At 40.7% G+C, this 143,318-nt stretch overlaps 8 protein-coding genes across 14 annotated transcripts; 5 read left to right on the forward strand and 3 right to left on the reverse strand.

The window, feature by feature from the left end:
- Positions 1-6,524: 6,524 nt before the first annotated feature.
- Positions 6,525-20,514, reverse strand: LOC308111610 (uncharacterized protein; the record flags this gene model as incomplete). Its single annotated transcript, XM_080466572.1, has 15 exons — positions 6,525-7,128; positions 8,723-8,979; positions 9,054-9,150; positions 9,776-9,926; positions 11,273-11,333; positions 12,097-12,141; positions 12,355-12,633; positions 13,672-13,747; positions 13,834-14,090; positions 17,842-18,088; positions 18,185-18,441; positions 18,796-18,892; positions 19,000-19,150; positions 19,263-19,323; positions 20,259-20,514. The coding sequence occupies 15 exons, from the start codon at positions 20,512-20,514 to the stop codon at positions 6,865-6,867; spliced, it is 2,556 nt and encodes an 851-aa protein (XP_080322698.1). The 3' UTR covers positions 6,525-6,864.
- A 418-nt stretch (positions 20,515-20,932) lies between these two features.
- On the forward strand, positions 20,933-29,197 carry LOC308111546 (arrestin domain-containing protein 3-like). Of its 3 annotated transcripts, none has more exons than XM_080466505.1 (7): positions 20,933-21,044; positions 22,491-22,705; positions 22,788-22,857; positions 23,394-23,541; positions 23,702-23,804; positions 23,906-24,171; positions 24,644-25,716. In XM_080466505.1, the coding sequence occupies exons 2-7, from the start codon at positions 22,585-22,587 to the stop codon at positions 24,734-24,736; spliced, it is 801 nt and encodes a 266-aa protein (XP_080322631.1). In that variant the 5' UTR covers positions 20,933-21,044; positions 22,491-22,584; the 3' UTR covers positions 24,737-25,716. The 3 variants fall into 3 exon arrangements, 2 of the variants coding, with proteins under 2 accessions (XP_080322631.1, XP_080322630.1); XM_080466504.1 differs by lacking the exon at positions 20,933-21,044 and adding an exon at positions 26,926-28,380 and having other exon boundaries at positions 22,311-22,705; positions 24,644-24,762; XR_013935449.1 differs by lacking the exon at positions 20,933-21,044 and adding an exon at positions 28,846-29,197 and having other exon boundaries at positions 22,314-22,705; positions 24,644-26,890.
- A 3,659-nt stretch (positions 29,198-32,856) lies between these two features.
- Positions 32,857-35,396, reverse strand: LOC308111740 (arrestin domain-containing protein 3-like). The gene is made up of 6 exons (XM_080466752.1): positions 35,006-35,396; positions 34,854-34,923; positions 34,170-34,317; positions 33,907-34,009; positions 33,540-33,805; positions 32,857-33,067 (listed from the first exon to the last, which is right to left on the reverse strand). Exons 1-6 carry the CDS (start codon positions 35,262-35,264, stop codon positions 32,975-32,977), a joined length of 939 nt encoding a protein of 312 aa, XP_080322878.1. The 5' UTR covers positions 35,265-35,396; the 3' UTR covers positions 32,857-32,974.
- Positions 35,397-36,095: 699 nt separating this feature from the next.
- LOC308112250 (arrestin domain-containing protein 3-like) lies at positions 36,096-41,446 on the forward strand. Its single transcript, XM_080467615.1, has 6 exons — positions 36,096-36,476; positions 36,858-36,918; positions 37,110-37,257; positions 37,354-37,450; positions 38,805-39,064; positions 40,223-41,446. Exons 1-6 carry the CDS (start codon positions 36,218-36,220, stop codon positions 40,463-40,465), a joined length of 1,068 nt encoding a protein of 355 aa, XP_080323741.1. The 5' UTR covers positions 36,096-36,217; the 3' UTR covers positions 40,466-41,446.
- A 1,344-nt stretch (positions 41,447-42,790) lies between these two features.
- LOC308112545 (arrestin domain-containing protein 3-like) lies at positions 42,791-47,243 on the forward strand. The gene is made up of 6 exons (XM_080468141.1): positions 42,791-43,166; positions 43,409-43,469; positions 43,565-43,712; positions 43,822-43,918; positions 45,491-45,747; positions 46,131-47,243. The coding sequence occupies exons 1-6, from the start codon at positions 42,899-42,901 to the stop codon at positions 46,272-46,274; spliced, it is 975 nt and encodes a 324-aa protein (XP_080324267.1). The 5' UTR covers positions 42,791-42,898; the 3' UTR covers positions 46,275-47,243.
- Positions 47,244-47,554: 311 nt separating this feature from the next.
- Positions 47,555-49,293, forward strand: LOC308112507 (arrestin domain-containing protein 3-like; the record flags this gene model as incomplete). The annotated part of the gene is made up of 6 exons (XM_080468072.1): positions 47,555-47,813; positions 47,922-47,982; positions 48,076-48,247; positions 48,354-48,441; positions 48,520-48,776; positions 49,165-49,293. 6 exons carry the CDS (start codon positions 47,555-47,557, stop codon positions 49,291-49,293), a joined length of 966 nt encoding a protein of 321 aa, XP_080324198.1.
- A 23,813-nt stretch (positions 49,294-73,106) lies between these two features.
- On the reverse strand, positions 73,107-78,627 carry tmem167a (transmembrane protein 167A). The gene is made up of 4 exons (XM_080467437.1): positions 78,565-78,627; positions 77,023-77,132; positions 75,028-75,062; positions 73,107-74,186 (listed from the first exon to the last, which is right to left on the reverse strand). The coding sequence occupies exons 1-4, from the start codon at positions 78,565-78,567 to the stop codon at positions 74,116-74,118; spliced, it is 219 nt and encodes a 72-aa protein (XP_080323563.1). The 5' UTR covers positions 78,568-78,627; the 3' UTR covers positions 73,107-74,115.
- A 51-nt stretch (positions 78,628-78,678) lies between these two features.
- LOC308112160 (DNA repair protein XRCC4-like) lies at positions 78,679-103,764 on the forward strand. Of its 5 annotated transcripts, none has more exons than XM_080467438.1 (8): positions 78,679-78,798; positions 83,255-83,415; positions 84,193-84,383; positions 94,818-94,984; positions 95,431-95,595; positions 97,559-97,650; positions 100,765-100,897; positions 102,285-103,764. In XM_080467438.1, the coding sequence occupies exons 2-7, from the start codon at positions 83,277-83,279 to the stop codon at positions 100,887-100,889; spliced, it is 879 nt and encodes a 292-aa protein (XP_080323564.1). In that variant the 5' UTR covers positions 78,679-78,798; positions 83,255-83,276; the 3' UTR covers positions 100,890-100,897; positions 102,285-103,764. The 5 variants fall into 5 exon arrangements, with proteins under 5 accessions (XP_080323564.1, XP_080323566.1, XP_080323565.1 ...); XM_080467440.1 differs by having other exon boundaries at positions 78,682-78,798; positions 97,562-97,650; XM_080467442.1 differs by having other exon boundaries at positions 78,712-78,798; positions 84,199-84,383.
- The last annotated feature ends 39,554 nt before the right edge of the window (positions 103,765-143,318 follow it).

The raw sequence follows: 143,318 nt of genomic DNA on the forward strand, positions 1-143,318 counted from the left end.
TGGGAATCAAACACGGATAGATGAAGAATCCAACACTGATCCACCGATGCCTTTGTGTCCTTTGTCATTTTAACACTTTACAAGGTCATAGTGGGACAGTTTCAATGCTCTTGCAAGCCGGTCTTGGTCCATGGGCCATGTATTTGTCACCCATGCTCTCCAAACTAAACAAAAAGTTCCTGAAAACATGACAGTCCAGAGTAGAGTGGTTATTACTCTGTGCGTCTCGCGTGCATCTCTGTGTTTACCCTGTGATGGACTGGCAGCCTGTCCAGGGTGTACCCCTGCCTGTTGCTCATTATCAGCTGGGATCAGCTCCAACACCCTGCAACCCTACGCTGCATAAAGCTGGAATAGGAGATAGATGGCTGGATATTGTGGCGTGACAGCTGTCTGAATTAAACACATTGTTTCAGCACACACAATGGCAGCGTTGGAAATACACTAGTTGCTTATGGGAAACCATAAATAGGCTGTGATCCATTCACAAAATAGGAGTTGTTTTTTTCCCCACAGTCATATTTTAATTTCATTGCCCATTTGTGTATATTTTTTATTTATGTTCTTATGTTGGCCGAAAGTTATTAAAGTTGTGGATATAGTGTATTCCTCATTTACATTCTGTAAAATATCCTTTGATTCAGCATTACTCTGTCATTTTAACACTGGAGCTGCCCTGCTGCAGCTGGGATGTTGATTTAATGTGAGAGCAGCTTCACTAGAGTTGTGCCCCCGCTACTGTTGCAACAATAAATTCTTTCCACTGTTTGTAAGACTGAATGTTAGGTGTCTGAGTGGTTAGTAGGACAGAGAGCAGACATAAAGTTTCCCCACTTATCATACTCTGTGTTTTTAATAGTAGCTTATGAACTCCACAGACAATCTGATCAAAAACACCAGTGACCATGATAAAGATCTGACATAAACGCATTGAATATCAAAAATATCAACATGGACTCATGAACCAGATACGATTAGGTCTGTAAAGTCTGTAAAGAACAACATGCTTTTCCTTTTTTTTTTTTTTGGAGAACTGTCCAACTGCCGATTCTGTTAACTTTAACGCTTATGAATATTGAAACCTGACAGTTGTCTGTGAATTATACTCATTCTATCAACAAACAGTGTGTGTGGACATTTCGAGTGCACGTAACTTATAAGAAATCATGCATGGCATACATACATCACCAAACCAAACGACTGTATGCTGTGCCTCACAACTCTCTAAAAGAAATTAGAAGAGACTGCTGACAGGTCTATTTCCCTTTCAAATGGGGCGAGCCAGCAGGTATGAAAACATACGTGGCTGAGTCAACTTGTGCCAGGAGTTTTTAAATGCTTTGTGCTGTCAGTTTTATTAGGTCATTATCTGCATTTTATGACTCTGTTGTGTACTATAAAGCTATCAAATGGTAGTTAAAACACTTGTTATTTTAACATAATGCAACTTTAGATGTAGAATGCCACTTTACCGAGAGAAGCTTGGAAATGATTGATTTGCACTTTGATGAAATATGACATTCAAGTCTGTAACGAGAAGTTAGGTGTGGGTACTATAGAGCCAGGGTAAACATGCGTAGCACATGGTGACCGTCACAAAGTGTTTATTGCCACCTAGTGGTATATTAAGTATAGTTGGTAAAAGGAACATTTCAACAAAACATTTTCCCATATCGTTTCATGGTAGGCATGAAATCCATCACATACCTTCTATACCTGCTCAGACAGACCGGGGACACGGGAGACTGAAGCCCAGTTCAGCCAAAACAGGGCAAAAAGCAAGGTACCGACTAGACGATTCAAAAGTAACACAAAGACGTATGATCACAAATTTGGAGAATGAAGACACACCAATTAAATTACAATCATGTGTTTGATTTATTGAGGAGGGCCCTGAAAAAAACAAACAAACTCACTCACAAGGAGAAGAGGGAAAGTGCCACACTTGGGGTTCAAACCACAAAGATCCTTAAGGTGAAGTGACAGCATTACCACTGTTCTACTACTCCACGGGTAAGCATGCCACTATTATTATACCTCCTTTCATGCATCATATATACCCACTTTTTTTTCCCACTGCAGATTGATTTGGGAGGCTGGAGCAGATCAAAAACCAGACAACTACGGTATATATCCATGAAAGAAAATACATTAGCCCGGTTATAATTACCTAAAAGGTGATGCGAATTGTATGTTTTACTCGTACTCTGCTATGTGACACAAACTGCCTTCCCACTGATCACATTTGAGGTGTTTTCTGAGATAACATAAGCCCAGATTGAAGACAGCAGTTTGCACCAAATCTATCACGCGGCTTTGACAAATCTCTTCGTGTTGAGACGAAGTAATTCAGATAATTAGAAAGACACCAGGCACCACCCTCAGGCCTGAACATCAGAATTAGTTTTATCACAGAAGCAGAGAAAGGAAACAAGAAACAAATCATGTTCACTCAAGTCCTCAGATAATACCCTGCGGAGCAGATCCCAGACAGTACAGTCGTTACGTTTATTGCCTTCAGGCTCTGTCAGGTTGTTACATTGTTGTGCTTAAGTCACCATTTTGTCACTAGAAAGCCTTTAAAGAAAGAAAGAAACTGGATGATTGTGTTCTGCACGGGGAAAATAAAACTCCTGTGAAAAGTGGAGTGAACTGGGGCAACATTCGGTTTTTAATGGTTAAAAATATAGAATTAAAAACTGGGAAACAGGAGAAGCAGGGTTGGCTTGCAAGGTGCACAATACAGCATTAACTACTGTTTGTCAAACTGACAAAACAAAATGGGGGAAATAAGAAAAACAACTGAACAATTAGACCTTTATCCCTGCAATGACTCATTTAGGGAAGCAACTTTCCCGTCACTACCAATCAACAAAAAAAACCTAATTTGCAACGGCATTTGGGTCCAGTGTCAACACTCCGGCATCATAGACTGCCACTGCGAGCATCAAAGACCCTTCTTGCATTTATAATGTTGGTGCTCTTTCATACCAAATATTGTCTTTTCTTTAACCAGTTTCCTGATCCTGTCTGCGGAGGGAATGTGAGCCCTGGCGCTGGGTTTCCCTTCACGTGTTTGTCTATGTCAGTCTTGTCTACATGTTTGCACCGTTGGAAATTCTGTAAAGAAACAGTGAAGTTCAGCACTGTGCACTTCTGTGACAATCCTTCCCACTCTAAGTTCTCCTGCTCTAACCCTCCCGAAGGTGACAGGTACGCTGTCATGAACCTTTCTGTAAAAACAAAGAAATAAATGAATTACGGTGAGTTATTTCATTGATAATTCAGTCAGATAAGCAGCAATTGACACTTCATACAGTCTATATTACTATAAGGGTGTGAAAGAGGGGCCCATTGGCTCTCCTCCATATTGAGGTGTGAGAATCTAAATATCTTAGTACTTCTTGTTGAAATAATTGATTTGAGTCTCTAATGCTTCAGATTCAAAGTGATGAGCTTGATGAGTGATGAGCTTCAAGTCAGTGTTTTTGTTTTTGTTTACATCTGAAATCTAAGAAAAACGTTTGACTTTTCTCTCTATTGTATATTTGATATCCAGGTGCAGTTATGAGGAAATAATTTACATTTTTGAAGTACACTGATATGTCCAAGGCCTACCCTGCTTTCACCCATGGGCAGCTGAGATCGTCTCCAGTCTAAACTGTGTTTCTTTTGCTGTGTAGATAACAGATGAATGACTTACTGACATTTAAAAACTGTTGCACAAAATATAAGGACATTTTTGTTTGGTAGATTATTTCTTTGTTGTTACAGGACTTCTAAACCATCCAATTGTGTCCCATCAAAAATACAAACATTTTATTTTTAATGCTTTTAATGAACCTGGATTTGTGGGAGAAGCAGCAGAGCTGAATATGGAGGTTGTTAAGAAAAACTGAAAACAAAACAATGCACAATCTTCTCTGCCAACACAAACATATTCCTTTGCTCTCGACTTGTTGGGTGGATTGAATAAATGAAGTCTGAAGAAACAAAACACATTAGTAAATAAACAATCTATTAATTTTAAAGAACAAGAGTGTGTGGAAGAACCATGTACATCCCAACAACATCTTCCTCTCATGGTGATCACCAGCCAGCTCTTACGCTGCTCTGGGACGATGTTAAAGAAGTCTTCACCTCAAACCCACTGAACATTTATTCTCTAACCATCATTTACATGACCATCTGATTAAACACCACTCCGTGGAAGGACATGTCACTATCTCGGAGGATGGAGTTCATCCACAGTCTGGTTGAAAAAGGTTAATATCTGCCATTTAGTTAAATAATTGTCACGCCCTTGGCAAAGAAAAGCTGACTGGCATTAAAAGTGGCAACGTTTGAATGTTAAATAAACAGGCTTTAAAGAATTTGATGAATTCGATTTATTGCAAAGAGGTATTTTCACAACAAAGAAATAACTGAGCAAATACATTACATGATGTGGTAATACTGCTTGTAGCCAGCAGATGGCGACAGTAGTTTGGATAAATCTTAGTATGGCGTGAAAGAGTTGTGTGAAACACTGAAAGACTGAAGTTTTTTGGCGGGAAGAATAAAGTTTTTGCTTATAAATATATTTCTAATAACAATATGAAACAACAAAATGCAAACAAGACATACATCAGTAATTTAAAATCCCCTACGAGGTCAATAAACATCACAATGACTCTAAAAGAGGAACAGCACTTCTCGTAATACTGACCTGACTGGAGCAATTTAACAGAAGTTTACTGTTGATTTTACTTCATGATATTTCGTACTGTGAGACCTGAAGTTATTCCCTAATAGGAAGTGTTTGTACATAAACTGCTGGTCAATGTTTGTAACAGCTCGGAAACAGGATCAGAAAAACCTGAAGCAAGAGTTCAAGAGGAAGGAATGAGCAATTGAACAACTGAAAACGATTTACTGGCAAGCTTTTCAACATGTGCACAGGGGAATTTTCTTTTTTTTTTAACAGCCAACCAACTCTCCTTGCTTCATAAACTTGAAACAACCACAAAAATGTATTTCTTAATACAATTATACTTAAGAATTCTATATAATACAACATAATTCCAACAGAAACAACGCTTCATTATCAATGGAATGTTTGAATCTGAAAACAAATATAGAATGCCATTTGCCTCCTGTTACCTAATCTCTCTATTTGCTTGTGTTCGTTATTTTGTAACTTTTAAATATATTCCTTGAATGGTTTAAAGATTGCGCTTTAATGAGCCAAAAAACGCTACAGTGACCAATAAATACTATTTCAGAGTAACACTTCATTAACCACGGTCATGGTGGCAAATGAAGCAAATTCTCTTATTTCCATATCCATTAACTGTTATTGTTTTATCTGGAAGATCTTATAAAAGGCAACAAAATGCTGTGAAAACCAGTCCATGTTTCTTAAACCAATCCACTCACTGAGAGTTTTTGTTTCCAGCCCAATTAACACATCATTTGGAGACACTGGTGGAGGAGTGACTCACCTCAGTGGGCCTCACCTGTCTCAGTGTTGGAGGGGAATTGACTATCACATGGTGAACTCACTCAGCCAGCCACAACACCTGACATGCCCGATTCAAGTTACTGGAAAATGTCACAAATGAGTCAGGTGTCACGTTTAACACTAACCTTTCTGGTGAGACATTTATTTCCCACCTAGTTAACCCGTTAAGACATATGGAAAGGTTCAAAGAACAAAAACAATGACGATATAAATGCCAGAACCAAGGAGCAAACATAGATACTCATCTTAAACAATTTCTAAATCGTTTTATTTAACATCCTTGATATGATTTATAGGATTTCAAGCACTGTACAACCAAGAAAAGACAAACATTTTATATATATATATATATATATATATATATAATATTTGAAAGCACTGTTTATGATTTTATTACTAAAAAGCTATTTAAAATATAAAAGACAATGTAACAAAACATATATTTAGGAAAATGAGCAATAAGTCTCTACAATATATATATGAGAGTGACCTTATTAGGAAAATATAATTTCCCTTCGAGGTATTTCTTTATGTTCAGATGTACCTGTATTACACCTAGTTAACCCGTTAAGACATATGGAAAGGTTCAAAGAACAAAAACAATGACGATATAAATGCCAGAACCAAGGAGCAAACATAGATACTCATCTTAAACAATTTCTAAATCGTTTTATTTAACATCCTTGATATGATTCATAGGATTTCAAGCACTGTACAACCAAGAAAAGACAAACATTTTATATATATATATAATATTTGAAAGCACTGTTTATGATATTTGAAAGCACTGTTTATGATTTTATTACTAAAAAGCTATCTAAAATATAAAAGACAATGTAACAAAACATATATTTAGGAAAATGAGCAATAAGTCTCTACAATATATATATGAGAGTGACCTTATTAGGAAAATATAATTTCCCTTCGAGTTATTTCTTTATGTTCAGATGTACCTGTATTGCTGCTTAAACATCCACATATTTCCCTGAAAACAGTTTGAAGAATCTGCTGATACGTATTTCATTGCAAACACAAAACTTTTTATTTGAAAGTCATAAAAATTCCAGGTTTTCATACAACAACCCAGTTAAAATCCAACTACTTTCATCAGTTGAGGCACTTGTGTTGCACTCATTATCTTTTTCCTTTTTCTATGTGAAAATATTTGTAACATAAATCTCAATGCATGAAACAAAAAGGACACAGGTAGCAGTCACTAACATCAGGTCCAGTTTAAAGCATCACTTTGTTCACTTACATATTTTAAACAGAACATGTGTAACAATAACACGATACAATAATGTTTCCTATTTCTTCGCTGATTTGGTTTGAAATGCCAAAGGATCTTCTCGGAACCGCCACTATGACTTCTTACCAAAGTCACTCGGGGCAGGGTACACGCCGCATGAATCGTAGGAAGGAGGAGCGTCTGAGAACTGGTTTGCTGCTGGTGGCTGTGGCGACGCGACACCAAACGGCTGAGGGTACGGGCTCCCAAAGGGTTCAAATCCAAAGCCGCCAGCTGCAGCAGCAGGTGGCGCCGCGGCAGAAACCTCAGAGGCCGGCAGGATGATTATGGGAAATTTGATCTCTGGGTCTGAAGCAAATTTGACATCCAGGTAGACCTGTGGAAAACAGGTGTTATATTGTCTAATGAGAAGCTGATCCCGACACAGTTGACCAATGAGGTTGGAAGTCGCACTTAGCAGGTGTTTCTTCACTCATTTTTCCAATAATCATTTATAAGCCAAACAATGTTTTTGTCATTCATCTTCAGGATATCAACGACATGTTGCTTTGCTGAAATGATAAAAAAAAAAACAACAACTTGGTTTTACATTGGCACTGCAAGCTCAAATGATCTTATTCCAGGAGTTTCTCTGCTGCTCCGTAGCGTCTGTCACCCCCCAACTACCAAATATGTATTTATACTGTATAGACGGTCTGATCCCAGACCATTTTATTTAACAAGCTGAATTCCACAGGAGAGGAGTTAATCTGATCAATTTAACTGAAATCAAATCCGCCTCTGCAGCAAAAGAAAAACCAACAACAACCAATTGTGGATTTTTAAATATCCAATCTCTTTCATCAAAATCTTTATAGGTAAGTGATTTGATAACTGATCACGATTTAGATTTATTTACACTCGCTGAAACGTGGTTACAGGGGAAAGAAAATCTCAGCCTGACTGAAACAACCACCCGTACTCATTATCTAACATATTCCTCCAGAAACGGGTGGAGGAGGTGGAGGAGCATCTATTTACAACTCATCTTCTTTTCAGTCCCAGAACTAAAAGTAATAAGAAATTACTGGAGAGCCCCACTCTGAGCCTCATGCACTCTGTCTGTTTCTTGTCGTGTCGCATCTTCCTTCAGCTCCATGAGATCCTCAACATTGCATTTAGTTCATGAACCGAGACAATTGCCCCCCCCCACACACACCTTTTTTTTGCAGAAGGTGAAGAAGCCCGCTCCCATTTTGCTCTCATTATTCATGAGCTGAACTTAAAGATCTAAGCCTTTCTCTATGTATACAAAAGGCCTATTTCTCTAAAATATTGTTCAAAATTGATCTTTATCTGTGTTATTGAGCACTTCCCCTTTGCTGGAATATCAAGACGCTGAATAGAGAGCGTGTGACTTAGGCTGGCTAGTTCATTATGCTTTTAGTTTGTTCATCAGTATTTGGATTTCTTCTTTTCAGGCAAGTAGGTTTTTACAACATACCTTTTTTTTTTTTTTTTTTTAACTACAGCATCTGTTAAAAGTGACAAGTCATTGGGTTTTTTTTCGCTGTAAAAAGTGTCTTGACATGATCCTTGTATTTGGCAATATGTCAATAAAATTCAAGTGGAAAAGTGCAGGCTTTGCCGCAGTTTAACGCCGCAGGTGCTTTTATTTTGCGTGCATAACCCACATGATCTTACCGCAAACACGAAGAGAAAACGGTGTGATGAAAGGCACCGGCCAACCATTGACTAACAGTTGTGTTCACAGACACAGAATACAAAGCCGAGAACATTGTGCTACTGAACTTGCGAACCCAGAGATCTGATTTCAAGATATCCTCGAACCTTTTGCAACACATTTTCACATATAAAGATTCCACTACCAAAATGGGCACGAGCCGATCAAAGGTGGCTACAAGAAAAATTGAAGCCTTTCTCAGTGAAGATGTGACAACAAGTCCCACAAATGCCCGTGCCCTGCTTACCCTGAGTCGGTGCTCCACCTTGATGTTGCTGCAGTTGTGGATGGACGGCTCCAGGTCATGGGGGATGTTGACGGCCCTTGTCACTTTGGTTGAGGTGGAAGGGGGGATGGGCTCGCCCACCTCCTTCAGGAGGTCTTTCGTATCAACCTTTCTATTCTTGTTTGCGAAGAAGCTGTGCTTTCTGTATATGCAGTACTTTGGCTTAATACTCCGATTTGAACTGTTGTCGATGTGGGCCAAAACGGTGATTCCCTCACCTTCAGCACAAAGCAGAAATGTCACAAAGAAACGTCGGCATTCTAAGTGTCAATAATCTGTTGGGCGCTCTCACCTTGGCGAAAACCCGTTTTTTCCAGACTCACATCCATGGCCACAGTTCCTGAGTTGAAAAATTTCATTTTTTTATCCTTGGACTCGTGCTGTGGTGCCTGAAAAAGACGAGATGCCCATCAGTGAAAAAAAAAAACCATTGTCATTGTCAAGAGACGGGTTAACACAGAGGCTAAATGTCCAACTTGAACACGGCAATCTGTGTCCCAGAATTTACGCATATGCCCTCACCTTTGACCTCAGTAAAAAACTTTTTTTTTTAAACTATGAGGTGACATAATTTGACGGGTAACGCGTTACTTCTGCTTGGCAACACAGTTTGTGGCCAGATCTTCACTTCAGGCTCCCTTCCTATGTACAATCGCGTAATTAAAGCCACCAAATGACAGCAAAGCAGAATTTTTCATTTCAATTCCAGATTTGGCCTGAGCCAGGCTCGTGTATGAGGCTCAGGGCTACACTGTGTTATTTGAAGTACTTCAACAGGTGCAAGGTGAAAATAGATACTACCTCGACACAAAATATTGTCAAGAGTTTTGCCATTAAAACTACTTTTTTTGGGGCATTTTTCAAACCAGTATTTCTGCAGGATAGACATGCACAATGTGAACACAGTATAAATCCAGGCATGCAATAAACAAGACCAGGGTTGAACCGCCAACCCAAGCTTTCCCCAACCCCCCCTCAGGAATGACTAGAACGAAGTAGCGAGCCTCTGCATACCATTATCTCTGGGAGAGTGGCTGGGTTCGCTTGGGACACGAAGTTGATCTTGGTTGAACTTTTCTTGCTCAACCTCATTGATCTGCTCAGGTTGGCTTCCAGCAGGTACACGATTTTACCAACAGAGCTTTTGAAGGAGCACGGCATCTCCCTGAAGCAAAAGCAGATTGTCAGAGAAAACAGAGTGAATAACAATTAATGAGGGATCCATTAACATTTGATAAGAACACCCAGTTTTTACTTTTCTAAAAGGTATTTATTTGAACGTGATCAAAATGAACTACCTTCATCTTAGTTACACGCTTAGACAAGCCCAATAAGTTCAAGGTAACACCACAAAGACGACTTGCTCTCCAAGTAAAAAAAAAGAAAAAGAAAAAGAAAAGCAGAGTGAAGTTTTCCTTACAGACTTCACTCAGCTGTAATGTCTCAGCTGTAATGTAAAGGGTTGCAGGCCCGACTGTCCTGACTCACTGAGACACATTTCTATTGCAAAGTTACTTCAGTGTCAAAGATCTTTGTGCATCATCGGCCTTCTAGACCCTGACATTGTTCTGCAAGATGCATTCAGACGCCTGATGAATTTCACTCTCATTCAAGCGGTATCAGGGCAACATCTTGCCTGTTTGCCACTGTGTCTGTGGAAACTGAGCCTCCTAATAAAAAGTTCATTTTGGTCACCCCCTACACACATCCAGCCATTATAAAAACGCCTACTCTTCCATGGAATGTACTCCATGTGCAGGTGTGAGCAGCCTCTGGCAGTCACATTGCTTTTCATGCCACATGGATGATTCCAGGTTGTCCTTCCTACAATAAGTGAGATTTATGAAAAGCCACTTGTGCACAGTGAGTCACTGTTGCATGGAATCTGTCTTTTTGCTTTATTTGGCATTACTGTTATGTGTAAGGTCAAATCTAAACGGAGGCAGTCCACTCAGCCATGTTATACTAAAATGGCTAACTGCATCTTCTGAGTGGTGCAAATTGGTATTTGAAAACTGCAAAAAAAAAAGTTGCCTAAATATAAGATATAAACATTAAATTTGAGAAGAAAATTACTTAAAAATCATTTAATTATTTGTCCATGAGTCAAGTAAATTTAAACTTTGGTAAGAAATCTTGAAATAAGGTTTTTAAATCTAGATTTAAGGTTATACTGTAAAATCAAGGACATAAGAAAATAAGTAAATAACCTTTAAAATGATACCAAATTATCGATCGTGTCTTAAAGAAACATTTTAAATCTTGGCAAGTGAAGGAGGCACAGACTCGGGATAGTTTGTAAACGTTAATTTCGTAAGGCACCGTTACTGCTGCTCCTTCACATTTTCCTATTGCAAACTTCCTATTGCACCTTTAAAGCAGGATGAGTACCAGCAAACGCGTTAAAGTGTGAAACAGTGTAGTTGCATTGCCGCCTTGGTCTGAGCATATATCATGACAAACTAAACAATCTCTTCATTCAAAAACAATAATAGAGCAACAGTCTCTTACTTGAGAGGCACTTGAAAGGTGAATGGATAGACATGGCATCCCGGGGCAACAACATTGCTGTCTGAAAGAGCCACGAGATCAAGTAAACATGTCAATAAAGATAAAAAAACCCAAAGCAAAGTTCAACATGTGCTTCCAATGACTCACTCTAAGAATATATGGTGCAGACGTTGTGCATTACATGCTGCGTAACAAGAGAATAAAAATACACGAAGTGGAGTAAAAACTCTCCTTCAGGCTTCTTGACACATGAGGGAAAATCCACACGTGAGGTTTGACTATTGCTTGTTTCACAAGTGCCTGAGCATCGAGATCACTAAGGCTTTATATCATGGTAACGCGATCAAGACGACGTAGAGTTGTGAGCTGAGAAATGCGCAACCCTCTTCAGTTAATACTGACTAAAATATAATGACAATGCAGAATCTTAAGACTGCGGCGTCAAACAGCCATGTTGCAGAAAGGGTTAACAAACAGAAGGTTGCAGTAAAAGGTAGTTATCTTTTTGTTGATAGAATTAAACTAGTGTGAACATGTGTACAGTGGAAGATGCAGAAATCACGCAGCCTGCAAGGCAGCATCCATCAGAACAAGGAGATGTGGTCAATGAGGAGTCAGAAAGATTTGATCAATAAATGAAAGATTATCACAAAGAGGGGTGGGGGGGTGGGGGGGGGGGTGGAGTTGTCATTATGTATAAGCCATTAAGGAAAGTGTTTTTTGTTCCAAAGCCCCTTAAATAAACCGAGTTTGTCATTATGTTAAAGTGGACTAGTGTTGTATAGTGATACAAGTGAATCTCACTAGACTTGTGAAATACTCACATGTTTGTAAATTCTGGCTCAACGGGAGAATTTCTTCATTCTCCGCTAAAGGGAAGAAAAAAAGAAAAGAAAACGGATCAAATCAAGAGCAACAAACTTTGAAAAAGACAAAACATAATTATCAGGAAATCTATCAAGCCTTCATTCTAGAATAACCTATTGCCCGTGTACAGTTGATGTAAATCAGAATTTAGAGGTTAGAAGAGTTAAAGAGTTAAAAAATCTAAAGTAATAACAAGTTAAAAGAAGCAGCTTTACCTTTTTTTTTCTCGTCCTGGACGAAGTAATGCTTCATACTGAAGTACTTGTCTTTGGAGTGGTACACTACAGTAGTTTGGCCGTACCTCTCCGTCCACATAACCTCTGCTTTTCCCTTGAATTTAATTGACAGAGATTCAATTTGACATTCCTTCACCACTTCCAGCGTGACCTGGCCAGAGATGACGTCGCCATTGGTGAAAGTGTCGCTCTGATTGATGGAGTTGTAAGTCACTTCAAGCCTTTTCACCGTGGTCGACATGATCGAACAACAACAGGCTCAGTAGCGAAAAGCCAGGAAAACGTGCTGGACCCAAAGAGGCAACCTGGGCACTGCGCATGCGCAGAGGGTGTGCCCCAGCCTGGGATTCATTACTTCACTCCATGTATTCGATGTCCGGGTTGTGTGTGTGTGTGTGTGTGTGTGTGTGTGTGTGTGTGTGTGTGTGTGTGTGTGTGTGTGTGTGTGTGTGTGTGTGTGTGTGTGTGTGTGTGTGTGTGTTTCCGTCCTGCAGGTTGTATTTAAATGGACTATATCCTTCTACTATAAAAGTAATGAAGTAATGTAAAAGTTAGAATATTTATAGATCAGAGGTTAGAATATTGGGGTAGTGGTGGCTTAGCAGCTCGAGACTAGGACTTGGGATCGGAAGCTCGAAGGTTTGAATCCCACAGTGGACAAGTCACCCCTGTGGCTCCGTCAGCAAGACCCTTGACCCCTAACAGCCCCTAAGGGTGCCCAAAGCGGCTGCCCATGTGCGTAATTGTGGAGAAAAGATTTGATAAAATATGATTAGTTTAATTTTGTAAGAGCAGAAATCACATATTTCTCACAGACTCTGGAGGAAAGGGTTTATAAAGGATTTATTTAAAGAAAACAAAAAGCTGTGTCCGTACCTTTTGTGACATTATCTTAACACACATATTGCAAGCTAATCACATCTTCAATGTGCTACAGGAGCTGTTTGATTAATCGTTCATCATTTAAAGAAATTGCAGACAAGAAGAAACTATACACCACGCTTGCTAAACAAAAAAAAAATCAAAAATCATTTCCACAAATCCTTCTTCATCTGATAAATTACAGCAGAGAACACGGTTCACTGTTTCCCTATTTCTGGCAGTGACAATAAAATGATTATAAAGCAATTTTTAAGCTCCCAGCAGAAGGATCTTTTTAAACAGCTTGAGTGAGGGTTTTCTTTTTCACTCTATGGTGAGTCCCTTATGTCTCAGATTCTGCTGGTGGAGTCTGTGTGACACAGTTTGAGTCTTCTTCAGCTTCGCAGGTAGGATTCACAGACCTCACTTCCTCACATAGCGCTCGCACCGGCAGGATGACGATGGGGAAGGTCATCTCTGGGTCAAAAGCATATTTCACATCCAGATATACCTGTGATGGAGAAACAGCAATCATTATGATGAACATGTTTTCTTTTTAGCCGACAGACAGTCGGAAGCTCATATATAAATACACACCTTGAGTCTGTACTCTACTCTGAGGATGTCGCAGTTCAAGATGGACGCACTGGTGTCAGGAGGGATAGTGAAGGTCCTGGTGACCGTCTGGCCCGTGGAAGGTGGGATGACTTCTCCCACCTCTTTCAGGATTTCATCTGTTTCCACCTTCCTCTTGCCCGCTGCAAAAAAGCTGTGTTTGCTGTACAAACAGTACTTGGGTTTGACATCACGGGAGGATTTGTTTTGAAAGGAGGCCACGACCTGGATGCCTTCCCCTGGAAAACAGAACAACACTTATGTAACCAATTTGTCACCATTAATGAGTGATAGCAATAATCTCAAGTAGCAAACAAACATTTATAATGCTCTTATCAATTAAAGAACGCTTAAGTCTGCAGTATACATGCAGCTGCATTGTAGCTCCACATTGATTCTTTTGGTTTTTTTTATAGTGTGGTTCCTCAGCAGGTTAGGTTGTGGAAGCAAACCTCCCTGAGTGTGACGATGAAGGAGATTCCAGTTTTGGACCTATTTTTTTTAATTAATCAATACAAACCAAGCCAGTTATGTGGCATAATGGAGCGACTGTGATTTAACTGGCTGAATGAGTCATCTTAAAATCCCAAGGTTGGCGGATCAATTGCCCTTCTCACCTTGCTCATGAGTTAGAGTGTCATTGGGCAAAACAATTAACCCCAAAGGGCTTCCAGTGGAGATTGAGAAATTTGCATGCAGCCATCACTATTGGTTTTGTGATTGTTTGAACATGGCCAACAGTGTAAAAGTGCCTCAACAGACTGCCGAAGTGGTGAAAATCCACTTTAAGTCTTCAAATGACATTCGCACCTACCCTCAAGTGTTCTCAAAGGAAAAGTTTCTTTTAACTATTAAATGCCAGAATATGGTTTTAAGGCTTTGTTAAGACTCTCTGAGAATAGAACGCATTAAGATTCCGGCTGCTCCTACTTGTTTGATCACAACCAAAGCAGTTTGGGGTCAAGATATTTGACCCTGAAACCTCAGTGGCGACCTTCAGACTGTAGGATTAAGAACAGCAGACATGTGGCTGCGGCCTCTTTTAACTTAATTACTTGATGGAGTTACAACACAGATGATTCAAGGTTACCTTGGTGGAAGCCTGTCCGTTGAATTTTCACATCCATGCCTACTGTTCCTGAATTAAAGAGCTTCATCTTCCTATCAATGATGCTGTGCTGTGGAGCCTGACAAGGAAGTGTTAGTTAACACAGCAGCAATGGCAAACATTGTATGTATAAGTGTGTGTGTGTGTGTGTGTGTGTGTGTGTGTGTGTGTGTGTGTGTTTGTGTCTCCTCAGATGTACTGTGTGTAGCAGACGTACCATCAACACTGGATCACTGTTCAAGTCTGTCTTATGAATAAAGGTGAACCTTGCTCTGGCTTTGCTGGTTAGTCTCTTCGGCCTGCTCAGGTTGGCTTCCAGTGTATACTGGATGCTGCCACATTTACTACAGAAGGAGGACGGCAGCTGTCTGTATGAATGCAACAACAGAAGAAACAACTGAAGTACTTTTTTGTCAAGGTTAAGACACACTCCTATATGATAAATGTTCATCTTGTCACATTTTTAAAGACAACTCACTGCGTTGGGATTTGAAAGGTGAATGGATAAACATGGACACCCTCCGTAATAACATTATTGTCTGAAAACCAGCAAAACCTTTTGTCAATGGTAATTTAATCAGTGTTTTAAAAAAATATATATATATAGTTAGTAAATCAGAATATAAATTAAGTCATAATAAACGCTCCAACTGAGAAAAACAGAAATAGCTTTTACTTGCGATTTATAAGATCCCATAAACATCCCATCAAGCAGTTTTCTTAACTTAATCTGGCTCTTCTTTCATGATATAAAATTAGAAACAAAACATATTCAAGTAGGTTTTAACGGTTCATTTCAAGGTCGTCAGTACAAATACATTGTTTAATCTCTGATAAAGGGTTTTATTTACTGAAAATCGAGGAATATAAACAATTAGTACCATTTCAGTAGAACCAGCCAATAACATCTGAGAGCACATTAAATAGAAATAGAAATTGCCAATGAAAACAAAACAGGAGTGCAAGAAAAACCCTTTCCAGCCTTCCATAACCAAGAAATAAAATCACATAACTTACCTTGATTGTCCTGAATGATAAATTGCAAGATACTGAAATACTTTTCTCTGCTCTGGAATATTTCTTCACCAAAACCTTCGGTCCAGCCGACCTCGGCGTTTCCTTTGAGTTTTATGCAGAGCGATTGTATTTTGCAGTCTTTTATCACCTCCAATGTAATTTTCCCACTAATCGGATCACCACTGGTGAAAATATTGTTTTTGTTTAAGCGATCATATCCCACAGAAAAGCTCCTGATCGTATTTGAAATCAGGTGGCCAACTGTGTCAAACTGCATGTTGCCTGAGTCAAGAATCTGCTGCGATGAGAACGACAAAGGATCTATATATGATGGGCTGAGTTCCTACGAGAAGATAGACACGTGGTTCTTTGTTAGAATTTTTGCTTTTATTGTGTCTCCAGGAGGTAAACAGTGTGATGCACTTTACACAAAGAACTTCCATTTCCAAACGTTGTAAACATTGATTTATTGCATGAATCAGGGAAGCAGTAAAACAGTGCAGTTCAGTGAATTAGCACGCTTGTATTGTGAGTACACAAAAAAACGACATCCTGATCTACTTCTGCCAATTTTACTGAACAAGTATAACAATCTAAGAAAGAGGCTGCATTTGTAATACAAATCAAGACATCTGCCTGAGGTGGCAAGTTTTCAAAGTTCATCATTGTACTTTAGTAAATATTTCACTTATCTGTTTGCTTGTGTTGATTTTTATGGCTACTTTTCATTTCCACTGATTGCAATTGAACTCAAAAGTCTGTATTTTATTCTCCTTACATTCCTAAAAGTGGGTCACAATTTTTTTTTCAATTTGACTTTTTAGCATCACAGCGAAATGATTAAATCTGCATGAACTTCAACTGAAAGCATATTCACCAACTTCTGAAGGTTTTTAAATGAAGTTCAGTGTTTTAGTCAAACGTCACCCTCAGTAAAAGTTTGAAACGTTTTACTCTCTGTCTGAAAACTACATGTTTAATTGTGATTCCTGTCATCGACGAGTTAATGATCGAGCTGCCGCCGCATGTGCTCGTGAATTATGTCTACAAACTCCCCCCAAGAAAGGTTAGTAGAGATGTTGAATCAGTAATTCGTCTTGCGTGAAGAATAGGACTACATTGGCACTCGAGATATTTTCTCCCACGGTAGAAACTCTTGTAGAACAACATTTCAACATGTCATCATCATGTCTGTCACACCGTCAGCTGATCATTCCCTTAAAGCTTTTGTTGCCCCCTTGTGGGGGACCCCGACGATAAATGGAGCAAGATCATGTTGGGGGAAGTTGCTGTCAGTTGATGTTTAGAAATCTGGCAAGAATAATATTCCCCTACCCCCCACCCACCCCATATATGGATATATGGTGCCATTTCCCATAAGGGGTGATATTTGGTCACTTCTAGCTTTTTTTTTTTTTTTTTTTTTAAACTAACCGTTAAAACAATAGGAGAAGATGTCACTCTTCTGATGAAAATCACATTTGTACAAGACACTAGTACCATGTGGTGTTTAGATTTAAATTCATCTTGTGATATTTTTATATGTAACTATTGGAAGCTGTAAACTACAATGTCATTTTAGTCAATTCCACACTTTCCAACAGATTTCCAATGTCACATACAGTACATGGCTTCTTTTTTTTTTTTCCAAGATTGAGTTCATTTTTCCTGACAGTGACTCGCTGCTTTGTTGCCCCTAAAAACACACATTTCTTTACACTTGTAAACTTGTACGTCCCATAATAAAACACAATCCTCTGAAAAAAAAACACTTGCACAACATAATCAAATCAGTTTCAAGTGGAAAAGAATAATCTCGAGATTAGAGGCCCTTCGCTTGACCTTCTAGGACTTTTTATCCAAACTGGTCAAAGGGGGGTATATCCCGTAGGACTGGGTGAGTGAGGAAGGGTGGTGTTGGGGAGCATAAGGGGTGTAGGCAGGGGGTTCTTGGAAGAAGCTGGCCCCTCCAAACTGGGTAAAGTTTGGTAATGGTTCAAATCCATAGGCAGGAGGGGCTGATGGTTCTCCACATGTTTCCGCCAGTGCCGGCAGGACGACTATGGGGAACTTGATCTCTGGATCTGAAGCATATTTGACATCCAGGTAGACCTGCGATAGACACGTAGTTGTTGATTATTGTTGTTGGCATGCAGTCCTGTTGCCAGAGAGACACAGACAAATACGGCTGGGAAAACTGACACCCACCTTAAGCCTGTACTCTACTTTCAGGATGTTGCAGTTCAGGATAGAGACGCCGGTGTCAGGAGGGATGGTGATGATCTTGCTGATGGTTTGACCTGCAGAGGGTGGGATAGGTTTGCCCACCTCTTTCAGGATTTCTTTGGTGTAAAGCTTTCTCTTGCTTTTTGCAAAGAAGCTGTGCTTTGCGTACAAACAGTACTTGAGTGTTACATCCCGAGTGGTTTTGTTTTGAATGGAAGCCACAATCTTTATGCCTTCCCCTGGAAAACAGAACACGACAATCATATTTTCAACTTCTTAAGACGTGGATGACATCGTGACAAAGCTAAAGTCTGCAAATCACATCTGCCTTGGAGATTAAACCCATTTTATGATTTGGTATTAGCAAGTCATAGCAAATGGACTATGTTTCGATATTGCTTTTTAGTGCATGGGTGGGCTCAGCACACAATCTCAGTTGCATTCACACGTGCAATCATGCACCAATGGAACTGCTGCCATTTATTTATTTATTTATTATGACTAAATCCGCTGTTGTAATCATGTACCCCACGTATATAATTCAACACAATCAAAAAACAATTGATATAAGAGTGAATGATACATAAAGTTACCTTGATAGAAACCTGTTCGTTCAATATTGGCATCCATGCCTATTGCTCCCGAGTTGAAGAACTTCTTCTTCTTTTCGATGGTGTTTTGTTGTGGAGTCTGACAGCAGAGTAACAACTCGGTCACACACAGGGTAAATCCAAAGGATTTACAAAAGCCTGCAGGTACCTTGAATTTCTCTGTTTTTATGTGATTTGTGAACGTACCATCAGCATTGGATCACTGTTCAAGTTTAATTGGTTGATGACGGTGAACTCTGCCTTAGCTTTGCTGTCGAGCCTCATTGACCTGCTCAGACTTGCTTCCAGTGTGTACAAGATCTTTCCATACGAGCCTCTGAAGGAGGACGGCAACTGTCTGAAGGAAAAAACAATACAATGCCCCCCTAAAAAATCTGCCATCATTCTTAAAGCCAATGATGAAAAATATAGTAAATGTTAATTAAAGATAATGATTTTAGACAACTCACTGTACTGGGATCTGAAAGGAAAATGGGTAGACATGGCTGCCCTGCCTCACTGTGTCATTGCCTGTAAAGCAATAAATGGAGTGGCTTACTTTGGCTGCAGTTGGTTAAAGGTTTAAAGGTTGCAATTAACCACATTTTTTCTGTGTTTTTCAGTGTTAATGTGAAAAATTTTGAAAATGAACTGTAGATGGAAATAGCTTTAAAGACTAATAATGGAGTTTATCGGAATGCTGCTTCAACTCAAAGCAACAAAAATAAAAACCTAAACAGAGAAATTCATATAGCTTAAATAACTTATTTGAAGGGCATCAAAGGATGAGTTTCGATGACCATTATGCTGCTATGTTGTATGAGAGGTGATAATTGAAATAAAACGAAACAAATGAAACACAGTCGCCACAGTAAAGCATAAATCATGGTTTAAGGGAAATAAACCAGACGTCTCACTTGGACCCACTCAAAGGATGTTTGATAATGAAGAACTTTTTGCTGAGTTCTTTTAGTTTTTTGTTTGTAGTTGGCCGTCTTTAGACAGATAATCAAAGATAATCGTGGGAAAGTGCTGCTTTTGTTTATGTGATCATAGGCCAGTGAAAGGCTCTTCACATTATTGGACATAACAAAGTTTACATAACAAAATGAATCAGGTGAGATAATGCACTTAGAGGGTTTGAGGCATCATGTGCTTGCGAACATGGGGTTTGGGTCGTACTAAACTATGAAGCCAAACACTTCCTGAAAGGAGAGCGTCTCAATTTTTGCCGCCACAGGAAGAAATGTTGGATTTTAGTTCCTTTTTGAAGGAGTAATTAGATTTAATTAATAAATGTCACAGAATAAATCCTTTATGTTCTGTGTCACAGCACTGAACAAAGTAGATATACAGTATTTTTCAAAATTATGATTAAAAAGGAAGAAAAAAAATCAACAACCACATACTATGTGCATAGCATGCAATATGATATATGAAGAAATGAAATCAATCGGATTGTTTACCTTGTCCTTCCTGGATGAGAAATTGTTTGATGCTGAAGTACTTTTCTTTGCTGTAGTACGTCACGGAGTTTTTTCCATGGTTTTCAGTCCACTTGACATTCGCTTTTCCTTTCATCTTTATGCAGAGTGATTGTATTTGGCACTCTTTAGACAACTCTAATGTAACTTTCCCGTGAACATAATCCCCACTTGCAAAAATATTGCGTTCGTTGATGGGATTATAACCCACTGAAATGCTCTTAACACTACTTGACATCGTGAAGTCTTCCGCACAATGCTGTAAGTGGAAAAAGAATCAGTAAAGATAAAGAGGACTGAGGTTTTATCTGGAGGTGTGGTTGCACCATACAGTAACTATGAAGTCTTTTTTTTTTTCTACTATGAAGTCTTTAACATAGTGGGAGTGAACAGCTTGTTGAACCACTGATTCAACTAATAAGAAATATTGCTTTATTGCCATAGTCATAGTTACTTGCAGCAGTATCGACAATACTGCTGGCTCTCAAATGGATGTGAGGAGCCAGTGAAAAACACCACGATTCAAGTATTATGGGATGATGAAAACATACAGACAAGCACAAGAGTCCACCTGATTTGGCGAACTGTGCATGTGACCAGGTCGGTGAGAGGTACATTAAAAAAACGCCCAGTTATTCATCTTTTCTACCTGCTTCAAGCAGAGTGAGGGTGGAAGAGCTGCAGTGTACTGAGAGTGATTGGGAGACAAGGTCGCCTGCTCATTACGAGATAAGACAAACAAACAAGGACACAGAACACACACCTGTGGTGAGTTAAAGTTACCAATCAAATTTATTTTATCTTTGGACTGGAGAGAAAAAAATGTACTAAAAGAACATGCAAACTTTACATGGAGAACGGGTCTCGTCTATGAGAGGATCTTTGTTTCTGTGCCCTACATCACTGACTTGCTTACTTACTGAGTGACACTTTATCAGGCACCTAAATGCATTGCACTGTGAGAACCTGAGTCGAGTATGAAGCACAGTCTGCCTACAAACCACAGATGCAGCCACCTTTGCTGTCGGCTGCGCCCAAGATCCAAAGTGCAAAGATCAACAAATCATTGGTTTTACTGGTGGTTGTAAGGGAAGTCATTTTAACAACAATTTCACCTGGTATTATTGTAATTCCTCTGCAAACATTGCAATATCACATGCATTCTCAGGTGAAATATCAAATCCTAGCATGTATTTTGAAAGCATGCAGTCCAATGAGCTCCAATCTGAGTAATCTGTGAAGCACAATTCTCTTTGAGGTCTACTTCCTGTAGTTTGGTGTAGAGCAGGTGTGCAAAATCCATTTTAGTTCAGGGGCCACATTGAGACGAATTTACACTCAGGTGGCCTACAACCATGAATATAACAGTAAAATATCATGTTATGTTAGTGCAAAGAGGTATGTGCTCATTCTGAAATAGTCTACGTTTATAAACCCTTTCAGAATATCTGAAAAACTTGAAAACTCTTGAGAAAAACTGTGTAAAAGAAGCAATTTTAGTTTCAATTTCAAAGAAGCAAAAGCTGTTTTCTCAGAAAATCATTAAAGGTGTCCGACATTTATGATTCCTGTCATAGTCTCTGAGTGGATGTTAAAGGGTTAATGAGGGTGCAGTGTTTTATGAGCGAATACAGTAACCACCACACACTGAAAGAAGGGCCTCACTCACCCCCAACCTATATTAAGCTGGTCCTAAAATACACCAAGAAAAAAAATAACAGAGAGAGAATTTAAAGAATACCCATGTCTGTCTGTCTGTCTATCTATCTATCTATCTGTACCATGTCCATGATCAGCACTAAACTGTTTGCACATAATTTCTTTTTCCCAGAAAATCTTTGCATCCCTGATAATGTTTGTGTGAATTAATGTGACTACATGTTGCCCCCCACCCCCCGCATCCTGTCTGCCAGTAACCCACATGACAAACAAGGGGAGAGAGCTGACCGGATACTGAGGGCAGCTCGTGAGGGTGTTGGTCCGCGTGGCTCCACCTCAGCTGGGTTGGTCCGCCGGAGGATTGTGCGCATGCGCAGTCTGAGCTCTAAGCCTTTTATTGTAAACGGATGTCACCCTGCATTGCTTTCCTACTTTTAACGACATAAACTGTTTTCAGAATAACCTTCTGGACTTTACGTGCTTCCACTTTTTTTCCTTCCCACTCTCAACAATGTTCGAGTCAACGTTCCAGAATTTCAACTTCAACTTCAACAGGCTGAACGAGAGGAACACGGTATCCAGCGGAGACGTGTTAACGGGACGCATCTCCTTCGACCTGACGAAGGAGACGAAGCTGAGCTCCATCACGATGGCGCTGACTGGAGGAGTGAGGGTCCACTGGTCCACCGGATCAGGGAAGAACCGGAGGAGTCACAGCGCCAGGCTGACCTTCTTCGACCTGAAAACCGTCCTCCTGCAGCCCGACGGAGGTCTGCAGCTCCTCCACTCCTCTTCAAACTGAGCTGCGTTCACTGACATCTGACTGCAGTTTGTTTGGTTTTTCCTCTGCAGCTGTACTCGAGACACTCAGACTTCCGCCTGGCACACACGTGTACCCCTTCACAATTCACATCCCACAAGGGTGTGTACGAGATCTGCTTCACCTCCTCCTGTCATCTTTCTGCTTTTAGTTATTTCTTCTAACCAGGCTGCAAAAAGAACGACTTTCTGGTGAACATGTGATGTCAAGTGTTAATATGCCAGACTTAATATGTGGATTTATCATGATTGGAGTTCTGTTCTTTCTCTCGCCCCTAATTTACACCAGCATCTGCAGTTCCTACATGCATGATTTTATAGGCGAAGCGGTTTGTTGATTAAGTAGTTTTTTTAATAATTTCTCCTTTAACTTTTGTGCTGCAAACGTCTACCCTGTGGTCGCTGGGTATTAAGTGATTCATTTTACATTTATTTGTGAATTAGTCAACACACACTCACACCAGCTAAACTAACAAGCATGTTATTAGATTGTAGAGGGGAATCACGTCTGTTTTCTAGTGTGTTATTACTTTATTTTTTGCATACTAACAGAAAGAGTTTGTTTTATATTCAAGCATCTTGAGTCTCCCTCTGATTTTCTGTGTGTTTTGTGTTTATAATGTTTGTGAAACAATGCAGAGACTTTCCATCAACTTTTGAAGGGCCTCACGGACACATCGAGTACACTGTGACAGTGAGCATCAAAAGACCCTGGCACATGGCCAAAACATTTAAGACCGACTTGAACTTCACAGGCCACATTGATACCAATCATCCAGATCTGCCAGTAAGTGAAAATCAATTATCTTTCCTTTTTCCCAGTTATTCTCCTTGATGGGAACTGAGGTGATTTGAAATATTCATGAGGTCGGTGGATCAGTTGCGGTGGCACTAATTGCTCAGATGTATTTTCTCTCCTGATTGATCTCTTCTGGTGTTGCCTGCAGGCCCCGCTTTCAGGCTCGAACAGAGTGACAACATGCAACCTGTGGTGTTCTTCTGGCGAGGTCAGGGTTGCAGCAAGGACGGAGAAGAAAGCATTCATCCCTGGTAGTTTCCTTCTGTCTGTATAATAATATAAGTACAGTGTTTACGGTTGGGATATTTGCTTAACCTACAATGGCTTGACGGCGTTTCCTTTCCTCCACCAGGTGAAACTGTAAAAGTAATCTGTGATTTTAGCAACAGTTCAACTAAAACAGCAACTCCAAAGCTGAAGCTGCAGCAGAAACAGACTTATTTTACACTCAGCAGATCCTCCAGGAGGATGGTTTTCAAAGAGTTGACATCGCTGATTGGAGACCCCGTCACAGCTCACACCTCTGACCAACATGCTGAGATCATGATCACAATCCCCTCCTCTGCAACACTGAGCATCACAAACTGCAACATCCTCGAAGTGGAATATCTCATCCAGGTCGGTGCAGATTAACACAAAGCTGTTGAGGCTCAGCCGAGTGTTCAGACTCCTCACCCCTCTATCGGGCACTTTGAAATGTAAACTCCAGGTTCTTTTATTGAAAGATTTTCAACACAGTCACACTTTTTACATTTCTGTTTTCTCAAGGCAGAAGAAATAAAACGCCCCGATGATATGTCACTTTATATATAGAAGTGAAGTAAAATCTCACGTATTGCACAAATTATACCTTAATAATAGTCTATAGTAATATAGTCTCTTGCATTGTTAAAATTCTCCAAATTCAACATATATCTCAGTAATGTATATTCTACTTCTCTTAAACTTCATGATTTTATTCTGAAACGAGAAGAAATGTTGAAGTTACTAAAGTTAATTGAAAGGTTTACTCTTTATTATTACTATTATTATATTCTTAACACTGATGAACTTTGTTTCTGTAAATCTGGTCTTCTTGTGTTTTCGGTAGGTGAGCCTCTGTGTGAAGCCTTGCACTGATGTCATGGTGCTGTTCCCAATCGTCCTGTGTGATACTCCCGTTGAAGCTCGTCTCCCTTTTTAACGGAAGACGACATTTTGAATTTGGAGGTACAAACTCACCACTGGATGAGCCCCGTAGTATTTCTTCATATCTCTTTATGTATCTAGTGTTTCTAACTGAGGCTCTGCTTTGACTTTGACCCTTAAATGTTTACATCTGAATGCAGATTTTATATTGAAAGTTTCCTCATTCTGACTATCTTCATCCGAGACGCGTCTCTATTTATCTTGTGTTTTACTGGAGGTTTTGCCTGCTCTCAGGCGTTTCACTACCACTGTTATGCTGCAGACCTGCCTTGCTTCATTTTTACCCCGTGGCCTAAATGCAGCGGTGAAAACTGCCTGTTGGTAACAACTAACGCCTTCCACTGTGCAGCTGTACACTAACATGGGCGTCCATGTTGTTGCTGGGTTCTACTAGTGCCTGAATACGTGAATATTCCACTTTAATGTCGTACAGAGTGGGACCAGTTATGTGATGATAACTTTGTGTTGACAGTGTCTAAAGGAGTTGTTATTGTGCAATATGAGACATAATCAGATCTGTTGGTTATGTACAAATGTGCTTTGTTGAAACAGCTGGCGGTTCTTCTCTATGTACAATTTAAACCAAAGACTGAATATTATGTTGACGCTGCCTTATAAGAACCATACTGCCATTATATGAGCTTCCATTACGGGAAGTCATATAATAAGCATAGTAAAGTATCACCGTTTATTTGTGCATGTGACACACTGATACTGGACTCCCTGCTTCGTAAAGTTGCCTCAAGCCATCATATCCTGATTCTACCAAAAAATATATGCACTTTTTTTTAATGATCAAACTAAAACGGTGGAGTTTTCCTCATTTAATGAGTAGAAACGTATGCAGAAGATGAAAAGATGTAATATACTGCCATGATTCTGCATTCATGCCTTATTGAAGATACTATTTTTGCCTTTAAAATACGGTGTGTTGAATTCAAGAATCATTTGTGTAAGTAAAGTAAACCATGATCTAATTGTTCAGCCGAGTGAATTCAGTGTGCGACACAAACTACCCCTTTGTTCTCTTCGGCAGCGGAAATGCTGCAAACATAACATTAATTGAATCTTCCAGCCTAATTATGTCTCACTGAAAACACCATCAGCCTAATTTCCTGGAGGAAGGTTACCTCTCCTTTGTTCTGCTGGCACTGGCTTAAAGAGAGCACTCAAGTTAATATTCACTTTTCTCTGATGGTGGCGTCGTTGAGTTGAAAACAACTGAACGCAGCTCTACACCTCAGTTTTTTATTTTTACAGATTTTTCTTTAAAGATTTATGATGATTATGTGACTGTAATGTGATGTTACATTATCCCAGTTTCCTTCTTTGACATTATAAACATCTTTGATATGTTCAGTCAGAGTCAACTGGCCCATTGCGTAATCCAGGCGCATGCTCAGGGCGCCGTGGCTTTCAGGGAGCATCACAAACCCAGAGATGATTCACCTTCAGAATGGCCAACAGCGTGCAATCAATGGATCATTGAGCCTTGTGTGGGACTCAGAATCGAGATTTATTTTACTTCAACGCTAACGCATTACACAGCGCATAGGAGAGTCACCGACATCCCACAGCCGCTGCTACAATATAATTACATTGAAACTAATTATTACTTTTAACTCTTAAAATGGAAAACATCTCATTGATTCAAATGTAAAGCAATGCCCAATTAATATTACTGCAAATGATGTTACTAATAAGTGGAGGGGTCTTTACTGTTATAGATCATTGGTAAAGATGAAATCCACTCTATAGGTTCTATATTGGCCCAATCTGCACTTTGTTTTGTTTCCTCTACGTTTGACGAGCCAACTTTTCCTCCTTTTAAGAGTCAATCAAACACTGCTCTGTTTTAACCCTGTTATATGTCACATTGTTAACCCCAGTTGTTCATTGTGTTACAGTTCATATTGTCTAAAGCGTGTTGATTGTTAACTTTACATCAGTGTTAAAGTACACATTATTCCTATTATTAATACTCCATAACTTAGCATTCCCGCACATATTAAACTCTAGTTTACCGGTTTTTTGCATCTGCAAATTAACATTTCACTGTAATGACAATGAAGTTGTATGTAATCTAATATGCATAACAGAAAAAATACAGTGCGTATTATACATGCATAGTAGACAACATGTTACCATTGTAGGGGCCAGAGCTCCAGTGAACTGTTTCTCCAGGTTTCTCCCCCGAAAGGAAAACACCAGCGACAATGGATAGGCCATAAAACAGCAGGGGAGCGAGCCAGACCCCGGAAGTGGCCAATGAGGATGCTAGAATCCGACCCGAACACACCACAGGGGTCCAAACCCAAGTTGGTGAGACTCACTTTCTAACAACACTCTCGGCTGTTCAATCCGACCATGGAGGGAGAAACATCTTTCCCTCATCAGGATGGTATTAGAGAGCACCAAGCAGAAACAAAGAGACAGAACCAACACCAGCCCGCTGGACGAGCAGGACCCAGTTTGGATTACATCTTCTGTTTTCCGCTATTTTTCCTGTTTTGGGAGATTCTGGAGACCAGAGCCAGTGTCGTCTCCTCCCAAGATCATCCTCTCAGTTGCACTCCTGCAGCTGGAGCCAGGCCTCTGAACTCAGGACGCTGGATTAAGACCCGGTAACAACCAGTTACCACAGCCTCCCAGAACCAACAGCATCACGGACGGTGCTGTCCAAACCAAGGAGGGTGAGAGCTTTTGTCTGGGCAGAGAATAGTTAGAATGATATTCTGTTCTAAAATGCAATATGTTTCCCTGTGCCGCTCAGAAGGCCGCAGTATCTCATATGTTTGTGTAGGCGCGTTCACGCGCACCAACCAAGTCCCGGACTCTGGTTTTCCACCTCAGAACCAGAGGTCCGAGTGAGCTCCAGGCCTACTGGGAGCTCTGTGTGGAGGAACCAGGGTTCAGAACCGAGCCTCACAGAATTCTCTGTCTTTCTCTTGTCTTCATTCTCTCTCATCTCTCCCCCTCTTTCACTAACCCGCAGCAACGCGCCCCCCTTATCAGATCGAGATAAGGTCACACACTACTGCATGTCAGCTGCTGCAGGGCAGATCTGCCGTGATCACAAGAGCCCTGACTGCAGGTCCCGACCTCCACTTAGGGCTCAGAACCGGGCCAACGGAACCGCCCGTTCGTTACGCCCTTGGTAGACTAACTCGCTCCGAGACCGCCCTCGCACACGCGCGCTCGACGGACGTCTTGTTTATCTGGCCGCTAAGCAACCGCCGCGTCCCCAGAAAGAGCGAGTCAAACGCCCCTAGTGGTCGCGTGGGTCATCGCAATCCCTCTTGACATCCACCGGGTGGACACATCAGGTTATTGCGCTCTCCCTCTGCGCGCCGCCGCACGCCCCTAGTGGTCGTCACAGTCACCGCATTGACCCGCCGACGTCTGCCTCCACCTGGTGGACGTTCGAGGTCATTACACCCCCTCGTCACTCACTCACTCACTCACTCACTCACTCACTCACTCACTCACTCACTCACTCTTTGTACATAGTGTTTGCTGTTTAATAGATTAGATCTCCGTGTTAGATGTCGTTTGCTATTTGAATGTGTTGATTTATGAGATGATTTCAGAATTATTTATGAATTAATACATTTTTTATTAATAAACGCCTGTTAGCTGAATTGTACGCTTCTTGGTGATTATTGTGTATTTATTGTTGACAATTCACTGGTTTGTAACAGTCTGTGCTCGGATCTCACACCTTCCATTCTATTTAAGATTGTTATATTTTATGCAGAAATATTAACTAAATTAAATAAACTTTTTACAACCGAGACTGATATTTTGGTATTAGCTATTTCCAGTTTATCTGGTGGTGCCCCGATTTATTATTAATACATAAATAAGAAATTTATGCAAATTATTAAAAAAAATTTTTTAATTATTTTTTGATAATGTTTCATTTTTTTTGTTTTAAAGTAATTATTCAATTACTTTAGGAGTTGTTCATGAGTAAATGACCATTTACTTCCATTAATAATTTCAATTTTTCATAAATTACTTCCAGTGATTTATTACTTTTAGTAATCTATTACTTACAGTAATTATATGCTAATAACCAACCATAAACCCCAACACCATTAGGTATTTTTTTAGGAAGAAAATATTTTTATATTGATGTTTTGTGTTATTTTAAGAATGTAAATTGGGTGACATGTTATCTTATAAATTAAAGGCTATTCAATTTCTTCTATAAGCGCCAACTGGGGGGGGGCATATTAAATCCCACCTTGTGTGCCACAGTGGGGAGAACCAGCTCTGTATTTAACTAATGTAATATGTCAGAATGGAGCTTACAGTATATCCTGAGTGTATGGATGACTTGCACTTTAAAGGTAGTCTGCGTGTGTGGACACTATATTATGTCATTTGTCTGCCGAGAAACCTGAATATGTTACAACAAAATCACATTAAAGGGAAATTGTTTCAAAACTCCAATGAGGACTCTGTTTTCTTTGACTACTTTCCCCTCTACTTTCTTTTGATTGTCTGTTCTCAGAATATGTGACATTAGGGATGGTGTGTGTGTGTGTGTGCGTGGGCGTGTGGCTTTATATGGAACTCTAATTTGCTCACAGGTGTGAACGTCTGTGCCCAGGGTGTACCCTGCCTTCACCCAAAGTCAGCTGGGATTGGACTCCGCCCTCCACAATCCTGAATCGGACAAAATACTGTTGAAAATGGCTGGTTGCAGATCCATTGCAGTTTGCTTTTTTACCCTTGGGAGGCAGCAGCATCCAAGGCAAAACATGCAGCCCGAGCTCGTGTTGAGCTTATCTTTCACTTTGACTTGGAAATGTTTCCCTGTTTGAGGGGACATTTTTGTTCTTCATTTTCTAAGATTCTCGGGGCTGAGTCATTAACAAGAGGACAATACACTCGTGACATTCAGTGGTACAAGTCAGTGATTTTTTGTTGGAAAAGAACCAAATCAAAATCTATGCGTAAACAAGAAATGTTTATTTATTTTTGAAATATCAGTAAATATCACATAGAGGGTACTCAGACATTAAAAGTAAGATCGTTTTCGTAGTTTAGTCTTATCAAATCCTTACAGACATGACTAAATGCAATTTCGTGAGAATCACCCAAATATGTGTATTCTTCCCTTTTGTCTTTCAGTTATTTATTTTATGTTGTGTTTTTATTGTAAATTATTATTGTATAATTTAATAATTCACAATATTCAACTTCTATTATTCTATATGATTCTGATTTTTTTTTTATTAAGTATTGAGCTGCTGTGAACACTGAATGTAAGAAGAATTAAAGTAAATGACGTTCAAGTCTGTAATGAGGTTAGGTATGGGAACTTAAGAGTCCGTGTTTACGTCTAGATCACATGGTGAGCATCACTTTATTGCCATCTAGTGGTGAAAATTAGTTAAGTACAATTGGAAATTGGAAAAAGGAACAGTTCAGCAAAATATTTTCTCACGTCTTTTCATGGGAGGCATGAAATCCATCACATATCTTCTCCACCTCCTCATTTAGACTGGGGACACATGAGGCTGAAGCCGAGTTCTGCCAAAACAGGTCAAGAAGCAAAGTAGAGACGGCGTAGATAACACTGAGACATAGGATCACATATATGGAGAATTAAGAGGCAACAATTAAATATTCTGATCGTTTTACAAGTAGAAACAGTATGGATAGTTGTTAAATTCATGTTTTCGGGATTGTGGGAGGAATTGGAGTACCCAAAGAAAAGAAAGACAAAGTTAAAGAAAACAGAGTCCTCATTGGAGTTTTGAAACAATTTCCCTTTAATGTGATTTTGTTGTAACATATTCAGGTTTCTCGGCAGACAAATGACATAATATAGTGTCCACACACGCAGACTACCTTTAAAGTGCAAGTCATCCATACACTCAGGATATACTGTAAGCTCCATTCTGACATATTACATTAGTTAAATACAGAGCTGGTTCTCCCCACTGTGGCACACAAGGTGGGATTTAATATGCCCCCCCCCCCCCCCCCCCCCCCCCCCCCCCAGTTGGCGCTTATAGAAGAAATTGAATAGCCTTTAATTTATAAGATAACATGTCACCCAATTTACATTCTTAAAATAACACTAAAAATATTTTTTTCCTCAGAAAATACCCAATGGTAACATGTTGTCTACTATGCATGTATAATACGCACTGTATTTTTTCTGTTATGCATATTAGATTACATACAACTTCATTGTCATTACAGTGAAATGTTAATTTGCAGATGCAAAAAACCGGTAAACTAGAGTTTAATATGTGCGGGAATGCTAAGTTATGGAGTATTAATAATAGGAATAATGTGTACTTTAACACTGATGTAAAGTTAACAATCAACACGCTTTAGACAATATGAACTGTAACACAATGAACAACTGGGGTTAACAATGTGACATATAACAGGGTTAAAACAGAGCAGTGTTTGATTGACTCTTAAAAGGAGGAAAAGTTGGCTCGTCAAACATAGAGGAAACAAAACAAAGTGCAGATTGGGCCAATATAGAACCTATAGAGTGGATTTCATCTTTACCAATGATCTATAACAGTAAAGACCCCTCCACTTATTAGTAACATCATTTGCAGTAATATTAATTGGGCATTGCTTTACATTTGAATCAATGAGATGTTTTCCATTTTAAGAGTTAAAAGTAATAATTAGTTTCAATGTAATTATATTGTAGCAGCGGCTGTGGGATGTCGGTGACTCTCCTATGCGCTGTGTAATGCGTTAGCGTTGAAGTAAAATAAATCTCGATTCTGAGTCCCACACAAGGCTCAATGATCCATTGATTGCACGCTGTTGGCCATTCTGAAGGTGAATCATCTCTGGGTTTGTGATGCTCCCTGAAAGCCACGGCGCCCTGAGCATGCGCCTGGATTACGCAATGGGCCAGTTGACTCTGACTGAACATATCAAAGATGTTTATAATGTCAAAGAAGGAAACTGGGATAATGTAACATCACATTACAGTCACATAATCATCATAAATCTTTAAAGAAAAATCTGTAAAAATAAAAAACTGAGGTGTAGAGCTGCGTTCAGTTGTTTTCAACTCAACGACGCCACCATCAGAGAAAAGTGAATATTAACTTGAGTGCTCTCTTTAAGCCAGTGCCAGCAGAACAAAGGAGAGGTAACCTTCCTCCAGGAAATTAGGCTGATGGTGTTTTCAGTGAGACATAATTAGGCTGGAAGATTCAATTAATGTTATGTTTGCAGCATTTCCGCTGCCGAAGAGAACAAAGGGGTAGTTTGTGTCGCACACTGAATTCACTCGGCTGAACAATTAGATCATGGTTTACTTTACTTACACAAATGATTCTTGAATTCAACACACCGTATTTTAAAGGCAAAAATAGTATCTTCAATAAGGCATGAATGCAGAATCATGGCAGTATATTACATCTTTTCATCTTCTGCATACGTTTCTACTCATTAAATGAGGAAAACTCCACCGTTTTAGTTTGATCATTAAAAAAAAGTGCATATATTTTTTGGTAGAATCAGGATATGATGGCTTGAGGCAACTTTACGAAGCAGGGAGTCCAGTATCAGTGTGTCACATGCACAAATAAACGGTGATACTTTACTATGCTTATTATATGACTTCCCGTAATGGAAGCTCATATAATGGCAGTATGGTTCTTATAAGGCAGCGTCAACATAATATTCAGTCTCTGGTTTAAATTGTACATAGAGAAGAACCGCCAGCTGTTTCAACAAAGCACATTTGTACATAACCAACAGATCTGATTATGTCTCATATTGCACAATAACAACTCCTTTAGACACTGTCAACACAAAGTTATCATCACATAACTGGTCCCACTCTGTACGACATTAAAGTGGAATATTCATGTATTCAGGCACTAGTAGAACCAAGCAACAACATGGACGCCCATGTTAGTGTACAGCTGCACAGTGGAAGGCGTTAGTTGTTACCAACAGGCAGTTTTCACCGCTGCATTTAGGCCACGGGGTAAAAATGAAGCAAGGCAGGTCTGCAGCATAACAGTGGTAGTGAAACGCCTGAGAGCAGGCAAAACCTCCAGTAAAACACAAGATAAATAGAGACGCGTCTCGGATGTAAACATTTAAGGGTCAAAGTCAAAGCAGAGCCTCAGTTAGAAACACTAGATACATAAAGAGATATGAAGAAATACTACGGGGCTCATCCAGTGGTGAGTTTGTACCTCCAAATTCAAAATGTCGTCTTCCGTTAAAAAGGGAGACGAGCTTCAACGGGAGTATCACACAGGACGATTGGGAACAGCACCATGACATCAGTGCAAGGCTTCACACAGAGGCTCACCTACCGAAAACACAAGAAGACCAGATTTACAGAAACAAAGTTCATCAGTGTTAAGAATATAATAATAGTAATAATAAAGAGTAAACTTTTCAATTAACTTTAGTAACTTCAACATTTCTTCTCGTTTCAGAATAAAATCATGAAGTTTAAGAGAAGTAGAATATACATTACTGAGATATATGTTGAATTTGGAGAATTTTAACAATGCAAGAGACTATATTACTATAGACTATTATTAAGGTATAATTTGTGCAATACGTGAGATTTTACTTCACTTCTATATATAAAGTGACATATCATCGGGGCGTTTTATTTCTTCTGCCTTGAGAAAACAGAAATGTAAAAAGTGTGACTGTGTTGAAAATCTTTCAATAAAAGAACCTGGAGTTTACATTTCAAAGTGCCCGATAGAGGGGTGAGGAGTCTGAACACTCGGCTGAGCCTCAACAGCTTTGTGTTAATCTGCACCGACCTGGATGAGATATTCCACTTCGAGGATGTTGCAGTTTGTGATGCTCAGTGTTGCAGAGGAGGGGATTGTGATCATGATCTCAGCATGTTGGTCAGAGGTGTGAGCTGTGACGGGGTCTCCAATCAGCGATGTCAACTCTTTGAAAACCATCCTCCTGGAGGATCTGCTGAGTGTAAAATAAGTCTGTTTCTGCTGCAGCTTCAGCTTTGGAGTTGCTGTTTTAGTTGAACTGTTGCTAAAATCACAGATTACTTTTACAGTTTCACCTGGTGGAGGAAAGGAAACGCCGTCAAGCCATTGTAGGTTAAGCAAATATCCCAACCGTAAACACTGTACTTATATTATTATACAGACAGAAGGAAACTACCAGGGATGAATGCTTTCTTCTCCGTCCTTGCTGCAACCCTGACCTCGCCAGAAGAACACCACAGGTTGCATGTTGTCACTCTGTTCGAGCCTGAAAGCGGGGCCTGCAGGCAACACCAGAAGAGATCAATCAGGAGAGAAAATACATCTGAGCAATTAGTGCCACCGCAACTGATCCACCGACCTCATGAATATTTCAAATCACCTCAGTTCCCATCAAGGAGAATAACTGGGAAAAAGGAAAGATAATTGATTTTCACTTACTGGCAGATCTGGATGATTGGTATCAATGTGGCCTGTGAAGTTCAAGTCGGTCTTAAATGTTTTGGCCATGTGCCAGGGTCTTTTGATGCTCACTGTCACAGTGTACTCGATGTGTCCGTGAGGCCCTTCAAAAGTTGATGGAAAGTCTCTGCATTGTTTCACAAACATTATAAACACAAAACACACCGAAAATCAGAGGGAGACTCAAGATGCTTGAATATAAAACAAAGTCTTTCTGTTAGTATGCAAAAAATAAAGTAATAACACACTAGAAAACAGACGTGATTCCCCTCTACAATCTAATAACATGCTTGTTAGTTTAGCTGGTGTGAGTGTGTGTTGACTAATTCACAAATAAATGTAAAATGAATCACTTAATACCCAGCGACCACAGGGTAGACGTTTGCAGCACAAAAGTTAAAGGAGAAATTATTAAAAAAACTACTTAATCAACAAACCGCTTCGCCTATAAAATCATGCATGTAGGAACTGCAGATGCTGGTGTAAATTAGGGGCGAGAGAAAGAACAGAACTCCAATCATGATAAATCCACATATTAAGTCTGGCATATTAACACTTGACATCACATGTTCACCAGAAAGTCGTTCTTTTTGCAGCCTGGTTAGAAGAAATAACTAAAAGCAGAAAGATGACAGGAGGAGGTGAAGCAGATCTCGTACACACCCTTGTGGGATGTGAATTGTGAAGGGGTACACGTGTGTGCCAGGCGGAAGTCTGAGTGTCTCGAGTACAGCTGCAGAGGAAAAACCAAACAAACTGCAGTCAGATGTCAGTGAACGCAGCTCAGTTTGAAGAGGAGTGGAGGAGCTGCAGACCTCCGTCGGGCTGCAGGAGGACGGTTTTCAGGTCGAAGAAGGTCAGCCTGGCGCTGTGACTCCTCCGGTTCTTCCCTGATCCGGTGGACCAGTGGACCCTCACTCCTCCAGTCAGCGCCATCGTGATGGAGCTCAGCTTCGTCTCCTTCGTGAGGTCGAAGGAGATGCGTCCCGTTAACACGTCTCCGCTGGATACCGTGTTCCTCTCGTTCAGCCTGTTGAAGTTGAAGTTGAAATTCTGGAACGTTGACTCGAACATTGTTGAGAGTGGGAAGGAAAAAAAGTGGAAGCACGTAAAGTCCAGAAGGTTATTCTGAAAACAGTTTATGTCGTTAAAAGTAGGAAAGCAATGCAGGGTGACATCCTTTTACAATAAGAAGGCTTAGAGCTCAGACTGCGCATGCGCACAATCCTCCGGCGGACCAACCCAGCTGAGGTGGAGCCACGCGGACCAACACCCTCACGAGCTGCCCTCAGTATCCGGTCAGCTCTCTCTTGTTTGTCATGTGGGTTACTGGCAGACGGGGCTGGAACTTGTGCATTTTTCTCCTCTAGAACAGCTCATATCCTGCCCGTCCCACCTCCCCCATGAAGGCAGGAAAAAACCCATAGAGACATTCATTCATACGAACATAATCAAGAATGGAACGGCCCACGTAAAGTCCCTAAAATCTTCTGAAGCACGACTCTAAAATCTGACAGACATACGAGACTGACACGAAGTTCATAAATATCACATTTAAACCACACTTGTACAAGTAAAGCTTGCAAGAAATTGTGTGCAAAGAGTTTAATGCTGATGAAAGAACATTTATGGACATGATTTGTATATATGTGAAGTATGTCGTCTAATTGTATAGTTTTACATTCATACCCACGTACAACACATCCTGTTGACAGTGTCAACATCAAAACAGATGTGACATATGTATGGGGATATAATGGAAAAATGATCTAAGATGATGACATGTGGTCTCCATAGTACAGGCTGATCACGTGGATGTGAGCTGTGGGTGTATGGATGAGGAAATCACCCTCACCTGAAGACACGCCTGCAGGTAGGATTCAAGAAAAACAAGTTTAACAGGATGTCTTTGAGATCGGGTAAAAAGTGAGAGGAGCGTCTGCACTGCACGGAGCACACTTTAACGTGTTTCTTTTTCAAGAGATTTGGACTTTTTTGTTTGTTTTTTTACTTCTCCCTCCCTGAAAATGACCATCAAAAACCTTTTGATTGAATATGACTCCATCAACAGCAGGAACATCTTCACAAACGGAGATGAAATCAACGGCAGGATCATTGTGGAGAACACGAAGGAGGCGAAGATTCAGTCTCTGGTCTTCATAGCAAAGGGGAAAGCTCGGGTTGTCTGTCACGAAAACTACGGGCAACACAATAATCGTGTTTACTGGGCTGATGAGAAATACTATGAAGTCAAACATCCCATCTTGAGAGAGGCGAGACAAGCTGGTAATGTATTATTTATTTATTTATTTATTTATTTATTTATAAATATAGGCATATAGTATTTCACACACACACATGTGCAATCTCATAATACACATTTTGATGATAATATAAATGAATATATTTTAGCTTATGAAAATATATTCAGAAAAAATTGATAATCTATATTTAAGTAATCCCATACACTGAGAAACACACACACACACACACACACACACACACACACACACACACACACACACACACACACACACACACACACACACACACACACACACACACTCACAACTCATATCTTTAACTAACATGCCTGAAAAGGGGTCCGTTTGCCTAATTCAATGGCTGTTACTGGCAGTTTGTTGACAATAAGGTTTTCCTTCTCAGGGACTGAAATCATTGGACCAGGCAGACATGTATTTCCCTTCACATTCAAGATTCCTGACAGGTGCGTCTTCATTATTATTCAGATTCATGTTTTTATTTTTTTTGTTCCTTTTATAGAAGAAAGTCAGCCTGAAAAACAGTTGTGAATACCCCTACACCTATTCCTATTGTCACATGACCAATATTAACAGACAATTTGCACAGTCCACATCTTTTAAATTCCTAGAAATGTTTTTTTATTGTGTTTCACAGAAGAATCCCCTCCTCTTTCAAGACATCTATTGGGAAGATAGTCCACAAGTTGACGGCAGAGCTTAAACAATCAATGAAAATAACAAAAACTGCAAAGGCCCATTTCAATTTTGTGTCCAAAGCAGATATGGACATTCCCAATCTTCTGGTAAGAGAAAGTTTTATCATGATTTAAAAAAAACAAATGAATATGCTTTTAAAAAGAGGGTCTAAAATCTTACATGAGTATACTCTGCTTTTGTAGAATCCTCAGTATGGCTGCAAGGATAAAAACATCAAGGCTTTTGGCTCTGGGAGTGTTTCTTTGGATGTTCAATCCAACAAAATGGGATACATGCAAGGTAATTATCTCTTAAGGAGCGTGCATTTAATGAAATTAGCATTGGCCTGTAATGTTGGCATCTGTGATACATTATCAACATGAATACATCTTTGTTTACCAATTGCTGAGGATTTAAAATGGTCTTGTAGTAAGTTGTGCTTGTCTTTGGCCAGAAAGCCTCTTTTAAGCAGCTGTGAAGTCACAGAGGTCATTTAAATCCAGCATGTTTATCTGTCACTTTTTTTTTGTTTATTTGTTTGTTCATTCGTTCATTTCACCTGTGTCCTGCTGTCGGCATGTCTGTACTATATTTCATGTAATCCGTCTCTTTCGTTTTCAAACTATAGATCATTTTTCTCTGACTAAACTACAGTAATGTAAGTTCAGAGGTACTTAATAAGTGAATCACACTGACCTACACAGTTTGGACAAGCTGAAGCGACATTTTTCATTAAGCACATGATGAATCATCTATCATTTGATGCTGCTTCAAAGAAAATGGGGGGGATTCGACGGGAAAGTCTCTATACTATTACCTTTTTTTTTAAACTTTCAAATGTCTTGGACATACCTGAACATGAAGCACATAAAAACAGTGAAAATGTATTTCTCATTTCATTGGCACTTCAACAATACATCTATGTGCACCTTAAACAAGATAGGTTTACAAGTAGAAAGTATTATAAAAAAAGAGGTGTTCATTTCTCAGGTAACTATTTATTTAGTTATTTATTTGCCATAACCAGTAAAGTTAATTCACTGCAATTTCAGAAGTAATTTATCACTGTATTATCTATCCGCAACCGTTTTTGCCATTTTACAACCCCGCTATTTCAAGTATTTAAACATTCTAAAGTCTGTTACAAAAGAACCAAAGAGATTCCAGATGGGAACTGGAACTTTACCGGAAACTGAAGGCATCAAGATTTGATTGGTTATTTGATGGACACCTTATGAAAATTGAGCAAATGGCTATTGAAAAGCTGTAAGAACTGCATTTAGTCTCTGTCCACATTGATCTGATAACACCGCACAGTGTTGTCAGTTGTAGCAACACGTTCCACGGCATGCCAAAGATACTCACTGAAATCAGGTGACTATGGAGGACAAACGTGCGTGGAAAATTCAGCGTCATGTACAAGAAACCAGTTTGGGATGATTCACGACCCGTGCTTCGTGTTGTGCCGCTGAGTCCTTCTGGGATTAGCCAGTAGAGAGCCTGGGGATTACATGTAGCGAAGGTCTGCAAACCAGGGACTCCACCGACACTGAGTTGTGTATTCGTCTTATTTGTTGGGTTTGTTTAAGAATGATTGTAAAGTGATTATTTGTGTATCATTGGCAATTTAACATCTTACGTTTCCATTTTACAGGGGAGACTCTGCACGTCACCGCTGAAATCAGAAATAACGCCAGTCGTTCGGTGAAGCCCAAGTTCGTGCTGTACGAGAAGAAGAGCTATTTTGCTCAAGGACACAGAAAAGTGTGCATAACTGAGATCCTCAAGGAGAAGGCTGAGGCTATGGATGCTTCGTCTGGCAGCAAAGCTGTCACCAAAATGATCACGATCCCGAGAGAGCTGCCGGTCTCCATCATGAACTGCTCCATCATCAAGTTGGAATACAGATTGAAGGTAAGCTGCACCACTCTGGTCGGGACTGGGAGGTGTTTGTCCTCTTAGAGCCATTGTGGGAGATGACTAACTACCAAGAGTAAATCTTGTTTACATTTTGTATTTCTGTAAGGCAAGGCGAGTTTATTTAGCACTCAGACATAAGGCTACTCAAAAGGCATCACAGGGAAATAAAATAAATACATTTAAACAAAGCAAATAAGAAAGGCTTGAAAAAAAGAAGAATAAATATAGCAAAAGTTTTATAAAATTAAGGGTAATAAAATAAAAGCCTGACCAAATATTAGTGTTCCAAGGCCGGATTTTAAAGAAGTGAGTGAGTCAGTGGTCCTCAGGTGTTCAGGAAGTTTCTTAAACAGGTGAGGAACGTAGGAACTAAAAGCTTCTTCATCATGTTTCTTCTGATTCTTGAAACATTTGATAAACTTCCTTCTGAAGACTTCAGGGGTCTGGATGTTTCATATTCTGTAAATAAATGCCAGCTGTATTTGGGCCCAAGATCATTCAAAGCTCTGTAGATAAAATGTAAGATTTTAAAGTTGATCCTTTGACATACAGTCATTAAATACAGTGGTTACATTATAACAACATTACAGGTAAATGAGGTCTATCTTTCCTGTTTGTGACAGCAAATCAAAAAAAAAAAACTGAGGGCAACTTGTGTTTTCTTATTTCACTATTGATAGCGATACAGAGAAGCCACTCAGATAAAGTTGCTTCTGAAAAAATAAAACTCCAAGTCATACTGTGCCAAACTGCAACGTTTCCTCTGACTACAGAACGCCTGAATTAGAAATCTGTTGACCAAACAAGCAACAGCTTCCTCATTCCTTCCAAGCTAATAATGATGATGATGATGAGTAAATATCAATTACAGAGGCGATGAGAGAAGACTTGTGTGACACATTGAAACCCAAAAAAACACCTATGTGTTTTCCCATGTTGCCTGGAAAACGCACCTCTCACAACCAGCGAGTTCACAAAATTTGATAAACTATGAAAAATGATGGCATTATATGTTAATGCAGTACCCATGAAAGACTCTTGTGTAAAATTGACTTTTGAAATAACCTTCAGCAAGTCCGCGGGACACAAATTTTCCTCTTTCAAGTATTAAGTGCCTCATGAGAGTTAAAGCCTCCCTGTATTTTTCCACAGATCTTCCTGGACATCAAATATGCTAAAGATCCAGAGATCAAACTCCCCATAATCATCCTGCCCGAGCTTCCCAGTGAAAAACAACCACCTGCTGCTGCCAACATTGGATTTCAATCATTTGGAGCATCAAATTATCCAGCCTGGAGCAACACACCCCAACAGGCAACACACCAATTTATGGATGACCCACCGCCTTATGGAGAACATCCAAAGTACCCCTCACTTCCTTACAACAAATCATAGACTAGCACTTCCCTCACATGCCGTCATTTGAGGCTTCCAGACTCCTTATGGAAATACTGTATATATTATTTAAATAGTAAAGCAATCATGTTCTTTTCCTGCAACTTTTCTTATGAAAACCTGTTGACCGCATTACCCACAAAACAACTCCATTGATGAAAATGTTGCTGCGATTATGAATGATATGTAAATGTTATGTTTGAGCAACTGATTTGCATCTTGGAATTGGTTTATGTATTGTATGTCTGTAAAATGTAAACTGCCTCTTTTTTGTGTTCAACTGCTGCATCAATATTGAGGGTCGAAGTACTGTGTGGTATTCAGACTAAGAAAGACTATGGTAGGTGTACTGAATCTGCATAAATTCAATACACCATATGCATAAGCTGGCCCACCAGAGGGTCGAATCAGGGCTATGGGATATAGAAAAATTGCATGCTGAATCCTGCAATATACTGCCAGATGATGTGGTTTTGGGAGATTTTACTGTTGGCCTATTTTGCATGCTGTATGGCATAATGTTAAAAATGCGCCTTTGTGTGGCTGGTTAAATGAACATAAATCAAAAGTAACAGATTTAATGCTGTATTCATGCCTACTTTTAATAAAGCAAAGGAAAACAAAAAAGAAGGTTTACTCAAATGTTATTATGGTACCCGTTGGATGTAATAATAAATTGCATTTGTCCTGTGACCTAAAATGAGTTTGATCTCCCCCCTACTTTAGATGCTAGTTTGATCTAACCCCTTGAGGGAGTAATTTCTTCATACTAAAAAATGTAAGAGATGAAACATCTTCAGGAGCTTCTACTTCCAACAGTGGCAACTTGGAATACTTGAAACCCCTGCATGATGTAGTCCCTTGCAGCCTGAAGATTACTGTGATGCACAAAGGAAGGTCTGATAAACCCATTTAAAGCCTATGTTAAGTGGAAATGATCAAATGCAAGTTTTTGGATTGAATAAAGTTAATTTGCACTGCATTAGGAGCTCCAACTCACACTCATTAGTACGTTATAATTCGACCCTCTAGTTGAGAGGAAGAAACTTACTGGGCTCAGTGTGTAGCATAATGTCGTTTCTAAAGTGCTTTTTCTATCGTGTCAAAATTGTTGGAGTGAATCCATGAGGACCAAAGTGACTTCTGAGCTCCACAGGGAAAGTGGAGAGGTTCACGTAAAAACCTGAGATGCTGGAGATGGATGTTGTCTTTTCTCTTTTAACAAGATTTAATGGGTTGAATCAATTTTTAAATCCCTAGTTATCCACTAGCACCCTGATGTCATCAATCCACTTCATGCATGTCAGGATTGTCCAGCAGTAATGAGTGAAGGCAGGCCAACCAACCAACCAACCAACCAACCAACCAACCAACCCACCAACCAACCAACCCACCAACCCACCAACCCACCAACCCGCCAACCCGCCAACCCGCCAACCAGCCAACCAACCAACCAACCAACCAGCCAACCAGCCAACCAACCAACCAACCAACCAACCAGCAAATCAAAAGAACTGAAGACAACATGTGTTTCTTATTTCACTATTGATAACAATACATAGAAGTCTGTTACTACAGAACACCCAAATAAGAAATCTGTTTACCAGGCAAGCAACAGCTTCCTCATTCCTTCCAAACTAATGATGATGATGAGTAAATATCAATTACAGAGGCGATGAGAGAAGACTTGTGCAACACATTGAAACCCATGCCGCAAATGACAAAGCAACATTTCTTAACATCAATGCCTATCTGTTTTCCCACGTTGCCTCGAAAACACACCTCTTACATCCAGCGAGTTCACAAAATTTGATAATGGTGACGTGATCTTTTAATGCAGTACCCTTGAAAAGTGACAACAAACTGGATGATGACTTCAATCCACTTTATCCATGTCAGGATTGTTCAGCAGTAATGAATGAAGGCAGGCCAGTCGACCGACCAACCAACCAACCCTCATTTAAAACATGAAATATTTAGTTTGTGTATCATTAGTCTGAACATTTTATTATTGTGCATTATTGTGACATAGATGTAGAACAGATCACATTTTATGGCATGTTAATACAGAATGCTCTGGAAACTAACCATATATTTTTTGCCACTGTGAACTCACACAAAAAGGTGCTCCCCATACAAGACCTGGGCGTGCAGTTCCAGCTCGATACCAGATCTGGGCCAGACCCACATGGGTCATACCAGTTACAAGTTGGTCACATGTGGACGGAATCTGTGAATGAAAGGTTTCCACCGTTTGAGGAAGTGAATCTTAGTTGAGACACACCTGTAGATGAGACTAAAAATGAAAAACAGGTTGAACACAGCACACATTTGACTCAAACAGATGCGAGCATCAGGAACGAGCACACATGGCTTTAGTTTCTACGCGCTTCTTGAAGGGATTTTGATTTTTTTAAATCTTCATTCGAAAAAATGACCATCAAAAGTTTTTCTATTGAATATGATGCCATCAATAGCAGAAACACCTTCACAAACTTGGACCAGATTAATGGGAGGATCATTGTGGAGACTTATAAAAAGACAAAAATCCAGTCACTTACTTTAATAGCAAAAGCAAAAGCTAAAGCTTCTTTCCTAACAGGTAATCCGGAAGGTGAAGTTGTGGAATGGGTGGAAAAAATCCGGAGTGAGGAGAAATATTATAAAATCACACATGTCTTGAAAGAACAACGACGAAATGGTGATGTATCAAATTCATTCATTCATTCATTTTCTTCCGCTTCTCCGTTTCCGGGTCGCGGGGGTGTCAGTCTGAGCACCGTCACCCAGATCACAATGCACCGATTTAGAAACTTCTTGCAGGTGGTGAGCCCACAGGAATGTATCAAATTAATCATGTATTTATTTGTATAGTTGATTTGGTGCCTGTTTTTAAATTCTACTGTTTAGGTTTGTTTGTAAATTGAACTATTTCCTTTCCAGGAATTCATATCATTGGACAAGGAAGACATGCTTTTCCTTTTACCGTCCTTGTTCCTGACGGGTACGTGTTTATTACAATTTACAATCTATAATCTGCAATCTATAATCTGTAATATATTATTTATTCATCATTTATATGTTTGTGATGTTTTCTAGAAGGATTCCATCATCTTTCAATGATCCCTCAGGCAAAATAATCCACAAGTTAAAGGCAGAGCTCAAGCAACCGATGAAGCTAAAGAGAAAAACTGAATCCCACTTCCATTTTGTGGCCAAAGCAGACATGGACCTTCCAGGACTTCTGGTAAGGCGACATTCAACTTAAGGGAAATGTGTCCTTTTATGAATCGCAAGAAATCTCGAATCTCCCTCAATTGATATAAAAAATACATTTATTTACTTTTTTTTTCTAGGAACCTCAATATGATTCCAAAAGTCAAACCATCAAGGTGTTTGGCTCTGGAAGAGTGTCATTGGATGTTGATGTAGACAAAATAGGATACCGCCAAGGTAATGATCCTGTGTGATTGGAAACCAGAATCCTGCATTATTTCTGCTCAGTAACGTTCAGTGTCCATCAGCTGTCTATGACAGTATGGTTTTACTGAAGTACTTTTACAACTAGATTATTACAGCACTGAAATATCACTAACTCACGGGCAGTGTTAGACGTCACTGTAAGGCAGCTACATTTCATAGTTACTGAGGTGCAGTAAAACACAAGTTGTGCTTGGCTGTTTATGCTTTGTGACATATTGCTTAATCCTGTCTGAAGTAGATTTGACGACATGGTACAAGGATCGTGGTCGTCAATATTACTCTGATAGACATTAGTGTTTGAACTCGACTGAGTTGTTAGACTCCAAAATGTGAAATAATTTAGCTTTCCTGTCATCTTGAAATACTTTGGCACTTTTTTTCTACTATTTGGCATCCACCGGGCTTCTTCTATTACCACATCTGCTGAATAGATGTCCTCCACTTTTTGGACTTTTTCCTGGGAAGCCTTTATTGTATGGACAATTTGTGAAACAGATCAACTCATAAGGCACCAACAACCACGCTTCGTAGTGATTCATCCAGCAGGGCATTGGACTGTTGCCACATGACTGGCAGATTTGACTATTGTGCAACAAATTGTTTCAAAATTGCACTTAATTGTGGCTGTTACATCTAAGAAGAGAAAAGAACGTAACTCCACAACATCTAATTTTCAGATTGTAGTCATGCTCTACTGGATTTTGAAAACACAGGTGGAGTTTTTTGTTTGATTTCAAGTGGAATGAGGAAACATTTGGTCACCTCCAGACAAAGCTCCGGATTGTGTTAAAGCTGGAAGCAAATGGTTTATCACCGTGTTGTCTTATGTCCGCGTAGGAAAGTTTGAGTTTCTGTGATGAATTGAAACAGCGAATGAAAGTGACTGGTATAGTGACTTTCATTTAGTTTTTCTTTATTTTAAAAATAGATTTTCTATTCATTTTTCAGTGTGGTACGGCGTAACACACACACGCACACGCACACGCACACGCACACACACACGCACACACACACACACACACACACACACACACACACACACACACACACACACACACACACACACACACACACACACACACACACACACACACACACACACACACACACTCACAGATTATCAGATTGAGATGAGACAGAATGAAGCAAAAACTTTCATTAGTCCTGGCCAAAATTCACAATTTTGCCGAGAGAAAACAATCAAAATTTTCTTTCAGTCATTGGCTTTTGTAATCTTATGTATGACAAAGTATCTCTATAAAATAAATTCAACTTACAATTGAAATAATAGCTTTTTTTACAAAACAAATTGTTCTCTCTCTCTCTCTCTCTCTCTCTCTCTCTCTCTCTCTCTCTCTCTCTCTCTCTCTCTGTGTGTTTTACCTTAAACTTTTGACAAGGTTTTTATTTCGGTTAGAATTCCATATTGTCCATATTGTTACTGTTTTTTCTGTTTAGTCTTCAGTGATTTCTCTTCTCTTTTTTTTTTTGTTCTGGATCATATATTCAAGTAATTCTCCATTTAAATGTTTGCATTTACAGGTGAATCAGTACAAGTCACAGTTCAAATCAAAAATAACGCCAGTCGTTCAGTGAAGCCCAAACTTGTGCTGTATGAGAGGAAGACTTTTTATGTGCAAGGTGAGCACAAAGTTTGCCAGCGTGAGATCTTCAGAGAGAAATATGAGGCTGTGGGGACTTCGTCTGTGGAAACTGTGACCGAGACGTTGATCATCCCTAAAGAACTGTCTGTCTCCATCTTGAACTGCTCCATCATCAAGCTGAACTACTTTCTGAAGGTATATGTGCCCCACTTTAAGATTGCGAGAGCTAATTGTGGTTGGATTAGGTATTTACCTTGCCCGTGGGGGACCCAGGTGGGACTCCTATAGCAGTGAAAAGTGCATCCAGCATAAAAAGTAGGTATGTTACGTACCTCATATCAGTCAGTCAAAGAACCGGATACAGTATTCATATATTATATGCAGCTTATGAAAAAGCAATCCAGCAAAGTGAAGGTGAGACCATAATGAACTGTGCTTGTTGAAGAGGGAAAAGAAACTTTCCACAAATTATCGAGACATTTATTAAATCCCCACTGACTTTAGAATACTCAATATAAACAGTCTATAAGCTCTAACAGTTATCAAAGGTGAAAAACTCATCAAAGATTTTTCTACAGGTATACCTGGACATCAAATATTATCCAGACCCAACGATCTATCTCCCCATAATCGTCCTACCGATGGCTTCAGAGAGAAAACAACCATCAGCTGCCAACACTGGGTTTGGATCCACTGCCACTCCAAATCAACAAGCCCGGTGAAACACATCCCAACAAGCAACACACCAATCTGTGGATCCCCCACCGCCTTATGAATCACATTCAATGTACCCCTCAGTTGGTTACAACAAATCATAGACTGGTAGGTCACACCCCTTCACCCTTTATAGGGCATTCATTGAAATATCACCCCAGTTTACAGTGATTGAAAAACAATCTTATGTGCCACTGGCACATGAAGAAACATGTTCAAGTGAATTGTGCTGAACAACATAACAAATTTTAAGATTTCAGATATTTCTAGTGGACAAGTCTCTGAACACAATTCTGACTGGATTTCTGTAAAAGATTGGCGCCATTCTATTGAGTACCCCTGCCCTTCAATGAAATGTATCATTTGCACACAAAAAAGTGAATACAAATCATTAAAAACCTTGTTCAGAATTTTGAAAACTTGCAAATGTTGTATGTGCAAGCTGAAAAGTATGGGTTTTCATAGTTTATGTACTATGTTATTAGGTTATCCATCAATCTGGAAGAAGAAAATGTTTTGTCCATAGAATGGAAGCTTGGTGTGTCTGTTCGGTCAAACCTTCTGAGAGAGGATATATAAATGCTGAAGTTCAGAACAAAACCTTTTTCTGAAGCATAAATGCATTCACATTACATTATTACACAAACTCCTGTGGGGAATTTTGGGACTATGTTTATACAGTAGTCAAAACTGGTTGCATGGTAAATATGGGTATTTTGGACAAGTAGCACTTATTCATATTTAATTGGTTATATTTCAACTGCATTAGCTGAGTCGGTAGAAATATGGACCTCGTATGTTTCCGTCCTGCATTATGAGATAGCTGGAATAAAAAAACGTTGTGCTCGTAATGTTTAACGATGCCTTGACAGCAAGTACAACGTGGAGCACTGTTTTCCCTACACTCTTTAATGTTGGCCTTGTTTTCACCTGTGTCCTTTCAAATAAATGATCACTTGTACCACATACCGCAGCACACATTGTGTACTTAGCCTAATTAGGTTTGCAAAGCTTCTGGTTCAAGTTACTTGAAAGTGACACCTGCAGGGTTGACCATGTGACCGTGTGTGACACGGACTCTGGATCTGGAGGAATCCATTGCGACGCGACACTCGGTGGCCAACCTGATCAAGATCTTTGTTTATTAAAGAAAGGTCCGTCTTGATGCCACGCTGGATCATCTCAAACCTGCTGGAGGTATATTCGTTGGATCTTATTTTGCCTGAAGGCTTTTTATTTCTTTTCAACTCCACAACCTGTCGGGATCGCTATCTGATCTGGTGTTATAATGACTGTGAGGCATCTCTCGGTAGAATATGACAAGGGGAACGATCGAGGCACTTTCTCTCCTGGGGACGTTCTCTCTGGGAAAGTGTCGGTGGTGACCAGCAAGGAAACCAAAGTACAGTGTTTTGTGGTCAAAGCTACAGGAAAAGCCAAAGTCACTTGGTATGAACAAGAAGGACAATCCACAGTGGTCCACTGCAACAAGAGGAAGTACTTTTATCTTGAACACATTATTCTTCAGGATAAACAAAAGGGAGATGGTTGGTATTGTTTCACTTCTGCTCAAAACTATTAAACTGGCATGCCACTTTAGTTAGAACCGTCAATTCTATGTAAACTTAACACAACTATTTCTTTGTTTTCACAAGGTTCAGAAATCATCGTCCCTGGAAGAAATGTGTATCCATTCAAGTTTCTTATTCCAAAAATGTATGTGTTCCTGCTAAATCAGTCCTGTTATACAAAATGTAAAGCACCGTCCTACTATAAATATGAAAAAAAAAAAAATGTGTTTCCTTCCAGGGACATGCCTTCATCTTTCAGTGGGAAATGGGGCAACATTACGTATAGTTTGCGAGCCCAGCTGACTCAATCCATCTGGCTTGTCCACAAAACCAAGATTGAGATCCCTTTCCTGACCAAGTCTGAGTTCCCCTTTGCTTCCAAATCAGAAATGATTATTATTGGACTTAAGGTATGGAAATGTGAGTTTTCTTCAACTTTCAACTTGAGTCCACCTAAATATTCAATGATCCATCTCAGTCACATTTTGAGGTTTTTTGTTTTATATAATACTGCAGGAGCAGCAATGTGCAACAAGGATTTTATTCTATGGCTCAGGAAAGATTACTATGAAGGTTACTTCGGAGAAGATGGGGTTGAAACAAGGTAAACAGATTTCACACTGGTTTTCTGTCAGGAGTTTCATCTGGAAAATAAATAATACATGTTTTTTCTTCTGAACAGGCGAGGCAATGGGAGTGTCAGTAGATGTAACCAATGACTCGGCTCGAAGAGTAATACCCAAGTTCTACCTCTGTGAGAAGCAGACCTTTGTTGCTCAGTCGAAGACGAAAGTCTACACAAATGACCTCTTCTTTGGGACAGGGGACTCTGTCCCCGCTGAAACAAGTGGGACTATAACCAAAGTGTTAAGCATCCCTCCACAGCTGCCCCCTACCTTCTTCAACTGCTGCATGATGAAGCTGGAGTACAGACTCAAGGTAGTTATGTTCTGCTCAATCATCTATCCAGAATGACTTAACTCACCATCCGTTACTACACAATGTCACTGAATTCAAGTTTGATATCAAAGGAAACAACAAAAGTACTTACGGCATACCCTGGAACTGTGAAATGTGATTTTGATATGAAATCTGGAAGAGAGAGAGTGACAGGTGGGGATTAAAAGAAACGTTCCTCATAGCCTGTGCACACTCACCTGAGGCTACAACAACTCTTACTGTGCAACCAAATTCAAATGATGTTTCTGTTATTAGGGTTTTAATTGAAGTGTATTGCTTCAGTATTTTCTTGAACTCTTAAAAACATCCCAGTTGGATTTTTTGTATATTCATAATATAGATTAAATGTTTATGTTTTTATCTACAGGTAATCCTTGATGTCCCTCTGGTAAGAGACCAGGAAGTTAAGCTCCCACTGATTGTCCTGCTGGGTTCACCAAACCCACACCAACCGAGGCCAAAGAGATCCATCTGGTTTAGGAAGCTGACCGGATGAGAGAGCGAGCACATATATGATGTTTGTGAAGCAAATTATAATCATCTGGTGACATGAAAGATAATGAATGTATGATTATGATGGAGGAAGATTTGAACTACCTCGTGACTTTGAATGTTTTGCGTTGTAGTTTCCACTAGATGGGGGTGTTCGTCACAGCAGTCAGTGTGGCTTTATTTGAGTTTAGCAGTTTTATTTATTGCCAACAAATATATATTGGAGAAGTCAGAAATTTCAAATCGACTACATCCACAACTCCTCTGGGATATTCAAGCAAATGCAGGTGTCACATTTTAACTGCAAAAAAAGCCGGGGAAGAAAAATAAATCATCAATTGTCCATCATGTACTTTACCAGAATTTCATAATTGTTATGCAAATGGTTAAGTGTGTCTGGGTTGTGACAGAAGAAGTGGTCAGGTGAATAAATATCGTTTTCAGTGACCATAATCCAAAAAAGGAATGTGTTCACTGTGGTATTATCAACATACTAACTGTTTTCATATTATTTGTTTTTCATTTAAGAGGTGTCTTAAGGTTTAAAACTGAAAACAAAAGCAATATTTCCCCAACAATTTATAAATGGCTGCAAAGTATCAGTAAAAGCCCCGAATTTCAGTATGTTCATGTAGTTATTTTCCACCTCTGTAAAAACCACATCATTGTTTCTGGGGTTATTAATGTTTACAAACAAGGGATATCAAGGAATTTATAATCTCGCCGTCATTTCTGCCCACTTATGTGTCACGGTGATCGACAGCTAATAATAAATAGATGAATGAAACACACACACAGAAACAACCCGGGCATGCACACTGGGAACATGCAAACTCCTCACAGAGCGGCACTGGAAACCTAACATCAGCACTATTAACATCATGAATCTGTGAAGCTTGATTTGCTGCAAGGAGCTGCATGCTCAAGAGTCTTGTATCACAGACAGGAATTCTCCTGTCACAGGAGCCCAACCGCTTTCTACTCCCCTGCCTTCTACGTGGAGTTTGCACGTGCACCCTGAGCTATCACAGGTTTCCTCCTATCACTTGTCTTTCAAAGTTTAAAGACATGCTATGATGACTTCTAATAGCATTAAGTTAAATCATTGAACTAACTGGTGTCCCCCTTCAACCAGTGTGGTTATTGTCGGGCAAAGGAAGAAGGATTTCATGGATATGTGCGGATCACCATTCAGAACTCTTCTTGCCCCCTTCAGAAATCCTCACCGCCCAAACAATGAAATGAAACATCTCCCCCAGCCTGTCTACAACATTCATACGCCACAGCAGAGGGACGCAAAATGAATCGGAAAGAGCTGAGAATGAAATATTTGGGGTTTCTCACGCTCGTTCTTGTCCAAGCCCTCCTTTTGCAACACAGTGAAGTATTTAACAAAGGCACATTCATGATTGGAACAGAACATGTGTTACCCAACCAGTGGATCCTAAGTGAAACCAGGCCCATGTTCTTGACAGTGTCTCTTTACTCGCCCAGGAGGGGAAACAAGTCAAGAGCTGAGCATTTTATGGTTGGGATCCATCCTGGAAACATTAGCTCTGGCTTTTGTGACACCACATACAGCACTCCCACTTACCCGCAGAGAGGGAACCGCGTTCGGTCCTGACTCAGCACAAAAAAAGGGCGGCACATTTTCACAGTCAGCCCACAAAACAGAGAAGAAGATTTACAGAAAAGAAGAATGTTCCACTCTCGACGCTCACAATACAAAAACACGAGCGTGAGCAACACAGGCTTCGAATTTCGCCATCGTGGTGTACATGTCTGGGCACAGCCATTCGTTTAATTGGAAAATGAAACTCATATTTCAGCTCAAATCTGCTTCTATTGGCTTGTCATCAAGTCGATTTAGTATCTGAGTGAAAACACAAAGTGTAATTCCAATAATATGTCAAAAAAGTGGTTTTTAATCTATCAATTATTGCCAGTGAGTGTAATAACTTTGACTGTTAAATGACTATGTGGGTAGAGGAAGAGTGGCAGTCATTGACACGTCTTGGCATATGTTCGCAAAAAAATTTAAATCCAGGGGATTAACTCTGTGTGATTGAAGAGAGTGGAAATGTGTGGAATAGTAATACGCAGCACTTATTCTTCCTCACCCACCTACCTGTGCGTGATATCGGTGAAGCAGCAGCGGCAGATCAGGTTCTAGTTTGTTTCTTTCTCATTCAGATGAAAATCTCTTTCGCAAGGTGGATCTGCTCAATGGAGCAAAGTCCATGCATCTGGGTGAATTAAAAGGAGTTATTAAAAGGTGGACTTGAAGTGAAATGTATCACTATAGACAAATATACTGTATACAACGGTGCTGGTTTTTTTTTTGTCTGTTTGAGTATGATGCAGAAGTCAGTGTGAAAGTATTCTCTAATCTGAGAACACCTGCATGAAGACGTCTCCAGAGCAGCAATTTGGCTGTCTTTTGGCAGCCATCATGGTTTTGGCTGTGTTGTAGCAGAGCCTGCCTGGTAACCAGTCTGGCTCAGTGTACGGCGTGCAGGCTGTCAGCCAGCGCTACACACACGCACACACGGACACACACACACGCACACACACACACACACACACACACACACACACACACACACACACACACACACACACACACACACACACACACACACACACACACACACACACACACACACACACACACACACACACACACTTATGGTGCTATCTTTGTGGGGCCTTCTCAGTGAAATAGTGCATTCCCTAACCCTAATTGTAATAGGTTGTTTTCAACCCCCAATATCTTTTACATGTCCTTTTTAGAAAACATCCCCCATGTACTTATTGCCTTTGGATCTTCTCATTTCGGTGCTACACACCTGTACCTAAGTCTGATTGTATCACTAGAAGCTCGTCCTAACTGCATATATACATAAACCAGCGTGGCGTCCAGCATTCTGGGCCCACAAGTTAGTGTCCTCCGAGTTTTCGGGCCTCACAGCAAAAGATTTACAGGATTTTACACGCACACGCACACGCACACGCACACGCGCGCGCACACACACACACACACACACACACACACACACACACACACACACACACACACACACACACACACTCACACTCTCTCGCGCTCTCTCTCTCCCTCTCTCCAGTTTTGGAGAAGGGGTAGGGAGGTGTGGCCTCTGGCACCTCCCACCTCCGTAGCCAGAGCGAGTACCATGACAACCATGTGGGCCTGCTGGCGACTCCCTGTCTTCATCGGCCACGGTTGCTATGGCAACTCCCCACGGGGCTCCCGCAGATCAGCGGGATGGGCGTCCAGTTGACTAACTCTCTCCCAGCTGGGGAACGGCTGAGGGGAGCGCAAGAGAGCGGAGTGAAGGGGAAGGGAAGGGAGGGAGTGTGTCTGTGTGTGTAATATTTGTGTGTGTGCGTTAATGTGTAGGATGGCACAGCAGAGCCTGCAGGGAGAGAGAGAGAGAGAGAGGGAGAGAGAGAAAGAGACAGAGAGAGAGAGAGAGAGGAGACGGCGAGTCTGACCTGCTGCAGGCGGCCTATCTGCCTACATGCAGCCCTGAGCTTGCCAGCAGATAGCAATGCACTGAGAAAATCTGGTGAAAATCCAAAAGCTCTTTAACACTATTCACAAATCCTTCTTGATTCAACTGTTCGCGCCTTACAGCATGACAGAAGTGGCCATGATGGTTCGAGCCCTCAATTAACTAATAATGCACAAGCTGTTTTGCATGATTGAAATAAGTGCCCTCGTCCCTTTTTGTTTTTACTCTGACCCATCAGACAGACTCTTCCTTGAAAGAGTGCACGCTCTGCCATCTTTCTTCCAATCGTGTCCATGACAAGTACCACTCTCTGGGTTTGGACTCAGCGTAATAGAGCCACAGATGGCTCTGTGTCTGTAGTGCGGTTGGAGAAAGAAATGGCATCACTAGGTCCATTGGCTGGAGAGCACTCAGGGGCTTTTTCTGCTCTCTAATTGCTCCAAGCTGTGTCCCCTTGAAGGCCCAAAGACACACAGATTTTCGTGTGCTGGGAGCACAGGCAACCAAAGCCGAACAAAATTTCAGCGACAGTCGATATCAACGCGCTCGGACTTCATTCATGCTTTTCTCCCTTGGATATCACCTGCAGCGGTGTTTTAAGCATCAAAATCCCTCAAAGAAAGAAGTAACTCCATTCTCTTCATCATACTCAAGTTTTTATTTTGGAAAAAAAGGAGAGCGATAAACTTCCCATAGTAAACATTTTCTGGTCTATCGTAAGTGCAGAAAAGTTTGAGTTCTTCCGTTTCATATAAAATCCTTACCATATTTTAAATGTATAAAAAAGTGAGACAAGGCAATTCTGTCAATGTTACAGAAGGCGAGTTGCCAAAACTTTCTATCCTAATTCAAATAATCTACAGTTTCTCTGATTATTTAACGTGCAATAATACTTCTAACCTAAAACTAGTTCTACATAAAGTGTGTGACTATATTGTGCACTTGTAGTGGTAACCTTTGGAATTACAAATAGTTTTTTTTTTTACTGTTTTTTGTGTTTGTTTTTTTTAAAAATCCCTTGACACAAGTTGTTTTAATACACAAAGGATAAAAAAAAAAAAAAAAAACAGTTCAGTTTTATTTATGAAACTCAGAGAAGCACCCTCCCCTGCATAGGTGGACATTGCATATCTTGCAGCCGAACACACTTTCGTGTCGTAGTCCCTTGTTGGTGCAGTTCCTGCAGCGCCGAGAGCGCTCCGACATGCGCTCAAGGCGATGTCCGTACTCTATGGGTGAATCTGCGTGTCTCTTGCGCGCCGCCCGCTCCATGCCCCTGGCTCCTTGGTAGTCGCCGATCAGCTGCTGTGCCAGGCGCACGCGGAAGTGGCGCTGTGTAAACTGTTTGCCGTTGAAGCCCGCCGGCGGCGTGCCCCCCCGGCTCTCCCTCAGGATTATGTAGGCGTTGACTATGCACAGGTTGACGTAGAACCAGAGAAAGTAGCGCCACCACTTTTTGCACGGCCTGCCAACTTGGTAGCATTCTCTCAGCTGGTCGCAGAGGTCCACTCCCCTCATGTTCTCCTGGTACAAGAGCAGAGGCAGGGGTCGGGGGACGCCGAAAGACACACCTGAGGACTCCATGCTGTCGTTCTCACTGTCCCCGTCTGTGTCGCGATGCTGCCTGCCGGGACTGATACCCACAATCCCTGGAGCGGAGTTTGTGGAGAGGCAGCTGACCATCTTTACGTCTCGTGTCACCGTAGCAACCAGGTTCCCTCGCTGGCACTGGTAGAACTCACCCTGGGACAGCTTTCCGACGTTACGGGGGCGCAGGACCTCCGGGTAACCTTTGCGGCTGGGCTGAGTGGGCCCGCACGCGTACAGCCCGTCCCTCAGCAGCCTCTGGAGGAGGGGCACCGAGGTGAAGAAGCTGTCCATGAACACATGGTGGTACTGACCCTCCAGGCCTCGCACAAGAGAGGTCACCACCCTGTAGCCCAGGAGAGCTGCTGCCTCATCATCACAGCGCTTGAAAACACAGATCTTGGGCCGGTGGCAGTAGCCTGAGCGGGAGTCGCACAGCATCCACACAGTCAGCCCCTTCCTGAGGGGCTTGGACGACATGTACTGGGTGGGGGAGAAACGCCCCTTCGCCACAATGGCACACTTGTCCACGGTCAAACAGCGGTTGGGCACGTACGCGTCCCACATAGTGTTCTCCACCACATCGAGGAGCGGCCTAATTTTGAAGAGGCCATCATACCCCCGCTCGCCACGCACGGGCTCCGAGTCACGGTCACACAGCTGGAGATACTGGGTGAGTTTCTCGAAGCGTCTGGCAGTCATTGTTTTTTTAAAGCCCGCGTTTCCTATGAAAATATCACTGGCCCAGTACATGCCAGCGTCTGGAAGCTGATTGATGCCCATGAGGATGTTCAGACCCACATAAGCTCTCATCTCCCTCACATCAGTGGGGTGCCAGTGGGGGTCTGATTTTCCACTCCTCCTTTGCCGGTAGAGGGCGTAATTGTTTGTTTGTTCTACCATGTGTTCAAAAAGAGAATCTGGGAAGAGTATCCGGAAATAGTCACGGGTGTCAGCATCGTCCCCCAGCGTGTGCTGCGGGCCACTGACAGCGGAGCAGGGCTCGATAGAGATCACCTGGTCGGGCTCGCCCCAGAAGTCGGCAGAAGTGCAGTCCTCGTCGAAGTCGTCCTCGAAGCTGAAAAAACTCCTGCGCTCCTCCTCCTCCTCCAAATCCGAGAAATCAATATCCGAGTCGTTCGAGGTGGTGTCGGAGCAGTGAGTGGAGGTGGAGAAATAACAGTCCTCCGCGTACTCCTCCTCGTCGTGCTTGATCCCATTGCTGCCAGTGACCAAAATTATGTTGCAGCCTCCTCCCGCGATGAAGCTGGCCGCGTCTGCAGGCTCCTCCGCGGCGGCGGCGGCGGCGGCTGTCCCCGGGAATCCATTCTCCCCCTCGCAGTAGCCGCCGCCGCCGCCGTCCTCCTCCTCCTCTTCCTCCTCCTCCACCTCCTCCTCCCGCTCTCCGTCTTCTTCCTCGTCCGAGTCTGGCTTTCTGTAAGGAATTTCAAACCACTTCACATCGGCCGAAAGATTAAGCGGAGAGTCTTGACTGTCACACGCTGTGCTACTTTCTGCGTCCGCGTTAGTTTCCAAAATAGTAAAAAGCTCTCTCCCTTTTCTTGCCGTCGCCATGTCGGGGTATTAAAGTGCCCCTGCATGAGTCCTATTTTTTTTTTTTTTTTTTTTTTTTATGTATATTTCCTCACCGTGGTAAAACAATCGCACAAACCGGTCATCCGAAATGAAGTGATGTTCCGTTAACGGCAGCCTCCTCTGAAGGGGGAAAAAAAACTTGCCGGCGGTGGACCTATGCGGCGTCTATACGCTTGATTCTCATTGTTTCCGCTCCTGGTTTTTCTGGGCTTTGTAGCGCAGTGTGGCCGCAGACGTCAGAAGCTGCATGCATGTCCTGCTTTGTAGGGCGTTTTGCGACTGCAGCTGGTGGGGTTGCTAGTTCGCTAGGCTGGCAGATGGCCGCTCGCTGTTCTAATGCCCGCTGGCATTCACCACCATCAATAAGCCGGATACCCATTTCTGAGGCCGCGGAGATACAGAAACCTCTGCCTGCATACACAATCCCCCCCCCAAAAAAACATCACAAAACAACCCCCCCCCCCCCCCCCCCCCACCCCACCCCACACCCCCCTTCCCTGCTTGTCAATCAAACTTGTCAAAAAGCTTTGACAACTCCAGTGTGTGTAAAAGTTGAAGCACAACTCCTGCAACACAGATCACAAAGTGGACATGCAACACTTTTTTTTTCTTCTTTTTCTTTTAAAGAACAAATCTCTGCTTATGTAAGTTTTATTAAAGCTTTGAAAGGTAGGGAGAAAACGCAGAGAAAAAGGCAAACTGCATGGCGGCTGTTTCCACTGCATCCATACCTTCTCGTTTACCCTCGGCAGACTACACGCTGAACTCAGAGAAGCACTTTGTTCATTCATAAACATGCTTCTTCCCTCTGACAGGTTCCTACATGAATCTGAAGCCCTATAGGCTATTGTGGAATTAGGGACCTCCCTCTATTTTATGAATGTGGGCAGATACTCTTGTGTTTTACTCCAGGATGAAGGGTGAGGAGTTTTCCTTGATGAGAGTGACTGATGCCCTGCAGGCTTTAGATGCGGATCCTAATGTATGCAACGCTGTCTCCATCTCACTGCTTCACATTCATTTGCATTTTCTGCATGGATAAGTGTAATAAGGAGTATAGAATATTAATATTCACCTATAACCTCTGCACATTTTACCAGTAGGTGTCCGTTATATTCATATGATGAACATACAATCACAACAATTCACTTTTGTATATAATATACAATTATGTGAGCTATAGCTGATTAACAAAGAGAAATTGGTTGTGTTGTTGATTACCAATTTCTCTAGATTTTGATGAAACACCATCTGACAATGAATCTCATTTATATAGGGTATTCAGTAAATTTGAGTTGGATGATTTTTAAACTTTTCTAACATCACATCATATAATTTACTGTGAATAAAAATCACTATATCACATTTATTTTATCTGTTGTTTCATGTTATGGGATTATTAGCACATAACAACAACTCATGGCCTACTTTATTTCAGCAGAGTGTGGCAAAAACAGCTCCTATGGACTATTAAAGAATTATGATCTTGGAATCCTTGCTTGCAAGGAGGCTGGTTAAGTCGTGTCTGTTCGTATGGGGGGGGGAGGGGTGGGCTGCAGGAAGGGTCCTTTCCAAATTCTTTTCGCCCTGGCATGAGTCTACATGGCTCGCTGAGCACTAGGTTGCTGCCCCTGGGCCTTGCAGCGGAGGCACGATTTATGCGTCGTTCCTCACAAGCTTATTGCACAGATTCTTGTTGTCTCAGTGGTATCATATTGCCTCTGAGCTGCGGGCCTTGCCGCTGTTTCTATCTGCAGAGAGGAAACTGAAGCTGCACACGCAGTGTACACTGGGAACCAGTGTAGAGAAAAACAGTGGAGAATGAGGGAGACTGTGGACCTTCAATATTCGGCCCAAAAATAGAAGTAAGGGGAAAAAAAGCTTCACTCCAGCGTTTCCAGGCCCCTGGAGCAGAGTACTGCAGCAGACCCCTCAGAGACTCCCGCGGTGGGGTGGAGAGACGCCGACCAATGGGGGCTCAGGCGTTCACTGTGTGTGTGTGTGTGTGTGTGTGTGTGTGTGTGTGTGTGTGTGTGTGTGTGTGTGTGCGTGCGTGCGTGCGTGCGTGTGTGCGTGCGTGTGTGTGTGTGCGTGTGTGTGCGGCAAACTCAGCTCCTCCACAGCTCAGATCCTCTTCTAGTGGATGAGTTCAGAGATGGTTTGCTGTGTCCGTGCCTGCGCGTGCATGCACATCTGCAAGTGCAAAGAAGTAATGGTGCAACCACTGCAGCCCCTGCTAAAGACAAAGCAAGTCTTCTCTATGCCATTCCCTGTGTGCGTGTGTGTGTGTGTGTGTGTGTGTGTGTGTGTGTGTGTGTGTGTGTGTGCGTGTGTGTGTGTCACTGAAGTGCTTATTAATAATGATGTGTCCTTTTGCTGCCAACGGCACCTCCAGTCTCAGCTGTGATTAGAATTGAGCAAGCACATCACAAGCAGTGTGTTAGATTTGTGTGTGAGTAAATCATCACTTCATCTAATGAGACGATCTTTGACTTATAGGGACTCGTTTGCTATAGAGATATGAGTAAACTAGCATGCTTTCTGAGAATACCGGTGACAGCTGCTGGAAAAGCAAAGTCTCAAAGCCATTCTCGTAAGCTCTGCTTTAGGTTCTCTGTCCTCTCCATAAACTGATCTTGTGCTGAGTAGCTGCACATTCACAGAGCCCTTCTACCTGCCCTAACAGTCAACATGATGAGAAACATTGACCTTGAGAAACACTCACCTGATTGCAACCTTCCTTTAGGCAGTAGTGGCACACTGCCCTCTTCTGGTGGTTGGAGAGAAGTAACTTCTCAACACTTGGCAATAAGTTTCACAAAGTGTAATTTTCAAAAGTTATCATATCTATTCCCACTTACAGAATAAGATGCTTTTATATTTTTTATTGTCAGTGTTTAGAACATGAAATGTTTTCATATATTTGAAGATGTAATTGTGATGTGATGTACAAACTTCATGTGTAATGAGATCTGGATATGAATGTTTGTGTTTGTAAATGTTAACTGCAGTAATATGATGATGTTGTATATCAATGACCCATGTATTAACTATTTATAGAGAACAATGTGAATAAATAAGCATGACTCTTTGTGTTTGTTCCTATCTAGACAGGTGATTCTGCACACCAATAAATATATACATATGTCGATATACAAATAATGAAACCATAACGAGAATGCTTTAGAGATTGCTACAGTTTTTTTTATCCTGGCAACAGGTTTCTACGAAGGAATTAAGCTGCTGAGACGCTTATTCTTCAATTTGACCACTAGATGGAGGAATAATACAGAATACAAAAGGATGAGACCTAAGCGTATTGACCAGGGATGTCATACCCTCTGCTATCTCTATATTGACTTTTTCTGAAAACGCAATGCAATAGAAATGTCTTACTGTCCGACCTATAGGAAGATAGCCTGGTTTTCAGATCACGTGTACATACATGATATTTTAAAGTATTGACAAATTCACAGAAAACTAATCAAATTGAAATGTATGTATTTCACTGACTCTTCACGTATAAAATTTGCATCATAACTATTTTTATTACCCATCTTAACATTGCTTTATCTAATTCCGAGTGTGCAGGGGTGATTCTGGTTCCAGCTTCCCATGGGCCAACGCATGCAACCAATTTAGTGACGCCAATTCACCAGAAAACACACATGCACAACGAGAACATTCAAAAGCCATTCCTGTAATTCTGGAGGAGATAGAAAGGTTTGGAGATTTATGTTTCTGTACCGAACACACTAAATGTTCACAGCTTGTGTTCTCCTCACTTGTCGTGATGAAGCCTGCTTAATAATCAGTCCGTGGGCCGTCTTCAATTCATGAAGAGAAAATTAACCGTTTGCAGATGCTCTGAGGAAAACTGTCGGGTTAGAATTTTAAATCTGATATTAAATATGGTTTCTTGTGACCTTTCAATACAACAAAAGGGAATAAGAAGTAATTATGAGCTATGATGTGGTAATGAAACCCACTTTGCCACGAACCTCTGACACAGCATACTGATGTCATGAAACATGATATCCTCGGCAGAGTCCCACAACGACGTATCAGAGACTACGGAATATGGCACATTAGGGGATTGTGCAAAAGTGTTTCGTGTGATACGTGTAGAGGGTGACTTGGAAAACCGTTCGTACGATAATAAACAAAAAGAGATACAATTGTTTTGAGGAATAGAACTCGATTCTTCAAACGTATATCAATAATCCATGTTACTGTTTGTTCACATCTGTTGGACACTGAACATTGCTGATGGCCTGCAATATAATTAATTTAGCTGCACTTGATTTAGACTGGCCTGCTGTTATCCACTGTGGTTTAATAGGCCGCAGGCATTTTATTATTAGAAGTAAATCATCTCTTTGGGTTGGAGTCATCCTGATTGCTAGGACATTTTTCATGTGGCTTTAATTAGAGCCAAACGAGGTGATGAGGAACAATGTCAACAAATGGTCGGTGGGTCTTTTGTGCACACGTTCTTTTTCCAATACTGTAAGTAACAAACATGCATTCATTTCACTCTCAAATGTTTGAACCTTATTTCATTGGCAGCTGTTAAAACTGAAACGCCAAGCAAACAAATATCTCTCCAATCGGTCCACAACAACATCTTCCTCTATCAAGACAACATTCTCGTGTTCTTCTCCCACTGTTTTTGTAACACAAGCATTTATATGAAGACACATTTATTCCAATAAGCAGACGGTGGACAGAAAACCTGCCAACCTGACATTAACAATATTTGAGGGGGAAAAATATTTCCTTTGAGCTTAAAAAGCAGCACATGTTCTCTGTAACAAATCAATTATTCCTGCTAGATCAACGTGGGACAATGAGGATGTTGCACAAGAAAAGGTCTCAAACCTTTTGGGAAGGAGAATATCATGCTTGTCCCTCGATTTGTATGAACGTTACTGTGCCTGTTTCCTCCGAGCAAGGTGAAGCGCTGCGCTGCGCTGCACTGCACTGCACTGCCAAGAACAAGCTGATCCACGCCCACACGGAATTCAGGAGATTCAGATTCAGTTTGGTTTCACGTGTGTAATTTGATGTATTTGGAAGAAAAAACACGACTTGTTTCTTAGGGTGTACGTATATGCTCGGTGACTGACATTTCTGAATATATAACAGTACACAATGAAAAAGACATCGACCTACTGAAGTGTTTCTCACCTGTTATTTTTCAGCCCATCATCGTCTCCATTTTTATCACATTGTGTTACAAGCAGCAAGACGAAGCAGTGCACTGCCAGAAAGCAGCTGATTCACTCCCACTCCAAGTACTGCGAATTCACATTCAAATTGACTTCATTTTTTCGTTTCAGCCCATTGGATTTCATATCCCTGGCAGAGTGAAGAGGCGTTTCTCATGGGGTGTATGTGCTAACAACAACCGACGTTCACAGATTTAAAACAGCTCACAGTGACAATGAGAATGAAAAAGTGGCAATTGTCAGTTAATATTTGGTTGTTCCACTTCACCTACTCCCCCCCCAAAAAGTACAACACCAAAAACAACCCAGAATGAACCTGTTAACATGTTATTATCCAGAAAAGTTAGTAAAGTGTTGAAACGACAAAACCCCACACTTCTGAGCTTGAACTTTATCACACAGCCAAAGTTCACAGACACAGAATCTGATCTGCACTTATACTGTCTGTAATGATGCAAACCAATACAATCAATTGTTGCATGAAAATCTGTTTCATAATTTCATTTAATTTCTATTGCAATAACAAAACCATCCTTTCTAGAAGTGTGTGTTTTGAGGAAAAGCTAAAAGTAATATTTAGAAAAGTAGAAAAAGGCCCCCACTGGACTATTAGTTTTTTTGTCTGTTGCAGTACAAGTCTCCTGAAGCTCTCTGGTGCCTCACAGGGAAATCCCACCCCCAAACTTTGAATACCACGGCATTGGAGATGATCAAATGCATCTAAAGACCTGTTTAAAGTAATTAAATGAATGACTCAAACGTTATAGAATTTGTCACTTCTGTATTTTCTCATTTAAAAATGTCCTTAGAAGTCATCCTCAGAAAAACGTCTCAAATCCACCACAAAGTGAATGAGAAGGGTTGTCACTGTTACTGTTATGATACTACTATTAGCATGGTTACAACAGAAACCAATATTCTAACTACAATTACTAAATGTTCATTACTGTAATCTGTGGAAATGATTATAACCAGGCAATAGAGCATCTTCCTCAGCTGAGCTGAATGAATGAATCTGACATGAGACTGAGCCACACTGTGCTGACGGCAACACAACATCACATATACAGATTCATATATTACACATTTTGAAATGGTTTTCCACATCACTCTAAAATCCGCTTAGACATTGTAACAGTTCATTTGGTATTTGGTTTGGTTTGGTTTGTTCACTTCTCCAGACTGGATTAGTGAAGAGTCACACAAGCCACGACAGGAAGCTGAGAGCTTTCAGGCCTGTTGCTTTCTGCACATTTCAATGTCAAAGAAAGTTATTGCACAAGGAAGCTTGTAAGATCTTTTTTTCTTCTCTCTGTTTGTCTTTCTTCTTCCTCTGGAGAGTTAATCAATGGATTCTCCAGTCTTGTTAATGCAACATCCCCACATTAGGGCAGCAGAGGGAGGAAGTCACCACATATGGACCTAGTTACCAGCCCTTGATGCTCACTTCAGGTCATACTACAAGGGGGTGCGTGGGGTGAGCCGTGTGTGTGTGTGTGTGTGTGTGTGTGTGTGTGTGTGTGTGTGTGTGTGTGTAGACTCCAAAGTCTACAAATGTCTGTAATCCTGCTGCATAACCACATCTTCTTCTTTGAAGTGATAAAGACTTACCACTGTAAATGATGATCTCTATTGCTTGATTTCCAGTTTAACTGGAGCTGACTTATTTGATGTTCAGATAAAAGTATCATGTGTAAGGTTCTTTTTTTTTTTTTTTGATGGGCTTTTCCCACCTGTGGCTGTGGTTTGTTTGATTGAGTTTGAATGGAGAAAAGTAAACTGTAAAAGACACAAAGTGACCATATTTCTAAATATCCCCGTGTGTCCTTTAAGATTAATTGAGTCCCAATTTCTGAACAGGGAATGATTCCTTTGTGAATCTGAATGTAAACATTCTCACCACCTCAGCAAACAAAAAGGAAAAGGTCCTCTCAACCCTCTGCAAGTGTTTGGGTTGAACACAAACTATTTCCCGTCCTTTCTGTAAACCATAGGTGATTCTTCTCACCAGTTATCATGAGTGCAAAGGTTTGAACTCAGACGAGATAAAAGACTCTGTCTGAATGAGTCACAATTTTAAACAGCCAGGCCTTTTTCTGAAGGAGACAGATGAACGGATGAGATGTATAACAAGTTCATTGGATTTATTCCCCCAAGTTTGGTTTAAGTTTTCAAAGCCTCAACTGTTGTTAATACAAAAATAGAAACACGTGCTACCACACACACACATGCATCCAAATACAGAAAAAAAAAAGTTTAATCTACAACTATTGACAAAAAGATGTGTTTCTAGTCGGTACACATATTTGACTAAACCTAAGGCCTGTTTTGCTTCCTTGCTGTTGCTGTTATGAAGTCATAGCGGAGAGTGGGGAGGCCTCCTTCTCCGAGACATCCTCTCCCTCTCCCAGCCTGAGTCATGTCTGAGGGGACAGAGGAGTCTTTGTAGCACTCTCAGTTCCCACATGTGAAAACTTTTCTTATCTGGGTAAAAACATTTTTTCTATTTTCTATTTTAGCCTCATGAAAGTCCCTCATATGAGCTGCTTACTTCATAGACAAACAAAATGTCCCTCATCTGACAACCTACTGTGTATCTGAAAACTTCTTGTTTGATGTTGATTCTCCAGTTTTGCAATTAGATCACATACTAACAAACACTAAAATATTTACAATAATAATAATAATAATAATAATAATAATAATAATAATAATAATAATAATAATAATAATAATAATAATAATAATAATAATAATAATAATAATAATAATAATAATAAATTATTCAAACAGTGTGGGGGAAAAAAACAGATGTCCTTCAACATGTTTCCCTTCACAAGGCATCAAAACAGGGACCAGTCCAATGGTGTCAAACATACAAGCTCAATCCATCCCACGAGAAAGTCTATTCCGGCTCACATGACAACTTTGAAAAGTGGTAAATGGATAAAACAAAACATACTTTTAATTTCCCCATAAAAAAGTGCTGAAAGCAATTATGTTCCTGGGGGTTGCACAGCTTCTGTAACATTTGCTCACACAGGGACTTGAGCCGAGAGATCAGTGATGCAACGCTGAAAGTAGCTTTATCATCAAAGCCATACTGAGAGAGGAGGATTTGGTAAAACATGCTTCCTGAATCCTGCAGAAATTGTGTTCCCTGAAACATTTACAGAACAAGTCGAGGCCAGGTTGGGTGTGGCTCCAGCAGCAGATTGAGAACGGCTGTAATAAAGCACAAAGTCACAAGATTAGTTGTCTTGTTGGATGCAAGGAAATTCAAAGAGAGAATATAAGCCACAAAAGGAGGACATGTTTGGATCTTTCACAGTTTTGCTCTTGGTGTCATTAAAAATGACACAATGCTTTTTCTTTTTCTTTTAACAGATATTATAGTAAGTGCAGACTTTTTCATATCTCAAAGCACTAAAACAGTGATATGAAGTGTTATTTTAAAGGTTATTATGCTATCATCTTACAGCTTCATCACACTTAAAATAAAATTGAACTGGATGTGGCTCCTGAACTACAATGAGCTTGACGCGATCAAGTCTGTAGTGTCTTATCTGGATTCTCTGAGTAATACAACTCCAAATTTCCCAGAATATCTTGAGGCCTGTACATGACGTTAATGACAGCTTAAATCCTAGAATAGTTACAGTCTCCATTATCGCTTTTAAATACAACATGCACAGAAAATAAAATAAACACCTGCTTATCAAAACATGTCTTGAGCACACAAACGTAATTCCACATTCAACCACGATTTATTCGCTTGGCAGTTTCTGTGAATTATCTTTCTCATCATGTTTTACTCTGACTCACAAGATTAGATTTTCCACTGGTTATATTTTCCTACAGGCTCATAGGTTACCTTGAGAAAATGGTTTTTCTACACGATAATGACAATAATTCACAAAACCGAAATGTGTCACCCAGATAGCCACTTTTAAACTTTGACTCTACATCTGTGGTAGTTAAGCTGTATGGAGTCTCATTGTTTCCTACTTTTTGATGGGGTTTTTATTTCCCCCCTGCTGATATCTCTGTTGCATGAGAAACCCTGATTTTAGTTATCCTACCTGATTAGATAAATAATATTTAAATCTAGAGTGTCACTCCCCAGAGAAGGGATGTCAACACACGTTTCCTTGAAAGTGATTCCGTTTCCAAAGAAACATGTAACCAGAATCACTGCAGTCATGAGAATTTCACAACCTCTAAAGATGAAAGTGAATACAAGATTCAATATTTGTGATTGTAAATCCCTTCGTCTCCAAGCTCCAAGTGGAATTGATCCATTTCCTTTTCATTCGCTTCTCTTCAGTGTTCAAAGCTGAATCAAAAGTCATTTATAATGTGACTGATTTGACGCTGAGAGTGAGGTGAGCTAGATCCACACGGTTTAAACTGATTAAACAAATAAAAACAAGCAATTTTTAATGATCATTCTTGTATAATCTGGAAAAAAAAAAACATGTTAAAATTGAAGTAATGCAATTTGTTTCCCCATATACATGCTTGTGTACACGGACATAAAACAGATACGGAGTGTGAGTAATACTCTTTTTAATAGATGAATAAACGCTTCCTAAAACTGGACTTCTGATGGTTTGTGTAGATGGAGGGTTTACTTAAACACACAGTGTTCTTCTGTCCTCATTAGGAATAAGAAACACTGATTATTACACCAGTACTAATATTAATATGCTATCAGCAATTTTCCAGGCTTGCTCTAAAGATTATTAGGTGTCATATTGTGTTATTTCATTGACATGTGCAGATCATATTTAGACAGGAAAAGATCTGGAGGTCTTCCAAATTACTAAGTTATGAATAATGATGGTGATGCAGTGGTTTGCATGGTCACTTTGCAGTAAGGAAGCGGAGTGACCGTGTCCATCAATGAACTGTAAGATTGTATTTTTTGTTCTTTTTCTCCCTACATCGTCTGTTGGTATGATGGAATGGGGGTTTGTACTCTGGTGAGCCTGCTTTTTCCAAATATCTGAAATGGAAGACAGGTATTAATGGTGTCAGTTGCTGAGGGAACGCCTCCCACCCAAGCTCCACAGCTGATTCATCTCCGTTTGTCTTCCCCTCTGACTCTTTGAAAGGTAACACCATCTCCACTTCGAGGCTTCAGCCCCCAAAATTTCCTAATAATTGCTCTTTTGTTAGCCCCGGCTCACCACACCCTTAAATACTTTTTTATATGCTGTTGAAAATGTATTCAGCTATTGCCGTTTGATATTTTGATGAAGTTATCTCAATGAAACCAAGCCATTTTATTTGTGTTAAAAGACTTTAGGGAGTCGAGCAAACTTTCAGTCTGTGCTCTCTCTCTTCTCTCTCCTCTCTATGTGTCACTGTGCAGGTTCCTGGCTGGGAAGCAAAAAGCCTCTGATCCACACCTTCTGGTCCAGTCAGCCAGTGTTTGGTTTTTTTTTTTTTTTTTTTTTGACTGTAGTACTCAGGGAAGAGAAAAGGTAGAATATGCACTAAGTGTTCTTTGGTTTTTTTGCACTCTGTTTATTTACCCATTTATATACTAGCTGGTTGCTTTATTTTGTTTTGTTTTGTGGTTATTTGGGCTAATGAAAGTTTGTGAGTATGTGATTGGTTGATCCAAACAGAGTGACTGGAGAGGGCGTTGCGTTTAATAAGCTCATGCTTCTTTCTACTCCTTTACGAACAAGTTTCCATTTTCATTCTATTTGTTTATTTTTGGTTTGAAATGTTTGAAATTGAATAATTTGGAATCTGTTATACTCATTTCTCTCTTTACAATTCTCTAACTCCGACTGGTCAAAGCCGATGGCCACAATCTCTGAGTCTATTTCTCCTGGATAGTTTTTCCTTCCCACTGTTGCCTGCTCATGTGGAATGGTGGTATTTTTATACATTTGCTGTTTAAATGTCTAGAGATGCCGAAGTTGTAATTGGTACAACAAAAGTTAAGCATTTAAAAAAAATCAATAACTTAATTATCCCTTCCAATTAAGTTTTAATATTTTCATCTTATTATCGAATGAACATGAAGATAAGCCTGAAGTTAAGAGAAGTTCTTCTAAACGGGGAGGATGGATTCAGCTTCCTTGTTTTTGTTTTTAAGATGAGCAGGAAGTCATTTCAATTAGGTGGATCATGGAATAAACATGATATGTTTGCACCAAGTGGCTGCGCACTGGTCAATAAGAAATATGCAGATATATGATTATATATCATCTCAGGAAAAAAAAAATGGGAATGACTGAAGTCCCTCTCGACTTTTCTCGTTCCTCAAGAAAAAGAACAGAACCTCCACACGGCAGGACTGCTGTTTCTCAACAGCAAAACGTGCTATTTTCATTGCACAACACCAAATCATGTGGCCATCTGAGTGTGAAAATGATGCTTGGAGCTCCAACGAGCATCCGTGTTTGGTAGGATCACAGCTGCTTCCATTGTTACGCCGAAGTCAATTTACTGTCATTTTAACTCGTGCGCCAAAATGTGGCGGGCCAATAAATAAAAGAAACAGTGCACTTCTTTGCTCATTAAAAACACTTCTCCTCTGTTAGTTCTCATCTTCTTTATGGACGTGCTCATGTTTTGAATCCCTGCAGACTGGCTGCATTGGAGTCGGTCTCTCTGATACAGCTGGACATTATTGACGTCGTTATTTTTCAGTTTTGAGGTTACACCCACGAGTGTGAGTCTGAGATGGGCATCTGACACACTTCTCAAACGAATGATTTCAAGCCAGTTGGCAAGTGTGGTTTGGCCAGATGTGATCCACAGCAGCGGTGTGAGTAGCTCTGCTGTCATAAGTGTGATGGTGCCAGGGTGCGCCTGGTGATGTCCACACCATGCAATACTCCCACATTAGTGTTTCACCAAAAAATATTCCTGTATGTTCCGTTTATAAGAAAACCAATTAAATAGATGAAATGTATAAAGTCCCACCAGTAGAATATAGAGTTAAATAATCCTGCTGGGTGCTTATGGGCTAGAAAAGCGAGTTCTGGTCATGTGGGAGAGTCGAAATGAATCATAGATGTTTACAAAGAAGCTTCATGTGGAATAAGGAGAAACCTAATTGCTCCTTCCTCACTGCACTGTATATCCATATATGTGACTGAATCCTATCATTGAGGAGCCGAGTCATAATCAGTTAGGTTTAATGCCAACTGGCCTCATACGGTAAAGCTATTGCAAATTGAAATATTTTTCCTGAGGTTGTTAACAAGCCTTTAAGTATATAAATATATAATAACATGTACAGAACGGAGTCAAGTCTTTTTTAGACAGACTGCAGCAAGACGACTGACAAAATGGGGATGAAAGTGGCACAAAAACAAGACATTCTCCATGAAAGACGAGAGAGAAAACTGGCAGAACAATGTAGCATTTATGAGCCCTTCGGTGTTTGGTCCACCAAACGCTTGACTCATATTTTCTGACTGAGTCTTTTCTTTTCCAATCTCAGAGGAAACTAACCCGACCCACCTGACTGATCACACTGCTCTGGATTTGTATGACCAACCATGTGGGTGTGGCCAAGATTTGCTGGGCAAAAGATTACAGTTTAAATACATTCAGTTGGAGTCCAGTGTGTGTGTGTGTGTGTGTGTGTGTGTACTGAACCTTTACCTGTGTATGTGTAATTGAATTATGAAATCAGTTGCTCAAACAGATGTCTGATATTTTTCTTCTTCACCAGGCTGTAAAGGTGCGAGCTGTTGCAGTGTGTGTGTGTGTGTGTGTGTGTGTGTGTGTGTGTGTGTGTGTGTGTGTGTGTGTGTGTGTGTGTGTGTGTGTGTGTGTGTGTGTGTGTGTGTGTGTGCGTGTGTGTTTCCTGCTGGACTTATGTGACCATTACAGCTGCCAAGAAGAAAACCCTTCCTGGAAATGACAGCAGAATTTAACCCCAAAAGTAAAAGACACTTTATACTCTAAGCAACATTCATGTTTTCATGTAAAACTTGTACGTATTGGCGTTACATCGCCTGTTTTGTGTCGGTACATATTTACTTGCATATTATCTAATTCACAATAGAATCACCGGGTTTATAACCGAGAAGTGAAAGGCAGGATATAACCTCATGCGTGCACTGGAAAAAGTGTGCACATCAACCGTGAGAACATTCAAACTCAACAAAGCTCTTGAGCCCAGAATCTATAAGAACAGGAATAATTTAGACGTGTTAAGACTGTTGTACAAACACATATCAAACACCAGTAGACCCTTGATGAGCGTTCACCTATTATCTACTGTCTTTTATAACTGGAGCATGCAAAAAAATAAAGTCTTTAAACAGAATTTACTGACACAGTTTGAGACTATGCAGCTCCTAATTTGACAACACATAATAATGTTCATACTCTGCATGTGTATCCACAACAAACCTCAAGATGTGGTAGAGGAATTTGTTTTTTCCAAGATTTTGCTGCTTAACTCTGTTTGGATAGAAATATCTTGGGTGTCAAGCAACCGCGTTTTCTGGAAACTCATAATAACCCCAATTAGTTGCTATTTAAGCAACTAAAGAAGCAACAGGAATGACCTACAGAGGGTGGTGAGGTTGGCAGAACACATCATAAACACTCTACGAGCACAGACACTTACACTCGGCCACAAAAGAGGGTCAGTCTTGTTTTAAAAGACTTCATACTCCCTGAAAGGAGCTAGACTCTTGAAAACATCAACACGTAGACTAAAAGCATCTATCCTCCAGTGGCTAAATTATTCTCACTCTGTAACTGCCTACTACAGCTGCCAAACGGTGTCTCCTTATAGAACATTGATAAATCCCTTTTGAGTTCTTTTGAGTCTAAAATGGCACCCAGCGAGATATGATGGAGGAACAGGAAGGACCCGGAGCTTTGTAGAGCTTCTTTACTTTCTCAGCTTCTTTACTTTCTCAGAAACTCCTCCTGCCTCAGGGTAATGAGCTGGACTGAGATGTCCTCAGAAGAAACAGTGAATGCCACCTTCAAAGGAGGCCTGCAGTGCCCCAGTTACTGTGGCCACAGGGAGCTGACAGGAGTCAGTTTTAAAAAATTCTCTTGTTACCATAAAACTTCTGGTAAAAGATTACATATGGAATGAGTTAGAGTGACCTAGAAGGCCGACATCTGAATCTGTTCCAACATCAAAACAATACACCAGGTCCCTACCTGCTTCGGCTATATCCTGTCTGTTATGGCACCAATTCCCACACACTGTCACCAGACCAGCCACTGACCTGGACTTGCCCTACATTGAGGATATTAGCTCTTTCAGCTGGCAGCAACACCCCCCACCCCCCCCCCCCAACTCATTGGTTCCCAAAATGGCAAAAAACGAAGTTTGTATGTATCTAATGAGGAAGTGAGGACGGAACAAAGGCTTTATAGTTTGGATGTGATGTCAGGTGGGTTTTTTTTAGTTTTTTTTAATCTAGCATAGAAGATCTGAAACCAAATGCTCACACAAGACCAGTTTCCCCTCATGAAAACAAAGAGGCTCCATGCTTTTAATCCATGAATGAAATCATAAAGGTTGAGGAAACTATGGGGTCATCGGGAGGTTGGTCGCTCACACGCGCCGGTAGTGTAATAAGCTCAGATCTGCTCGGCTCATGTATTCTTCCCTCCTCCTCCTCCGCTGTCTCCTTGTCATTACTCCGCTCACGTTCTCACTCTTCAGGCATCTCCTTTGCACTTTTCTTTTCCCTCCATTCATCTTTAATTCCCTTCAACGGCAGAGTTAGTGAAGTAATTCAAACAGGCTCCACTGGAAATGCTTTAAGGGTCAGGGTCTGTTTGGACTCCCCTGGTTCGCTCAACAGGAGATGCTGGAGACTTTAACAGCCTGATTGCCTTTGAAGTCAGAACGACCACAAGCAAGTCGCTGATAGGTTCAAAGAAGGAGCGAGACAAGGAAATTAGAGTGGTACACTTTGAATATTCTTCTACAAGAGCTTTGTGGTTAATTATGGACAGCTCATAAATTCATCTGTGAGATATCATGAATAAAATCATACAGCGATACAGTTTAATAATTTACTTGAATCATCATGTTTCTACTTTGGAGAAAAAAAACAACCTTTTTATACTGATGAAATATATTAAAAATATAAAAAGTTAATGGATTCTGACAAGTGGAATTACACCTATAAATGTAATACACTCAGATTTCTGTCGTTGCTGAGGGAGCTGCTCAGTGGTGTGGTGGTTAGCACTGTAGATTATCATCTGTTGGTCGGTGCCTGTTTGTGAGAAGTTTGCATGTTTCCTGTGCATGCATGGATATATTTTAGGTATTGTAATTTTCTCCAAGCGGTAAACCCCCCCCCCCCCCCCCCCAAAAAAAAACCACACACATTAAGTAGAGTGAATGTGAGTATATGACTGTCTGTCGCTCTGTTTGTCCCGTGGTGTGTTCAGGTTGCTTTCACCCGAGATCAGTTCTGCAATAATGAATGAATGAATGAATGAATGGATTGGATAAAGCAGGCGAGAAGATGGAAATACAGTCATTTAATTCCTGCCAGACAGTCATTGATGCTCTCTATGATTACTAGTCCCAAATGACCTCCAATAGGCCGAAAGAATCTGAAACGAGCTGGTACATCAAACAATTTACGCAAAACATTTTTTCCTCATCACCTCGGACACTGACTCAGTCCGTGGACACGACGGTGTCCCGCCGACCCAGCAGTATCTCTACTCCCTAAGATAGACGCAGATGGCTGAGAGCTTCCTGCTCCTCTGTCTCTCCTGTATCTGCGTCACTGTCTGATAATCACAAGTTTACCGGCAGACTGCGCTTGATGCTTTATCTCAGCCAGGCAGTGCCAAAGCGGACGCACACCATTACTGGGATGTGCTCTCCCTGACAGGAAGTCTGGGTGTGGGGGTGTTGGGATCTGGACACTCACCAGTGGCCCGAGTATCAAAGGTGAGTGTGTCCACAAGAATCCTTGTTTAATCTCCTTCTCTGTGCCACACGAGGAGGAACAACATGCGCGGGATTGTTGCTGTCCGCATTCACACTCTGTGTTTGAAACTTAATTCAACTTGTATCTTGACAAACTCAAGATACAAGTGTCTGAAATTATTTGACGTAACGTGTTTCAATATGATGACCTGGTTCGATTCTGAGGCTGAGAACGATTTGACAGTGTTGGGAATTTCTCTGAATTCTGTATTATAACACATTCACAGTATGTCACTCTGCTTTAAATGCTCATATTCATCCTCAAATAAAAGATGAAAGAATTTGTACATTTTGAGAAAGTAAGCTACACTTTCCTGCGGTTTAATTGACCATTTCACAGCTTTTCTTTAGAAGCAGTTGTGACATAGAGGCAGCTCGGGGCATTCAGGTATGGAGACATAAAGAAAACCTGCTGGAGTTCAAACCAAGCATAATTGTAATATCAATGTGGCTGCATGATAGTTTATACTCCAGACAACTTCATGTTATGTGCATTCGTGTTACGTTTTTGGTTGAATGTTGGACCTATACCAGATTTTAACAATAACATATATTGTTGGCTTGTAATGTGCCGATGGATGGGATTGGCTCCAGGACCCAGCTACCTGAACAGGATAAAGCAGTATTAGAAGGTTTCATTATTATCATGATTTATCAGAAATTATTCTCCACCCACCACTCATTACCTTTCAGAGAATGGTGTGAACGGAGGAGACTCTTTGGACTCGCCTAAAAAAAATCAATATTTCAGGAATTTATTCCACCAAGAATTGAATGAAACGGAGGTCTGGGCATCATTTCTCTCCATATGGACTGAAGAGTGACTAAAGATGGACAATGAAGGTGGCTGTAAAAGCAAAAGATGTCCAACCTGGTGAAAGCAAAGTTCAGCCGGTGTCGTGGTGGGTTGGTGGGTGTACGTCTACACATCTTTATTGAATAGATTCCTCCTGCCTGATTCCACGCGAGTCAGCGGCAGCCTGTAGCTGGGAACCTGGTGACGATGAGTGCTGAGTGCAAGGTTACAAAGGAGGTCATCGCAAACTCTTCACCGTCCGTCCCACGCCAAGACCGTCTCTGAGGGCAGCACTTAAACCTGAAAACTACCCAGCACTTCCCAAATGGGCATTCGCTGCAATTTTGCACGTAGAGCATTTTAATTTCTATGTATTTTGCAGTAAAAAAAAACAACAACTCCTGACACTTTTAAACTGCATTACTACAGCAGGTAAGAAAGAACACTTCCTATTTGGATTGCGATACAAAAAAAAAGCTGAAAAATGATCAAATAGTCTTTCTTTTTTTTTTTTAATAAATAGCGGCAAACTGAGTGACTTCAAAAACATTGGGAGCTCTTCGAAAACAAACGCGTAAAGACAGGTGGACACCCGAGGAGCTACAAAAACCCTTTTGTTTGCTGCAGAACACGATCACCATTTTCAGAAACAACACAACAGGTTGAAAATGTATTTCATGGAAATCCCTCAACGATTTTGAACATTTGATCCATGTCATGTAAAACTTCAATTAGGTTGATGCAGTGGTGACAAACGCAAAAACAATAAAAAAAAAACAAAAAAAGGAGCTTGGGGCCCAGGTTGAAATGTTTTGACAAACCGTCGTATCATTTTGATCCCACAAATAGCAGATAACAGAAAAGCACCGACCCCGACACGCACACGACACATACACTCGGGGGCTATCAGCTCACCCCTCCACCCACGACACTTTTTGTCTCCCCGAGGCTCGACGGCGCGCGATGACAGGTCTCTACATTATCGGAGTGACGGCCCAGGGGAGGTCCTGTTGTGCTTATAGGATCGTACTGTCCATGCCTCGTTGTCTGTTCGTTTTGTCCATGGTTTCCATTTGTGGTCTTTCTTTTTTTTTTTTTTCTTTCTTTTAAACTGCTACTGAAGGAAGAGTATACTGAACGCCATGACGACACAGCAGCAAGCCACCCAGGGACTCTTCCGCTCACCTGGAGAAAAGGCAAAACGTACATCAGAGCACGGCAATGTTCAGCAACAACTGCAATGACAGCAAGAGGCCACGGCCTGACTTTAACTTCAATACACTGAAAGGAAAACACAAAATAAAGCCTGCAGAATGTTGCAGCTTAGGAAGCGACGTGTTTTAAACATTAGCCTCAATTGAAACACTTGAGGCAAAGATTTGCTCCTTTACGGAACACATTCCAACTCCTCCAAACAACAACCAAGGAAAACATTTAAAGCCGTCGTTACTCGTTTGTTTGTACGTTATTATTTTAACCAGAGAGCACATGAGGGTGTATGTGGCCCCTGAACTAAAATGAGTTTTGACACTTTCACAAAGACATAAAAAAAAAAAGAAAGAAAATGAAATTAGAAAAAAAAAATTAAAAAAAGTTTCGCAACAGAATTATAGAAGAGGTGATGCAATTTATTTGTTCCTTTTTTAAAACGTTTTGACTAAAGGGTTCGAAATGAGTCAAATGGAGCAAATGAGATATTCAAATGAATTGATGACAATCTTCTTTCCCATTAAAAAGACACGCCACCTCATACAGGTCACCAACACTTCACCACAGTTCTGGATGGATTTCAGAAAGTCTTCTGGACAATTTGAAACTTTCTCCAATTGAGCTTCACAACGTTTTTATGACTGATTTACAGTACTTTGTTTCAGCTGTGTTTTTTTTTAAAGCAGTACAGAAATTAAGCAGAGTTGAGATGTTTCAGCACTAAATGCTTGGGGGCAGATTGACAACATGTAAACACCTGTAGTAATATTTAAGACATAAATCGAATTAAAATCAAAGTGATCTATGGAAGGCTTACCTATCCTGGCACACTTCCAGAAGATTCCTAGAAGCCTAAAAAGAAAATTAAACAAAGGTTACAAGCAGATATATTTTTGTATAATCAATCATTTAATGCATTGAAAGAAACATAATTAACTGTAACTCGACAGTGTTTGTCCGTCTGCAACCACAGTCTCACAGGACGGCTAGGAGGAGGAGGAGGAGGAGGACCCCCCGCCCCCAGGCCCAGGCCACCATCACAGGCCCACGTCCATGTAAGGACTGCACAGTGAAGGAGCGAGGGACAGCGGTCCTATTATCTCTAGTGACAGCTGAGGCAAATGTGGCATACCATGCCTTCACTTTTCTGACGAGTGTGTGTGTCTGCGAATGTGTTCACTCGCGGTGGAGCCAGTTTCTTTTACCCCCAAATATTCCTAGGAACCGGAAGCTTTCAGCATCTATTTGTTTTTCTTTAGAGCAGCGGTTTAAAAGTAACATTTTCTAAAATAGGTCCTTTTTATGGACATGCTACTTGGCACTGAGGTTGGCATTCCCTGCAGAATTATTTGCATCATTTGTGGCACCAAATCAACACAAATAATAGCTCATGCCTTAGTCAAACTCAATCAAGAGGGAAAACTATTAAATCATCTCCATCTGCCGCTCTCAGTCTCATGTGCTTGTCTGAAGAGACGAGGACGTCCCTCCCTGATTCAATAGTGTGTGTGTGTGTGTGTGTCCCCGTTTCTGGGACGTGCTACATTTATAGGAAATGAATCACAGATTTTATAGATCCCACAATATAACAAGAATTTGGCCTTCTGTTACTTGAGAGGGAGCTTCAGAAAACTAATAAAATGCTAGAGTGAGGATTTATATTAAACTCATTAGTTTTATATTTCCACCTCCCTCCTACATTAAGCAGAGGGATCGTTGTCACTCACTATTTTTGGTTGTAAGGTAACTGCTCTAATATAAACGGGCGCAGACGTTATATACGGGTATGTTGTGCACGCACGCGTAGAAGCTGATATCTGTGTAATAATCTGTGTATTGTGTGATAGATGCACGTTTATGATCATGGAATATTGAGCATGTCTTTCAAGACACTGAGGTGATAATGAAAAGAGATTATTGTAAATCACCCAATGGAATTTGATACTTCGGACAATGTTTGTGTTGTTTATGAATGCGATCGTTTTTACCGTGTTTGTAAAGAAAGTCCAAACTGGCTCAGACTTTATCAGAGATGCTGCCATTATTGTGGTAAGAGGTATTTCCAAACAATTTTGACACTGATCATCTGCATGTTTTTTTCCTGTTTTGGCAAATTCTGATTTATTTGCCGTCAACGCTTCACTGTGTTTGATCCTTTCCGCTACGAAGATGTCCAACTCCAGGCAATCACATTTCATCTTGTGTGAGCTCAGTGCTCCATCCAATCAGTTCATGGTGAATACAAGCAACAGCGAACACAAACTATACAGATTCTAGCAGATGCATGCAATTAATGCAGTTTATTAATGGATTGCATGCAAATTGACAATGCAATCTATTTTTGTATTAGCATGCCAGAGGATTTGAGTAAATCTGGCCCTCGGGATAAATTGTTGATAAAAAAAAAAACCCGTTGTGACAGGACTTTGACACACAGTACACAGTACAGAGCACAGCATTTAAACTATAGAGAGTGATTGTGTGTTGTCAGTGATTGTAGTGCCGCAAGACTGAAGCAGCACTGAATTAAATCAAGATAAATACCATTAAGAAGTGATGTTTCTGAAGCTTTCAGTCACTCCATCTACAGGATAAGTGACTTCTACAGTGAAATAACTGTTCAGTTGTGAACATGTCTATAAAACATCAGTAATTAACCTTCAGATTTACAAGGAATCTGAAGGTTAAATCTTTAGTTTGAGACGCTTTTGTGTTTCATTCAAGAACATATTTTGGAAGAAGAATTATCTGTGAATAGAATTTAGTTGCAGCTCATTTGTTGCTTTCCATCAGAAACGGTGGCTGTTCATACCCGGTCTTGTTCTTGTCCAGCAGGCTGGGCGCCATCGCTCTGATGTAGGCACATGTACAGATCAGGAGGAGGATCACTGTCAGAAGGGACTGGAAGTTAAAGATGGCTGACTGAAAAACAAAAGAAAAAAAAAAATGTTGAGAATCAGGAGGATCACTTCAGTTTGTCACCAACACGTCATAAGTATTACAAATAATTTCTTATCCTTAGTTATTGGGTTTTCTGTACACCGGATGTCTGTAGTGAGGAATGCTGTTCCACCAGCTGTGTAATCTGCACTGGGGCAGAATGTGATAACAGTCATTAAGACCAAACACCAAAGAAACACACTTCCTACAAACCATTCAAAAATATTATACATCTGTACACATAGTGTAGCTGTTACAGCAGCTCTGGCCAGCCATCTTCTTTCTTTTTTTTTTTTTTTTAAAGCAAACTTGAAGTTACACAGCAGTTCACCTTGGTCAGCCAACAGGACTGACACACACTGCAGAAAAAGATGGCCACCGGCAAGTTCAAATCAGTTTGTTGTGATCACATAGTTAACTGTGTCACCTGTGTGAGAGTCTAAATCTACCAAAATGTTTACGCAATGCTTTATGTTGACCTTTGTTTTTGATTCACATATCAAACTGATAGTGATAACTAGTTATAAAGATGCCTTTGAATTCTACAGTGGAGTCGTTTAATGACAGACATTTGTTAACTTGAAATGAAGTCAATGCTGTCAAAATAAATACACTGTAGAAATTAAACTTATTTTGACTCTGAGGATCATATAAACAAAACTAAGAGACCGAATTTGTGAATAAATAAACCGTTTTTGGATGTGTTGATATAAACTGTACAATAATAGTTTGAGACCATCATAAGTAATTGTCTTGCTTTAAATATGGCACATTATAAGCCCATTTTCACAGAATCACCGGCACAATGCCCAATTATAGTAGCCTGAAGAAATGTTTTTAAATCATGTATCAACAGATGTACAGTTGCTAACATATAGACTCATCCATTTCCACGGTGGTGTTTACTGTTATGCGATATTGGAGACGAAAACAAACCTTGATGAACAGATTACTTTCCTCACTATAATTCCTCATTATATATATCTTTTTAGAACAAATTTGATGAACCCCTATGTGATATTAAAATCCCTGCTCAGCAGACACACACTGCTGCTGCTGCAGCGACGTGGCACTCGCCTCAAAACATTACGATCTTCTCACGCTTCCGAATCATTCATCGCTATGCGTTTACACTTTGTCCTCAAATACTCTGCGCAGATGCATAATGCCAACTTATATAAGAACATTTCGTGGGATACATGAAAGCTGACTGAAACAAAGAATGATGCCGAGATGTGCTAAACTTTTTTAGCCTAACTTAGCTAACCAATAGCAGCTTGCTGGTTTAGCATCAAACATACACTGCAATAGTGAACTGAAAACATGGATCTCAACTAAAGTGTACATATAAACGATCCCGCTGCAGAGTAGGTGTAAAAGAGCAGAAACTTCTGATTTATTACATTAAACTTACCATTTTGCTGAGATTCAAAGCCACATCACACTTCCTGCTCTACGGAACTTACGTAAGGCATCCCGGGACGTCCTACGTGACGTCACCACGCACGCCGTTTGCTGATTGGTTGAAGACACAGAAGGTGAAAGTTGAATGCTGAGTGGAAGCTGTCACAGTGGAGAGCTTCAATGCTAAAACAAAAAATAAAAAATGCTTCGTTTGGACCTCGCAGTAATGATCACAGACACATCAGTAAGTGTTTTTGAGACAAATTTGTAAGTCAAGCTCTTTGTCGACCTCAGATCTGCATTAAGTCGAGTCTGGCTGAAAACAATCAACAAAGAAGCACGAGTCTGCTGCTGGTTTGGTTTTAAGACACCGCGCCCTCCTGCAGCCTCATCTGCACGAATAATACATTAATGCTTTACACTGATCTAAGATTCACAGTGCAATGCTGATTTTTTATTTATAATTATTTAGAACACCCTGAAACCTAGATATCGTTATTGTTTTTGCCAGTTTATTTGGACAATCATACAGCGTAAACCGATCAAATATATCTACTAATCACAACATCATGTCTCATTTATCCTGCAAGACATTATTAATGCAACAAAACTAAAGTCTTGAAGTATGTACACGAAGACTGCTATGAAATAAATGGGAAGACATCAAATGAATGAACTGATAGTAGTTTATGTTGACATGAAAAAATCTGAAAAAATGAGAGCATCAGCCTCAAGCCATTTAGTACATGCCTGAATAGGATTTCTCTCACCAGTCCTTGTTTTTTTAACATTTTGGGAACTTAAAAATAAACCATTACGGTCCAGTCCCTTTGGACTATTATGAATGTGAAAATTACGCAAAAGATAAAGCTATGTATAAAAACAAAGCAAAAATTCAAAAAGGGACACCTGCTTTCACTTTTTTTTTGGAGAAAGTTATGTTTTTGTAACATTGGCAATGTTCTCATCACATATTTTTCTCTTTGTTTTATTCAGTCACTTATGTTCTTTGTATCAGTGAAAGACAGAAATATGACATAGATTGGTCAGGGAAGTTGATTTCGGCTTAACCTTGCAATTGTGTTGATTAAGCAAGTCTATCCTAATCATTCTCATTATTCTGGTCTTCTAAATGTTTGGGTCATATTTGTACCGTCACTGTCTTATGTTTCTCTTTTCAAATGGTAGTTATTATACTTTTTTTTTACATTTTATGTTTCTTGTAATGTTAGTATGGGTATCTTCTTGACTTTTTGTCTGCCTGTTGTCTGCTCTTTAACTGCAACATAAATCTACCCAATGGTACCAACAAAGCAACTTTTATTTCAGTTATTAAACTACTCAGATTTATTTCTTGAGAAAAAGAAAAAGAGTCATAACTTGATTGATCCTGCGGTGACGTATAGCTGAAGTATTTGTGCCCACCATTTCTCTCAGTGACGTCCCTCCCCTGCAACCAGCTACAGTAGCATCTTGATTGCATTAAAATAATGATTCATAAATTCCCTTGACCTTCTTTGAATCTTGCTAAGCCACATGTAAATAGTATTTTGCATATATAGTAGTATGAGTACAGATGAAATATAGTTATAAAATGGCAAAAAGGTCTTTTCTTTAATGTAGAGGCCAAATTCTAAGAGTAGGAGACAGACAAATCAAGACTTTAATTAGGTTCACATTCCTTATAATGTGAATCATTTTATTTTGGTTCACAGCACACTGACCAATGTTGGCTGTGTTACAGTAAATGAACACCTCATTACTTGGCTCAAGGCTTAATGTAGCCTCACTATACAGGTTTTTTTTGTTCCAATGAGAGATAACATCAGGGGAAACTCTTTATGGCATTCTATCTAACTCTATACCAATTCTGAAAGCAACAATACAGTTTTCCTATGCGGCTTTGTTTGTTAAACAGAATGAAATCCTACTTATGCCACAGGTTTGTTACCAGTGAATTTTTTTTCAGGGTTTCTGTGTTGTTACACTGCTCTAATCTTTTCTTAAAACAATCAGTGTATAATTGATGCAGAGTAATGCTGACATGTCTTTGTGTGAGTTCAATTGTTTTTAAATCTTGAATATTTATGGCACAACATGAATTGTTTTTTCTTAACATGGACTCTGTTGGTTTTGCAGGCTGGATATTATAAATTGTTCCACAGAATTTTGCTTCAAGCAGTTGTGTGTTTGCCTTTTAGCTTGTCGTCTCCCACAGTTATGTGACCAGTGGTTCAAATGTGTCCACTGGACAAGCAGTAGAATTACAGTAATCAATTCAAATGCAAAAAAAACCTGGTTCCTGCTGGAGATGGACAAATCCATTATTGTTGTTATGTTTCAATGACCGCATAATCTACTTATTTTCTCTCTTTGTGTGAAATCAGAAGTATTTTTCATGATAGCTCAGATGTTGAGATCATTTGATATATTTGATTGCGTCATAAAATCCTATTGAACTCGTTTTGTTGCTGAAGATACAAACTGCATAGTTGAGGTAGTTATGTGGTTGCAGAAAAGCAAGATACATAATATGGATAAATATTTAAAGATTTTAAGTGACCAGTGCTTTTATTTGATTCTGTAGGAATTAATTATTCTGATATACCATCCAAACAAAAGTTTTAAACCCTGATTTATACTTCACCTAATGGCTTTGGACGGCCAGCTCCTCGAAAGAATAACTAATTAAAACATTTTGTCTCAGTCTGCTGCTAGTTAAGGCATCAAACTCTCCAAAATGCCAACTGATTATAACAACAATGACGTCCTGAAGAGTTTCCCTTTTCAGCTCAAAGCTGTGATGTTGTCGGAAGCACCAAGGAAAAGTCCAGTGACAGGACAGAGAAAGGACCAGTCTAATTGTTCAGGGGCCTTCCAGGAGACAGTTAACTTTCCTGTCTTTTTATACTCTGTGAACTCCTCACTTTTGGACACAAGATGCCTAATTAGAGACTCGCATTGTGACTCATTTGCCGGGTACTTCCTCTCCACAGAATTATGTCTCGCAGCTTGCATTTGAGGCAGCGTGGGAGAAATGACAATGAAACGGTTGAGCAAAAATAAAGAAGGAAGGAATAAGACAAGAGGGTAAGAGCCGTGTGTCAAAACTGCGGAGGAGATTTTGATTTAGGTGTTGCAGTGATTCTGGTCATGTACCTGAACAGATGCTGACAGTAAGACTTCCAGGACGGGCTTTGATGGTTTAGCACAGCTCTCCATTCCTGACAGACAGTGCTGTTTATTTAATTGAAGTGTCCTTCTGTCATTACCACAGGGTCACCGTCCCTGCACAACAGATGTTACAGTAGCTAATGAGTAGCTGGGCGCACTTTATGAGGTTAAAGTTGATGCCTTCAGCTCCCTCATCTTGCTCGGCCCCCTTCGTCCAGCCACACCCCTTCTTGAAGCACAAAGGGTCAACTTTAATTTGTTTGAACGCTTTCCGTGGATGTGTGTGTGTGACTGTGTGTGCAGTACGAAGGCATTGTGTGGCACATCTTTGCCGCATGCCTCATTTTGAATAACCTTGACCACCTGCTCTGTCAGCTTATATGTGGCAGGAGATGCATAGAAAGAGTACCAAGAAAAAAAAGGGTCCTGTCACACGATAACTTACAGCCCAGTGTCTGAAGGCGCTCATTTTCATTTTTTCAGACATGTCCAGCTTGGCTAACTGCCAATTTAGCTGTCCTTTTCTCCCCATCTCCTCTCCGTTTGCCCTGTATTTAAAGTAGGGAAGCTGTCCAGCTCACCTCTCTCTTCACGTGGAAGCCGTAATCACGTATTCGGCCCTGGACGTCCGTAATCAAGTAAAAGTTTCTCAAGCAGTGTGACAGGAAGAATGACACATAGCTGATAAACTGTTGGGCTTTTCAGGAACAATCATTCTCATAGCATTTGATTCATTAAGCTTCTTTTTTTTTTTTTTTTTTTTTTTTAACAAATCTATTTAACTGATGAAGATCTAACCAAATATTTTGCCCAGAGTCCTCATAGGATAATATTGGTTAATAAAGATCAACTCCCACAACATAAAGTAGATCAGGAGTTTTTTGTTGTTTATTTTTTTTACATGATAATAATGTGTGAGCTGTGAAAACCATCTAGACTGCAACAATATTATATTTCTTTACAGTTTCATCCACGGTCTGCATGTATTTTAATGATCAGTACGCAACTTTCTGAGTGTTCTTCAGGAATAAGTCCTGTGTCAAAAACTCAAGAGATTAAGTTTATCTGTTGAAATTAGTCCATGAAAGATACTACTTTAAGGCAATCTACATATTTTTGGATAAATGTACACACTGCATTTAGAATATTCAAGAAAATCTGTCTTTTTCTGTAATAATGCCCCATTTAAGTTTAACAGCGTGTAATTACTATGCTGGTGGTAGCAAAACCCCACACTCCCACACGAGAACCTGCCAAAACCTGCTAATCTCCGTGTGGTCCCACTGACGCAGAGAGACCCCCGCTGAAGCCACACACAAGCTTTTATTACCAAATCCAAGCAGCCAAACAATGAAACACATTCAGGCAATTGGAAGATTAACATCATCTTAATAAGATCCAAATGGGCCGGATTGGAAGGACCTTCTTTGAAGGAGGCTGACACATTGCAGGAGGCCTGTTACTGGAAAAAAGATTGTTAGTTTTGTAATAGCGACCTTGTTAAGAGTTTCTTCAATTTCCTACAGGTTTAAAGGCCATAAAGGAAGCATGAGTGGTACAGTTCAAGAAATCACTCTCACTACCGATCCAGGAAGCCCTTATTTCCTGCGGGTGGACTGGGCGGTAGACCTGGGTGCTGGCTTCACGGTCGCTCTCACTGATGGCTGCTCAGCGTGGATCGGAGAAGGTAAAGAAACGTTCTCGAATTATTCACAACCTCACAATTTCAGACTGACATGCACTGAAGATATCTAACTCCTTTGACCACTGAATAGGCCCGATTGTCACCAGGTCTGCCAATAATTAGGCTGTCCGAACTGTGCAGCCACCTGGCCGACCCCCTACTTATTATGTTGTAACTGTTGGTCCTTTAACCGCAAGGACAGCAATGACCTTGTTTCACCGTCCCTCTTCGCTCATCAGCTGCAGCCTACAGGTGTATAAAATAGATTAAATTCTACAAGGCTTGTCTTTGTATATGCAAGCCGAGTGCTGAGCGCCTATTTGTATGCGTGTGTACGTGTATGTGTGTGTGTCTGTGGTTACATATGTACATGGCTATGTATAACTGGAAGGACACCTGGAACATAACTGCTGCCTAGTTTTCTATTGCTGTCCATCTGCAGAGTTGACAGGTAGAGCTGGGGTTGTGACAGCTATGTGCGGGCTTCTGGGTCATCAGTGCTTCTGTGTTTGATGTGTTAATGGAGACCTTGAAGGCCCCATGAGCAGCTGTGCAGCAGCTGATGACATTCCCCTTGGTTTCTCTGCATGCTTGTTCCAAATCCGCTTTCACATGCGTTCATGTGTTACTGCATAATTAATGTTTATGGTCATGTTCTGCCGTCATCTCTTTGCTCCCTGTCCGGTCCGCTCTGTACTGTACAGCTTTGAAATCAGGCAAACACGAGAAAAATGCCTTTAAGAGAAAATTTGTTGTTTGATCAGTTCTTTGTTTTGTCAGTTTCAGAAGACGAGGTGACAAGCGAAGCTGATGACATTGGAGTCACAAGAGAGAGATATGTTGAAGACCTCCTTCAAGCACTGACAAAAAGTGGAGGGGGAAGAGGAGGAGGTCGTAAGGAGGTCTATTCTTTCCACCTCAGTCCAGATCACCGTCTTCTCTCTTATCAGAAGATCCGTGATGGCATTTCGGTGAGGAAACGCTTTTGACAGATTTTTGTTCTTTCCTCAAAAGTCATTAACATTCTTTTTTGCCTTCAAAACCAAAACAATCATCCAGCCAAACCTATAATTTTTTTTCTAGTGTCACAGGAAGAAAAAACAAAAACCAAAACAGCAGCTGGGCGTTGGTGTTCAAACGGGGAATTAAATGGTATCACAAAAACCTTAATCTTTTCTTACATTTATATTGGCACCGAAGGCTGCATCAGCAGAAATCAAATCAAATTCATATTTTGAATTGATTATTTTGTCAGATAGAAAGTTGTTGCTATTGTTGTAACCCAAGCCAATGTTTTCTGGTAATCTGCCAGAGCTTAAAAGCCTTTGTCACACCATTAGATATCCTATTGCACGTTGTATTATTTGTGAAAACATGGTGATGGAAACTGCCGACAGATCTTTTACTTTCTTGCAGTGTGAATTCACTGTGAAATCTGTTTGCAGATTTTGAAGTGTAACGGTGAAATAGCAAACTGACCAACATTTGCAGCGTTTGCCTCAGACGTTACCATCAATGGAAAAACTTTAGGTGGTTCAACACCGGTACACGTCCATGTGCTTCCCTCTGCCATTGTTCCCTGGGGGGAAATGCATCTAACGACATCCAACTAAACACAAAGGAAGTCTTTTTCTTTACAGGGGGCTGTTTGAAAAATAAACTTTACAATGTCCCCAAATTAGAGCTGAATTAGAAAGGCTTGGCTGCCTTTAGGTCACGGTGAAAAAGCCACAGATAGGAATCATTCAGTCTGTTACCAGTCATCCCACTATAATGGAGGTCTTATTGCCGCAGCTCGTAAACAAGAAAAAAAAGCTTTTTTTGACTGTAGCCTATTGTTTAATTCTTCGGTGACAAATGTGGACAATGTTCAGAGATGTGTTCTTTGGCTATGCAGAGACTGCTCGCAGCGATTGACACATTTGACGAAGCTGCAGGTCACAATGTTTTCAGGGGCTTTTGATGTTGCACTGAAAGGGTCTCGTTGCCTCCAGGTCACTGTTGGACCAGGAACATTGCATTAGTACAGGAGGCCAAAGGAAGAAGGCCAGGAGACCAGAGACCGTAAAATCCTGATTTATGGAAAGGGTAATCCCCATCTAACGATGTCAAACAACAGTTGATTAGGCCAGTTTTCTTTTTCTGACTCCCCCTTTGCTTTCTATGTCTCTTAAGAGTGTGCCCCTGTGTGTGGAAGTGTGCCCAGGTTTGTGTCTGAAAGTGCAGATGAAACTCAAGACAAAAAAGGTGTTTAGGTATTTTGACAAAATACAATAATGGGATCAGTTAGAAGCACTTATATTTTAACAGAATTAGTTTGTGTTGAGGATGTTCAGTGTTTCAGATCCTTCACTGAAATGAGGATTGCTTTTAAATCTGGATAAACTCTGCATGTTTCCACTAAAGTTGCAACAAAGACTTCATATTTTATTGATACTAAGGATAGTGTGAGTATACTGAGGGGAAAGCTCAGGTTGAGCAGCTTATGGACACAGTGAGAAAGTCTAGATTGAGATAGTTTAGTCATGTTGCTGGCGAAGGCAGGAAGAGAAGAGGAAGACCTCAGAGAAGATTTCTGGATTATTGAGATGGTTGAAATACCAAGGTGAGATGGAAGCATATGATCTGCCATGGCTGGAGAAGAGACTTTACGTTTTTGTCTTTGTAAGTATGAAGGTTTTCCAAGCCCTCCTTAAAATCAAAGACCTGCACTTTAGGCTGTTTCTGATGCTAACATGCCTGTAATGGACTCTTTCTGTCCCTGTGCTTGTTTGCCTCGTGATGGACTGCTGACCTGCCCAGTTTGCATCCTCCTGCGCCCCACAACCATAACCTGCATAAAGCAGGTACAGATGACTGATGGATGTTACCACCATTCAATCCCACAATGCTACGAGTGTGTCAGAAGGTGACCTCTGGAGAACAGACAGTGGTTTACTGTAGATTCCTAAAATATATTCTAAATACATGCCATGAATGCCACTTTGACTTTTTGACTTAACTTTCTGACTTTAATTTCAAATCAACTCTCTTATTCATGGAGGGTAACGTTTGTCTTTGTTGTTTCACACTGGAATGTTGCTAAAAGGAGGACAGGGGGCCGTTGTATTTCAGTGTATTATTTCTTTGCGGGTTTATAATTTAGCTGTAAAATTGTACTCCATCGTTTTAGGCAGTAACCTTCACTGTGTGCATGATGTGTATGGCGGACAAATGTCTCCGTAGCTGTGCTGCATACGCCTCACACCTGCTTCTCCTCTTGTTTTTTTCTTCTGCCTCTTCTTTGCTTTTTTGAGCATGTCAGAGGTTAAAACGTGGAGCATATTTTCCTAGACAGATAATTTGAGGGTGCCGAAGTGGCCAAAGATTAGGCGAGTTTCCTTTGGGGATAGAAAAAAAAAAAAAAAGACGTTAAGAGACAAAACAGGTGGTGTACTTAACCTGACATTAATATTTTATGAATATGACCCCAAAAGCTGTAATGATGAATGTAATTGAGTGTTTTTTGGCTAAACTACTACTAAACAGGTGTTTTACATGAGTAAGTCGTACATTATCTCCTCCTTAATGTGTATTTAAGTAGCAATCTGTCATTGGTAGGGGGAGAAAAAAAAGCAGTTGCCAGAGGAGACCCTTTTTTTTCATTGCAAATAAAAAATACTTTGCAGTGTTCAAAGCTTAACCGCACGTTTTACTTTAGAAGGTTTTGTGTGTGTGTTCAGTAGGTTTTGTCAAGAACATTTTCTTTGGAGCAAAACTCAAGCAGACAGTTGAGTCACTTTATAGAACTGAAATGTTTAAACAGAAAAATGGGATTCGGCAGTGAGCGGAAATATTGTGACAAATAATGTTTTTATTTTTCTATCAGTCTAATTGGGTCATTTAGATTTTCTAGTGTTCTTCATCTATTTAGCACTCTTAATGCAGTTCAATGTAAATAAAGATGATACAGGCAGAAAAGGGGCGAGAAAATATAGAAGCGTGGCATAAAAGCTGTCCATATTATCAGATTGAACTTAAATCAGATAATATGGACCCTCCACTCATTTAAGGGTGATTGAACTAGTACATCGTTTTCTTTATACACATGGGCGGCTCAATTGGTGGCTTGTCCTTTAATCCTGACCATGTGGGTAGAAGTTTCTTTGGTTAAGACTCTCAGCCCCAAGTTGCACCTGAAAGGTGTGTGAGAACGTTGCACGGTGGTCGTTGCTCGGCCTGCACGACATCAGGCGAACACATGTATGCGGTAATGTCTTCGATATAGCGATAACAATATGATTTGCGGCAAATACAAACAGTGATGTCTTTGTGCTTCGACATGAGTTTTTTTCAAAATCCCCGTGCCATTTCTGTTGGTTGTGTCAAACATTTTTTAATGATACTAGTGAATCACGGTGAGCTGCACCGTGCAGCTGCAGCTCTCAACAGCAGCTGCCGCTATGACTCCCCAAATATCAGACACCATCCGGTAGTTGTGGCGGGCTTCCGACCGCTTCCCCGGCCGCACGACAATCGTGCACAAAGCCCAACCGATTTAAGCCGCGACCGCGGATTTCACTAACGATTCCTGCACGATCCAATCTCTCGTCTCAGACGGCCGAAAAGCGCTCCGTTTGTGGGAGCCTTAAGGTAGAACAATCAGTCCCACATTCATCCACTTTGACTCGTGTAAAATCCTCTGGCTTCAGTCACCGCCAACTGTAAGCAATTACAGTCTGATAATACCATGACATCAAATCTGCCTCAATAAGCAGAAAGAATTTTACAGGAATCATATGAAGCATGAATGCATTATGTTAACAGTAATCGTGTTTGGATGAAAGTAAAGAAAATATGTTTCAATCAATTGCTGGTGCGGGTTAAGATTGAAAAAACAACAACAAAAACACCAAGTTTTCAGTTAGGTGATCACAATAGTAAAATGAAGGGCAACTTGGCTGTATGATAAAGTTTCCCAGTTGCATCATAATTAGCTTTTGTTGGATTGGGATCACAATTGGAAGCCAGATTCATGAACTAATTTCTCTGAGGAGTTTAATTCACCGATGAAGCTGTTGTCCGCCAGTAAGTAACTTACATGAGTTTGACAGGCGAGTAAATTAACTTTACTTTACAGCTTCATCCGTTTCAGGCCCCGTTTCCACAACATTTTCAAGTGAAAACAAAAAACTGTCATTGCATTTTGGGGTCCGTTTACACAACGGTGCTTGGAGGCACTGAAAATGCAACTTTTTAAAAAAAATGGCTCTTAAGGTGGAACTTTTTGGTAACGCTCCATCTCTGTTTCCATGGAAACGAAAGAAAAATGAACTGAAACGCTGCTGCTGCTCATGTGCACCACGGCCATAGTAAATACTTCTTCTGAACATGCATGGGTAGATGGACAATACCAACAATGCTGGCCTCCAGAGTGGAATGACTGCCAGTCGATATTCTCCTGGGACTTGGTAGCTTTATAGTTTAGAGTTACTGTAATAATAATCCAACTTCATCATTTGTCCGTGCACTCACTATTGTTAATATTTAGAATGTATTGTTCTCTGAACGTGTGTGATTTTATTACAAAAACAAACAACAGCACCCACTAGTGGCCTCACAGTAAAACTACATTATTTTCAACATTTCTGCTGTTTCTGTGTAAATTGACATCATTTTCACAGTGTTGCTGTGTAGACGGGAAACTTTTCTCTTATAAAAACTTAAAATATTGTTTGAAAAGGGCTTCAAATCACCTCATCTTTACACTGTTAATCACAGTCACCAATTCATGCAATTGCCTTAGAAAAACACACACATGGACGTTGTGAGATTGGAGATTAAAACCACCGAATTTGTATTCGGAAGGCAATTCACTCTACCAAGTGTTTATTGGATGTATGATTAGGATTTATTAATGTGTTCCTTCTATGCTACAAATATATTTTCTCACTGTTTGGAGGAACTTCAATGTGGCGGCAGCGTTTGTCAAAGATTCTGTAATCAGGCTTGGGCGGTTTGCTGTCACTCGTCACTTCCTGCATGCTATCTGGCCTAACGCCTCTGCACAGAGGATTAGGAAACTTATTGGGACAAGATGAACTCAGTTTAGGCACCGAGCGCCCATGCCCACCCTTAAACAATATCTCTTTGTCATCACACTCACAGCGCTCACCCACTCACCCACTCACCCACTCACTTCCCTGCTCCTCTGCGCACGGTGGTTATTTTGAGGTAGGAAATTGGAAAAAGTTTTGTCCCTGAAAAATTCGACTCTATTTTCACAATGCTTTATATCAAGAATCAGCTATTTGGATCATTATGAGAACTGTAATTTTTTTTCTCATCACTTCTAAAGGGTCAAATTGTGACCGAGCGCTGTTTTCGCAAGAACATAGGAGAAATAAAGAGGTCACTAATACATCTATAAATGAAGTTTATTACATCAGCATGAGTGTATCTGATGTTTTTGATTTAAAATGCATTTAGTGGGGAAGTAATCACAAAGTAATTACAATTGTTGTAAGATTTAAAGAAGCTATGATCTTCCTTCTCCCAGTTCCTGTTTGAACAATAAGTTTGATATTTTTTTAAATGAGCTTGTGGGCTGCGAGGTCTCTGCCCTCGTGTTGACTTTTGGATTGATATTGTGATACTAAATGATCAATTGATGCACACCTGGTGGCCACGAGGAACAAGACAGAAGCACAAAAATGAAGGAAGGATTACCAAAAACACCACTTTCCTTCTGTAACACTGAAATTAGATCTCAAGGCTCAAATACATTCAAATCGCACACTCGTGTACTTGTCTTTATCTCAGATCCTATCACTGTCATAGTAGGTACTCAACAATGTTACTCTGATCAGAGCATGATATCCCTTTCACTCCTGCTTCTTGATGAACTCAGCTTACTGTGCATTTCTCACCAGGACTAAATGGTATTTTAGGGTCTTGTGCTGTGTGTTGGTTGTGCAATAAGGGAAGCTTTGTGTCCCTGTGCCCACAGGATGCTGTATGCTATCACTTTCACTGGGACTGTGTTCTTTCTGCTTTGTCCTCCACACCTACATCAACAGTTGACCTTCTGGTCTCGCGAGCTGTCTGGACACACACACAAACAAACAGTTGGACCACACAAACAGGACCACACTGTAGTTTGTGGCAAAAGATTTTACATAGTGGGAAATTAGCCCTTCTTGAGTATGGGTCATGTAGTAAATACTGTTCGAAGGCTCTTAGAAGAATAATTGAATTCTTCTGTAGTTGCTGTAGTTGAGTGACAAAGTAGAAAAATGTGGCGGTGGGTTGGGCATTACAGACAAACAGTCTGACCTCCCACACCTTGGCAGAGGTTGGCAACACTGTGCAGAGTGACCTTTAACTTTATCTTTGTGTCTTAGGGGAAAGGGCGAAGCTCAACAAATTCAAGAAAGCTCTTTTTGGTCCTTTTCTCTCTTGCAAAAATTAAACACCCTTCATTATCCTCAGCCACTGATATATAGACATTAACATGCCACTTGCCTACATTGCAAGATTTATACTTTGTTTAGTGTAATCCTTCCTCTTTCAATGCAATAAAAGTAAACTTCTAGTGATGTGGAGTTCATGTGTTTATCACAATTGGTATTCTGAGAAACTGCATGTGAAAAACAGTGAAACAGATCCTCTGGCATTTTAAAGGAAGAGGCAGCAGAATAAACAAGCAGCAGCTGAGTTCCATTTCCAGTGTTAATCCTCTAAATAAAGATTGTGCTCTCTGCAGTTTAGATGTCTGTATCTGGTATCGGACTGATAATGCCATGTTGAGATGCTGGTCAAGAAGATTTATGGTGTTGGTTACTAAAATCCTTGATGAAAAACTGGCAAAATCCCACTCATTATTATGAATTTAGACTTGTACAGTAAACGTAGGTCTTTTAAGTGTGTAAATGTTAGTGTACTCGGCGTGTCGGAGAGTTCAAAGCCTTCACATTGCCCATTCTTATCTGGCTGATTTATTGCTAAAGGACTTTCCTCTGGAGCACAGATTTGGGTTCAGATAATGAGGAGTAAAAGGTGGGGTTTGAAGAAAAGATGGATGTGAGCTTTGAGGAAAGATCAAAGGTGTCACACCTATCACTCCACACATACTGCACCACGTTGTGTATGTACACACATTAGTTTGCAACTGCAATGTGAACATCTTGAAGGTGGATGTATATCAGAATATATTTGCACACTGAATGTGGAATTTCATTCATAACCGAGACCCACACTCTTAACACGCTTATTTCACTGTTTCAGATTCACTATTGAGTGACACGGTTTCCCCTTGTGAGAAGAGCCTGGACTGGTTCCGTGTGACAACCTGATGTTTCTCTGAATTTTATGAGTTCTTGGGAACCTTACCCTTTCTGGATCCCGGGTGGTCTCCTCTGTCCTCATCCCATTACGTTGGCCTTAGTTGAATAAGCGATTTCCTTATTGTGATTAGTCTGACCACTGGCAGAGTTCAGTGCAGCTTCATTTTGTTTATATAACTTCAGTTATAACACGGTTTGAAGCACCAAGCATTTTAGGTTTGAGATTGTAAAACTAAAGGTAGAAAAAAAACAAAGTTGAGAAAGCTGACTTAAGTACAGGTCCCACTTACGCGAGCATGAGTGAAGGTGAAGACGAAAAACTCCCTTTTTCCTGGAAGAAACTTGCAGAACCTTGCTCAAAGATGATGTCCATCTGCTTTGATGTAGTAAAGGGGGGGTAGGAAGGAGACGACAGCAAACAACTTAGACTAAACAGTTCAGTTCAGCCTGATAAGAACTAGTATCTCAGATTTTAAACTTTAAGAATCTGTTTCAGTTCTGTTTTTACCTACATGTGAAGTACAGACACAAGTACTTCCAACATTTGACATGAATAGTAGTTAATATGTTTGTACTCAATTGGTATGATTATGTCAGTCTTTCCTGTTGAAAACTCTCAGGCTGCCGCAAGGTTACATCTGGAAAATTGTAAAATAATACAAACTTCTTGGCTTACAAAGTCAAAACAAATGCTAGTATGGTCTTTTGGGCCCACAGTGAATTGGGAGCTGCTATAGTAAGTGGACTGTGGTGCCCACTCTTCAAATTTTTCGCTGCTTGTCCGGTGGACACTCACAAAGAAGCTTCACCTGTCTGGGCCGCTTCTACTGGAACAACTTATACGAACATCTGGATTCCACCAAATAAGAGACAATCCGTTCTCCTACATCAGTTGGGTTCCTTATGCCCGAGGGTTCTGCATTCTCGATTGCATTCCCTTGTGGAGCCTCACAAACCCTTGGTGACTCTAACCATTTAGTCGTGTCCTTTCCCTCCCTTGATCCCTTTTCTCCTGTTGATTGGTGGACGTTAGTTAGATGTGTGAAGACTATTCCTCACAGATTTCTTTCTTTTTGAATTCATGAAAATAATGAATTAACATAAATAAAAGGCAGCACTGACCGCCACTCATTGCTCTGAGATCTAAGAGTTTTTGTCATACAGTAATAATAAAAAAAATCAACACAATACCTGCAAATTCCACACATTTTTGCATTTATCAATAAATACTCTTTACCTGTGTCAATTTCCTAAAGGCTCAGTTGGGGCAACAAGTTGTCTTTAAATCCTGAGATTGACAGTTAAACCCCCTATCTCACCTTGGTACCCTTTGGCAAATCACCGAACTCCAAGTTGTTCCCAATAGTGTGTGAGCACTTTGCATGGCAGTGAATGGGTGAATATGACCATTCAATGCTCACATAGTTATTATGAACATGCTTTTACTTATAATTTAAGAGCAAAGCAGCGATAACATTTACCATGAATTCCAGCTGAAAGTGATGAGAATCCTTGTTTTCTATTTGCTTTTTATGATATCGCTAACGACTTGTCAAAGTTGTGCTTTTGTCAATTTAAAAGGTAAAACATGGCTTACAATAACGATTTAGGATATTCTGAGAGAGGAAGTAGATATAGTGGATAAAAAAAAGTGGGGCTTAACAGCAAAAATTACATTTAAAGAAACTTAAAAAAAAACACTTGAGAATGTAAATCTGTCGGAGCCACATGAAGCCAGTGTCCATTCAGGGAAACACGTTCAAGTTCACCAGCAGAGGGGAAACAGCTGTGTGGCCTGCCAGGACAGCGTCAGCTCAGGACCAAAAAATGACAAGTATTTTATGAGTGCTTTTGAAGATGGCGGCTTTATTACAGTGGGTCTGCGACCCCAGCACAGCCCAGTGAAGATTTAGCACCGTATCACCTTCTGGTTTTTCAGTGCATCATAAGCACCAGCTCTGTATACTTGAGAAGGGAAAAGTCTCCAAGGCAACGAGCAAAGCTTCGACCTCCGCCAGGTCGACCGATCTTTGGTCATGGCTCCATTTATTAAAGAATGTGTGCTTTCAATTAACTTTATATTTAATGTGTTTTTTTTTTAAATTAGAGGATTACTGTAGAGTTTGGAAAAAAGTGCACATCAACTGTATGTTACGCATGATTGTATTTTTGTGTTGCCAGCTGCAAAGCAACAGCCCAGCTCTGTGTCTTGATGCCAAGATGCAAACCAAATGAGGAATGTTTCATTACTTCTCAAGCCTCCTTGTGATTTCAAAGAGCCAACAACAAGATCCGAACTTTTTGCCCCACCTGCATAGTTTGCCGCTGACCAATGAATTAATCCTGTGTTCTTCCCAGACGAAGAAAACACCTCGCCGTCCTACAAATAATCCCCCACCTAAGAAAAAAGTGTTTGATCACGTTTGTTGCACCTCTTCACTGCTGAACTTGTTGTGATGGCAGAAGGGTGCAAATTCTCACTCATTTTTTGCTGTAATTTGATTTTATAACACACCGTTTCTTTTAAATTGATTTGATGCCTTTTTTTTATTTTCCATAGGAAACCATCTTTCAGAAGAATCTTTTCTTGAATTTTGAGTTAAGGATTTTAACTCCAAGAAATATGTAAAATATTCCACATCCTGAAATATGTGTCACATCTTACCATTATGCAACGTAGACCATAATTTTAAGCAAAATTCCAGAAGCTTTGCTATCATAGTGGATGTGTTTAGTGGCTGGAGACAAATTTAATTGGTGGGAGGAGAAGAGCACGGCTTCTTAGGTGCTAAAGGTTACAGACCTCTGGCCTGAATGATCCGCAAGTAATCCAACGGCAACTTCAACCATGAAGTCCTAAATCCGCCCTGCTGTCAGAAGAGCAGGCTCAAAGAAAATCTTCTGAGGCTATGATCACTGTGAGCAATGGACGACCCTGCTTGTTGACAACTCCTCACATGTTCACAAACAGGGAATCCAACCAAACTTACAAATATTTCTGTATCTGTATCACGAAAGATGACACCAGTTTTACGCACCTGTTTATGTTTTACTTGTCTTTCTTCCATTTCCTGACCTCAGTTGCACTTAGGCTCTGTGGCGCTCCAGCCATCTCCAGACCCTCTGGAGCTGACCCAGCAGATGATTGGCCAGTCCTTGAAGCACAGCACAGATCTAGAGGCAGAGAACTTGCAGCTGGCGGAAGAGAACCGTCGAGTCAAGCAGGCTCACCAGCGAATCCTGAGAGAGTAAGGATGAGACAAAAAAATACCCCATTAATTTTTTTATGATGTTCAGCAATGGTATTTGTTTGTTGATTGCCTTTGTTTGCGTGCAAGATCCATTTTGTGTTTAAGTTGCATTGTTTCTTTCCACAACAACAGCCCAGTGTGACATCATTACTGGTCCCCAATTTGAAAGTATTGTGAGTTCCACCCAGTTCTGCAAGCTGGGTGTATGATTTCCAGGAATATCTTCAGATGATTCCCATGTAGGTTTTTTGACTAATAAATGCCAGCTTGCTTCAATTCTTTTGCTGTCTTTGTCAACCCATTTTGATAGATGCATTGATTGAAGTTGCACATGGCCTTCATCAGCATTGCCCTTTTCAGAATCCAAACAAGAGTTGTCCCACTCTTGAAACATGGATCACCTGGTTATTCATGCACATGTGCACATATATTTTCCTCTTCAGACTGCAGCAGCAGGTTGAAGAAAAGGAGGCGTCGGAGAAGGAACTGTACTCACGTTTTGTTATGGTGCTGAATGAGAAGAAGGCCAAGATCAGAGGCTTGCAGGAGACCATTCGCCAACTTCACCAGACTGATGACCAGACAAGTGATGAAGAAGGGGTGCAAAGGTCAGCCTCTTTATTACGCCTCGTCATACTAGACATGATTGAATTTCTCGAGAGATATACATTAGACTTTTAACACAGACTACTTTCTGGGCACTTTGTGACGTAATTAAAGAGTACTGAGAGTCCATGATCATACAAAAACTTCTGGCTGTGTCACTGTATTGAGCACTAACCATTAATTTCTCCTCTTTTGCTCTAAAAACCACATCTTCAGTTTTATCTTAAAGCTGAAGAAAAGATTTTATCACATCCAAAGTTTTACCTGCTCAATAAGTCTGTGTGTCATCTGCATAGTGAGGATAGCACATTTTGTTGCGAATTAAAAGCTGAGCCAGTGGAAGCATGTAGATGTTAAACAGCAGTGGACCCTGGATGGAGCCAGGTTGACACATAGAAAGTCCTGTCCCTTAGATAGGATTTCAACCAGTCTAGTGTTGTGCCAGAGATCCCCACCCAATGTGTCAAATCCAGCACTAATATGAATTAAAGCCAGACCTGGGATTATTATGCTGTTCAGACAAATGTCACTGAAGACTTTAAATTAAAGGAGTTTCCTGCAGAACCGGACTGTAAAAACTGCTAGACATCGTTGGTTTTCAAGTCTTTACGCGTCCACACCCTATGGATGGTCATGCAGTTTGGGTCATGAGCAAAAGAGGAACATTTCAGAGTCAAGCATCCAACATAGATTTTCTTGTCCAATTTCATTTTCAATAGCACGACTGCAATTCCACACCGAGAGGCGCCAGTTGAGCTGGTCTGGATAAACCTCCTCGGTCACCTTTGATCACAGACATAGCTGGCCTGCATTGAGACCCTGAGAGAAAAACGTGACAAATAACAATTTTAATTATTATTAGCGAATCGCACAATAATGACAATCCAAATAATAAAGTCTTTGTGTCGCTTATACAGTATAAAAGGTTTCATTAAACCTACCCATAGTGATTTTCTCTTGGGCTGTTTTTTTTTCTTAATGTGAGGCCAAACAAAGCAGCCACTTCTTCAGAGCCATAAAGTCGTTATGTTCTGTTTTGCTTTATTCCAAATTGACATAAATTACAAGTTATCTGTTACCTTTCATCATTGATTAGTAGATTCATGTGATGGTGTGGTTTTCAGACTCTTGCACTGCTGTCATAGAACATTAAAACCTGTTTAAGCCACAGTCTTCATGGTTTAGACTTCACTTGTGCTCCCTGTACTGTGCATTCATGCACTTTTCCAGATACTTCAGCTGAAAGGGTTGTTCATGCAATGTGCTCTGCTGGAAATACATAATGTTCTACTCACTGCTGACAAGATGATTGACTGTATTACCGTAACAATGGGTGCAATTAAGGGATTAACATTGAATAAGGCACACTTCATTATGTGGTTTATTTTATTTTTCAGGCAAACATAAAATACATCAATTTACACAGTTTTTTAATTGAGCCAAACGTTGTTTTTTTTCCCCTCACTCGGTCAACGCAGTGTTCTTGGATGTGCGTATGTGTTAACCACAGCCTGACATTTGCAAATTCAGAGTGTTTCTTTTGAAGCATGTTTCATATCTTTTTGTCTTTAAATGAAAACAATTCTATGAATGGAAAATAATTTTGCTCAGAAATTCTACACTCATGTCGGGAATTGACATTCTCCTTTGTGGTCAATAAGGTGAATCAATAAAAGATGGCATCGTGGACGTCGGGAACGATGAGGCAGAGGAGTGGAGTTGGTCCTGCTTTTACTTCAAACTATTTTCCCATTCACCTGTGCTCTCTTTCTACTTCTTAATTTATCCCCATTATTCACATACACCTCCTACTTACTCTCAAGCTGATGTGAGATAACATTAACACGCACACCGCTGCATACTAAAATATAAACATGCTTAGATACATACAGTATTTTATAGTTTTTTTTGCTTGTATTTCTGCTTGTTGGCTTAATTTTTATATTTTTCTGTTGTTTTTGGCAGCAGCACGAAGGCCTCTCGGGATGAAGACGACAATCAAGAGGAGACAGTTCAGAGCTTCCATCCATCTCAGGAACCGACTGTCCTCATCACAGGTTGGTTTGTGTGTGTGTGCAAGTCATTTTGTCATCAGTGCACAATGAAAACTTAGGTTATTAAATGATACAAGACAAAAATAATGTTAAGCATTAATCTCCGTCACAATAGGATGCAGCTAAAATGCAGATGATAATAACCAAAATGAAATATTTCCCTGCTGCAGCCGCATTATCAAAGGATTAGGAGAAGTACATAATCTGACCGTGGGGGTCTTTTAACTAAATCAGTACCAGACATACAGCTGCATATTATTAGAAACTATATAAAAAGTTCATTTCTTCTTGCACACAACAGGCACAAACTGGAGAACGGGGTCTGATCAGCAAGATGCTCCACACTTGATAGTGTGCCTGCTTTCAGTTAATACTCTCAACTGTGTTGGGATTCTCGCAGACTTCCTCGTTTGTTTGGAATCATTCTAGACTTTCTCACGGGGAATCTTTACAGTTACAACAACACAGCGTTAGGATATTGAGCTCTAATAATCCCTTTCATACGCTTGCATCACGTCCTCGCGGAGCAGGGCGTGCAGCTATTAACCATGGCAACATTTTCTCCCATTCCTGTTGCTGTTTGTGATGTCATAGGTCACCATTTGATTTAGTCATGATGCAGCTTTTCAAGTGAAACTCTTTTGAGTTTTGGTTTTTCTTCTGACCAGTTTTTACTGAGCAATAAACTTGACAGTTGAATGTAATTGAACATGTAAGCAGGGGGCTCTAACGTAAACTTGAAAGCACACATATGCAGAGAACACGCCTTCGGGTAGCTTGATTCTGGGAAACACTTGTCAGTGAGTCCAGTAAACCCGCCTAGCGAAGAGTCTGCAATGATTGCTTCAACACGGCCGGCTGAGAGGTGGTCTCTCCCTTCCTGCGTCAAGCGGAGCCTGCATGATGTCGCATCAGCTGAGTCATGCCCCCTGTACTACTGCAATCTAATGGGATCACCCACTGATCAATCTCTTAGTGACTAGTTTGTGCTCGGAGCCAAGCTCTGTGAGAATAATGCAGTCGGTGAGGATCAAGCGGTGACGTTTAAGTGACTTCATCAGGTTGCGTTGTTTGGCTCTTGGATTCTCTCACACACGCACACACACACACACACACACACACACACACACACACACACACACACACACACACACACACACACACACACACACACACACACACACACACACACACACCCTCACTTTCTGGCTTCGACATGGACATGGATTGAAGTTTGAGATTACCCTGAATGGCCCTTGACTCACACACTTGGTTGTTTGCAGCCCAAAGCAGTTTTACAATGGTTCCCTGTGTTTTCCACTTGTCAGTGAAGCCTCCCGACAGAGTCCTTGTTTCTTGATGAATGCGCCCACCACCTTACATGATGGTGTGTTTTCCAAATTGTTGTAGTATTTACACAAAGTAGGCCATCCAACAGTTCAGGGTGTTTCTCACTTGGCTTCAATCACTGTGTTGAAAATATATTCAAGTCAGTGACCGCCAATAACCTAATAGATGTCTGATATAGTGTTGCTCCTTCTTGTTTATATGTTGCAACGTTGGTCTCATAATTCCAACAACCAGTTAATTTAAGGCCATTTGGACAATGGTATGTGGACGTGAAAGACACAGAATGCATTTAACCAGCCTGTTTTCAAATGCACTAAACACACAGCTCATTTAGCACCACCCTAACATTGCTGCATTCAGGATTAATCCCCACCCGTTTGGCTGTTGCAAAGCCTGACTCAGACCAGACACACGGCATCACAGCTGACAGTTATTTTATTTCCTTTTATTTTCCACTCTAGCCGGGCTGTGCTCAGGAGCAGGCGCTGTGCCGTCCCCCTTTGACATACCTGACCTCTGTTGACCTTTGTGCCCCAGGCTGTGTTTTCATGCTAAGCAGAGCTGGAGGTCGTCTTTGACCTGCTTCATCCAGGTTTAACATCTGATTGTGACAACACAAGAAGCATCCTGCACAACAGGGTGAAAAAGAAAAGCAGTGCCACTTAAGGGACTGTCACTGAGGTGGGAAGCGGTGATACGGAGTGGCGGAGAGCGACCTCTGATAGCAGACTGCATTCATTCATTCTCTTCATTGATATAGACGTGAATGACTGCGAGTAACGCCACAGCAGCGTTCATTTTATAACTTTTATCTCCCTCATCAATGCGTCCAATGTATTTCTTTGATCTCTCACATCTGCTCGTTGAGTGTTAAAGGGCACACAGGTGTGTCTGTGTTTCCGAGTTCAGCCGAGCTTGAGAGGAATGCCAGATCGCTACTGCAGATAAAACGTCACAAGACTGGTGTCGTCTAATGAAGGTTATCTGGTGGACGTCCTGAAGGTGCCACAAGTGACACAGGGGGAGATAAAACCTTTTGACAACTGAATTAACTATGTAATAGTGAAAATGCAGGCAGCCTAACATGTCATTTGCACGAAATAAAAAATGAATTAATAAAAACTACAGCTGCAATTCAAAGACTGCTTTAAGGTCAGAACCGGCTGAGATGAGATGTGATTGATGTTGGTGGAGGCCTACAATCAGAAGAGGTCTCGGGTCATCGGAAGATTTAGTGGGATGGACACGGGACTTGGCACACTAAATAAAGACATAAATACGAAACAGATTTGTGGATTAAAATAATGGAGGAAGAATAGTCTAAAGATGTTGGCAAGTGTAGACGAAATCAGACATTTCAGACAAGTTTTCAGCAAAAAAACAAAACATGGAGTTATACTGTGATGAGTGACCATTGTCCTACAGTATTAAAAGTACCACATTGGACATATCTTTAAGATGGATGTGCTGTCACTGGTTTTGGAGAATCGAAAAAAAACGTGGAAGTTACCAAATCTGAAGTCTTGAGACTGTTTTGCCATGTGAAACTATAAACACATTTTCATCCATTCTGTATTGTAGCTGGGAAGAAATCAAGGTTTGCTTATAAGGGGAAATTAAAGAAGAATTGCTTCATGTGTTTAAAAATATCTCTTAAAAGTAAAGTGGAAAGGAAATGTACAGAATGGAAATGTTAAATGGTGTCAGAGGTGGTTTTGTTTACAGCACTGTGTTTGTGCGTATGTGAATCTTTTATCCCGTGTGCAGGCCATAGTCTGGCGTGTCAGGGCGTCTCCATCGACCGGACCTTTTCTGATGATGAAGTCGAACAACCCAGAAGGAAACGCCGACCTCTTCACAACCCGAGCTCAGAGTCTTCTGAACAGCAGTGACATGACAGGTATGTCCAGAGAGCCGAGATTGGAAAATGTGAGAAACAATGAGACTGCGGGTCGAGTAACTCACATTAAGAAAGTGTCAACATGACACACAACCTTTGCTGATGTTTTTCTCAGTAAAAGATTAAGCTGTTCCATGTGAGTTTAGCATTATTGTGTGGAAATCGATTCAAGCTTAGGGTTTTATGGCCCCAATGAAACGTTTGTTTTTCTATTCTCTTTAAATGTCATACACGACTTTTCTCATTTTAATTCCCTCTGACGATGTTGTGAGAAACCACTGCAGTAAAACATGTGGGGGGGCTCCACTGAGCTTTCACCCCCCACTCTATCCATTTTCCCCATTAGGAAGATTTACTCATTATTTTATTGTCACCAATTTGACGGGGAAAAAAATAACTCCACATGTAAACTCACAGGCATCCAACTGCGTTTACTGAGCCCTGAACAATTGAATGACAATTCAACTTTTCTTTGTTTGGTTCTTTTTATAGCACTAATTGTTACTTTATAGAGACGTATTCCGTCAATCTCATAAAAAACTACTGATTTTAGCACTCCACCACGGTTGCTAAACAATAGTTGATGACTGCCGCTGACTACCGTGGAGTAAATAAATGAAAAAGGCCTATTTGTGTGTGTGTTTTTTTATTATTGCACAATTGTTTTCTTTCTTTCTTTGCAAAAAAGCAGATTTTTGATTCTATTTTGGGGACTCACCTTATCTTTTTCATTCTGCATTGTAAAAGATGGAAGACATTGGTGTTTTCTAAACATTGGCCTCGAATGTATGTTATGTGTTTTTTTCTATCAATGAAAGAGCTGAGCTCTTCATAAACTCCTGCAGTAGCTTTTCAATTGTCAGTTGTTGTCTTTTTTTTATTATTTGTTGTGTTGGCGCATCGATATTGCATTGACACTGTCATATAGATCAATGTTTTTCATGGTTCATTCACAAGTTGGTTGATGATATCGTATCCTTCCACACGTACGTCGTCTCGGTGTGGGCTGGAGAATAAATAACACATGAGATTACTGCTGGTCCCGAAGCAATGAAAATAACTTTATGCATGAACTTATTCATTTGCATTCTGGCTTTTGTACTTTATCAGTTGTTTTGTCTCCCTGGCACTCACTCTCTAAACAAATAACCTGTGCTTCACATTGAGAATACACAATATTGTAATTCACTCTCGCCTCATATGAATATATTGAATCGTATTTCCCGGGGTACAGCTCCATATTAAGGAATAAAATATTAAATGGGATGTTGGTTTAATCAGTCCAAGTCATATTTCAGCTCTAACTTTGTTTCTCTCTCTCTCTCTCTTTGTATTTTTCCTCGTCTGTTTTTGTTTCCCCTTGTCTTTCCCCACCCTTCATGTCAAGGACTCGACAACATCCAATTTTAATCAAGAACGTGATTAAAGCCCCAAACAGGTTTTCTTCATCCCCTATCGAACAATGTTTCAGACAGATACACACAACCCAAACACTGACAACCAGGCAACAGTGGCCCCGGACGCGATGCCAGATTGCGTCCTGGATTATGAAAGTAAACGTCACGATTGAAGCTGGTGCACGTTACTACCATCTGGTTTGCTTTAAGCTGTGACGATTAGCTGCCACAGCCCACCATGAGGCTTGCCGTTCGCCTCTTGTCTTCTATAAATCAAAAGACAAGCAATTAGTGATGCCGTCTTCTCCAAAACTCTCCAGGCAGCCTGCTTCATTGTGCGTCGCCGTAAATACTTTGCCTCATGCGCTCGTGGTCATGCGATAACAAGCACTTGACGCCCTCCAGCGCTTCCTGAGGAACTGGTGGCGTTGTCGCTCGAGGAGCTGCACCAGAAGTATGGAAGCAATTTCTAAGGAGCTTGGCTTCATCCTGAGTTTGATTTTCTCTGCCAAACCCTCGGAGTGAGCTCTGTGTGAGACTGAAGAGAGAGTAACAACCGCTGAGGGACAACGTGCTACACCCTGAAAAACAGGGTGTCACCAGCAAGGAGCCGAAGCTGACTTGTTGCTGCTTATTCATCATCTCTCACTGATGTTTTCCTCCCTCTTCTCATTATGAAAATAAACTTTATGCCATCTCTTTCATTTCCTCCTCCTAAACTAGCGTTTTGCAAAAGATAACTCAGCCTCCTCCCCCCCCTCTGTTTTTTTTTTTTTCTTGTTCTCATCTGCTCTTTTGTTGTGTGATGTTCTGAGGCCAAAACTACCTGAGGGGTGTTTCTCCACGAGGTTAATAGGGTTATGTTGTGTTCACTTCCTCACGTCTTCGTTTAACTCTGCTAGCAGCTACTGGTCACGAGGTCGTCGCAGTGCGTCTTCACACTGACACTAATGAACCTATAGAAACATGTTCACCATCTTTTTTCATCCATTATGACTTCTGGACCTTCTCGCCGTCTTTTATCGTTTTGATGATACCGTTATGTCTGCTGAAGTCCGCGGGTGGCCGCCATGATAATCCCACAACACGTTCTTGCTGGTTTGGTAATCCCCACAAGAATGTCACACTCTCTCCTCCCTGTACATCCCATCAATAAAGTATTCTTGTGGTGAAGACAAGAATGAAATGATGGTTTACGCGTGACTGCTTGACAACATGCCATGGAAGGTGGACTCCAGTAGAGAAATTGGAGAATACGTTGAATATTTCAGGGGTTTCAATAAAATGATTGTTAATTTCAAAACAAAATGCTTGCTTTTCTTGTTCATGAACAAAACATTTTGATACAATTTGATTTTATGTTTTCAAAAAACAGATAAATTAATAATTTTTGTATTGTTGCTCAATGTTTCGGGATGAGAAGTATGTGCATGTCAATCTGAGTTGAATAAACATGCAACATGCCATGTTTTTTTCCCCTCTTTTGGAAAATTTCTGAATCGAGCGTCTTTTTCTGGGACATAAACAAGCACATTTACTCTCATTTTGAGTTGTATAATTTAGACTTAACTCTACATAATAAGGAATCTATTGACCTCACATTTAAATATAGTTGTGTATATGTTACACCCACGGTGTAAAACTACTCATTTCATGAAGTCGTCAGCTTTGAGGTTTGCTCATTTTATGAATTGGGCAAACACCTTTACCCAGTTTATGACTGTTTTCAACGGGTGTAACATAGACGAACCGCAGCCCTGTCACAGGCCAAATATCTTCTAGTTGAAAAGTGGAATGAGGATTTAAAGTCATTCACAGTGAAATTAGTGTATGTGTTAAAGAAGATGGTCTACTTAGTCTTCATGAATCACCTTCATTTGCATATTGATGAGAAAAAACAACAGACTGCATAGCAGTACAACTTCTTGCTGTGCCAACGCCATAAATAACTGTGCTTTAATTTGCAATTATTCAAGGTGTAAATGGATTTCCTACAATGACCTTCATCTGAGTTGCATTTTCACACACCTTCAATTAGGCTTCAACCAATCTGCGACTATTTTTATGGATGTGGTTTTACTCCTTGTCTTTTTATACTCTTTAGAGGCCTAATAAGTTAATTATTTTGAGGTTTGTATAATGATCTCATTGTAATAAAGCTGCAACGGTATCGAGATCAAAAGGCTGCACGCGTGCTTGTGCAGCTGAAAGGGCTAACACTGAAAAAATAAAAAATATAATGTAAGGTTCACTCACTGGCTTATCATCGTCCTTCACTTACTGAGAGCACCTGTAAAATTCCCATCATCCAGGGAAATGACAGGACTCTTCCTGCTTTCCCGCCGCCGAGCAGCAGTGAGACAGAGTGGTCTTTGTTGACCGGCGGTGCCATGCTCTCACTGCTCGCCACCTTACACTGTAATGTCTGCAACAAGTTGACTGTGCACAAACAACATTTGAAAGCTGGAGATGACATCTTGTTTGCTAAATGGCCCCATAATACACTGTGCAGTGAGTAATGCTGGTGGTTTATTCACACTGAAAACATACTGGTTCCTCCTGAGCAATTTTAACCTGTTGGATTCTTGGACTTTCAGTACCTTTCTCATCAGAATTTATTTATTTCTTGGTTCTATGAAATTGCTTTGATGTCCGATTGTCCACAGTTCCTTTAGGTCTCATGCTGCAGTGATGTTTGTGCTGAGGGAGGGACGCAGAGAGGATTTGGGAGATGCTTTTAAAGGCAAACAACCCTGGTTTAGTCTGGTCTGAGCCTTTCTTCGTTAGGTTTGCATGCTTCTCCGTGTGCTCGGGGACGTTTTCTTCAGGCACTTCGGTTGGGTCCCTCATTCGGTGCACTTGTGATGACGTTTAGGTTTATCGGTGTTGTCCATATATAGATCGGAAATGGATCAATTCTGAGTTTGGGGCCTTGTCTGCTGAGTTTGCATGTTCTTCCTGAGCATGCCTGAGTCTTTCACCAGGGTGCGTCTTTTTCCTCCCAGTCGAAATACTTTGGTATTAGAAGAGTTAGTGTCTCTAAATTAGATTTGAAGGACTTTATTGCCCCAAAGTGAAGAAGAAATCATTACAGTATAAAAAATTACACAGGCTTGACAGTAGAATGGTGACGAGGCAAAGTCGTGGAGTTTCGTGGCCACAGGAAGGATCTTCTGTGGTGGTCCACAGTACATTTTGGGGAGACGAGTGTGTTGCTGAAGGTACATCTGCTTTTGACCACAACATTATTATAAGACAAGAAACATTGCTCAGAATTGACCTCAGTTTGGACCTCCTTCCCAAGACTGCCAGTATCCAGTCCATCTCAACCCAAATGACACTAATGGCCTTCGAATCAGCCAATCAGTCAATAGGGAGATGGTGTTGGTGTTTCAAGCCAATGGACTGTCAATCTGTCTATTTGACCGGCCTTTGTCCAGTTTGAACTGGGATCTGCTCCAGCACTCTGCAGCCCCAAGCTGGTTGAAGCGGTGTAACAAATCGAAGGATGTCACTGATAATGTGGGAAACAAGCAGTTATACATAGACATCATTGCTTTCTGTTAGTTTGAAACTTCTCCAGACAGAACTGGCCTTGCAGTATTATGTTTCACAGAGTAGTCTTCTCTGCAATGATCCAGTGGAAAAGAGTACCGCCTTTGTTTCTCTGTGAAGCGGTTTTATACATTTTCACAACAAATGCATGAATTAATCATCGTTTTGGGTTTTACCTTCACCAAACTACTGTGACTTAGCTATAAAAAGCCTGTTTATGTCACAACTCTTTATAGCTTGAGAATACAATAATTAGTCCCACTTGTACCCGTCAAAGTGAGCCAGTATGTTTTCGAATGTCTTGTGTCATCAGCTAGCTATGAGCGATGTACAGTAACTACTGAGCTATTCTGAATGACGTATATACCACCCAAGCATTGTAATGGATGCCCAAATAAGGTTTTTTTTATTTTATTTTATTTATTTATTTTTTTTATTGCATTTCTCCCAAAACATCCTTCAAATTGGTAATAGAAACCAAAGAAACCAAAAATGACTTGCTTGGTCATAGACCAAAGGATGGCTGGACTGTCCACATGGCCTTCTCTCGTGTAGGCCTAATTGCTGCCTGGCTTAATAACTGACTGTCTCACACACCCATTTCTTCTGGAGTACAGTGAGGATAGGACTCTCCTGAGCATTTCACCAGATCACAGACTTTTAAATACGTCTCTGCTAAGCTGTCAAGTGTAACACCCAAACTTAAATTGGTATATTAATACTCTGAGGCTCCCGAGGTCATCATGCATGGCCGCCTTACAGCAGGAGCAATGAGTAATAATTAAGTGGTTTCCACAGCGCTGCATTACATGAACTACAAAAATCTTTGATGTGGGAATGTCCTGTGTTTGGTTATCAACCTACACAATCCCCCTCACTTCCTCTGGCTTTGTTCCTTTGCCGTCCTTTCAGAATAAAGTGGCTTGCTAGAACGTGGCAGATGCGGAGAGTTTTATCGAACTTGATCCCTTCATGCCTCTCACTCTGACAGTCGAGCTGAAACACCATCTGTTGAGATTTCGGCAGTCAAAATATTGAGGGAGATCGTTTCTCAAGTAGAGTTTTCTCGTGTGTATTGTGTTTGGATAACAAACAGGCCTGAGTGTGTTTACTGAGTGATTCATCCCGATTTTAGCCGTCACTTTTGATTTGCATGATTTTTAAAAGATCTGTACGTTTCATCCACTACCTCGAAGGAGTGACTAACTTGGATTTCTAATATGCAAGCTGATCCTGACTTGGACGCACTGCTCTGTATTTAGTAGAGGCGGAGTGGGAAAAAGACAGACTTTCGATACAGCCCGATAAACGGGATTCGCAGCACTGAAGCTTTTCAACAATAGATTAAGTTATGAAAGTGTGAAACTTAAAAGTCAGAGATGTTTCAAATGAAATCACACAACAAATAAATGAGAAGCTGATTACTGATTACTATTCATTATTCTTTTACGCGGTTACTAATAAATTACTGGATTTATTGCTAATTAGAATTTAGAAAAATAAATACTGCGCAGCTCTCAATAGTCATTCGAAAAATATTATGAAATCCAGCAATTAAATATATAATACCATTTATCCTGAGGAAAAAGAACACAGGAGTGTTGGTTGGAAGGGCAGACTTCTTGTGTGGAGGCTCGTTCTTCCTCACTTTAGAACCCCGGGGCTTATTAATGAGTGAATCGGACATTTTAGTGACGCACAGAATACTGACAGCTTCACTAGGAAATAGCAACACTAAAATAATACAGCAACATGAACAGTAAAAAGAGGGCCAACTGACAGGAGACAATTAAACTTAACCCAGGACTTTTCTATTCACATTAAGTAGGAAAATGAGTTTGCACTCATTTAAAGAGGTTACTCGTAACTGTGATCAATTATTCAATTTCACTACTTCACCCAACACTGAAGGATCACTCTGTGTTTGTGCTTTTCTGAATCCCCTCGCATTACATCGCTGTACCTTTCTGTGTTATAATCTCTGGTTGGTTTCAGCTCCTATCTGCAGAATAACGCTGATGCTTTTAAGAGTTGTCACTTTAAACAAAAAAATTTATCAAAACACTGACGCTATGTATCAATATCGATTGAAAGGTAAATAGAAAGATGAGTAGGATATTTTTAAAGTGCATTTATACTGGCTGGCACATAAACTTTAATCAGTTTGTGTTTTGAACTAATAGTACTGTCATGTCACAGATCTGAGAATACTTAAGTATGAGCTCTACACGTGACTTTGTCATAGCTTTTCATAGCTTCAGTGATCACTGCAATGAAATTGCGAATTTTGTATTCATAAATGTGGATTAATATTGAGTGTGTAAAGACATACATATTTTATTTTGAATTTGTTTTTTCAAATTATTATTATTAAGTGATCTTTGAGTTTTCCATTTCTTGTCTATGGGGTAATCTCCCCATTGCAAGGTTGTGGTTTCGATCCCCTGATCTCAACCTCAAATGCCCAAGTGTCCTCGAGCAAGGCACTGAACCCTGCAGTTTAAAGCACTTGTGAGAAGTTGTGAAAATGCGCTTTTTAAGTGAATTTCTTGCTGAAACTTCAAGTATCAGTGAGACGCTTCATATAAAATGTAGGCCCGTCTAATGCTACAGTATTTTATTTAGTTTTTGCACATCACAGGTATCCAGCTTTCAGTTTACTCAACAGGAGTTTCAGATGAGATGTAATGTCATCCGCTACTCTGCGTTTCACAACTAGAACTCAGGTGAGTGGGGAAAACTGCCCAGGAAAGTACAGAAATGTGAGACATCTGATAATGGTCAATAGAAACCTCATCAAAATAATTTCCTTTACCTCTTATGGCCACTTACAAAACCTGAAAGGATCAGCCTCGGTGGTCTGGGCCCCCACTCTTGACAAAGGATCAAGGTTCACGTTTGTCCAGAGACAACTTTATTTTCTCACGTTTTGCTCTCTCTCTTTCTCTCTCTCTCTCTCTCACACACACACACACACACACACACACACACACACACACACACACACACACACACACACACACACACACACACACACACACACACACACACACACACACACACACACACACACACACACACACACACACACACACACACACACACACACACACACACACACACGCGGACCACAGGCTTATTTCCCTCCACTGGGAAATCACTGACAGTTGTTTCTGTGTGTTCGGTTTGGCTGTTATTTGAACTACACCTGGTTTTTTTTCCCATCAATCGGCAGAAGAGGGATTTTATCATCAAAATATGTGCCAGTGCGTCTATTTAGCATATTTATATAGGACATACACATTTTTAAACAAATGTGCACATCATTTTTTCTTTTAATAAGACCTGGTTGGACTGTGTGGAAATCAATGGAAATTAATAAAAGAAACTTTTCTGTGTTGCTGAAGGCAAAATGTCTTTAGGTCGAAGACATTTAATGCCGGTTTTACGTTGTCTGCGGTGGCATGGGGCCGGAGGTAGTCCACCTTTATTGGTGATGTGATATGTGGGTCATCTTGGGGCCCGCACAGCGGATCACCAGGATCAAACACTTTTTGACAGGCTTTTTTTACTCATCAATTTATAGGTTCTGAAAGGCAACAGGACTTCTATGGTTACTCATACAGTAGAGACATTTTTACATGGCTCTAAGTGACTTGCAACTTTAAACTTAACGATGACTCAGTTTAGAATGTAAAGCAGTAAAGTCATTAAATGATTCCTGTAAATTATGCCAGGGTCAGGTGGTAAATTCCACCTAAAATCAGGTCGGCTTGAACGCTGTGTGAAGTTGTTTAAAAGAGATGAATCACGCATCCTGAAGCTGTGTCCTCAATGCAACCAGTCTGTGAGTCTGATATTGATTAACTGTGAATGCGTGCACATTTGTTAGCTGTTGTTTTTTTTTTTTGCATGCTCATGAATGTGATCTTTAGATATTGACAATATCAATTTATATGAAATGTCAGAAATAGTGCGAGATTAAAAATTAGCAGACCTTCCATTGTGTCGCTCCCTTCACTTTGCTTACGATCTCTCTTTCTCAGAGTCTGGCTGTCCAGACCAGTCCAGCCTTGCTTGGGAGAAATGTATTGTGGGTAAGTGTTGCTCTGTCCTGAGATGATTACAATGCACACAGGAAAAGACACCTATGAGTCTTTACAAGGCCCCCGGGCCAAGTGGCAGCCTCTTCTTTCAGTGGTGTTTCACCTCTTTGACTTTCTGCAGGCTTCTGGCAGCAATTCCATAAACTTCAACACATTGTTTTCCAGCAGACAGTCCACTCAGTTTGAATCAGTATCCCACACTTTCCAATGTCGATGGTGTCATTAGCTATACATTAATAGCAAAATAGCACATCGCAGGAATGTTTTTTTATAAAGAAGCCACGAGTTAAATTGAAACCATGCCTCTGTTGCACATTGGATGACTGTGGTGAGTCACTTTATCGTTAGTCCGTCATTTTTTCAACTCTGGATCTTTGACCTTTCCATTGTAATTACAGTTTCTAGTTGCAGTAGTTTAGATTAAATCCAGTGGGTAACTGTTTTATACTTGATTTATTATGTGTACTGAATCACTCTGTAGCAGCCAAGACCTTCAGCCATTGTTGCATTAATATGGTTGATGCTGCTTTTTGTGTGTGTGAGACTCAATACACCACCTTGTGTTGCAAAGTTGCATTGCAACACTATTTGAACTGAAATAACATCACAAGTGTTGTTTCATCTTATTTTGCCTCGTTGATTATTGGTTATATTAAATCAACATAGAATAAATATTACTTATCAAACCTTCTGGAAATGTATGCATAACTCTGAAATGCAGAACAGAGAATGTAATTTCCAAATATATCGTATTGCAGTTCGTCCATGTTTAAGCTGTTATCCTGAGATGCTATAATGAAATACTTTAAAACTCCACTAAATGCACATTGTTCAAATTCAAAACAAAATAAGGATACACAAACAATGAACATGTTTAATTCAAACAGTTTTGGGATTTTAAGCATGACTGGACCCAAACAAATTGAATCAGTATGTGTTGTTTTTTTTACCTCTGAGATTTTGCACAGTGATTGCAGACTTTATGCACATCAGGTAGGAACAGATCCTCAACAACAGGCACACACATGCACATAAACAAACACCCAGTCTTCACTCAGCAAGGCCCTCCCACCTGTCAGGCAGTGGGAAATGATTGTGATTATTTGGAAAGAGGTGATAAACTGGATGTAGCCTCTCCCCCATGTGGAAAAAAGGGTTCAGTTAACCACTTTCTGCTGACTCTTTCCCACTTCAGTCGTCCATGCTGGTCAGACAGGCAACCCCAGCCATTTTCAGTTTTTCTCAAGATTGAGTGTGCGCTTCACAATCCCATGTAAACACAGGCACATAAACACACAAATCACTTGTTGGTAATACGGTGTCTAAAATAATAAACGTTATCAAGACAACCACCATTTTTTTAATGCGCACAGATGAGACTGTTTGACGTGTCTGAAGCGGTTCAGTGGGATGAGGGAAACTCCCTCACAATATTGACAGAAATGTGTTGTTGGAACAAACAGAGTGCTGTGACTCAAAGTCAACCAGAGACATGGCTGCACCACCCTGTTTCCATTGCGCACCCCTGGATGTGTCTGGCGCACTGTCCAGATGGCAACAACGTGCAACCTTTATCAGGAGTATTGGATATGAGGGGATCTTTTGCAGTGAGCCATGCAATCAAACCTCACCCTCAAATAAGACTGACATTTGATATTGTGTGGTCTCATATGTTATCACATTTATGCTCTTTTGTGATCCGAAGTAAAGGTGGACTCTCGCTGGTAAAAGGACAGACCGTAACCCTGGATATAAAAAAAAAAAAAAAGACACGCGCAATGAGTGTGTCACGTGATTGGATAAGGATGCACCTCTTTGGCGCATGGTCAAATTATCTTGATTCTCCCCTCCTCCAAAAAAGGTGTCTCAGTCACTTTTTGGATGGGGCCCCTCCTCTCCCGACACGGACGAAATAACAGTGTAAGTTAGGCAAAATTGAACTTGTTGCTTGCCAGCACTTCACGGCTTCTGACTCACTGGTCGGACCCGGGATCGTCTTGAACCCTGCAGCTGTGGGATATCAAGGGGAAGATTAAAGGGGCGCGCGGGGAACATAAGTACTGTTGCGCCAATTTGGAGTGGACCTATTTTGGCACTTTTTACGCGCGCATGTTGCGCACTGGAACTAAGTCGACATAAGGAGCCGCATTGATGTCTGCACATTTTATGGAATAAAAACACAAAGAAACGTAAGTACTTGTCTTTAGTTTGTCTTTAAGATGCCCCGCAGGTTGAAACAAACGTTTTAAATGCGCGCATTTTCAATTTATCGGTTCATATTTAATTGTGTATCTTTTTGGTATGACATTACACAGATGTTTGTCAAGTAAAACCAAAAAACCTCTGAAATTTGAAATGAACTTCTCAACATGTATAAATGAATGAACACAAACGCACTCAGTGATGCTGCTGTCCTCAGATAACCTTTATCGCTGGTTCCCCACTGCTGAGTGAAGGAAGGGAAATACTGAAGCTTCAATTCTTGAGGATCCTCCACACTTTGTGATGTCCAAATATCACATTGAGAAGTTAAAGAAATGCGTGCCTTGCCATTATTCCGGTTAGGCATCTAGAAGCGACAGGTGTTTCTGAAAAGAAAAAAGAAAAGAAAGAAAGAAAGAAAAAAGTCTTAAAACAGCGCTATACAACCCACAGTCAACTCATTAATTAATGATTTATTTAATGAAGGTAACAGTAGTGCTCCTGCAGCCAACTGTCTCATTGAAGGTGCATCTCTGAGTTTCTTATAAAGATTTATTGGCTACTGAAATCTGAAAGTAATTATGACGTGTGTGTGATGTTCCTCGAAATCCTTGTGCAACTGCACCACTTCATGCGCATCATTTTCTCCTTAACAAAGCAATTCTAGAGCAATTCTTTTTTACATCTGCAGTCAATGCACTTTCCAGTTTTGAATCCTCATCTAAAGTGTTTTTTTTATTTTTTATTTATCTGAGTAACCCCATAAGGTTGTATTTAACTTCCGACTGCCTCTGCGTATAGAATTACGTGTTTGTAAATAAAGAAAAGGAGTTTGCAGGTCCCACTGTGACCCGTCGCTTGTGTTTGCACAGCAGGGTGCAAATGAGGGCGAGGGGGCTCACCGCTGTGGTCCTCCTGTCTCCTAAACCTCTGGACCCTGACCCCACAGGAGGTTTACCCCTCAACCCTGCCACCCACAAAATCATTAGAGAAAAAAAAATAAACATCTGTTTGTGTCTTAAAATCCAATTTGTTATCCAAACAAATCAATAGATACAGGCTCTTATCAGGTAAATTGCCTTTACTTGCACCAGATGGGTTTTATTAAGAAGACATTAAAGTTAATTTGATACTGGTGATTCTAAGATTAAACGATCGTGTTTAAATCTCTTCAAAATGTTTGAAATTTGTTTTAACGCTTTATGATTGTGAATAAATTGGATGTTCTCCGTCTGTAACTAATACCTAATAAAGGAAAACTTGGTCAATCTTATTCACTATAACCCCAAAAGTGGAAAAAAAAAAAGGAGATGCACTTCTATCAGAAGCATCATATCGTGTAAACACATTTCATCAACTGCTCATTTTCTCTTTTTCCCCGACAGATGATTCTAAACATAAAACATATCCTGTGGTTATATTGTCTTTGCGAAGCTGCAACCGCAACAGGTAAGTTCTGAATGAGTTCTCGATGCTTTTCTCTCAGTGACTCCTTCGTTCCTCAGTCCGTCTCCCAACCCCTCTGTCGTTTTAACTGTAACTTCCCCCGTCTCTCCTCTGACCAGTCTCCTTTCCTCTTCCATGTCTATGTGTTTTTGACCCAGTCACTTTCACCTGGCACTAATTCCCTGCAACTTGTCTGCAGTACTGACTGATACATCCGGTCCACGTATATGGTCTTGTCCTAGATTAGTCGACTTACTGAATATGCTCCATTCACACTCTCTGCACTGTGAAGTTTGAGAGAAGACTCGGAGGTTAATGAACACAGGGTTTAAGGTCTTTCTATCTTGGGCCCCCTGGCCCTCATGGCTGTGATGGCCCCTTGTCTCTGACTCTGTTTCTGGATGAACACCTTTCAATTAGACTCTGCTCCCAGTCTGGAAGTTGAACAGCTGGTTTTATCCCTCATCCTAATAAGACCTTCTGTAAAAGCACACATGCCTGTGGGGCTGTCCCACCACTGTTTCCAGAGCATTCTCCACATTGTTCTTTGAAAAAGCCTCCCCCAACCCCCCCCCCAACAAAAGTCTTCCTCTCTACTGAGCAGAGTGTGAGTCAAGCAATGGTCATTCACATGCGTCCCGTATCCTGTCTGGTAACCTGTGCTTCATACAGAATTCAAATCACCATTAAGCATGGTAGTAGTTACAGTAGACTGATTTGGAAACAGTTTCACGCACTATTATTTCACTGACGTGCTTGATGTGTGAAAACATTTTTCAGGTGAAACTTTAGGAAGAAGGTATGAGAGGTGAGAACCAAACTGTTTTAGTCATGAACAGTTAATCCTCCACCCCCCGGTTAGCCCCCTCTTTACCCTCATGCAGACATGTTGCACACACACTGCACTTGGTGTTAATGTGCTCATACACCCATCACTGTAAGGATGAGGTTGATTTTCCAACAGCAAGCCATGATGTATGTTTTTTATGAGGTGTAGTTGTCACTCCCTGTCAGTGTGAAAGACGTGGCGGTTATTGGTTCTAGGTTAACTCCACACAGAGGGAGCTTCATTCAGATTCAATCATTATAAACTTAACTTGCGTTTAACTCTTTTTTTTCTTTCTTTTTCTTTTGTTTTTCAGCCTCTAATGCATTATCAATCATCCGACCCGTCACCGGGTCCCTGTCAGGGAAGGTGAATCTTCCCTGCTTCTTCTCCAGAGTCCCAACATCAGCGCCAGTCATCGGTCCCAATGGAACAGCCAACTATAACAGGAATTACCTGCGAATAAAATGGACCAAAATAAAAGGAGATGAGAAATCCACGGTGCTGGTGGCACAGAATGGGGTCATCAAGATAGGATCAATCTACAGGAACCGTGTTTCAGTACCCAGTCACCCTGAGGACATCGGCGACGCCTCGCTGACGATGGTGAAGCTCCGTGCCAGTGATGCGGGTACTTACCGCTGTGAGGTCTTGTATGGCATTGAAGACACACAGGACACGGTTAACCTTGACGTCAGCGGTAAGACATTTCCCAGTAGCTTTCCCACGTCATGTTGGGATGAGAAAAAACAAAACAAAACAACAAGCAAATTGCAGAGGGAGAATGCTGCTCGATTTAAATAACAGTGAACTGGAATACAAGTGTTGATAGAAATGTAAATCTCATGAGAGAACGATGAGCGCCCCTCCGCTTACTTTGATAGTGGCAGCTACCCAGTAGTTACAGACTAACCACAGTTTGAGCTTTTGTTATTTTAGAGGTGATGCACTCGTGCAGACAGTCATGTGATACTTTGGGTCTTTAGTTTATACCAACTACTGCAGTGATTCAGTGTTCCTCCATGTCACCCACTCAACCACTGAAGCCTTGTAGCATTAAAGCAAGTATGATTGGCACACCACTCATACCGCTATCATCCCGGAAGCCACCTTGTTAGTAAGGATTTTTCCTTTGGTGGGGCACACAGAGGATACTACTGACAGAGTGGCTTTAGTCTGTATACACTGAGTATTCACACATTTTTTGGGGAAAAACAAAAAAAACAACCAACACTTTCTTACTGAGGCTGGTGAAAGTGGCAGGATTAATAGGTTCACCAGTCATCGCATTTAACATGTTGTCTTTTGTGGAGTATTCTGAAAGACACAGTATATTTCATGTAGAAATTCTGGGTGTGGGGAATACTGAGACAGTTTTGGTTTTTGCTGGTTTCCAATCTGCACAACCTCATTTCTTGCGCGCTGCAATGTAATTACAGCGATCGTTCCTATCTCTAACGTCTGTTTACTGGTCCGCAAATATGGAGATTTCAAGGACTTGTTGATATCTACTCTCGCCTTGTTCACTTGGGGTGAACTATGGAGTATTTCACTGTCATACTCTCAGCGTATTGCAAAGTTCTCTCTGTGTAAATTGAGAGACTCAATTATTTCACTTAGTCTTCTTTGTGATTCACAGCTCTAGGATTATTCAAATAAATACCAGATTACCATGTTAGACCTTTCGTATAACAATTCAGTGTGTCAAAAGGTCTTTTTTATTCCCTATTTTTTCTCTTTTTTCCCACTATTTATGACCAGGTGTTGTTTTTCACTACCGAGCAAGCGCCAGCAGGTACACTTTGGACTACCAGAAGGCTGTACAAGCATGCAAAAATATTGACGCCAGCATCGCAACCTCGGAGCAGCTCAAAGCGGCCCACGAGGACGGCTTCGATCAGTGTGACGCTGGTTGGATTGCTGACCAGACAGTGAGGTCAGCTGCATTTCAACGAATCCTACCGAATGATATATAACTGTATTTCTCCAAATGATGTGACCTGTGCAACGTACCCTCCCTTTGTTTATTCTTCAATTTGTTTAGATACCCAATCACCAAACCGAGAGCAGGCTGCTACGGCAACCTCAAGATGAAATCTGGCGTCAGGTCATATGGATCCAGAAAACCCACAGAGACGTATGACGTATATTGCTACGTAGACAAACTTGACGGTAAGCAATAAAACGTCATTTGCACTAACTGACAATGCAGCTGAGTCTTGAATTTGAAAAACCTCCAAATTATCTCACTACCAAAGCAAATTACTTTTACAGCTCTTAGAAACCACTGTGGGAAAAAAAAAAACACTTAATTGTTTTATTTGAATATTTCTTTGGTGACAGTGGCTGACCTTTTAGTAGCGCCAAACAATTGCACACGTTGTTAAAATAAAATAGGAATTGCGGAGAATCTATTTGTAATTTAACTCTGATGTGAGAATTTGAATGTATTTTTCTACTGTGGTGTTTTCTTGAAATGTGACCAACAAAAATGTGATAATGGGTGTTCAGAAAGACTTTTGGCACTGAGGTCTACACATCACAGCCAGTTCGACTGTTCATTCAACCTGTTGCTGCTGGAATGAACTCTATCTAGAAACCATAGCTTTATTGTGCCTCTTGTGGCATCTCACGCCCAGACACCCATCTGTGCTCACTCTGATCGTACTACGATGCAGATCTGTTTGCTTATGATGAATCTCACTCTATTTAGCGAGTCTGTCAGATTATTTGAAGCATCTGTCAGTATTGTGACATTTGTATTATTACTGTCATGGGATAAATTTGACAATAGTATTAACCAGACCATAGAATGTGATTTGAAGTCCTTTGTAATTAAATGGAAATGTATCAAGTGATAATTGGAGGATACAGCTTGGAACAATATTTTGCTGTAATCATATATTCCAGAGGAGTTTCAAATATACTGTATGTGAACCAGGGTTATTTGTTGGGGGAGACATTTTCTGTAGGACATTCCTCTATTAAAAGTGCCATTGGCAATTAATGCAATGAGCCAAAAGTGGCATGTTTGAATCGTTACACCCAAAACTAGTCTGTCAAGCATATTCATATTGGTAATAATGCATCAGCTTTTATGAGACCTCTCTTTGTGATCTGATTCTCCCTCATGAATTTATTGTTCTGAAGAGCAGATTTATTCATCGACAGGGTAGGCCCATTGTCTACATTTTTATCCCACCTCAGGCCAATATTATGAATGAACTACTGTCCTAAATATGATTGGTGGGTGACATTTTGGGTCTCTGCCCTGAACCGCTGTGACTTTTGTTGGCCTTTAAGTGTGATTCTGAAAGGTCAAAATGAAACAAATGTGACTCAGTTCTATTGTTTTTAGGTTAAATAATTACAAATCAAAGGTGGAATTACAATTCATCTGATGAATGAAAGAAAACCCTCAGTGCGTATGTTGGTGTTGTCACCACTGTCTGCTTTGACCTTGCATCTCCCTCTTTCATTCAGGTGAGGTCTTCTTTGCTCCTGTTATCCACAAGATGATCTTTGAAGAAGCCCGTGAAGAGTGTGAAAAGAGGAGCGCTGTTCTGGCGAGCCCCGGCCAGCTCCACGCCGCCTGGCGACAGGGCCTGGACAGATGTGACTACGGCTGGCTCTCTGACGGCAGCGTGCGACATCCTGTTGCAGTACCCAGAATTCAGTGCGGGGGCGGCCTGCTCGGTGTCAGGACCATGTATCGCTACAGGAACCAGACTGGTTTCCCAGAGTCAACTAAGAAGCTTGGAGCTTACTGTTTCAGAGGTGAACATCAACTCTCAAGGTTTTGTTGTGTATTTACAGTATGTCATGGAAAAAAATGGTAACTACGCTATTGGGGTTGTATGATGCAAATATTATAATCTGCTCTATAAAAGACAGTGATTGAAGGCACAGACTTTTCCCTGACAAAACCAGGCCTGACCGTAAGGAGCGATGATCTCATCTCCTACATTTATTTGCTTCTGCTTCTCCACCCTTTGATTTTCTGCTTTCTTACTCCACTGTACTTTCCCTCATTTGAACCATTCTGCCATTTCCGAGAGATTCTTCGACGGTTTTTCAGTTCAGCTTCTGTTGCCGTGTGTCATGTATTGTAATTGCATAGTTTTAGTGACGACAACGAAAACAAACACAGAATTATCATTTTCTAATTTGGTGCCAAACTGCAGTGTCCAGCTGACCTCGCTGTCTCACACTTTTTGCTTCCCACACATTTCTCAAGCGACAAAATTAGCAAAAAGGAGGGTAGAATTATGGTAAAGTCTTCTGTTTACTTTGTGGATGGACCAGTTTTTTGTAATTGAGACTTAATGACCATACATTTGCTCAAAAGTTCGAGAGCTGCCAGTGTGTGTTTTTTTTTTTTTAACATTATTACTTCCATCTGTGGTAATCAAGACTTCTTAGGCCTTAACCTCAGACAACCTCACAAATTTTCAAGTTTATGTACTTGACATTCAAATACTTTAATTCATGCAGTGTGCCTATAAATCTGAATAATAACAGTACTTCTACCAGTACTAGTACTACTACTAATAAAAATAATGGTGTATAGCCTATTTAGTAATGTGGTCAACGAAAGTGATGCCGGTGTAGGAAATCGTGAACTGTTTTACTGTTTTACTGTTTTTTGCGCATTTCTCATTTGTTCCTGTCAAAGGAATGCTTAAATACCTTTCTTCAAGCCTCTTCTTTCACATTACAGGGATTAATGACCGTGAGAGAAAAGCAAAGTAGTATAGGCATGATTATCTGGAGATAGTGACGCTTCACGGTCCACTACATGTTTGTAGAATTAGACTAATCTCTCAAAGTGTGGCTGTCACTTGCTAATCAGTATCCCCAGGGCCACGCCAAATCAGAGATGATGGTTTGCCATTTAGAAAAGCAGCAAAAGTGACTAATACCACACCTGTCAGCCTTTTTAGTCTCACTATCTCACTCCCTTTCCACCTTTCACCTCTCATTTCCGCTGTCAGTTTGCCCTCCGTCATTCTCACTTGTACTTATCAGAGCAGACATTTGGATAATGGACATAGCCTTTGCGGGACTTCTAAATTCAGTCATCCTCGGTGACCTCTGACCTGACCTTTCCATCTTTACAAATGAGAGGTTGGATAGATAAGCCGTCCGTTGCCTGGCCATTTACCGCCCTGGGCCATCCAAACTCTTATGGTGATAAGTCCCTATGGAGTTCAGAGGGCACGCAAACAGGACAGCCTCACCTCCTGCTGCATGTGCTTCATGTCAGCCCTTCCAGGCTTGTTGTATTTACACCCCAGAGTAAGTGCTTTTCAAGTAGCCTTGTTTAAAGGCACTTTCTCCATCACTTCCTGATTTCCCGCTCTGAATAGTTTCTCAGATTAGAATTCACACATAAACTTAGATGGTTCAGAATGGCGTGAAGCGGGGAGGTGTCTGCAGGTGGAGAAGGGGGATAATTGGCATTTGATCGGCCTGAAGAAAGCAAAGCGGACAGTAACAGCGACAGCTCAAATGCATGAGTGAGATAATATACTCCCTCTGAATTCAGGTCCTGTTTTTCCTGCTCGGGGAAAAAGTGTCTCACACCTCACATCAGAGATAGTTTCATGAAGACCAGTGGTCAACAGCTGCCTTTACACACTCTGTCTGGGCCACCGAGGAAGGCTTTCTAAGGTTGTTATGCTGCTTTTTATGGGTAAGAGTAAATGAGAGAGCACAGGAGGATAGCGGGATAAGGAGGCTGCACTTAAAAGGACTTTCTCATTAATATAACCTGATTTATTTATAGTGGGAAAGTATTTGGGTGAGCATTTGATTCCCTTCGTGGCAAGATGAATAGATCAAATTGGAGGCCAGTCAGTGCCACTCAATGACAAAACAAATTGCAGGAAAACACACAAAACCAACTGTTGGTTTCAATAAAAGATAAAAAAAAACTTAGAGCAAGCCTGACAAAGCCACAACACTGACTTCCTCCAAGTATATACACTGTTTAATTCTTCTGTTCCAGACATGGGAACCCTTTTAGGCAGATCAGGGAGTGTTTACAGGAACAGTCAAAGTGCACTTTTTAACAGAAAATAAAGCACTTTGAAGATTACCTCATTTTACTCTGACCTTACTCTTCCCGCAACACATCCAATACTGGAGAATGATGATTAGGCTAAGAATTCGACTTTGGCATGTCTGGCTGAGATAACTTTAGTTATTTCATATACAAAAAAAAAAAAGATTTACATTTTTTAAATTGCTTCTTTGTTATGATATTCAATGTTTCGGCTCCATTTAAAAGAGTCTCTACACAGTGATGTTTTCAAGCAAAGTTCTAACTGAAGGTATTTCGATGGTCAGTGTCGTGCTGTGATTGCAGCTGTGGAGATTGAGCCTTTAATAGACCAGAGTGACCAGGACTAAGATTACAAATTGCAATTGCACATATCTGCAAGGTACATAACACATGTGTTTAGTTTTTACATATCATAAAAAAGTATAATTCATTTTCCCAACGCTTTTCTTCTTCACTGCTTTCTTCCCCCTCACAACATTAGGAAAAGGTATAAGACTGAGTGAGTCCTTGGATCAGTAATGAAGTTTGTTTCGTTATCCAATTAAAAGCCAAACTGATTTTAAATGTAGTAACAGCATAAAAACAACAACATGTAAACATCTTGATTGTAATGGAACTATTAAAATTACTTTCAATTACTTCACAACTGAAAATATATATTTCCCTACTAATTCAGAATAATGTGTGTTTATAATTTAGGAAGGAAAACCGTGATCAACCAGACTTCAATAGTGGACGTGTCCTTGGTCGATTTCTTCACCACTGCTCCCATCAGTTCCACCCCCTCCATCCCATTACTGGCATCCACATCTTCTGACACCATCTCAGAGGCGGAGGAGGATTCAGACTCTTCATCTATGTTCTCTACCAGTATGGCTCCACCTCGCCCCACTCCAGCAGACCATGACGAAAGGTTGTTCACAACAGTGGCACCCACAATTAAAGAGGAGCATGAGGACACTGAAGATGTAACATCTGGTCCAGAGTTTGATATTGATGACTTTTTAAACCATAATGTAACCATTGGGGACATTTCTCCACCACGTGGCGACATAATCCCAGAGCCGCAAATTACAACAGAGAGCACTGATGCCATGGTGTCTGCCGAGGAGCCAGACGATCACTCGGTGATTGAGGTCAGCACAATCCAGCCTGATGTCCGTATACCAGATGAGTCACTCCACACTGAATCAATGTTTGCAGAGGGGAAGACGGAGGAAACTATTGTGGAGATGGGCTTGGTCACAGCAGTGACCTCTGATCTCACCGACTCGCCAACAGAATCAACAGAAGTGACCGGTGATGAATTGTTCGGCTCCTCAGAATCAATACCATCAAACTCATTGGTTGACCTTCATTCAACCACATCGTTCCCGGACTATTATTCCAACACTGATGAGCTTGAGACTGATTTTGCTGTTGAGGCTCTGCCTCCCACTAAACCCCCCAAGCAGGAGTCCTCTCCCAGCCCACCAGACAGCACCAGATCTGTTGGTGCCCAAGAAACAGAAGTTCCCACAACCACAGTTACTGGGCTTGGCAGTGATGAAGTGATGACCACCACGGGACCACCAGAGACTCCCAGCACTGGAACACAAACCTCATCACCAGATGCTCAAACTCCAGCTGCATCTGCAGCTCCATCAGCAGCTGCTGTCCTGATTTACACTGAAACCTCAGCTGAGGACATCACTTCGCCAACAACTGTGAAGGTTTTTGATGAGTCTGCCACTCGGGTGCCAGAGCACAGTGGTGACAGTCTGACTGAAGAGGACACCGTTTCAGAGATTGGCGCTGAGTTCTTCGCAAGCTCTAATGAATCTTCAACCGTGTCCAGTAAAATCGCCTCTCCAGCGACAGCGGTTACTGAGGAGCAGCCCATCCAAGTGACTACCGACGTACAGATTCAGAATGTCTCAGGTAAGATCCAGCTGCATGAATTGTAGCTTCATTTAAAATGTTTGCATCTTATATAGATTTGATTAGAAGGCAGATTTAGTTGTGCAAATGAGGAGGAGGCATCATTTCTTATAGCAAGAACAACAAGAGGGAAAATTACAGACATTACAATAATATTTGTTTCAGGCTGGATTATGTTAATGTTGTTGTACAGTAGCTGGGAATTGGGAGCAACTGTGCTGTCCAGGGTGCTGATTTGAAGTGCCGCTGAGAGTGTAGTGGGATATGAAAAGTGATAAAAATGGAAACAATAGAGTTCTTCCTTGGTTATTGTATTTTTAAATTTATGACCAATTGAACAGTTCAGTGCAGTGATCTCCATGTTCAGTGAAACATGAGCAGTAATAGCGTACCGTCCCACTGTCTGTGTTTTGCACTGAATTAGTCATAAACTAATGCCCTGATAATGTCTTTAACATGGACAAGTGAGAAACGATGAGAAATACATAGAAAGGTGTCATAGCAAATACATACAGACAACTTTACTATCCACAATGTAAAGAATTTCAAAGCACCACATCAAAGTACAAAAACAACAGAGTAAAAAATATACTTTTGCAGTATATAACAAATATTACATAATGCGACAAAGTTTATTTCAAAATGCACAGATTTTTTTTACAAAAGGTGCACGGAAGCTGAAATTACTGTAGTGTGTTTTATTAGTATTGATTCAAACCTATTGTAATATTAGTTTTTATACGTTCCAGTTCCTGCTCTGCATTTTTGAAGTGCATGTATTACTCTGTGTGTGTGTGTGTGTGTGTGTGTGTGTGTGTGTGTGTGTGTGTGTGTGTGTGTGTGTGTGTGTGTTTAGTTTATTTGTTTGCCATGATGATGATTGAACTTGAAATCTTTAAAAAAAAGTTAAGATGCCCAGAGGAAAATCCACAAGCCCGAACAACAGTACATTAAAAAAGCTGCCAACCTGCAAAATATAAACAAAGCAGGTGTATTTTCATGCACACTAATGTTCATTTCATTCATTATTTCTCATTAAGCACATCTCTTCCATTCCGATCCAGAGCTTTTTAAATGGGGAGAGCAAAATGTGCTTTTCGAATCTTAAAAACAAGTAAATTCACAATACTCATTGTGACTTTATTGAGCCACACAAGTTACTCCACATGTACTGTGCTTTGCAATTATCCAAAGTATTCTTAAAGAAATGCATGGCAGCCAGGTTTGAGTGTAATTTTAATGACTTTCCTTAAACAAGTAAAAACAAACTTGATGTTTGGAGAAAAATCACTGTCCTGAAAGTAAGAACATAAAATGTATTGGACTCATTATAAAGCTGGTACTTTTTTCCAAAATGACCACCAGTATTCTCATGAGAGACTTAATGTTTATAGAAAGAGGTGGACATGTGTTTGAGTCAGAGAAACTTCTTGGAACGAGCATCTAGTGGCCGCTGGTGACATTGCACATCAAGGTGCAGAAGCAGATGCTTAATTGGCCCAGTGATCTCACATGCAAACAGCAGCGGCATCAGTTTTTAGCTTGTGGATGCTCAGGATGACTCATTTCTTGTCCCTGAAGACTGACTCATGCTGGAGGGAACAGATCTACTGAAGTGGAAAAGATACAAGTGAATGAACTTGTCCTTTGGTCTGGTTTGTCATTGAGAATAACTTTGCAGTAGATGCCAAGGCTGAATAAAAGAGGAGTGATCTGTCCTCCAAATTATATACAGTCAAAGTGCCGGTGTGTTCATCAGCAGTGCGGATGTGCGGCACTGGCAGTTTAATCCCCAAGTGTACGCAATGTTGTGTTGCTTCTGGGTTTATCTGCACACGTATTGTAGAATGTATGAGGAAAACTGTATTTCTTGCGTATTTGTACGTGTTTGCAGTATTTCTCACCTTGTGTGTGGGCGTCGCAGCTTTCTGACAGCCAGCCTGGCAATAACAGAGGTGTGTTGGCAGTCTACCTCAATAAGCACAGATGCCTGTTTCAGCCTCAGACTGGACACCACCTCGAGTGGTGATGATGTCACTGTTAACTCACAGTCTCCCCTCTCTGTCAGGACAGCTGGAGGCCGCCTGACCAAAGCGGGTGATTATTCTTACTTCTACTGCTGCGTCACGTGATGTAGCTCAGCGGAGACACTCTCTTTTCTGCCCTCCCAGTTTGTGTGTGGGAAAAGTTTATGGAAACTTTTGTGTCATGGAGAGAAGCATGTTGTCTGGCCACTTGGTTTAAGTGATGATATTAGGGTATTAAAGAAATACTGAATTACTATTTCGGTGTTAACTGTGGGGTTTTGATCGATGGAAATTGACTGTTCATTAACTATTCATGTGATCTGTTGTATCCTGTTGAGTTATTGTTACTCAACAGGATACAACAGATCACATGAATAGTTAATGTGATCTGTTGAGTTATTGTTACTCTGAGGTTTATCAACCGAAAATGTCACAGACCAATGCACAAAACCACCAGTGGTTCACTTTTACTATATTTAAGCATCAATTTAACATTCAGTCCACAAAACTCATCCCATGAAAATACACTGAGATTGCTGGAAATAAACTGATTAGCCATAGTTTTATGACTACCTGCCTAATATTGTGAAGGTTCCCATTTTACTGCCCTGACCTTGTTACAAATCACAACATTTCTTGGAGCCATCACAATTTACCATCACTTACTCACTCAAACACGTTACCGATTAAATGGGTCAAATTATGCAAAATCCACATTCGACTGGTTTTTCAACAGTAATATGCTTCCCCATGTCTGGAATGACGCCCCAGAAGTGAAGCAAGACTGTCTTCTCTCTCCCTGGCTTGTTTCTTTTTTAAAAAGTGTGTTGCTCCAATGAGCCAATCAGAAATCAAACCCTATATAGTGTCATCGGGCGTTTAGCCAATCCCAATCAAGGTTGGCCCTCCCTTTGACCTTCCCACAATTAGGCAGCTCTGCTCTGGCACATGGCACCACAAGAGGAAGTACTTCCTCCTCTTCCCAAGATGGGCATGTGTGGGCGGAGCCAGTCCAGCTCACACAGACACAGCAGATTCTGAATGCAGCTCAAATGGTCGAATATTGAAATAGATGAAAATCTAGGAAAAGCTGGATTTGGGGCAATAAACTTTAAATACAACGTTTTTGGCCCAACGAGAACACTGTGAAAGTGTTGAAAAACTGTATAATGTGACCAATTTAATATATCACACGCACTAACCACAATTTAAAAAAACATTTGTAATAATCTTTTTATTTGTCAGTGTTCATAATGTTTTGGTTGGTGGCTGTACGTTACATGGATGCATGACTTTTGTTGAAGTCTTGATAGAGGGGATTGATTCAACACTCATATTTGTACGTTACACATAAAACTATACTAAAATAAACAATTAAATTAACCACAGGTAAAAGATTAAGAGTATTGAAACACTTGGATATACTACAGATAGATACAGTAAGTGCTTGTTAGCCATGTCATTAGAGAAGTGATTAATCATATCAGAAATTACCTCTTAATACAATGTGGTTTAAATGTACTGTAAGTTACAACTTCAAAACAGTGCCATGTACTTAAAACTGAAGCTCTCAAGCAAAAATGCAGATTTGTACTTTTACTTGTAAAGGTAGAATTAATTTCAGGGCTTCTGTGCTGGATCACAATAAACTTTAAAATTGTGTTTGTGCATTGCTGAATTGCTGTTTTAAGCCCTTTTCTGTCCAGCACTGCAGTTGAACGACCACAGTACTACTTTCTTCGAAAATATTTGTCCATATCGCTCTATAATTACATTTCTAGCAGTTTACTCGCTTGGCAGGAGAATAGAAATAGAGCTAACTTGTGTTTCTACTTCCTGTGTTGTTGTTAAGCTGTTAACTCCAGTAATATGAGAGATTCCGTCACATAAGTGTACAAATAGCTGCTAAATATAGTTATCTTCGGATAATAACACACACACGTTTCCAGTCATCACTCATTTTCCAAATAAGTCAGATCTAGTCCAAACTAATGACGTGAGCTATAGTTGTATATTTGACATATTTGATATTTTCTTTTGTGACTCCTTCAGAAAACTGTATTTCCTCTGTTTATTATTCATCATTATCACAGTGTCAAATCTGAATATAGTCATTTTTGGTCACTTCTAAACATGTATCAAGAATACGTGTCCTAGGTGCTGTAGGTGCTGACTCGAGAGTAGGTCAGCTTCTTTTGAAGCTTTTGCACAGTTTGCTGAATCTGTTATTTTGAAGGGGTAAAATCAAAAGAAAGAGCTGCACATGTGTTTATGTGTGTGGGTCGGACAGTTTTGGTACATTGCCTGCTCGAGTTCCTGGACTGGATTTATAACAGGTGTCATTTGTGCAAAACTGTACTGATGCAGACAGTTTTGGTAACAACCAATTATCTCTCCATCTCATCAATGGAGGGAAACAGGGAAAAACAAAGGCATGAAAAAGAGAGAGAACGTAAAGGGAATGTAGTTACATTTGTATTATTTGACGATCTAAAGGGGTTGTTTTTCCTTATTGCAAAGATACGTAAGTTCTGGCCCAGGACATCTGTCAAATCAACAACTCTCTCTCTTTTTTCTTTGTCCCATTCACAAGTCTTAGTCTCAGTTTCTAAAAATAAAAAAATGAGCAGGAGTGTTTTTTCAGTAGGTGGGATACTTTGAGTCAGACAGCATCTTGTTTACATATATAAATACCTAAACCTATGTAAGGCGACACAGAGGAGGTGGATGATGATAACAGAGAGACATGAAGGCTGCTTCTGGGTTAAACTTGAAATTACATGCAGACAGCTCATAAGTGAAGTCACTCCAGGAAGCTTCTGTTTACATCATATACAGGGAGTGGACAGTACAACTCAAACGTGTTGCCAATATAAGGACACAGACTAAATGTTGATGCACATATATGATATATACAGTACATATGCCATGTTGTTTTCCAAATATCGAATAATCTATATTTCTCCGGTAAATGTGTTTTTACTAACAAAAGGTAATCCAAATGTGTGGCGGTATTGATTTTAAGAATAATAATTGTAACTTTTATAAATAAATTAAGGCTGATTTTGCCAATATCATTGAAGGGCTATCAGTGGCCTCTTCATAACATTGTTTTTCTCTTGGTTCCATCAAATTTGAACTGCCAGCTTGGCCTATAAATATGCAGGAAAATGATTTATTTGCATTATTTAGCTTTTTTTTAATTTATAATTTCTTTGTGAGACCACTCACAAGAACTGAAGATGCCTTTGTTACCTTTATAAAGCTGAGTTGGGATGACTGGATTGGATTTGGAAGACTTTTAATATGCAATCTTTACAGATATATATATAGTTTATTATTAATTGTACCACTAAGCTTCCAATATACACAAATTCAGAAAATGATGAAGGGGTTCAATATTTTGGAATTGACTGGTACATCATTAAGATGTTAGCAATACCACCCAATGTGTTACATTTTAATTTCTGTATATTTTGAGTTTTTTAGTGTATAAACTTAGAAAAAACCCTGGTCAGAAAGACCTGTTGGACTTGGTATGCAATTAAAGTGCTTTGTTATCATTGCATAGATTATGTTTATATTTCTATGGACTGTGTCAGTCTTCACAATGTGGTGAACACACACAGGGACTTAGAGTCTAACTCATTTATCCACCAGACACAACAGTCACAGACCAAAACCTGGCATACCTTGTGTTTTATTCTGGACTAGTAGGTTCCTTTGTGGTTTGTCTTGATATTTATCTGGCTTCATCTGGACAGTATTTGTCCCCCCCCTTTTTTTTTTTTTACCTTTTTCATTGATTCAAATTTTTCAGTTTTCTTTGGATGCTTCTATTACTTTTTCAATTTAAAGACAGCGATTAATACAGCTTGGATCGTTTCTTGTGTGTAAGTTCTCCAGTCCTTTTTATTAATCACAGGATCTTAAGTTGGTTGCTTCTAGCTATTTACTTCATTGAATGTCTGTTGGAAGAGCTCTATTGTCTACGCAAGTCTGTGTGGATTGTCCCATATAGCAGCTGTAATATACTTTAAATATCCCTACTCAGGTCAGTGAAGGTCAAGATTTTACATCTGATGATATTGTGCACTTTTCAGAAATTCAAACAGGTTAGCCATCAAGACAGAAGCAGTTTGTCCCACAGCAGCTGTCTGCAGTTTTGAACCTCAGTTGTTATTTCACCACTTCTTGGCATAAATGTAATGACAAAATATGAACAGACCAAAGTTCTTCAACTGAGTAATAAGTGGTTATTTGGTTGAATTATTTGGATTTCTTACCAAAGTCTGCCTAGGATCTTAATTATAACCCCTTTAAAACATATGCCCAACATTATCCACAGGGATATTTGTCATTACATTACATCACACTGTAATACTCAAAATTCTTGGTTTTGAAACTGTGTCCTTGACACTGAGAACATGCACCCTTTTTGTCTGAAAGCGCTACTCTCTGGTTGAGCTTTGAGCACATACAACTTCATCAGTCAAACTACTTCTATACAACTGTGCGCATATATCCTTCCCTGTGACTTAATTTTATAAGGTGACATATTTGTTGTTTTTACACTGACAATGAGATTGGTATCTTAGAACTGATTTGTCAGTATTGTATTTCTCACAATACATTGCTAAGTTATTTTTGCCATAAAGATATTACAGCCAGTCTCTGTTCTTTTGTTTTAATTGTCTTTGCAGTTGACCACACTCAGCAGCCGCAGGATCCTCAGTCTCCTCTCATACCAGTCGTACCTGACCATCCCATCCCCTCCATTGCGGACGGTGAGCCGATCCTGCAGAGTGGAGAGACAGATCTTTTCCCCCAAGCTGCTGTAAACATCACGCCAATGGTCAGCTTTATAAACGGGAAACAGGAGATCACATTCGAGACACAGAGTCCTGAGGAAGAAGAGGTGAAAGGTACCCAGATTTTGACGAATGTGACAACATTGGGGGCTAGCGAAGAAATAACTACAGCATTTGATTATAGTTGGACTGGAATTCCTGATGATAGCTTCACTGATAATACAGATGAACCCACAGCAATATTGACCTCGACAGAGATTTCAGATGTTATTAACTCTGATCTTGATGGGATCTCAATAGTTGAATCAACACCCCCTGAAATTGAGTTTGAGCTGGCCACAGAAGGGCCCACACACAATGACTTAACCTCTATTTTGACCTCGACAGTGGAGGATAAAGCTCTGTCAAAAACTCCACAGGAAACTAAAACTGGCCCAACTGCACCAGATACCACTGACTTTGTTCCTACAGTAACACCGACAGAGCCACAAATCACCAAAGCAACTGAGGAAACCCAAACAACACCGGCTCATATGAAAAGCTCCTCTGTCAGCACCACCTCTGTTGAAGAAGAGGTGAGCGAGTCAGGAAGGACTCCCACTTATGTGAAAAGTGACTCGAATGTGACTCACATAAAGGCGGCTGAGGATGAATCCACGGTTGCTTCTACAACCAAACCTCACACAGCTACAGATAAAACTGAAATCCCACAGGAAACAATGAGCACATCTGCCGGTCCAGCTGTGACAGACATCACTCAGCCAGTGTTACAGACTGTGTTGACTCCCTCCTCTGATGATGCTGATGGGAAAACACTCGCATCAAGCAGTGACTCGCAGGACTCCACTCAAGATGTGAAGGGAGGAACAGAGATGGAACCCTCAAAAGAATTTGCCTTTAGCACAATGTTGTCACCATTTACTCTTTCTGCATCGTCCACTACAGCCAAGCCTGAAATAACACCAGCTATAGATATAGGCAGCACTGAGCCATCAGCAGCGCAAGAACAAACATTGTCTAATACTTATGTGAGCGTAGTCAGCCAAGAAGGGAGTACTGTAAGCCAAATACCTTCCCTCTCACCAACAGAGGAAGAAGAGGAGGGTTCAGCGAGCCAGACAGTAAATTTGTTTACACCAAGCACACAATCTGCAGAGAATGCTACATTACTTTCAGGTTTTAACCTGACACAAACAGACAGTGAAGTAATATCGCAAACCGTTCGAATGGCACTCACAGATAAAACTAGTCATGCGACAGCAATGACCACTCCAACACAAGAAGACATGAAACCAGCTGAGACAACAGCTACCCCCCTTCTTAAATCCACTGTAACCACTGATTCACCTTTATATACTGCAATTGAAATGCTCAGATCCACATTGGCCACATTTACTGACATTTTTAGCCAGTACTCATCTCAAGGCGCGTCAACCATTTCTGAACTGCCAGACACAATAGTTAATACTAGTGGACAAGCTTTCACTGACAAAACCACGTCAACAAATCAAACCTCTTTTCCATCGGTCAGTGCTACGTTGCCTGAAAAAGCAGATGGTTCTAGTTCAACTGTGGTTTCAGCAGTAGCAAGGGTAACTGAAGACACTGCTGCGACAACAACTGTCAGCACATTTACAGGGACAGGCACACTGTTTTCAAGCACTGGTTCAGACACAGGAGATGGGCAAACATCTGGTATCGAATCAGCAGAAAGAATAACACCCTCAACTACCAGTAGAGGACAACTAACATCAGTTTCACCAACAACACAAGGAATCAATGAAAATAGTCAATTTGACACAGATACTACAGAGATGCAGACAGCCAGATCAGTTGGAGCCCACAATGCTTCTCTCAAATATGAAACACCTACAACCCCATCAATAGTTCCTCCAAGTGACACATCTGTTATATCATCCACAGTCTTTGATATTGATGAAGATGGTATCAGTACTGAAACTACGGCAGTGGAGTCCATTCCCTCTGTTAGTGGGTCAACCACTACAAGTGAAACATCATCGTTCTTCAGTACAATTGATGCTGAGAGTTCTGGAGATGGAACTAGTTTTTTCAGCAAAGATTCAAGTATCTCTTTAACGACTCTTTCCACTCTATTGAGTACTGAAATGATTTCAGCATTAGATTCTCAGACATCTGAATCAGCTGCTACCTTAAAAACAGGTGTAACATCATCACCATCTCTTTTCAGTACCGAAAAACTACCAACAGTATCACCTGAGACTCAAACATTTACGACCAGCAAGTCAGAACTGGATTCACAAACAACAGAGCAAAGTCCTGCTTCCTCTGCAACAGATGATCAGAGCTCAGCCAGTGTTTCATCTGAAATCTCCATCAGCGCCAAAACATCTCCTACAGCTTCATCATTATTTAGCACAGAAAAACCAACAGCTCTGCCAATACAAGACAAGGACAGTGTCGGGACGGTTCAGACTGACAAGAGCTCGGTTTCTCCTATAACTGTTGAGACAGAACCATCTTCAGCCGTCTCACCCATCGATGAAGAGGGTTCAGGTGTAGATACTACAGATACAGCCTTCCCAAGCTCATCTGACAGATTTACATCCTCATCTGTATTCTCCACTGAAGATTTAACAACAATTGAGACACAAACTTCCTCACTAATTCAAAAACCATCCTTATCATCAATTAAAGATGAGACACCCACAAGCCTAATAACTGCTTCTCCAAGTGACACATCTGTTATATCATCCGCAGTCTTTGATATTGATGAAGATGGTATCAGTACTGAAACTACGGCAGTGGAGTCCATTCCCTCTGTTAGTGGGTCCACCACTACAAGTGAAACATCATCCTTCCTCACTAACATTGATGCTGAGAGTTCTGGGGATGGGATGAGTTTTTTCAGCAAAGATTCAACTATCATGTCAACTACTCTTTCCACTCTGTTCAGTACTGAAATGACTTCAGCATTAGATTCTGAGACATCTGAATCAGCTGCTACCTTAAAAACAGGTGTAACTGCAACACCATCTCTTTTCAGTACCGAAAAACTACCAACAATATCACAAGAAATACAAGAAACATTGACTACCAGTAAGTCAGAACAGGATTCACAAAAAACAGAGCAAACTCCTGCTTCCTCTCCAACAGATGATCAGAGCTCAGCCATTGTTCCATCTGAAATCTCCAGCACCGCAAAAACATCTCCTACAGCTTCATCATTATTTAGCACAGAGAAACCCACAGCTCTGCCAATACAAGACAAGGACAGTGTCGGGACGGTTCAGACTGACAAGAGCTCGATTTCTCCTGTAACTGACAAGACAGAGCAATATTCAGTCATCACACCCATCGATGAAGAGGGTTCAGGTGTAAATACTACAGATACATCTTTCCCGAGCTCATCAGGGGGAGTTACATCATCATCTGTATTCTCTACTGAAGATTTAACAACTTTTATGACTGGACCAACAGAAACTGTTGCAACAGATGAGACCAAAACATCATCAAGTCAAGAACCATCCTTATCTCCAATCACAACGGGTCAAACTCCTGCTTCCTCTGAAACAGATGATCAGAGCTCAGCCAGTGTTCCATCTGAAATCTCCAGCAGCCCAAAAACCTCTCCTACAGCTTCATCATTATTTAGCACAGAAAAACCAACAGCTCTGCCAATACAAGACAAGGACAGTGTCGGCACAGAGCAGACCGACAAGAGCTCGGTTTATCCTGTCACTGACAAGACAGAACCATCTTCAGTTGTCACACCCATCGATGAGGAGGGTTCAGGTGTAAACATTACAAATAAGTTTCTCCCAAGCTCATCTGTCAGATTTACATCCTCTTCCATATTATCCACTGAGGTTTTAACAACAAGTGAGACAAAAGCGTCATCACAACATCAAGAACCATCCTTGTCGCCAATCAAAGATGAGACATCATTAAGCCCATTCATGGTTTCTCCAAGTGACACATCTGTTATATCATCCACAGTCTTTAATATTGATGAAGATGGTATCAGTACTGAAACAACAGCAGTGGAGTCCATTCCCTCTGTTAGTGGGTCAACCACTAGAGCTGAAATATCATCATTCCTCAGTATCATTGATACTGAGAGTTCTGGAGATGGGACTAGTTTTTTCAGCAAAGACTCAACGATCACGTCAACTACTCTTTCTCCTCTGTTGAGGACTGAAATGACTTCAGCATTAGATCCTGAGACATCTGAATCAACTGCTACCTTAAAAACAGGCATAACAGTAACATCATCAGTTTTGAGTACCCAAAAACTACCAACAGTATCACCTGAGAGTCAAGAAACATTCACAAGTATGGCAGAACAGGATTCACAAATAAAAGAGCAAAGTCCGTCTTCAACTGAAACAGATGATCAGAGCTCAGCCAGTGTTCCATCTGAAATCTCCAGCACCGCAAAAACATCTCCTACAGCTTCATCATTATTTAGCACAGAGAAACCAACAGCTCTGCCAATACAAGACAAGGACAATGTCGGCATAGAGCAGACCGACAGCAGCTCCTTTTCTCCTGGAACTGTTGAGACGGAAATATCTTCAGGCATCACACCCATTAATGAAGAGGGTTCAGGCAAAAACACTACAGAAATGTCTTTCCCAAGCTCATCTGAGAAATTTACATCCTCATCTGTATTCTCTACTGAGGATTCAACAACTTTTATGCCTGGACAAACAGAAACTGTGACAACAGATGAGACAAAAACATCACCAATCAGTGAAGAACCATCCTTATCCCCAATCAAAGATGAGACATCGTCAAGCCCACCATTGGTTTCTCCAAGTGACACATCTGTTATATCATCCACAGTCTTTGATATTGTTGAAGATGGTATCAGTACTGAAACAACAGCAATGGAGTCCATTCCGTCTATCAGGGAGTCAACCACTAGAAGTGAAACATCATCATTCCTCAGTACCATTGATGCTGAGAGTTCTGGAGATGGGACTAGTTTTTTCAGCCAAGATTCAAGCATCACCTCAACCACCCTTTCCACTCTGTTGAGTACTGAAATGACTTCAGCATTGGATTCTCAGACATCTGAATCAACTGCTACCTTAAAAACAGGTGTAACGGCAACACCATCTCTTTTCAGTACTGAAAAACTACCAACAGTATCACCTGAGGCACAAGAAATATTTATGACCACTAAATCAGAACTGGATTCACAAACAACAGAGCAAAGTCGTTCTTCCTCTGCAAGAGATGATCAGAGCTCAGCCATTGTTCCATCGGAAATCTCCAGCATCGCAAAAACTGCTCCTACAGCTTCATCATTATTTAGCACAGAGAAACCAACAGCTCTGCCAATACATGACAAGGAAAGTGTTGGTACGGATCAGACTGACAAGAGCTCGGTTTCTCCTTTTACTGAAAAGACAGATCCATCTTCAGTTTTCGTACCGATCAATGAAGAGGGTTCAGGTGAAGAGCCTACAGATCCGTCCTTCCCAAGCTCATCTGACAGATTTACATCCTCATCTGTATTCTCTACTGAGGCATTAGTGTATTTGAAAACTGAACAAACAGAAGCTGTTACAACAGATGAGACAAAAACATCATCAAGTCAAGAACCATCCTTATCTCCAATCACAACGGATGAAACTCCTGCTTCCTCTGCAACAGATGATCAGAGCTCAGCCAGTGTTCCATCTGAAATCTCCAGCAGCCCAAAAATGTCTCCTACAGCTTCATCATTATTTAGCACAGAAAAACCTACAGCTCTGCCAACACAAGACAATGGCAGTGTCGGCATAGAGCTGACCGACAGCAGCTCCTTTTCTCCTATAACTGTTGAGACAGAACAATCTTCAGTCATCACACCCATTGATGAAGAGGGTTCAGGCAAAAATACGACAGATATGTCCTTCCTTACCTCATCTGAGAGCTTTACATCATCCTCTGTATTCTCTACTGAAGATTTAACAACTTTTATGACTGGATCAACAGAAACTGCTTCAACACATGAGACAAAAACATCATCGATCAGTGAAGGACCATCCTTATCCCAAGTCAAGGATGAAACATCAACAAGGCCACCATTGGTTTTTCCAAGTGACACATCTGTTATATCATCCACAGTTCTTGATATTGATGAAGATGGTATCAGTACTGAAACTAAGGCAGTGGAGTCCATTCCCTCTATCAGTGGGTCAACCACTAGAGCTGAAATATCATCATTCCTCAGTACCATTGATGCTGAGAGTTCTGGAGATGGGACAAATTTTTTAAGCAAAGATTCAACTATCATGTCAACTACTCTTTCCACTCTGCTGAGTACTGAAATGACTTCAGCATTAGATTCTGAGACATCTGAATCAACTGATACCTTAAAAACTGGTGTAACAGCAACACCATCTCTTTTCACTACCAATAAACTACCAACAGTATCACCTGAGAGTCAAGAAACATTCACAAGTATGGCAGAACAGGATTCACAAACAACAGAGCAAAGTCCGTCTTCAACTGAAACAGATGATCAGAGCTCAGCCAGTGTTCCATCTGAAATCTCCAGCACCGCAAAAACATCTCCTACAGCTTCATCATTATTTAGCACAGAGAAACCAACAGCTCTGCCAATACAAGACAAGGACAATGTCGGCATAGAGCAGACCGACAGCAGCTCTTTTTCTCCTGGAACTGTTGAGACGGAAATATCTTCAGGCATCACACCCATTAATGAAGAGGGTTCAGGCAAAAATACTACAGAAATGTCTTTCCCAAGCTCATCTGAGAAATTTACATCCTCATCTGTATTCTCTACTGAGGATTCAACAACTTTTATGCCTGGACAAACAGAAACTGTGACAACAGATGAGACAAAAACATCACCAATCAGTGAAGAACCATCCTTATCCCCAATCAAAGATGAGACATCGTCAAGCCCACCATTGGTTTCTCCAAGTGACACATCTGTTATATCATCCACAGTCTTTGATATTGTTGAAGATGGTATCAGTACTGAAACAACAGCAGTGGAGTCCATTCCGTCTATCAGGGAGTCAACCACTAGAAGTGAAACATCATCATTCCTCAGTTCCATTGATGCTGAGAGTTCTGGAGATGGGACTAGTTTTTTCAGCCAAGATTCAAGCATCACCTCAACCACCCTTTCCACTCTGTTGAGTACTGAAATGACTTCAGCATTGGATTCTCAGACATCTGAATCAACTGCTACCTTAAAAACAGGTGTAACGGCAACACCATCTCTTTTCAGTACTGAAAAACTACCAACAGTATTCCCTGAGGCACAAGAAATATTTATGACCACCAAATCAGAACTGGATTCAGAAACAACAGAGCAAAGTCGTTCTTCCTCTGCAACAGATGATCAGAGCTCAGCCAGTGTGCCATCTGAAATCTCCAGCATCCATAAAACTGCTCCTACAGCTTCATCATTATTTAGCACAGAGAAACCAACAGCTCTGCCAATACAAGACAAGGAAAGTGTTGGTACGGATCAGACTGACAAGAGCTCGGTTTCTCCTTTTACCGAAAAGACAGATCCATCTTCAGTTTTCGTACCGATCAATGAAGAGGGTTCAGGTGAAGAGCCTACAGATCCGTCCTTCCCAAGCTCATCTGACAGATTTACATCCTCATCTGTATTCTCTACTGAGGCATTAGTGTATTTGAAAACTGAACAAACAGAAACTGTTACAACAGATGAGACAAAAACATCATCATTAAGTCAAGAACCATCCTTATCTCCAATCACAACGGATGAAACTCCTGCTTCCTCTGCAACAGATGATCAGAGCTCAGCCAGTGTTCCATCTGAAATCTCCAGCACCGCAAAAACATCTCCTACAGCTTCATCATTATTTAGCACAGAGAAACCAACAGCTCTGCCAATACAAGACAAGGACAGTGTCGGGACGGTTCAGACTGACAAGAGCTCGATTTCTCCTGTAACTGACAAGACAGAGCAATATTCAGTCATCACACCCATCGATGAAGAGGGTTCAGGTGTAAATACTACAGATACATCTTTCCCGAGCTCATCAGGGGGAGTTACATCATCATCTGTATTCTCTACTGAAGATTTAACAACTTTTATGACTGGACCAACAGAAACTGTTGCAACAGATGAGACCAAAACATCATCAAGTCAAGAACCATCCTTATATCCAATCACAACGGATCAAACTCCTGCTTCCTCTGTAACAGATGATCAGAGCTCAGCCAGTGTTCCATCTGAAATCTCCAGCAGACCAAAAACATCTCAGACAGCTTCATCATTATTTAGCACAGAAAAACCAACAGCTCTGCCAATACAAGACAAGGACAGTGTCGGCACAGAGCAGACCGACAGCAGCTCCTTTTCTCCTATAACTGTTGAGACAGAACAATCTTCAGTCATCACACCCATTGGTGAAGAGGGTTCAGGAAAAAATACTACAGATATGTCCTTCCTAAGCTCATCTGAGAGCTTTACATTATCCTCTGTATTCTCTACTGAAGATTTAACAACTTTTATGACTGGATCAACAGAAACTGCTTCAACACATGAGACAAAAATATCATCGATCAGTGAAGGACCATCCTTATCCCAAGTCAAGGATGAGACATCATTAAGCCCATTAATGCTTTCTCCAAGTGACACATCTGTTATATCATCCACAGTTCTTGATATTGATGAAGATGATATCAGTACTGAAACTAAGGCAGTGGAGTCCATTCCCTCTGTTAGTGGGTCAACCACTGCAGCTCAAACATCATCATTCCTCTGTACCATTGATACTGAGAGTTCTGGAGATGGGACAACTTTTTTCAGCAAAGATTCAACTATCATGTCAACTATTCTTTCCACTTTGTTCAGTACTGAAATTACTTCAGCATTAGATTCTGAGACATCTGAATCAACTGCTACCTTAAAAACTGGTGTAACAGTAACACCATCTCTTTTCACTACCAAAAAACTACCAACAGTATCACCTGAGAGTCAAGAAACATTCACAAGTATGGCAGAACAGGATTCACAAACAACAGAGCAAAGTCGTTCTTCCTCTGCAACAGATGATCAGAGCTCAGTCAGTGTGCCATCGGAAATCTCCAGTATCCATAAAACCGCTCCTACAGCTTCATCATTATTTAGCACAGAGAAACCAACAGCTCTGCCAATAGAAGACAAGGAAAGTGTTGGTACGGATCAGACTGACAAGAGCTCGGTTTCTCCTTTTACCGAAAAGACAGATCCATCTTCAGTTTTCGTACCGATCAATGAAGAGGGTTCAAGTGAAGAGCCTACAGATCCGTCCTTCCCAAGCTCATCTGATACATTTACATCCTCATCTGTATTCTCTACTGAGGCATTAGTGTATTTGAAAACTGGACAAACAGAAACTGTTACAACAGATGAGACTAAAACATCATCATTAAGTCAAGAACCATCCTTATCTCCAATCACAACAGATCAAAGTCCTGCTTCCTCTGCAACAGATGATCAGAGCTCAGCCATTGTTCCATCTGAAATCTCCAGCACCGCAAAAACATCTCCTACAGCTTCATCATTATTTAGCACAGATAAACCCACAGCTCTGCCAATACAAGACAAGGACAGTGTTGGGACGGTTCAGACTGACAAGAGCTCGATTTCTCCTGTAACTGTTGAGACAGAACAATCTTCAGGCATCACACCCATCGATGAAGAGGGTTCAGGCAAAAATACTCCAGATATGTCCGTCCTAAGCTCATCTGAGAGCTTTACATCATCCTCTGTATTCTCCACTGAAGATTTAACAACTTTTATGACTGGATCAACAGAAACTGCTTCATCACATGAGACAAAAACATCATCGATCAGTGAAGGACCATCCTTATCCCAAGTCAAGGATGAAACATCGACAAGGCCACCATTGGTTTTTCCAAGTGACACATCTGTTATATCATCCACAGTTCTTGATATTGATGAAGATGGTATCAGTACTGAAACTAAGGCAGTGGAGTCCATTCCCTCTATCAGTGGGTCAACCACTGCAGCTCAAACGTCATTATTCCTCAGTACCATTGATGCTGAGAGTTCTGGAGATGGGAAAACTTTTTTCAGCAAAGATTCAACTATCATATCAACTATTCTTTCCACTCTGTTCAGTACTGAAATGACTTCAGCATTAGATTCTGAGACATCTGAATCAACTGATACCTTAAAAACTGGTGTAACAACAACACCATCTCTTTTCACTACCAAAAAACTACCAACAGTATCACCTGAGAGTCAAGAAACATTCACAAGTATGGCAGAACTGGATTCACAAAAAACAGAGCAAAGTCGTTCTTCCTCTGCAACAGATGATCAGAGCTCAGCCAGTGTGCCATCGGAAATCTCCAGTGTCCATAAAACCGCTCCGACAGCTTCATCATTATTTGGCACAGAAAAACCAACAGCTCTGCCAATAGAAGACAAGGAAAGTGTTGGTACGGATCAGACTGACAAGAGCTCGGTTTCTCCTTTTACCGAAAAGACAGATCCATCTTCAGTTTTTGTACCGATCAATGAAGAGGGTTCAGGTGAAGAGCCTACAGATCCGTCCTTCCCAAGCTCATCTGATACATTTACATCCTCATCTGTATTCTCTACTGAGGCATTAGTGTATTTGAAAACTGGACAAACAGAAACTGTTACAACAGATGAGACTAAAACATCATCATTAAGTCAAGAACCATCCTTATCTCCAATCACAACGGATGAAACTCCTGCTTCCTCTGTAACAGATGATCAGAGCTCAGCCAGTGTTCCATCTGAAATCTCCAGCACCGCAAAAACATCTCCTACAGCTTCATCATTATTTAGCACAGAGAAACCCACAGCTCTGCCAATACAAGACAAGGACAGTGTCGGGACGGTTCAGACTGACAAGAGCTCGATTTCTCCTGTAACTGTTGAGACAGAACAATCTTCAGTCATCACACCCATTGATGAAGAGGGTTCAGGCAAAAATACGACAGATATGTCCTTCCTAAGCTCATCTGAGAGCTTTACATCATCCTCTGTAGTCTCTACTGAAGATTTAACAACTTTTATGACTGGACCAACAGAAACTGTTGCAACAGATGAGACAAAAACATCATCAAGTCAAGAACCATCCTTATATCCAATCACAACGGATGAAACTCCTGCTTCCTCTGTAACACATGATCAGAGCTCAGCCAGTGTTCCATTTGAAAACTCCAGCATCCATAAAACCGCTCCTACAGCTTCATCATTATTTAGCACAGAAAAACCAACAGCTCTGCCAATACAACACAATGGCAGTGTCGGCATAGAGCTGACCGACAGCAGCTCCTTTTCTCCTATAACTGTTGAGACAGAACAATCTTCAGTCATCACACCCATTGATGAAGAGGGTTCAGGCAAAAATACGACAGATATGTCCTTCCTAAGCTCATCTGAGAGCTTTACATCATCCTCTGTAGTCTCTACTGAAGATTTAACAACTTTTATGACTGGATCAACAGAAACTGCTTCAACACATGAGACAAAAACATCATCGATCAGTGAAGGACCATCCTTATCCCAAGTCAAGGATGAAACATCGACAAGGCCACCATTGGTTTTTCCAAGTGACACATCTGTTATATCATCCACAGTTCTTGATATTGATGAAGATGACATCAGTACTGAAACTAAGGCAGTGGAGTCCATTCCCTCTATTAGTGGGTCAACCACTGCAGCTCAAACGTCATCATTCCTCAGTACCATTGATGCTGAGAGTTCTGGAGATGGGACAACTTTTTTCAGCAAAGATTCAAGCATCATATCAACTATTCTTTCCACTTTGTTCAGTACTGAAATGACTTCAGCATTAGATTCTGAGACATCTGAATCAACTGCTACCTTAAAAACGGGTGTAACAACAACACCATCTCTTTTCACTACCAAAAAACTACCAACAGTATCACCTGAGAGTCAAGAATCATTTACAACAAATATGTTAGAGCAGGATTCAGAAACAACAGAGCAAAGTCGTTCTTTCCCTGCAACAGATGATCAGAGCTCAGCCAGTGTGCCATCGGAAATCTCCAGCATCCATAAAACCGCTCCTACAGCTTCATCATTATTTAGCACAGAGAAACCAACAGCTTTGCCAATAGAAGACAAGGAAAGTGTTGGTACGGATCAGACTGACAAGAGCTCGGTTTCTCCTTTTACCGAAAAGACAGATCCATCTTCAGTTTTCGTACCGATCAATGAAGAGGGTTCAGGTGAAGAGCCTACAGATCCGTCCTTCCCAAGCTCATCTGACGAATTTACATCCTCATCTGTATTCTCTACTGAGGAATTAGTGTATTTGAAAACTGAACAAACAGAAACTGTTACAACAGATGAGACAAAAACATCATCATTAAGTCAAGAACCATCCTTATCTCCAATCACAACAGATCAAAGTCCTGCTTCCTCTGCAACAGATGATCAGAGCTCAGCCAGTGTTCCATCTGAAATCTCCAGCACCGCAAAAACATCTCCTACAGCTTCATCATTATTTAGCACAGAGAAACCCACAGCTCTGCCAATACAAGACAAGGACAGTGTTGGGACGGTGCAGACTGACAAGAGCTCGATTTCTCCTGTAACTGACAAGACAGAGCAATATTCAGTCATCACACCCATCGATGAAGAGGGTTCAGGTGTAAATACTACAGATACATCTTTCCCGATCTCATCAGGGGGAGTTACATCATCATCTGTATTCTCTACTGAAGATTTAACAACTTTTATGACTGGACCAACAGAAACTGTTGCAACAGATGAGACAAAAACATCATCAAGTCAAGAACCATCCTTATCTCCAATCACAACGGGTCAAACTCCTGCTTCCTCTGAAACAGATGATCAGAGCTCAGCCAGTGTTCCATCTGAAATCTCCAGCAGCCCAAAAACCTCTCCTACAGCTTCATCATTATTTAGCACAGAAAAACCAACAGCTCTGCCAACACAAGACAAGGACAGTGTCGGCACAGAGCAGACCGACAAGAGCTCGGTTTATCCTGTCACTGACAAGACAGAACCATCTTCAGTTGTCACACCCATCGATGAGGAGGGTTCAGGTGTAAACATTACAAATAAGTTTCTCCCAAGCTCATCTGTCAGATTTACATCCTCTTCCATATTATCCACTGAGGTTTTAACAACAAGTGAGACAAAAGTGTCATCACAACATAAAGAACCATCCTTGTCGCCAATCAAAGATGAGACATCATTAAGCCCATTAATGGTTTCTCCAAGTGACACATCTGTTATATCATCCACAGTCTTTGATATTGATGAAGATGGTATCAGTACTGAAACTATGGCAGTGGAGTCCATTCCCTCTGTTAGTGGATCAACCACTAGAAGTGAAACATCATCCTTCCTCGGTAACATTGATTCTGAGAGTTCTGGAGATGGGACTAGTTTTTTTAGCAAAGATTCAACTATCATGTCAACTACTCTTTCCACTCTGTTGAGTACTGAAATGACTTCAGCATTAGATTCTGAGACATCTGAATCAACTGCTACCTTAAAAACGGGTGTAACAGCAACACCATATCTTTTCACTACCAAAAAACTACCAACAGTATCACCTGAGAGTCAAGAATCATTTACAACAAATATGTTAGAGCAGGATTCAGAAACAACAGAGCAAAGTCGTTCTTTCCCTGCAACAGATGATCAGAGCTCAGCCAGTGTGCCATCGGAAATCTCCAGCATCCATAAAACCGCTCCTACAGCTTCATCATTATTTAGCACAGAGAAACCAACAGCTTTGCCAATAGAAGACAAGGAAAGTGTTGGTACGGATCAGACTGACAAGAGCTCGGTTTCTCCTTTTACCGAAAAGACAGATCCATCTTCAGTTTTCGTACCGATCAATGAAGAGGGTTCAGGTGAAGAGCCTACAGATCCGTCCTTCCCAAGCTCATCTGACAAATTTACATCCTCATCTGTATTCTCTACTGAGGCATTAGTGTATTTGAAAACTGAACAAACAGAAACTGTTACAACAGATGAGACTAAAACATCATCATTAAGTCAAGAACCATCCTTATCTCCAATCACAATGGATG

Source organism: Lipophrys pholis, assembly GCF_963383615.2.
Source record: "Lipophrys pholis genome assembly, chromosome: 7".
NCBI lineage: Eukaryota > Metazoa > Chordata > Actinopteri > Blenniiformes > Blenniidae > Lipophrys > Lipophrys pholis.

Bases quoted from the DNA above. Each gene is read 5' to 3' on its own strand.
- LOC308111546 (XM_080466504.1), top strand. From the start codon at position 22,447: ATGTTCGAGTCAACGTTCCAGAATTTCAACTTCAACTTCAACAGGCTG. The intron at 23,805-23,905 runs GTAGTTTCCTTC...TTCCTCCACCAG, and splicing joins GAAGAAAGCATTCATCCCTG to GTGAAACTGTAAAAGTAATC. The intron at 24,172-24,643 runs GTCGGTGCAGAT...TGTTTTCGGTAG, and splicing joins AAGTGGAATATCTCATCCAG to GTGAGCCTCTGTGTGAAGCC.
- LOC308111740 (XM_080466752.1), bottom strand. From the start codon at position 35,264: ATGTTCGAGTCAACGTTCCAGAATTTCAACTTCAACTTCAACAGGCTG. The intron at 34,924-35,005 runs GTCTGCAGCTCC...TTTCCTCTGCAG, and splicing joins CCTCCTGCAGCCCGACGGAG to CTGTACTCGAGACACTCAGA. The intron at 34,318-34,853 runs GTGTGTACGAGA...GAAACAATGCAG, and splicing joins ACAATTCACATCCCACAAGG to AGACTTTCCATCAACTTTTG.
- LOC308112250 (XM_080467615.1), top strand. From the start codon at position 36,218: ATGACCATCAAAAACCTTTTGATTGAATATGACTCCATCAACAGCAGG. The intron at 36,919-37,109 runs GTGCGTCTTCAT...TGTGTTTCACAG, and splicing joins ACATTCAAGATTCCTGACAG to AAGAATCCCCTCCTCTTTCA. The intron at 37,258-37,353 runs GTAAGAGAAAGT...CTGCTTTTGTAG, and splicing joins TGGACATTCCCAATCTTCTG to AATCCTCAGTATGGCTGCAA.
- LOC308112545 (XM_080468141.1), top strand. From the start codon at position 42,899: ATGACCATCAAAAGTTTTTCTATTGAATATGATGCCATCAATAGCAGA. The intron at 43,713-43,821 runs GTAAGGCGACAT...TTTTTTTTCTAG, and splicing joins TGGACCTTCCAGGACTTCTG to GAACCTCAATATGATTCCAA. The intron at 45,748-46,130 runs GTATATGTGCCC...ATTTTTCTACAG, and splicing joins AGCTGAACTACTTTCTGAAG to GTATACCTGGACATCAAATA.
- tmem167a (XM_080467437.1), bottom strand. The intron at 75,063-77,022 runs GTATGAACAGCC...TTTTCTTTTTAG, and splicing joins CTGGACAAGAACAAGACCGG to GCTTCTAGGAATCTTCTGGA. The intron at 74,187-75,027 runs GTAAGCCTTCCA...CCTTTTCTCCAG, and splicing joins CTGGAAGTGTGCCAGGATAG to GTGAGCGGAAGAGTCCCTGG.
- LOC308112160 (XM_080467438.1), top strand. From the start codon at position 83,277: ATGAGTGGTACAGTTCAAGAAATCACTCTCACTACCGATCCAGGAAGC. The intron at 94,985-95,430 runs GTAAGGATGAGA...TTTCCTCTTCAG, and splicing joins CACCAGCGAATCCTGAGAGA to ACTGCAGCAGCAGGTTGAAG. The intron at 97,651-100,764 runs GTTGGTTTGTGT...TCCCGTGTGCAG, and splicing joins ACCGACTGTCCTCATCACAG to GCCATAGTCTGGCGTGTCAG.